Source organism: Camelus ferus, chromosome X, assembly GCF_009834535.1.
Source record: "Camelus ferus isolate YT-003-E chromosome X, BCGSAC_Cfer_1.0, whole genome shotgun sequence".
NCBI classification, from domain to species: domain Eukaryota; kingdom Metazoa; phylum Chordata; class Mammalia; order Artiodactyla; family Camelidae; genus Camelus; species Camelus ferus.
The window spans coordinates 42,787,268-42,931,446 of record NC_045732.1 but is presented as its reverse complement, the minus strand read 5'-3'; the positions used below and the strand labels follow the sequence as shown (position 1 = coordinate 42,931,446).

The window sequence follows — 144,179 nt, the reverse complement described above, 5'->3', positions numbered from 1 at the left end:
TGGACATTTAGGCTGTTTCTGTGTCTTGGCTATTGTAAATAGTGCTGCTATGAACGTTGGATTCTTTTTGAAGTAGGGTTCCTTCTGGATATGTGCCCAGGAGTGGGCTATTATTTTAAACATCATTTATATATTTAAATATTATTTAAACATATATCTTTAAACATACATCTTTTTATTTTAAACATCTTTTTATTTTAAACATATATCTTTATTTTGTTCCTTATAAAAATGGTAGCCTACAATGTACATTTTTATTCACCTTCTTTTTTCAGTTAATTCAAGAACATGTTAAATATACTGAGATAGTCCTTATTTCTTTTTATAGTAATGTAGTGACTCTTAATCATAATAGTAGTAGTTATTGTAGTAGTAGTAGTAGTAGTTGTTCTAGTAAACAGGTGAAGTGCTGTGCATGCCTTGTTATAATTAGTTTAATCCTATCAACATACATTTGGGTGGGTACTGTTACAGCTCCTATTTTCCAGGTGTGAAAGTAAGATACAGATAGATTAGATAACATGCCTGAGGTCACATAACAAGTAAAAGGCAGATTTGGGATTTGATCCTGGGCTAGAGAACTTATGACCGTAGCCACATTCGCTATGCTGCTCCTTACCACCTTAAAGAGGTCCAGACTCAGTAGATCCTTGATGGAGCTTGGGTCCCATCAAATGTATTTTGTAAAAAAGCTTTTCCTGTGATTCTGATGTTCACTCCCAGTTAAGAACTAGTGCTTTACTATTGAAAGAAAGGAAGTCACAGGAAGAGAAGCCACAGCTGCATGATCCATTTTAAAATTCAGTATTACTCTCAAATGTTGTTATTATATCTAAGTGGTAATATGAGTAGTTATTTTACTCTTCTTTCAACTTTTCTGTATGTTTGAAACTTTTCATATAAAACTTTAGGAAAAGGTGAGAAGAAAATTAAAGTACAAAAAAATTAAAATTCAGTATATGGGCAAAAAGGATTTACCGCATTGTCTTGACCAAGATACCACTGATTTTAAGACACAGCACTAAGAAAATTTGCCACCAGATTATGACACGTCACTGATTGTAAGGTGTATTTGGATTCAGAAGTATTAAAATATGGAACAATATGCATCTTGTAATTGATGAAATATGGTATGTTAAGGCAAGGCTTTGCAGTTTTAACTGTCTAAATGAGTGGTACAGATAACCAACTACTTTAGAAGTTAATGAAAGTAAAAGATATACAGGAAGATCAGAGTCAGCTTTTTTGAAAAGAGTGAACTGCTTCTTGAAAGTTATCTAGATTCTGAATATATCAAAATATGGAGGACTGGGCTATGTGGGTGATGGGACATGAGGAAGGGTTTGGAGTTAATAATATACATTGTTTTAAGTGGAAATAGTGTAGACAGGAGCAGAAGGTGGTGTCAAAGAACTGTGAATGCAAACTTGGATGAATACAAAGGTGAATCAAGGTTGGGCAAAAATTTTTAGGTTTCTTTGTTTTTGTAAGGCTAATTATTCTAGATCTTTCTCTCATTTACTGATAATGTGGATTTCAGGATTGTTGTAAGATTTGAGTCCACAAATCTCACTGTTGCATTTCTACCTAGGTGGAAATAGTATATAAGTCAGGTACAGTTAAGAGTTCATATGATAAATGAAGATAAAGGGTGATAAGTCACCAGAGTGATGCAAAAGTAAGGGTAAGAAAGACTGAGGTGTTAGGGTCAGATTGTTCTTGGTAACAAAAAGGCTAGCAGGTAGGAGTTTAGTAAAAGAACAGGATTGGATGGTCAAGATTCTCTCTCCAATAAAATGAGGTAACAGTATCAGCTTTCCTTCGGCAGGACATTTCTAAAGAAAGTCCATTTGATAATATCAAAGGATAAAGATGGTTTATTGTACTTTCCAGAAGAAGCCTTCCAGGTTGATGAACAGATTGAGAGACAGCACCAGGATGACCAAGATAAACATGTGATGCAAGCTGGATTCCCTGACAAGAGAGCCATTACCACCAAGATTGGCCATGACTATAATGAATTTGGAAACATACTTCATCTCAGTACAAACTTTGTTGCTTCAATACAAAGACCCCATAAACATGAGTCATTTGGGCATATGGTAGATAATTTAGACTTATTTGGTAGAAGCTCTGCAGGAAAGAAACATGATAATGGATGTGCAAAATTATTCTTCCATACTGAGTATGAGAAAACAACTCCTGGAGTGAAACCTTATGGCTATAAAGAGTGTGGGAAGACCCTCAGGCAAAAGAAAGGCCTTAGTCTACATCAGAGAATTAAAAATGGAGAGAAACCCTTTGAATGTACCGCATGTAGGAAAACCTTCAGCAAGAAGTCACACCTCATTGTGCACTGGAGAACTCACACAGGAGAGAAGCCCTTTGGATGTACTGAATGTGGAAAAGCCTTTAGCCAAAAATCTCAGCTCATCATACACCTGAGAACTCATACAGGAGAGCGACCCTTTGAGTGTCCAGAATGTGGAAAGGCCTTTAGAGAAAAGTCAACTGTCATCATCCATTACAGGACTCACACAGGAGAGAAACCTTATGAATGTAATGAATGTGGCAAAGCCTTCACCCAGAAGTCAAACCTCATTGTCCATCAGAAAACCCACACAGGAGAAAAAACTTATGAATGCACCAAATGTGGGGAGTCTTTCATACAGAAGCTCGATCTAATTATACATCACAGTACTCATACAGGAAAGAAACCCCACGAATGTAATGAGTGTAAGAAAACTTTCAGTGATAAGTCAACTCTCATTATTCATCAACGAACTCATACGGGAGAGAAACCTCATAAATGTACTGAATGTGGGAAGTCTTTCAATGAGAAGTCAACCCTCATCGTGCATCAGCGAACTCATACAGGAGAGAAACCCTATGAATGTGATGTGTGTGGGAAAACCTTCACCCAAAAGTCTAACCTTGGGGTACATCAGAGAACTCATTCAGGAGAGAAACCCTTTGAATGTAATGAATGTGAGAAAGCGTTCTCTCAGAAATCCTATCTCATGCTACACCAGAGAGGTCATACAGGAGAGAAGCCCTATGAATGCAGTGAATGTGAAAAAGCATTTTCCCAGAAATCCTATCTCATTATTCATCAAAGAACGCATACGGAAGAAAAACCCTATAAATGTAACGAATGTGGCAAAGCCTTCAGAGAAAAGTCAAAACTCATTATCCATCAGAGAATTCATACGGGAGAGAAACCCTATGAATGTCCTGTATGTTGGAAAGCTTTCAGCCAGAAGTCACAGCTCATAATCCATCAGCGAACACACACAGGAGAGAAACCCTATGCATGCACCGAGTGTGGCAAAGCCTTCAGAGAGAAATCAACGTTCACTGTACACCAGAGAACTCATACTGGAGAGAAACCCTATAAGTGTACAGAATGTGGGAAAGCCTTTACCCAAAAATCAAATCTTATAGTCCATCAGAGAACACATGCAGTAAAGAAATCCCATGGGAAAGGCCATACCCGGAAGTCCAAGCTCATTGCCCATTAGAGAGTAAGTCACTGGTACAGTTCCCTTCACTGCGGGAAAGTTTCGTCAATGTAAGTAAACATTTTAAAAGTGTGTTCTGACCTCTGGTTTAAATGTGGGGCGTAAAGTCAGCCTTTTTCCTTTTCATCTCAGTCTTCACCCGAAAGCTACAAGGAGAAAAAGAAGCAGAAGTGTATCTGACAAAATTAGGAAACAGCCGAAACCCCGATTAGAGGGGGCTACCAGAAGCAGAGGAAATCAAGCACCAGTGCAAGGAGGGTTCAAAGGTTAGAGAGAGTGCTTAAGGCTGCAGATGTGAGACAGCGCTGAAGAGGATGCAGCCAAGTTTTAGGCTATCCCCTGAGTGCAAGGCCACAGAGATACACAACAGTGGTAATGGGGCACAGACAAGTGAGAGGTAGGATGTTTCCTGGACCCATTTGGAGTCTCAGGAGAGACAGGCAAGGGCCTCAGCAAGGAATTGCTCAGGCAAGCCATATTTACAGAAAGTAGTCTATATTCATGAGAGGAGCAGTTGGCAGGGACTGAGGAAAGAGGAGAGTTCTTGAGAAGAACCCAACAGGTGCCCCTGTTTCCTGATTCTGCAGAAGTCAAGTCTGAAAGCACTACCAAATGGGAAAAAGAATCCCCGTTAGAAAAACTGATCGGCCTAGAATGTAGCCCCGTTTCTTCCCCTACCTGAACTTCCAGCAAACAGCAAGTCCAGGAAAAACTCTTACTCAAATGAGGAATGATTCCAGAGTCATCAAACCCACAAGTGCACACAGCTTTTGAGCTAGCAGTTCCCCATCTAGGAATGTATATAGTCACACATGTACAAAATGATGGACACATAGAGGTATTCAATGATGCACTGCTGGTGAAAGCAAAGATTGGGAGCTTTCCACATGGCTCCTGAAATCCTGGAATGTCCCTATGGCAAACTTTTTGGTAGACACAAATGAATAAATATATGACGAGAACTTGGACACCACTTTGTGTAGCTGTACACAAACATTAGGTGAGAAAAAAAGCAAGGTTGCAGGAGAGTGAGGATAATCTGCTACCATTTGTGTACAAAAAGGAGAACAAATGGTAAGTAAGTACGTGATCAAGTGTATTCACATAAACTCTCTCTGGAAAGATAAACGAGAAGCTGGGAACCCTGATTACCTCTGGGAAAGGGAAGGGGCAGCGGGTGGCTTGGGGGAAGGAATTGGGAGAGAGACGGCTGTATATCCTTTCAGAACTTTAGAAAATTGTACTATGTGGATGTTATTAACTTTTCAAAAAATAAAACTTTTAAAACACATTTTGTTCCATTACTGTTATAATGAAGTCAGATTCTAGATGCAGGATTTCATAACCTTTAATATAGATATGCTCGATGTGGAGTTTAATTTTTTTTAGAGTCAATAAATTGAATCATCAATCAGACAAAACAGATACCCAGTCAGTTCCAGAGGCACACCGGCATTATTGTCTTGAGGGTGCCAAATAAAGTGATTTCAGGTCAGCTGGGACCTGCATTCTGCTGATCTAAAATTATTGAAACTGGAACACGTTTCTTGCTTAGTGTGCACAGTGCCATCTGGGAAAATACCCTGAACTAAAGCCCACCGATGCCCTTCCACATCTTAAAATGATTTAAATGACTTCATTCGTGCGTGTGTGCGCATTCTTTTTACAAACGCTGTAAAGCATAAATCCAGAGAGGTTGGGTAACTTGCCCCACAAGTCACACTTCCATGGCACATTTTCCAAGGGGAGAGACAGATTGAGAGCCGTGGTCTTAATGGACACAGCCAAAGACCACGTAACAGCACTTTTGCTCCAGAATGAAAGGTCCCACTGTGTGAATGACCATAAATGTGGCCCTCACCCTACTGTAAGTTTCCACTGAGACCATCTTGGTGGTGGAACTGAGCAAATGAAGCTGTGGAAACCCTGGGCATGCTCAGTGTTTCGATGTAACAGAACAGGTGGTTGAGTCAGACCTGAGACCCTGCCTGTGCCCTCCCAGGCCTTGTTTTTGCCTCTAAATTACCGCAGGAAAATGAGCAGTGGGCTCATTTTCTATGAACTACAAAAGCCAGACATGCCAAATTTAGTGCCCTTCCAGGGAGAAGGAAGCTTCAGGAAGGAATGTGGGCTGGCTTCCTTGCTCCTGGTGCAGTCTGCTGAGGGGACACCTGAGGGCACTAGGAATGAAACATCTCATCTTCCTGCTGATAGAGAATATTCCTGGGGTTTCAGGCCCATCAGAGGTCATCCTGGGATGGGGTGGGGGTCAGATCTTGCCATTTCAGTTTGATCTTGGACTCCTGCTTCCTGGGACCCAGAAGTCAATGTGATGGGCCATGTGGGTAAGTGGAGGTGAGTGAGGCAGGGACCCAGAGGGGAAGGGGTGGGGATGAATAGCAGGATGTGGATAAATGGACTGAAATTGTGAGAGAGAGACTAGGGTGATGAAGGGTGAGTGTGGGAATAGGGGTATGAGGGGCAGAGTGGGGGTGAATGGGGAAGAGTAGGGAGAAATGGAAGTGTCTGGTAGAGTGAATTACTGGCGAAGAAACACTTGAGCGTAAGTAAATCTGAGCAGTGCCGGGGAGAGTGGGAGTGAGTAGTTTAAGCAGACAGAAAGTGGATGTTGGAAATGTGGACAGAGTGAATTAAGCTGGGAGTGAGATGAGGCACAGGGGGAGTGACAGTGGTGAATGGGGCAGAGTGAAGAGGCGTGTGACCATGCGGCAGAGCGTTAATAAGGGCAGAGGAAGACTGGGCAGGCGACGTGGGGCAGACCGTGAGAACTGGCGAGTGCCCTGCGCTCTTTCACAAGTGAGGGGTATCTGTGGAGCTGGGCTGTAGGGTCTCAGAGTCTTAGTGATGCAGGATCTCGTGTTGTTGCTGATGAGGAGTTGGTGAGGACCGAGTGAGTGGAGGTGGTCTCAAAGAGGAGCTGCCCCAGGCCCCCATGGTGACCACAGGTATATGGGATGGGAACAGCTTGTGACCAGGACACAGTGCTCAGTGAACATCCCCTCCGTTTTAACAACATGCAGGGAGGGCAAGGCCCCCTTGATCAACCTCCCTCAAATCATCTCCATTGTGCCCTTAGACCAGCCCTCAGTCCTGCCCCCTCCCATTATTTATGCCAGTTATTAAATGTGTCTTATTGCTTTAATAAACCTCTAAAATGATATTCATTATAATTCCTCTTCAACTTGTTCCCTAGGATCCTCAAGACTACTCTGGGATCCCTAAGATCAGCCCTGTGAGCCTTGATTGGCCCTATAACCACCCAGGTCACTACTGGGCCCCTAATATTTAACCAGCTATTTCATATTGTTGTCTTATTACTTTAGGAAAAATCTCCAAACTGAATTATGATCCCTCTCACTTCATCCTTTGGGACTTATTAATATGGAAAATTTGCTTGATACAATGATGGACCCCAATATCGTAAAAGGCAACCTATCCTAAGAGATCTCAGAATTTAAAGGCTTAGAGACCAAAATCAAATGCTCAGGTCATGTGGATTATTAAATCAATTTAAGATACAAACTATATTAAAAAAAAAAAAAACACCAAGAAAGAAAGGGAAAGAGATGGGGTAAGTTAACACACTTAGCATAGGATGCAAACAGGCAGAAGGACCACATTTCTTCAGTATTTTATGTAATGTTCATACACCATGTGCCTGTCTTCCTGTTCTGTCATCCTCATTGGTTAGGACTAGAGTTGAGGTTTGAACAAGGGACCCAATCAGACTCGTGCCCAGGGCCAAAGACATACTTCATTTGCCTCAACTGTAGCTCACCAATCAGCCTGCAGTCATGGCTTTGATGTTCAGTGGAACCATATGGAGTGGCACTAATTGGTGGCTGATTTCAGTAAAACGTAGCTGTCAGCTCAGGTGGTAATATACGTTATGACTTGGTGTTCACCTTCCTATCTTTTTGTAACTCTTGTTTGTTCCATCATATATTCCATTCATCCTCTTTAGTGTATCCTACTAGCTGCTCGGTTGCTAACTATAATTTAACACATTTTATGGATTCTGCCTGTGTCTCAAAAGCTACTTACTCATCATCTGTACTTCACACATCTTGTGAGTTCTGCTCAGGTCTCAAGCTTCTAGCTTACTATCTATGTGTAACACTTCTTAGGAGCTTCCTCCATCCCATTTGTTTCCCTGTCCTTTAGAAGTGAAGTAACAAAGAAAATCAAGTTTTTTGAAAAGATTAATAGAAGTGAGAAAGCCTAGACTGATCAAGAGAACAAAGGGAAAACATAAATGTTCAAATCAGGAATGATATAGTGGATATCACTACAGATTTTAGAAACAAAGGAATTATGAAAAAACTAGGCCAGTAAAGTTGATAACTTAGTTGATGGAATTAATAAAGGAAAAATATAATGATCTCTATAGATGTAGAAAAAGGATCTCATAAAATTCAATACACTTTCATAATATGAATTCTTAGCAAACTGGGAATAGAAGAGGACTTCCTTGGTCTGATAAAAGGGTGTGTTTAAAAAAGCAGCAAAGACTTAGTGATGACATGGTAAAAATGTTCCTCCTGAGATTAGGAATCAGTGCTCTGCCCACTTCTGAATTATTCAACACTGTCCTGGAGGCCTTGGTCAGTGAAATAAAGCAAGACAAAGAAAAGCAGTAATGACTGGAAAGGAATAAATAAAACTCTCAGTGTCTGCAGATGACATGTATACACAGAAAATCCAAATTTTCTCTATAGATAAATTATTAGAATAAGTGAATTTAGCAGAGTTGCTAAATACAAGCTCAAATTACAGGAATTGGTTTTCTATGTGCTGACAACAATCAACTAGGAAACAAAGACATCACAGCTTCAATTTTGGGGATCAGAAACAACTGAGGGGGACATATAATGGAGGTCCTTGAAAGGAGGAGTTTACATCTGGGTGGGGTGGGGTCTGACTGTCAAACACAGGGAGCAAACACCATGAGACTTCTCACAAAGATGGGAGAAGCAGAAGAAACGAAAGTCACAAAGTTAAGGACAGATGTCTAAGTGTCTGGTTGCAGAAGGAAAGGAGGGAAGGGGAAAATGACCTAGAAAGGCTTGTTCCAGCTGAAGGAGGCAGGGATCAGAGCCTGAGGACACCGCAGGCAGGCAGGCAGGGTTCTTTCTCAAAGCTAAGCAAAGCATTGGGGGAGACACGTGGAGAGGTTTAATCTAAGGAGCTCACACGTGTCCTGTGACCGCCAAGAGCCCTACCTCATCTCTTTTAGGGAAGATCATGGTATGTCGACGGCACATCAAGGGAACCTCTTCCTCACCAGCTGGAATCTTCCATCCACCATCCCCCATCTTTCTAGTGCTCACTCACCTTTATGACTTCAGATTTTTCTCCCTGCTAACCAATGTTCTCTTCTTTCCCAAACACAAAGATTAGGTCTGGTTTGGTAACTTGATACCCTGGTAAGAGGGCATGATTCAGGATTTAAGGCACCTGCTTGGCCCTCATGCCATACACAAAAATAAACTCAAAATGCCTTAAAGATTTAAACCTAAGACAGGACACCATAAATCTCCTAGAAGAGAACACAGGCAAAAACATTCTCTTACATAAATCAAAGCAATGTTTTCCTAGGGCAGTCTACCAAGGCAATAGAAATAAAAGCAAAAATAAACAAATGGGACCTAATTAGACTCGAAAGCTTACACAGCAAAGGAAACCATAAACAAAACAAAAAGGCAACTTATGGGCTGGAAGAAAATGTTTGCAAATGATGTGACTGACAAGGGCTTAACTTCCAGAATATACAAACAGCTCATATAACAAAAAAACAAATAACCCAATCCAGAAATTGGCGGAAGACCTAAACGGACCTTTCTCCAATGAAGACAGACAGAAGGCACCTGCTTGGGGGCCTCTGAAGACTGAGGAAAGGGCAGCTTCAGTGACTACACAACAAAGCTGCTCAATTATATCCCAGCGAAGTCTGGCCATTTCCCTGGGAAGGTAAGAGAACAATTTCAGCACTTCAGAGGTAAGACGTTCCCATTTATCTTTTCCTCATCACCCAAAGGGATAATGGTTCACAGACTGGCCCCTGTACACAGAGGACGAGGAAAGATGGAAGAAAGGGGCAGACCACTCCAGATTGGTAGGTGGCAGTTTTAATAAACAAGGGAACTTACACATGAGGCTTGTCTCGGGCAGCTGCAAGACAGCAGATCTCCATACCTGCCAGCCAGAACCTTGAAAGTTTATATAGAGGACTTAATGGGGTCCAGCCACATATATCAACCAGATGGTCTCAGTAGCACACTACTATCTCAAGGCTGCGTCCTTGAAAATGGCTCCAGCTTTGGGATCAATGAGAAGAACGTACATTCCAAGAACAGGGGAGGGGGTGAGGAGCCTCCAATTGCCCAGGTCCAGCTCCTGGGTCTAGTGGAGGTCACGTCCTCTCAATGACCTCCTCCAGCCCTCCACCCTTTGTGACTGACTCTTCCAATCTTATGTGTCCCCTTCTTCCATGATGTGCCCTGAATGGTCAGCAAGGGGTTTCACTAGCATGGAGGTGGCTCATCTGGTGGCTGTCTGGCTGCACTGGAGGCAGATGCCACAGTAACCATATAGGCACATGCAAGAGAAAACGGATTAAGATAATAATTCCCAAAATAAGTAACAATTTTTTCCAGCAAGTGCCTCATCATCCAAACAACTGATTTAATTCCCCTAGGCTAGGGGTCCAATCACTCAGGGCATTCATTCATTTGTGGCCCCATGAGATTTAATAAAGATGACACATCAGGAGACTCATCAGGTATGAACACACAACACTGTTTGGATAATGTTAATCATGTCCGAGGCCATCACATTTTGGAGGACAGCTTTCCTCATTAGAGACACTTCAGTGTTCAGTAAAGGCAGGTTTTGTGACTATCTTATAAGGCTTGCTGGGTGAGTTTAGTGAGGACTTCTATGTATGCTATAACACCCTCAGACCAATGGAGGGAAGAAAGATGGCAGCCAAATCATCCTATGAGTGGAAAACAGAACATGCCCATCTGGCTTTGAGGAGAAAGAGGCTGACAGCTTTAGGAACCTGACCTGGTTATGCATACATGTTGGCCAGAAAGGTGGCACTGTCAGGCATGAAAAGATGGACTCGGGGCAGGATATGCCAGAGCAGGGCTCCTTTTTTCCCTCCTCTTTCAATGGTGCCTGTTCCACTCCAGTTACAACATATTGCAACAGGTGCGGCTTACAGCAGGACAATGGGGTCCCAGCAGAGACTGAGCAGTTACCCCTTACCCAGGGGTGCAAAGGAACTCATCCATCCCGGTGGGACATCCCACTGCAAATTCCAGTAGATAACGCCTTTCCCAGGTGTGACGAGGCTTGATCTTCTCAGCAGTGCAGCACGTTGATCCACAGTTGGAGTCGGGGCAATGGCTGTCTCTCTTGACTTCCATACCTATACGGTGTTGGGTGTCTGCAAGCCACACCTGGTGGGTGTCCCCAGTATGACATATGGGGCAACTGGCCCCGCTGGCTGATCAGTCAAATCGATTAAAGCGTGGGACAGCACTTCAGTCCACCCAGCCAAAGTGGTTTTACCTGTTTGCAAGTCAATCTGCCGCTTTAATATGCCCGTCTTCCTTCCTATCAACCTTGCTGTTTGTGAGCTGTCAACGGGATAGAGCCTCCGTTCAGTATCATGATTTTTGCCCAATCTCACACATCATGACCTTTGAAATGAGACCCCTGATCACTGTCTAATCAATGAGGGTATCTGTACGTGGTACTCAGCTCCTCTAATCCCCTAACGGTGGCAGCCTGGTTTATGCGGCAACAGGGGAAAGCTTGGCTTAGGCCAGATGCAGTGTCCACACAAACCAAGGCATTTTTAGAACTCTCGCTCAGAGGGACGGGTCCGGTATTATCAATCTGCCAATCTCTCATCAGTTGGGAACGCCAGTGGACGGCCCCAGACTCCATGGGCAGCTGCCTTGGGCTCTGTGTAGAACACACAGGACATTCTGTTCCTGCACTAACCGAGCCATTGCATTTCAAGGGCAACCTAGCATCTTTGGCAATAAACCATCCCACCTGGGTGCTACAGTAGCTGCTCTTCCTCTGCACCCAATCTGTTGTGTCTACTAAAGGGTCAGTTACTAGGTCATGCACCTGAGCTGGGGCATCAGCATCCTGATGCCAGGGGGTGTCAGTGCCTCATGAACTGGGGCGTGCAAGACAGTGAGGACTGGCTCAGCCTCTTGCAGGCGAATCCAAATGTCTTTTCACATATCCTGACCCCACAAGGGCTTATTCATGATCATCCACCTCTCAGCTTTCCATTGGCCAAGCCACAGGGGTTAAGCCCTTTAGAACAGCCCAACTGTCGGTGCAAAGGGTTAATAGCCAGGGCTCATGAGTGATCACTGGACTGCTCTGAGTTCAGCCCACTGCCTGCCGTGGTTTGTTCCTGGTTCCAGGCATCTGTATACCCAGCATCAGTGGGGATTTCCCCCACTCCCACTCTATAAGCTGCAGGGATCACAGTAGGAATCAGGATGGGGCATCCGGAAGATCTACATACTCTACAGGGCCTAGTAGCATCTGCATTTCTAAAGAGAGTGGGCTGGCGGACAGGGTGCTCCTTTGCTGCAAACGGGCATGTCACTAAGTCAAAGTGAGGGGTCTGAGTCTTGGCAGAGGTGGGTCAATGGAACATATTCTCAACCCACCCCTGGGCAGGAAGGGATGTTCTATCATGATGCTGTTGCTTTGTGAGAGGCTCTGCCTGGAGAAGCGCTGTGGTCACTGCTAGGAGCTGCTGCTCTCTGGGGTGTATCAGGTTTCTGCCCCCTTTCAGAGCTGGGAACGAAATCCTAAGGGTTCTCTCCCCTGTTTTCTCTGCCATAGTGCCCCACCCATAGCTTCCAGAGTACCAGACACATGAACTCAAATGGCAGCCCTGTTCGTGAGATGCCCAGAGCTGTCATCTCCTTCGTAAGTATTTCTGCCTTCTCAAAGGCAGCCTGCTGCTCTGATCCCCAGTCCCACATACGCCCTTTCTTTACCAAGTGGTATGGTAAAGGTAGGGAATAAAAGTCCTCCAAAACCTCATAGTCCCTACAGAGGCTTGCACTGCTCTCACCTTCTTAGGGGTTAGACAGACCTGCACCTTATCAATCAAAGCTTCTGGGACAATGCACATCTTACCTGCCCAAATGACTTCCCAAAACTTTGTGGCAGTGCTTGGGCCTTGAATTTTCTGTGGGTTCACTGCCCATCCTCTCCCTTGCAGATCTTACAGCAAAGTCTGCAGACAGTCCTGCAGCAGAAGCAACTGTTCATATGTTAGCATTATTGCATCAACGTAATGGGCACGTTGTACTGATGTGGGGAAAGAGAACAGGGACAGGTCACAAGCTACCATCCCATGACATATTGTAAGGCTGTGAAGGTAGTCCTGGGGAAGCATTCGAAACGTCTATTGTTGCTCCTCCCATGTGATAGCAAATTGATCTTAGTTATCAGAAACCTGTACCTCTCAGTCTTTTCCATGAATCTACTTGAAGATGAAAGGACTTTTGCAGGAACATTTTTGCAAAAGCATCAGAGTGAAATAGTAACTGTTTCACTTCATAAATCACAAAACATTTAAAAGTGGCCATGGTTAAAGATCTGAGAGTTGATTATAATGGAATTGACAAGGAAATTTGGTTACTTCTGTGACATCCTTTTAAAAATAATAACTAGAATTATGACCGATAACATTATACCAGGACATTATCAGAATTTTAGGAATTTCATACAATTTCTGGAACATTTATATTAATAACATATTTATAGAAATATAACTTAAGAAAGTTTAATATCACTTCTTATTTGACAATGCTTCCCATATAATTTAACATAGTAAGTAAATCTAATTAAATACCTCTCTTTTACAAGGAGAGAGAACATATCTTTTGAGATGTTCCAGGGGCCCTCTGGAAAAATCCCAAAGTTGCTCTGAGGTTAAAAAGACTTTATTTAGAATTTGATTCTTGGGAAACATACAAAATATCGAAAGGCTTAAAAACAATTTAAGTAGAATTACAGATCACTGTGAAATGATACTTATTCATTTAACCAAAGTAACAACTAAAGACTTCAAAGGCAAATACAGAAAATTATGTAGTTGTTTAAAAAAAACTCAAAACACTTAGCTCTTTAAGAAGAGACGATTCAGTTTTCTTAAGTAATCACAGACCAGAAAAACACAACATAAAGCACAGGAAGTTATTTTGATAAAACCCAGAATCTTTGTTTTCTAGGCAGATTTCTTAAAAGGTGGGGAAAAACCATTCAGTCTTAACAAGAACAGACCAATAGTCCAAGACAAAGTTATCCTAGCAGATTAAAGAAAGTTAAGTTTTAGTTTTATATAAATACACAATTGATAGTAAAGCTTATTTTCCTTCAAGCTAATTAAATAGAGCTCGTTTATCGCCTCACCCCAGCTGGAATGGCCATCATTCAAAAGTCTACAAATGATAAATGTCAGAGAGGGTGTGGAGAAAAGGAATCCAAAAAAAAAAAAAAAAAAAAAGACAAATGAACTTATTTACAAAACAGATACAGACTCACAGACATAGAAAACAAACTTATGGTTACCAGGGTGGGAAGGGGGTGGGAAGGGATAAATTGGGAGTTCGAGATTTGCAGATACTAACTAATATATATAAAATAGATAAACAACAAGTTAATACTATATAGCACAGGGAACCATATTCAATATCTCATAGTAACTTACGGTGAAGAAGAATATGAGAACGAATGTATGTATGTTCCTATGTGACTGAAGTATTGTGCTGTACACCAGAAACTGACACATTGTAAACTGACTGTACTTCAATAAAAAATATTAAAAAAATTAAATCACAATCAAGATAACATTTTATATGCTACAATTAAAATGACTGACCATAGCAAATGTTGTGAAGGATATAGAGCAACTGGAACTCTCATAAGTGATGGTGGGCACGTAAAATGGTGCAGCCACTTTGGAAAACAATTTGCCATTTTCTCAAAAAATTAAACATACACTTATCATACTATCAAGCAAGTCCACTCCTACCCATTTGCCCAAGAGAAATAAAACACATATCCACACAAAGACCTTTATGTGACAGTTCATAGCAGCATTACTCATAATAGCCAAAATTGGAAACATTCCAAATGTCCATCTACTGGTGAACGAGTAATATGGTATATTCATACAATGAAATATTACTTACTCAGCAACAAAAAGGAAAGAACTACTTATGTAACACCACAAATGAACCTCAAAAATACTTTTCTAGGTGAAAGAAGCCAGACTCAAGAGTATACATACACTTGACCCTTGAACAATGTGGGGGTTAGGGGGTTAGGGGCATCTGAGCATAACTTATAGTTAGCCCTCTGTATCCACAGTTCCTCATTCCCCTTGGTTCTGCACATCGGATTCAATCAACTGTGGATCATGTAGTACTGTAGTATTTACTATTGAAAAAACTCTATATAAATGGACATGCACAGTTCAACCATGTTTTCTTCAAGGATCAACTGTGTGTGTGTGTGTGTGTACGTGTATATGTATATGATGTAGTACGATTCCATTTACATGAAACTCATAGAAGAGGTAACTCTATTGCAACGGAAAGCAAACAGATCAGTGGGAGCCTGCGTCTGGGAACACCATGAAGACTACAAACGAGCATGCGGCAACTACTTGGGGTGATGGAAGTGTTCTACACTGATTCGTGATGATAGCTGCAGAAATTCATCAATCATCATTCAACTGTATGTACACATATAACAAGTGAATTGTATGGTATGTGAATTGTAACTTCAATAAAGCTTAACATTTTTCTTTGATTTTTCAAAGCGGTACTCTGGTCATACAAGTGAATGCTTTCATTCTAAAGAGATTCACACTGAAGTTTCATTCACACTGAAGGGTCACAATGTCTGCAACTTGACTCTCAAATAGTTAAAGAAAACAATCTAGAGATTGAGAGAGAAAAATAAGGCAACTGGGGCAAAAAGCCAAAAACTGGTGAGTGTGGATAAAGATTATATTGGATTTTTCTGTAGTATTCTTGTGATTTTTTTGTAGGTGTGAAGTAATTCTTTAGAAAGTTAAAGAAATTCATTGAAAATCATGTATCTGCGTGAATGCTTTAAAAATTTTTTTATTTTATTGAGTTAAAGTCAGTTTACAATGTTGTGTCAATTTCCGGTGCAGAGCACAATTTTTCAGTCATACATGAATGTACGTATATGCATGAATGCTTTTTGTAACCTGCAGTTTCTCTGTGAAATCAGGGAATTCAGGGCGTCATTCTGTGCTCAGTCTCTGCTTCGCCCCGTGTTACTGCTGGGACCTGAAGAGGGAGAGCAGGCAAAGGTAGATCTTAAAAAGCTGCTTTGATCAAACAGTGTACAAAACCTGCTACAATCCCCATATGGGGAACGGAACCTGGGTAGCGTAGGTGAAAAAAACAGCAAGCCTGTTTTGCTAGATCAGAGTCCACAGACTATATATGGTCTTTGAGGCAAACCCAGCCCGCCACTTGTTTTCCTATGGCCCGTGAGCTAAGAATGCTTTCCCATTTTTAAATGATTGGAAAAGATACCAAAAGAAGAGTTTTTGATATGTGACAATTTGGTGAAACTCAAACTTTAGTGCCCATAAATAAAGTCTGATTAGAATACAGCCAGGCCCATTTTTTTACAAACTGTCCCTGGCTGCTTTCCCACTACAACAGCAGAGTGGAGTAGCTGGGACAGAGACCATACGTGGCACATGAAGCCTAAAATAGTTACTACCTAGCCGTTCAAAGAAAAAGCTTGCTGACTCCTATACCAGACCACATAAAACAGTTTCTTTAGGTCAGTAGTTCTCAGCTGGGGACAATTTTGTCCCTCAGGGGCCATTTGGAGATATGATGGCTAACATCCTATAATGCACAGGTCAGCCCCTGCAACAAAGAATGATCCAGTCCCAGGTGTCAATAGTGCTGGTGTTAGAAACCCTGGTCCAAAAGACTTAGGGCCGGCTACCTTGGTTCACCCTGAGTAAGCTAAATATTTCACTTCTGCCCTTGACTCCACCTGTCTGTCCAGCCTCCACATCCCTACCCCACATGCTACCACAGCCTGCCTCCCTGCAAGACATGGTCCCAGTAGGCCCTGCATGCAGCCCTCCCAGTTCCCCATCAGCTTCCTGACCTCCCGTCCTTGGGGCCATGCTCTACAGTCCTCTGTGATCTCATCTAATTCCATACAGCACCGCCCTCCCATCTCTCCACTGGTCAGGCTGGTTCTGCCCACGCCCACCCACCCCTCCCCTAGCTACCTGGCTGGCCAGCCCCCCTGCTTCTCCATAATTCTCCAGGCCCAGCCCAGGAGGGTCTCAGTGGCACGTCCATTCCCAAGGCTGCGCTGGGCAGAAGCTGCACTTCACACCATACTCACTGACCCCCTCCCAAGTTTTGTCCTGGGGGGCCTTGTGTGCTTGGGGCAGAGCCATCTGAGTCCGGGTAGGGTATCTGGGGATCTGTCCACTTCTGTCACTGCCCTCCATCCAGAACACCGAGGCAGAAAGTTCATTGTGGGTTGGGTCCTTGGGAGAGAGGGTGCTGCACAGTGGCCTTGCTGTTAGGTCTGGCTTTGGGACTAGAGTCACCCACATGAATCCCACCTCAGATGCTTGGGACATGTAGAGACTTGGACACCTTATCCCTAGGCCTCTCCATGACTCGATGTCCCAATTTGTGACAAGGTCAGAGCAATCACAACCACTGTGTGGGATGGTTTTGAGGATGATAGACACCAGAAGTGATTTTCCCTAGAATATGGTAGTAAGAAGGGAGTCCAGAACGAGGCTGTGACTATCCCGAGGGGCTGGGAGGGTATCTAGGGAGAGAATGGGGCATCCTGCTTGGGGGAGATGGAGTTAGGCATGTGATTACAGAAATAATAGTAATGCTAATGATAGCTTCCACTCATGCAGCCTTTTCTGTTCCAAACACTGTGCTTCCAGGGTCTTTCCACCAACAAGCTTGTTTAATCCTCCCCAATGCCCTGTGAGGTAAGTATCTCCATTTTACAGGTCAAATGTTTTAGTCACTGGAGACATCTCCCAGCTTTAAGAACCTGAGAAGTTAAAGGTCTGAGAACACACCAACCTGAAATATTCCAGTGCACAGAGAGGCCACCCTCACCCGGGCGACCAGACAGCTGTTGTCCAGCCTCAGGTGCCTGGGCAAGGTCCAGCTTCCGCCACCTGGGGTGACAGCCACAGCTAAATCTTCAGAAGTCACAGCCCATAACCTCATGTCCCTGTCCACTCCAAAGTGACCGCCACTGGGTGACGTGGAATACACAGGTGGGGACTTCTCATGCCTTTCCTTTCACAGTCATAGTGCTTTGTGGCGAGTTATGTAGGATTCCTACCCTCAACCGAGTCTGTGTTACACCTTGGGGAGAAAGAAAAATCCAAGAGGGCGTGATGCTTCCTGATATGAAGCACTGAGAAGGACACAAGCATCACTTCCGTGACACTTCTGCCAGAGGTGCAGAATCTGGATCCACTCATGAGAGAACACCAGACACACCTCAACTGAGGGACGTTCTAAAAGCCCGTAACCTTCAAAAGCATCAAGGTCATGAAAATCAAGTGTGTTAAGTCAGCTCAGGCTACCATGACAAAGCACCACAGATTGGGCGGTGAAACAACAGAAATTAATTTCCCTCACAGGTCCCAAGGCCAGAAGCCTGAGATCAAGATGTCAGCAGGGTTGGTTTCATGCTGAAGCCTCTCTCTCTGGCTTGTAGACGGCCACCTTCTCCCTGGGCCTCCAAGGGGTCTTTCCTCTATGTGTGCACATGTCTGTGTCCAAATTTCATCTTCTCATAAGGATACCAGTTGTACTGAATTAGGGCCTGCCCATTTGACCTCATTTAATCTTAAAAATATTTTTTTACAGAGCTTCTCACTTTATTTTAAAAAATTATAAATTTCCTTTTCTTTTCTTTTTTTTTTTTTAATTGATGTATAATATAGTCAGGTACAATGTGTCAGTTTCTGGTGTACAGCATCATGTCCCAGTCATGCATATACGTACATATTGACCTCATTTAATCCTAATTATTTCTTTAAAGGCATCATCTCCAAATAAGGTAGGTCACTTCTGAGGTACTGGGGGTTAGGACTTCAATGTGTGAATTTTGAAGGGATGCAATTCAGCCCATAACATCAAGGAAAGATTTGAAGAACCGTTCCAGATTAAAGGGATCCAAAGAGACATGACAACTAATTCAATGTGTGATCCTAGATTGGATGTGGGACCAGAATTGATGAAAACAAATGAGGTTATACTGTGGTATCAATGTCAAATTTCCTGATTTTAACAACTACTGCACTGTATTGGACTGAATGTTTGTGTCCTTCACCAATTTCATATGTTGAAGCTCCAGCCCCTCAGTATGGCTGTATTTAGAGATGGGGCCTCTGAGGAAGTAATTAAGGTTAAGCAAGGTCATAAGGGTGGGGCCCTGATCTGAGAGGATTAGTGTCCTTATAAGAAGAGACATGGGAGAGCACTTTTGCACTCTTGTTCTCTATGGGCATCCACCCGGAAAAGGGCATGTGGGGACACAATGAGAAGGCAGCCAACTGCAAGCCAGGATCATCTTAGCTGGCCCTCCATCATGCAAGCACAGCTCACACTGTCACATCTCATCCTTGTCCATGTCACTCCTCCCTCCCGGAATTTCTCCTGGTCTCTGAAGTTAGCCTACCAAGTCCTTCCCATTCTTTAAGAACCTGCTCAAAATAACATGGCCTGAACTCCACGACACTAGGCTCATCCCTGTCTGTCCTGTGCTGGTCATATCCTGCTTGAAATCATTGGTATTTTTTTTACCCTGTCTCCCCTGAGAGACCTGAGGACTGAGACCATGATGGATCTCCTTCTCAGAGACCTGGCCAATGGCTTGCCTATGATTCTTTTTAAAAAGATTTTTCCTTCCGGTTTTTTTGAGATATAATTGACCTACAGCACTATATACTTTTTTGGAGGTGGGCAATTAGGTTGTATGTATGTGTGTATTTGATGAAGGTACTGGGGATTGAGCCCAGGACCTCATGCTTGCTAGGCACATGCTCTACCACTGAGCTCTACCCTGCCCCTGCTGCCTATGATTCTTAAACAACTTGGAACAAGAACATCCAATGTCTACCACTCAATCACTAGGTGCAGACGCAGTGCCGTGGAAGTTACATACCTCCTGTCATTGAATACTCACAGCTCCCCTGTGAGGTTGGCAGGTGAAATCAGGAATGGCCACTGGGTCTGGGAAAGAGCTACAGAGCAGGATGGGGGAAGGAGCAAGGTCGGACCCAGGGGACCTACCTCCTTGATCTTAACCACCATCCTACCCACCATAGACTGATAACCTCTGCTGCAGTGACTCTGCCCAGAGCACAGGAAGGATCTGAACTGTGGGCAGAGGCTCTTCTGGGTCCCACTGGCCATGTTAACCACATTGGCACTAAGAATGGCGGGCTCTTTTAAGCTGAAGCTTCAGTGACTCTCACTTGGTGGAGCAGCCTTATGTAGGTAGGAATTTCCATTTGCCAACTGAGAACCAGACTGGCCCTGATGAATGAGAGCAGAACCGGGCAGGGATGCTGTCACTCTTGGCCTTGGCCCACATCAGGATGTCAGAGGCACGTCAGGGAGAACAGGCATCGGAAGAGTCCAACCCAGTGACAGGGGCCTCGGAGCTCACTGTTTGGGACACAGGTCTAGACAAAGTGGGAGACAGAACAGGTGCCATACAGATGAAGCGTTACTAGTTGTGTACTTTGAACAGTTCTAATGTATAGGTAAAAAAATCTTGCCCTTTCCACATGTCTCTGTATGACTGGGGTAGACGTTGTTGGGTCCCTTTATGCACCAGTGCACTGCCCCCCGCCACCTATGGTCAGAGTTAGCTGCTAAGCGTTCACACTGTCCTTCCTCCAGAGAATTGCCTTGGTCAACAGGAGTCACTTTGCATCAAATGTCCTCCCCTCACATCCCTCATTCCCAGGGGTGGGGGGAATCCAGAGTCAATTACTAACAGTGGGTACCCAAGGCCCAGCCCAACTGCCTGAAGTCAGATCAACTCTATGGCGTCTTCCATGCTCCCAAGCTCCCTGTGAGATCAGGCCAAGGCCACACTTCTACTGAAACCACATACTTGCTAGGCTTCTTCCTGTTTCCCTCACCCCTCCACACATTCCCTAAGAGCTCTCCCTCACCAAATCACCTGAACCCGAACTTCTATCTCAGGCCCTGCTGCTGGTGAACCAGCCAAAAGCAGTAAGCAAGCAACCATGGTATGCCTTTCACCTCTTCAAGGGTGTGTGTGTGTGTGTGTGTAGGTGTATGTATGCATATGTGTGAATAAAACAGGGCTCATGTTCATAGGTTTCTCGAAAGCTTGACTTCATGCCTACTTCCCTGCCACCTGTTCCCTCTGCTCCAGCCACGCAGCCCTGGAATCAGCAGATAAACTCTCACCCCAGGGCCTTTGCACCTGCTGTTTCCCCGCCTTGAAATGATTTCCCTCCAGGTATCTGCATGGCTCATTGCCTCACCTCCCTCAAGCGTTTGCTCAAACATCTCTTTCTGGTGAGACCTCACTATTTACAATGACACCCCCTCACATATCTACTCTCTTCTTCCCTGCGATATAGTTCTCCATAGTGATAACCACCATCTAATATACTATATATTCCTTTATGTTGTTTACTGTGTGTCTCTTTCTACTCCCTCCTGCCCCCAGTAGAAAATAAAGTCTGTGAGAGTGGGGGGTTTTGTCTGCTTTGTTTATGGCTGTCTCCCAGCACCTAGAATGCTCTCTGGCACATAACAAGCACTCAAGAAATAATTTTTGACTACACCAAGTTTCCTCTCACAAACCAAGGCCATCTCTCTCTGTGTATCCGGTACTGATGGCATGCCCTTGCTTTTGGCCTCTGTTAAGCCTATGCTACACTAGAAACATTTGGGGTATAAAAATTGTAAGTAAAATAAGTAACTTCTCCATACATTCGACCCAAGTAACCACTGCCCTTTAGAGCAAACAGAAGAAAATGCGAAATATCTACTTGTAAAGAGGAGTTGATTTATTTTTGTTGTCTGTGAAGGAATTTGCCTCTTTTAATAAATCACACCCCAGGGCCTTCAGGGTGTCCTGAAATTGGGAAGAATTCCCTGGTGAGGTGGGGCAGTTGAACAAGTGGTCCTGACTCAGTCTCCTGAAAGTTACCTTCCCTCTGTGGCGCTCTCTATGCCACAACCGTGATGTTGAAAGCAGTTTTTGGAATGAAGGATGGACGAATCCAGTTCACTTTGTGATTGCCCCCATTCCCGCGGGCATGCACATCTCACAGGCAAACAGAACTCATAGGGCGGCCACTCCCAGGCCTGGCAGGAACTCTGTGAAAACTCTTTGGTTCACAGAGCAGAGTGGCCGGTGATGGGGCACACTGAGTTCACTGAGAACATTGTCATCCTGGACAATGAGGATATTTATAAAGTGTGAGTGTGTTCCTGTGAGCAGAGGGAAAGATGTAGAAGAGAGACACCAACTGCCCCAGGAGCCAGCTCCTGAGAGGCAGCAGGGAGGACAGAAACGACAGGACTGTGGCTCTTTTTCTCCAGGCACCTTGGTGCTAGTCCACCTCTGTTGACTGTGTTCATATCTCCTCTCTGCAGATGACCTTGAACCACTCTCCAGCTTGAAAGACTCAAGGGAATGTGAAATGCAGCATCACTGGAGCCTGAGCTCATTATCTTTGGTGCTATCACCTTCTCAAGCCCTGCCCGCCCACACTCTGCTTAGCCTTGAACTGCCCCTTCCCTTTCCCCACCTCGCCTGTCAATCAGTGGCCGGGCCCATTCACTCTGCCAGCACTCCTGCCCTCCACTCCATCCTCACACCTACAACTTCTGCTTCCATGCCCCTGTCTGCCCTCCACATGATGCAGCTCCAGACTCCCTCCCGGTCCTCCCACCTCCCATGAACCACTCCAGGTGTCTGAGGTGAAGCTTTGGTCCCATCCCTCAACTAGAGACCTTTAATGGCTCCACTAGATCTGCTGCACACAACCCAACCCAAACTCAGCCTAGTCACCAAAAGACTGTCCTATTCATCCTCATCTCCCAAGAAGTCCCTCAGAGCACCCCACACGTAGTTGGTGCTGCAGTGACCTTTGTGACGTTGGTCTGGATTAACACTCACCTACAACAGTAATCGGAAGGCGAAGGAGCCATCGTCTGCTGAGCACCCACTACGTTCCAGACAATGAACTTGGTGCCTATGAGTTCTATTTCCTTTTGACACCTGTTTCAACATGTTTGCAGATGGAAAAGGGGAATGCAGAGAAAATTGTTATAGTAAAAGCTCCTGTGATGCAAGGCCATCAACTAACATTTCTCCCTATCTACGTGATCACAAGAAGCTCTGTTCAGATTCCAGTAGGTATTCTGTGAGAACTCTGCCATGTGTAGATGTATTTTGATGCATTTGTGGAAGGAGGTGAGCTCCATGTCCTTCTATTCTACCATCTTGATTGCCTCCCCCATAAGCACTGGTCAAAACGAAGATCATCAGGTGGTGACAGATTCCAAAGTGCACTTTGTTTTGAAGAACGATGAACTTGATCTCTACGGTCATCTATAATTCTCTAATTCTAAGGCATGACTGCATATGCCGGATAGATCCAATGTGAGATGTATTTTATGATTTTCTACGCCAAAACAATATCCAATCATTCTATTAACTAGAATATTCCATTGACCACAAAATCCCACTCCCTGATGCTCTTGAATACCAGCCACACATTGTGGATCTTCACTGTGACACTGGGGCATTCAGCTAAATATGGTTGCCGAAAGGAATGCACCAAGGAAAACAGACCCACCAGACTAAACACCCCAGATATATAGTTGGGACCCCCCGGAGGACTCCATCCTGGGCCTGGAGCCAACCCAGAAGCTGACTGAGCCTCACAAATATTGCAATCCACCTTTGAACAACTCAGCTCCTGCTGGGTTGAAGTGATCTGCCCCTACTTTGGTTGCCTGCCAGAGAATAGAGTGAATCCTTTATGGAGGAAGACATTGACTTCCAAAGCCTCCAAAATGTCTTGTATATAATTTCCAGCATTCAACTACAAATTTCCGTGCATATCAAGAAACTTAGCCAAGGGAAAAAACACATTAGGTACCAACCCTCAATGGACTGTGACTTTGGACTTCCTAGGCACTGACTCTAAAATACCAAGAAATTAATACATGCAAGTTAAGATATGGTAAAACGAAGACTGTCACCAGACAATGGGAATTGATGGAAAAAAGAATCCCACAGAAAGTATGTAGCTAACAATGACTGTACGTGAAAATAAGAAATCAATAGAGGGTTGTAGTAGCAGACTGAAACAGGTGAAGCAGGGATTAGTGAGCCAGAAGACAACAGAAAATATCATGACTGCATTGCAGAGAGCTAAAAGAATGGAAAACAAAGAAGAGAAAGAAACTCAAGGCACATGGGGAAAAAGTCTAAAAGATGGAGTCACAGAAAGGGAGGAGTTTGCAAGTGTTGGTGAGGGTTTAGAGCAGCCAGAACTCTTCTGCTCTGCTAGAGGGGATATAAAGTGGTACAGCCACTTTGGAAAATAGTTGCTTCAAAAGCTAACACTACACCTACCATATGGTTGGTCCAGGCATTCAACTTCCATGTATATACCAGAGAGAAATGCATACATGTGTGCACTAAATAACATGTACTAGAATGTCCAGAAGAGCTTATTGATAACAGCCAAAAACTGTTTTTAAAAAATGTTGAGCACAAAGGATCTGTGCTACATCTACAGAACAGAATACCAGAAAGTCATGACAAAGAGTGAACTACAAGTAGCTGCAACAATGTGGGTGAATCTCATAAAGATAATGATGGCTGGAAGGTGGATTTAAAGGAACACATACCATATGATCCCATTTAGATAAAGTTCAGACACAGATAAAACTAATCTAGGTTGAGCGAAGTCAGGATGCTGATTACTTCGGGGATGGGGGCAGGGAGGTAGTTACTGGGAGGAGCTGGTAAGAAAGGGAGCTGGCCGGACACTCACAGCTGGGACTTGGTGTTCCCCTGTTGAACGGGAACAATTTCACAGAAGAGAAACATCAAACAACATCACTGTGTGTCTGTGATGGATCAAGACAAAATCCGTAATCATGTCTGACTACCAATGAAAACATGAACATTGTCCAAACCACAAAAATCATCAAATAACCCCCCTTTCCTAGCTAACATGACTGTTGATTCTTTACAAATTATAGTTTTAGTCTCTCTTCTTCCTCCCACCATAGAGATTCCACATACCCTTGGTTCCTGACAGCATCCATTCGAGAGCAAAGACCTGTTTCTTTCATGCTCCCCCAAATCACCCCAAAGAGGATGCACATCTTGTAAGTCTTTTTTCTAACACCCCCTCATACGGAGACACCACATAGTGTGCGTTCCCCCTCACTGCCATGAGTAATAAATTCAACTTGTTCAACCACAGATGTGTCCCTGGTGGTCTTTGGCGGGAGGGCTTTGGCACTGGTAATCTTCTATTCCTTGAAATGAACGGTGGTTACGTGTATGTTTCACTTTGTGAAATTTATCATGCTTGTGATTGGTGCTCAACATACATACATATGTATATGCTGCAGAAACAACAGTACAACAGATGCTCATAGCAAGTTACCCACTGTATTAAATAAAAGCTTCCCAATTAAAAAGAAATAATACAGCAAATACCGTACCATTAAGTATGCACATAACAAACCTTTTTTGAATTCCTGTTATGTCCCTGGGGTTTTTCTGGGTGTTTGGGGGCACAGAAATGCAGAACACATATTTCCAGTTCTTAAGGGGCTTAAAGCCAGGTAGCATACACATCTAAATGCTGCAAAGCTGTGGAAGGGTGGTCAGTTTTGAAAGGTGCATTGTATGCCTTGGGCTGACCTGAAAAGGCATTTCCAGGTGGACACATCAGGAAGGACAGGGCCCAGGAGCCAGATAAATGTGGCAGGTAACTGCAAACACCAGGGAAAGGGAGGTGACAAGGGTGGAGGGTGTGAGTAAGCTAACGGGTCACAGACTGGGGCCAAGGCAGAACGGGGAGCAAGGACGAGTCTGTCTGCCCCCATGTTTGTCAGAGCTGTTGGCATTTTGGGTGGGACTGTTCGGTGTCGGGCACATCTATCTCACACCTTGTAGGATGTTTCATCTCCCTGCCTACCCCTGATCAATTTCAGTCCTGCCCAGTCTTGTGACAGCTGACAATGTCTGTTCACACTGCAAAGCAGTACAGGTACACACGAAGAGCTGCAAAAGGGAATGTGTAACTTCTTGATCTCAGGGATGGTTACCAGGCTATGCTCACTTTCTAAAATTCATTGAGCCGTACCCTTAAAATGTACACTTACCTGGATAAATGTTACATTTTGATTTAAAAGTTTATAGAAAAAACTGGTGGGATGCAGCTTGAAGGAATATATATGGAGGGAAATTTATTATCTTAAGTATATTGGGAACAAACACTAAAAACTTCTTAGCTAAGCATCCTCCTCAAGAAGCTATGTAAAGAAACAACAAGGACGTACTGTCGAGCACAGGGAACTATATTCAATAGCTTGTAATAACCTATAATGGAAAAGAATCTGAAAAAGTATATATGTATAACTAAATCACTATACTGTACACCAGAAACTAACACAGCACTGTAAATCGACTATACTTCAATTAAAAAAGCTATCAACACACTGTAATTGATTGTACTTCAATAAAAAAGATGTTTAAAAAAAGATATATAAAGAACAAAATGATTTCAAATAATAGGAAAGAGATGAATAAGAGTAAAACATATTTTCCAAAAATATATATTTGACACATGAAACCAAAACACCAGTAAAAGAGAAAAGGTCTAGAGACCACTCAAATTTGATTAAGGTAAAACTAAAACAAACAGAATCAGGAATGAGAAAGGGAACATAATATAACCAGAAGAGATTTTTAAAGGATGAGAACAGAATGTGAATCTTCAAATTTAAATGTGGTGGCCTGATCACAAGCATTTAAGTCAGGTTTTCCCTAAGACACAAAAATAACAATCATAAACAAATGGTCTTTTTGATGTATAAACTCGCCGTGTGGACAAAGGGAACAGGAGATGAGATGCGTGAGAGCACAAATTTCTGGAAAGCAGCCAAAGGAGTGGGCAGAGAATCAGCTGAGGAGACCAGTGGAGATTCAGCCCTTGTCCCAGCAGAATCCCTCAGGGGCACATAAGATAATAATTAGTATAAATATTAAGTATTCCCAGGTCTGGATTATGGGGCCCCAGTGTGGATCTGAGGTGCCTCAGGATGATCTGGTGCTTTCAATAGAAATCTGAGGTCAAAGGATTGGTTTAGATGCCTAGAGAACATTATTAATAGTGTTTTAGAGGTTTTAGCTAAAGGAGTAAGTCAAGAAAATAAAGTAACTTACATAAGTTTGCGGGGAGTCTGGTGCTGCTCTGTGCCTCCCAGACAACTGAATGGGAATAAATCACTATTAATATTGTCACAGAAGGTTTAGGTATGGGAAATATGAAAATGGAATAATTGACAGAATGTTTGGGGGAGTACTCAATGCCCCCATTTTCTGGGTCCAGGAGAGGTCAGAAAATGAAATAACCCATATAAATGTTGGGAATCCACACACTGCTATGTGGTTGGTCTGGGTCAGGGCTGGGAGGGGCCTCTGTACTCTGGTCTTACCTATTATGGCAGTACCATCACATGTGGCTGACTCTGTAATTCAGGTGGGTCTTTTTCTTATGCCGTCCCCAAGCCAGGCCACCCTTTTCACAGCTGCAGCAGGAACTTCCGCAGCATCAAGATGAGTTCATCGCTGGAGGAACACTCCCACCATCCCAGGGGTACTTAGAAGGCAGACGACACACAAGCAAGAGGCTGTGGACACGGGAGAGGGCAGAGATCAGCAGAAAGGCCCAGCACCTTAAAGTGTTTTATGCCCCGCCCTGCTTGGAAAGATAAAATAAGAATGATGGTAATATTCACCTGGCGCCTTATTAGGAAGAGAAAATGAGCTGAAGAAAGTAAAGCACAGTGCCGGCACATAAGGGCGGGATGCTAGCGGCTATTATTTGTTAGCACATGTCTATCTCTCCCTCACCAGGATGCCCTTTTCTCACCCCAGAAAACCCATCACTCCCCTTTAGTATGCTCACAGCTGAGCTCGGAACACTCTGCACCAGTCACCAGGTAGCTACCATCTTCACCACCATGTCGTAAACTAAGAAACTGAGGCACGGAGCGATAAGGAAAAGGTGCCCAAGTTTACACGGACCACAAACGTACGGTGTGTACAAAGCCTGAACGCCTCCGCCGCCGCCAGCAAGCACCTGAGCACAGCCCTCGCACCGAAAGACTCGCCCACAAGGAAACCAAAACTCTGGCTGTGCTCTGGACCCGCCCTTCCCAACTATAGTGGGCCGGAAGGAGCCGTGGTGGGCGGGGCGTGGGGGGGGTCCCTCTACGAGCGCCCCGCCCACAAGGACCGCCCCACAGTCCCGCCCTCCACGTAGACTGCCCCTCACGCCCCGCCCAACACGTAGAGCACCCAAACACACCCCGCCCACCACGTAAACCGCCCCCTCATGCCAGCCCATCACGTAAACCGCGCCGCCCGCGCCGCCCGCGCGTAACTCACTCAGCTTTTGCTTGAGCAAATATACCCGGTTCCTTTTAGTCCGACCCGAGCAGGAAACCTAAGTTTAGCCTTCTTAGTCCCAAGAATGGACTCGCCCCTGAGACTCCCGCCGCTCCAGCATACCTGAGCACCGCTCTCCAGGGATGGAGCGAGCCTGAGTGGAACCGGACTGAACAATGGGGAGATGGGAACGGCAGTGTTTTACAGAATTAGACGGGATTGTGGAGAACTCTAGCAGGCGAGTAGGGATAGGAGAAAAGAAACGGACCAATGGGGACTGTGAGGGCTGTGTACGGAGCCTATGGGGAGCCTGCCTTGCAGGGGGCGGGCTCAGTGGATTGCGAATGAGGGTGGAGAGGCGGGAGACGCAGGTGAAATCCGAGGCAGGAGTGAAGCGTAGAGTGTGTGTAGGATGTGGATGCAGCCCTAAGTATGTAATGGCAAGGGCAGCTCAGCAGTTGGAAATCTCCAGCAATAGATGGGAATAGCAAAGTGGATCTGGGGTCATCATTGATAAGAAAATAGTAGTAACTGAAAAAGTGTGTCTTTATGGCATTTTACAGCTGCTGTATGACTTTGGGAGAAACAGTATTTCCTGTTGACTTGCAAACGTCTTTAGCTATGCCTGTCACGCAGCCTAATTAACTGCAGGGCTACATTTTTCTTTCTCACTCTGAGCTGATTTTCACTCTTTCTATTCCAGAGAGGTTTTTATTCTTTCACTCCCCCATTGGCTAAGGGCAGGTGAGGTCAACTATAGAACATTATTCTGGGAAATTCACATCTCCTCCATTGTCTGGGTTCCATTAATCTAAAGATGGTTTGGAGAACATAGTCTGTAGTTGGACAAATGTCCATTCTTCACATTCCTTCAATAGCACCTTAGTGATGCATCATCAGAAAGGACAGTGGCTGCACAGTAGCCTTTAGCACTCTGGAAGTCCCACATTTGAACACTATAATATGAATACTAGGAGAATGATTATATTAATGTGTAGTACACTCCTAAATCAGGAGTCAAGTTTACCCAAGTTAAAAGAAAAGAGCAGATCCCAAGACAGGACACCATAAAATTCCTAGAAGAGAACATAGACAAGACATTTTCTGAAAAAATGGTAGCAATATTTTCTTAGATCAGTTTCTCAATGCAAAGGAAATAAAAGCGAAAATAAACAAATGGGACCTAATCAAACATAAGCTTTTGCACATCAAAGGAAATCATAAACAAAACAAAAAACAACCTATGAACTGGGAGAAAATATTTGCGAACAATACTGTCACTTTAATTTTTTACACTATAGTGATTCACGGTTTTTAAAGGGTATACTCCATTTATAGTTATTATAAAATATTGGCTATATACCCTGCGTTGTACAGTATATCCTTGTAGCTCATTTTATACCTAATAGTTTGTACCTCTTAATCCCCTACCCCTGCATTTCCCTTCCTCAAATCTGTACTATTTCTGTACTATTTTTATTTTGCACTTATCACTGGATGAAAGTGCCTGTGTCTCCACTCCCTCATTAACCTTTTTTTTTTTTTTTGCCAAGGTCATAGGTAAAGGATAATAACTCAATGTGGTTTAAATATGTTTATTAGTTATCTGTAGCTGAGTAACAAATTATTCATAATTTAGTAGCTTAAAACAGCAAATAGTTATTATATCACAGTTTCTGTGGGTCATAGATCTGGGAGTGGCATAGCTGGGTGCTTCTGACTCAAGATCTCTCAAGAGGCTGCAGTCAGGACATCACCGGGGGATACGGTCATATGAAGGATCCACTTTTAAGCTCATTCACATGGCTGCTGGACTGAGGGCTTCAGTTCTTTGTGGGCTGATGGACTAAGGACTCAGTCTGCCACACATGTGTCTCTCCATAGGGCTGCTTAAAACATGGAATTTTTCTTTTGCTACCGTAAGTGATCCAAGATGGAGAGAGTGCCCAGCATGGAAGCCAGTCTTTTATAACTTAATCTTGGACGTGATATCCCATCACTTTTGCTGTATTCCCTTCATTAGAAGTGAATCAATAAGTCTAGCCTCATTCAGGGGGAGGGGATTACACAAGGCAGTGAGTATCAGAAGGTGGCTATCATTGGGGCCATTTAGAAGCTGACTACCAAAAATACACACTGATCTACCTAGTGCTGCTGAAGATGTGGAGCAATTGGAATGCCCACAAGTTCCTGGTGGGAGTGTGAAATGCTATAACCACTGTGGAAAACAGTTCAATAGTTTCTTATAAAGTTAAGCATATACTTACCACGTGATGAATGATTCTAAATTCTACACTTAGACGTTTCTTATCATGACCATTTAAATTTTATTTAGCTGTTTATTTCTAAAACATTTTAGATACAGAAAAAGTCGAAAAAATAGCACAGGGTTCTTATATCCCCTTTGCCCAGTTTCCTCTAACATACTCCATAACCATGATATAATTATCAAAACTAGAAACTAACATTAGAACAATACCGTTACCTGACCTACAGACTTTATTCAGCTTTCACCAGTTCTTCCACTAATTTCTTTTTTCTGTTCCAGAATCCAATCCAAGGTACCACATGGCATGTAATTTTCATGTCTTTTTAGTTTCCTCCAATCTGTGGCAATCAGTCTTTCCTTGTCTTTCATGACCTTGACACTTTTGAAGAGTACTAATCAGCTATTTTACAGAATGTTCCTCAATTTAAGTTTGTCTTATGTTTTTTTATTCTTAGACTGAAGTTACTCATTTTTGACAAGAATACTACACAAGTGATATACCCTTCTCGGGGCTGCGTATCAGGGGGCATATAACGTCTTTGTTATTTTACTGGTGATGTTAACTCCTTTTTGTTTAGATTTCATGGCTTGTATATTTATTTAGTGCTGATGAAAACAGTGGAAACACTGCACAAAACGAACTCCACTCTATTTCACTTCTTGATACATGGGCCATTCTAGCAACTCTGCCTTAGGCTTACTGATGAGGAAGGAAGGACTGAAAGGAAGAGAGCTCTAGTTTGCCTGATCTTTCTTTTCTTTTCCATCTTCCTTCTCAGTATAAGTTGCTGGGTCTCACGGGGAAGTAACACAAGTGAAAAAGGACATACTAGAGTTCTTTGGAGTTTTGCGTTTCTTGGAATGCTATTACCGCAAGCTTTCTTCATTTGAAGCAAGTTCTGGTTCAAATGGAAAGTGTGGCCTCTTGGGTATAGGGTTTCCAGAGTTAGCAAATAAAAATACAAGAGAAACAATTAAATCTGGATCTCACATAAACAACAAATCATTTTTTAATATAAGTATGTCCCAAATATTGCATAGGACATACTAGGTCTTGGGGATGTCAGTGCCCCTGTTTCCTCATAGATGTAACATTACTTTTAAAAAAATTGTAGTAAAATATATGTAACATGAAGTTTACCATATTAACCATTTTTAAGTGACCAGTTCAGTGGCATTAAATACATTCACACTGTTGTGCTACCATGGTGATGTTAACCTTGATTTCTTGGTTAACCCAGTGCTGTCTGCCAGGTTTCTCCACTTTTATAAATTTACTATTTTTCCCTTTGTCACTAATAAACATCTTGAGAAAGATATGCTGAGACTATGCAAATTCACTGTCTCTCATCAACTTTCACCCACTAATTTTAGCACCCATGGATGGACCTTGTCTGCAACAATTATTACGTTTCTACTCCCCTCATTCCTTTTGTCTTTATTAACTAGAATTATTCTGTAAATAGGATTTGTCCCTTTTCCCTATCTATTTATTCAATTATTTATTTATATCAATTTGGACTCATATTTATTCTATTCTACGGGTTATAATCTAATAGTATCGTTATTTATCTTTTGTCTCAAATTGTTCCACCTTTGGCGATTGCAAGCAGTCTCACGTTGGCTATGGTGCCCTTTTGGTATGCCCACATTTTGGGGGAAGATGCACGTCCTTACTTCTTGGGATTACAGGATGCTCCAGCTCATCTTGTGTTTTCCCTGCCCCAGTTCAACTACTTCAAAGAACTCTGGTTCCTTTTATTAGAAAGTGATATTTAGAAACCTGGATCTGGTTGCTATGTATGCTCATTGGTACTTACTGGGTTATTATCGCTTCTGGGCCCTCTTAGCTAACTTGGAGGCTGGGAAATACAGTCAGCTCTCCGTTTCTGTGGGTTCTGCACCTGCAGATACAGAGGGCTGACTGTAAGGGACCTGAGCATCTGTGGATTTTGGTACCTGCAGGGGTCCTGGAACCAACCTCCCATGGTTACCCAGGGAGGACTCTATGTGAATGTATATTAACCCATGCTACATACATTTTCCCTTTTCTTTTCTTTTCTTTTCTTTTCTTTTCTTTTCTTTTCTTTTCTTTCTTTTCTTTCTCTCTTTCTCACCCCTCTTCTCTTCTCCTTCCCTTTCCTTTTCCCTCCCTTCCTTCCTCCTTCCCTTCCTTCTCTCTCTCTTTCTCCCTCTCTCTTAACATCTATCTATCTATCTATCTATCTATCTATCTATCTATCTATCTATCTATCTATCTATTCTATCTAATTAATAGATTCTAATTCCCACCCAAGACCACAGGGTTCACTCTAACTTTCCCCTTTTCCTTAATTATAACTTATTTCACTGACTGTGAGAAATTTGACTCATTGACTACAAAATATTTATTTATTTGTCCAACTATAATATTTGCATAAAGAAGTTTCAGAATTGCTAACACAAACCCCTGGGAGGAACAAATTTACTAACTAGAGTATAGTATTTATGAACAGTTCTTTTCATCTATATCCTTACAATATCCAGGGAAATACTATTCTTCAAGTTATAATATCCAAGGAAAATGCTATTCTGTAGGTTATGTCTTTTCTTCCCCAGCCCTTTCAGTGTAGTAGTATTAATTTGTAAGATAGATTCATAGTTTAAAGTTTATATTCCATTTTGGGTCCCCCCTCATACCTTTAAAATTTTTACATGTAATAAAATTCACTGTTTAGAAAAATAGCCATTTTTATTATCTACAATGACCCGTGCATTCTTGAGCTATATGTTTTTTGATACTAATTTTTTAATGGAGGTACTGGGGATTGAACCCAGAACCTCCTGCATGCTAAGCATGTGCTCTACCATTGAGCTGTTTCCCTGCCCCCCAAAATTAGCTTTTTGTGGTATATATTTCTATGAGTTTTAACAAATGCAGAGTCATGTACCCACCACCACAGTCATGATACACCAGTTGAGAGACATACGAGTTGTTTCCAGTTTTTGGCATTTATGAATAAAACTGCTTCAACATTCATGTACAGGTTTTACTGTGAATATATGTTTATTTATCTTGGGTGAATATGTAAGAGTGAGATTGCTGGGTTGACTGTTTAATTTTTATGAAACTCTGTATGTATGAGAGCTCCAGTTGGTCCACATCCTATGAAGCACTTGCTACTGTCAACTTTTTTATTTTAGCCATTTTAATAGGTGTGTAGGGGGATTTTACTGTGGTTTTTAGCTTGCATTTCCCTAATGACAAATAATGTTGAACATATTTTCATGTGCCTATTTACCCCTTTTTGGTGAAGTGTCTGCTCAAGTCTTTTGCCCATTTTTATGGGTTAGTTGTTTTCTTATTACAGAGTTTTGAAATTTGTTTCACATATTCTGGATATAAGACAGATATGTGTTTTGAAATTATTTTCTCCTAGTCTTTGGCTTGTTTTCCTTTCAAAGAACACGATTTTTAAAATGAAGTCTAACTTATCAATATTTTTAAATGGACTGTGCTTTTTCATGTCATATCTAAGAAATCTTTGCTAACCCAAGACCACAAGCTTTTCCTACGTTTTCTTCCAGAAGTTTTATATTTTTGTTTTTATATTTAGATTGATCTATTTTTTTTGTGTTATAACATACATAGCATAAAATTCACCATTTTAACCATTTAAAGTATATAATTTGGTGCCATTAATATATTCACAATATTGCACAACCATCGCCACTACCTAGTTCTAGAATATATTTGATACCCCAGAAAGAAACCTCCTACCCACTAAGAATCACACCTCGTTCTACTCTCCCACCAGCCCCTGGCAACCTTTACTACTTTGTCTCTACAGATTTGCCTGTTATGGATATTTCCTTTAAATAGAATCATATAATATGTGGCCTTTTGTGTCTGGCTTCTTTCACTTAGCATGCTGTTTTCAAAGGTTATCCATGTTGTGGCATGCATCCATGCTTCCTTCCTCTTTATGGCTGATTAGTATTCCATTTTATGGATATACCACATTTTGTTTATCCATTCATCAGCTGATGGACACTTGGGTTGTTTCCACTTTTTGGCTATTGTGATTAGTGCTTGTATGAATGTTCGTGTATGAGTTTTTGTTTGAACACATGTTTTCAACTATTTGGGGTATATATCAAGAAGTAGAATTGATGGGTCACATGGTAATTGTATGTTTAACTTCTTGAAGAACTGCCAAACTATTTTCCACAGAGGCTGTACCATATTACACTCCCATGAGCAATTCACAAGAGTCCCAATTTTTCCATACCCTTGCCAACATTTCAGAAAACATACCGTCTTTCAGAAACAGAAGGAATATTTCCTAACTCAGTTTACTAGGCAGCATTACCCAAATACTAAAACCAGAAAATGATATGACAGAAAAACTGAAGACCAATATCCCTCATGAAATGACACAAAAATCTTCATTAAAATATTAGTTATATAAACATATTTTATATATTTATGTTTGTAAAAAGATATAAAAATATACAAATGATTTATAAAGGAGATTACACACACATCACAACAATGAGGGGTTCATGCCAGGAGTGCAAGGCTGTTTCAACATTTGAAAATCAATCATTTTAATTCACCATATTAACAGACAAGCCATATAACCACCTCAGTAGATGCAGAGAAAGCATCTGATGAAATGAAATACCCATTTATGATAAAAACTCAAAGCAAACTAGGGATAAAATGGAAATTCCCTAACCTAATAAATAGCACTGCAGAAAACCTACAATTTACATCATACCGAATGGTGAGAAACTGCCAGATCAGAAACAAGGCAAGGATGTCTTCTCTGACCATTCCTATTCGACATTCTGCTGGAAATCCTGGACAGGGCTAATAGATAAGAAAAATAAATAAAAGGCATTCAGATTGAAAAGGAAGAAATTAAACTATTTTCAGACAACATTATTGTCTATGTAGATAAAAATTTGAAATCTAGAAAAAAGCTACTAGAACTAGTGAGTTTGGGAAGATTTTGGGATACATTGTCAAATATACAAGTCAATTATATCCTATATACCAGCTATAAACAATTAGAATTTGAAATTTAAAAGTATAACACACATAATATCACCACAAAGATGAATGAATTAGGTATATATCTAACAAAATATGGATAGGATCTGTATACTGATGAGTAAAAAACATCAGTGAAAGAAATAAAATATCATCTAAACAATGGAAAGATAGACCATGCTCATGGCTTATAAGACCCAATAGAATTAAGATGCCAATTCTTCCTCAGTTTGATCTATAGCTACAACATAATTCCAATCAAATTCGCAAGAAGCCATCTTTAGATATGATGAGCTAATCTTAAAATGGATATTGTAAAATAGAGGAGCAAGAATAGCCAAAACAATTCTGGAAAAAAGAAAGTTGGAGGATTTACACCACTCAATTTCAAGATTCACTGTAGAGCTATAGTTATCAAGACAGTATGGTAATGACAAGAACCCGGAAACACAGATCAATACAACAGAAGAGAATAAAGCCCCAAATTGGCCCACCCACAAAAATGGAGTCAACTCTTTTTCTTTCCTGTCAGAGAAAAAAGTACAAATTAGCAAGGGCCAGGAGAAGGCTAAAGGAACCCTGTAGTACTGGGTTCAAGTCAGAAATATCAGCATGAACTCATGTTTATTTAAAAATATATACAGATAGATAGCTAAAGAAGTAAAAATAAATATATGTGTATACATGGGTAGAATACATACATATATTTCCTAGTTCTTTGACACTCTTAAAAGTGACACACCAGTAACAATGGACATACATAATGCCAAGAGCTTGGTTTTTAAATGCCACTTTCCAACAAAAGAAACCTGATCTCCTTGGAGAAATTAATAGCTGATTCTAGGTCTAGAATAGGGAAATTACAAAATGAGCCTGGACCACCGTATAGTTCCAGTAAGTAAGGAACTGCTCTCCTCCACAATAAAAGGATGGGGGCATGTTAAAGGCACTCAGGAGTCAACCTGAAAGGCCTAATAATGACCAAACCTATAACAATTTCTGTCATGTAATACGTAATGTAGTATTGGATTATAATACAAAGAATAAAATAAATGTCCATTCATCCATATTGATACAAAGAAATGATTGAATGAATAAATAATGGGGAGAAAAGGACAAATCATCCTTATAGAAGAATCTGAATTAATAAAAGTAGAAGCAATGAGGGAAATAGAAAATCACTATTAGAAAAAAAAACAGTGGTAGTTGCTGAAGGCAAGATCCAGCTAAAATTACTGGATGAAACTTTAAGGAGAAACAGAGTATTTGCATAACCTCAAAGTGATTCCCCTGTGATGATTTTAACATATGACCACAAACTCTTTGATGCCCCTCCATCCAAAAGTTGGCACATAGTCCCCCTTTCCTTCAGTATGAGGACTCTGCCTCAATGAAGAGTATGGAAAGAGGAAAAACAGTAACTTTACAAAAGAGAAACTTGGGAGACACCACCATAACAAAGTGATCAAGGTTAATATCACTAGTGAAAGTCACGTTGATATAATCTGTCCTCTGAAATACTGTGATGAGAAGGGCACATAATCTCTGTGATATCCATCCCCCAAATCCGTAACCTCAGTCTGTTCATCATAAAACATCAGACAAATGCAAATTGAGGGATATTTCTGCAAGCTACGAGTCATGTCTACAAGACTACTCTTCAAAAGTGTCAAGGTCATGAAAGACAAAGAAAAACCAAGAAGTTATCACAGATTGGAGGAGACTAAGGAAACATGACAACTCAAAGCAATGTGAAAAACTGGACTGGATCCTGGAACAGAAAAAGATCAGTGTTCAGTATAGGATAAACCTTGCCCAAAGAATGGTTTGGCCCTTGCCCCAGCTACTAGAAGGTAACCTCTAAGTTCTTGAAGTGTCCTGTCTGATAAGAGCATCTGTTACCTGGGGGCCTTGAGCCATGCTGGATAGTCTATACCAACAATGGGATTTATGGTAGTGGCTTTGAGTCATGTGGTATCTGCTCAGCCTCTGGAGGGGCTAGAGACTACATATATGTGTATGTGATGGGAAAATACATACTTGCTAAAACTGATCATAAGAAAAAAAATGAAGTGGCTATTATAAGAACTTTACCACAATAGAGTAATTTCATAATGAAAAAGAGGGTGTACTTAACAAGTGGACATAGCAGTTCTAAATGCTGTATACCTAATAACAGAGCTTCAAAATAGACAAAGCATCAACTGGTATAACTAAAAGAAATAGAAAGAAGCACACTGTTAGTTGGCATTTCAATACCTTTCCCTCAATAACTGATAGAAAAGACATAAAATCAATAAGACCACAGAAGACTTGAACCATACTATCAAAAATCTTTTTTTTTGGTGGGGGGGTAATTAGGTTTATTTATTTATTTGTAGAGGAGGTACTGGGGATTGAACCCAGGACCTTGTGCATGCTAAGCATGCACTCTACCACTTGGGCTATACCTACCCCCCCCAAAATTCTTAATTCATATTATAGGTCATGCCACACAACAATAGCAAAATACATTCTTTACAAGTATTCATGAAACTTTTACCAAGATAGACCATATTCTGGACCATAACAGAAGTCTGAATTAACTTATAAATATTCAAGTTGTACAAAATATGTTCTCTGATCACAATGGGATCAAATTGTAAATCATAACAAAGATATGCATAAAATTCTAAAATATTTGGATACTGTAACACACATCTAAATAACACATGGGACAAAGAAGAAATCCCAAGGTAAGTTAGGAAGTATTTTGAACTGAATGAGTACATAAAAAGAACATATCAATATATGAGATGCTACTAAATGAGTGCTTAGAGGATAATTGGTATCACTGTAGCTTTATACTGCAAAAGAAGAAAAGTCTCAAATCAATGACTTAGCTTCAACCATAAGAAACTAGAAAAAGAAGAGCAAATTTAACTGAAAGTAAGCAGAGAAAGGAAATAATTAAGAAAAGAGCATAAACCAATAAAACTGTAGACAGAAAAACAATAAAGATCAATCACATCAAAAGCTGAATGTTTAAGAAAAACCAATAAAATTGTTAAATCTTTAGCCAAACTGACCAGAAGAAAAAGAAGAGACACAAATTACCAATATCAAGGATGAGAGAAGGGAACATCACTTCAGATCCTACAGATTTTTAAAAAAGAATGAAAAAGGAATATGATGAACATTTTGCTTGTAAATTAGAGAGTTTATGTGAAATAGACAAATTCTTTGAAAAATACAAACTACTAAAGCTCAATGAAGAAAAAGCTAAATTGAATACCTTATACCTATTAAAGAAATTGAATTTTTAAAAACCTCTTAAAATTGAGATATAATTGACATTTAATATTGTGTAAGTTTAAGGTGTACAACGTGTGTGATTTGATACACTTATATATTGCAACATGATTACCATACTAACATTAACTAATACCTCTATCGTGTCACATAATTACCATTTCTTTATTGTGGTGAGAACTTTTAAGATCTAGTCTCTTAGCAACGTTCAACTTTTATCCCTACTTAGGGATAAATTTGACAAAATGTGTAAAATTTGCATACTAGAAAACTACAAATCACTTCTGAGAGAAATGAAACAAGTCCTAAATAAGTGGAAAGATATACCCTGTTTATGGATCTGAAAATTCAATATTGTTAAAATGTCAATTATTTCCAAATAGATTTATAGATTCAATTCAATTCCAATCAAAAGCCAAGCAGGCTTTTTACAGTAAGCAACAAGCTGATTCTAAAATTCATATGGAAATTTAAAAGACCTAGAATAGCCAAAAAAATTATGGAAAAGAAAGTAAAGTTGGAGGACTTACACTATCTGACTTCAAGACTTATTTTGAGGCTACAGCAATCAGTAATGCTACAGTAATACAGAAGTTACAGCAATGCCAATAGTGGTAGTGGCAGTAAGATAGCCAGACAGAAAAACAGAACTAAAATAATTCCAGAAATACAAATAATAAACTGATTTTTTACAGAGATAACAAGGCAATTCAATGGAGAAGGGATATATATATATCTCTCTCCAAACAAAGGGATGAATATTTGATATGATGAATATATATATATATATTCAAACAAATGGTCTGGAACAATTGGACAGCCATACGCAAAACAAAATGAATTTAACGCCCTTCCTAAGACCTTATACAAGATTAAATCAAAATGAGTTGCAGAAATAAATGTAAGAACCAATATTACAAAATGTCTTGAAGGAAGCACAGGATAAAATCTTAGTGACCTTGAGTTTTGCAAAAATTTTTTAACCATGACTCAAAAAGCATGAACTATAAAAGAAAGTATAAATGAATTGGACTTATTAAAATTAAAAACTTTTGCTCTTCTGTTATTCAAATGAAAAGGCAAACTTGGGAGAAAATGTTTACAAAATATGTATCCAACAAAGGACTTATATCTAAGATGTATAAAGAACTCTCACATTTGGGCAAAATAGTTTAAAAGATACATCAACCAAGATGACATATAGATTGCAAATAAGCACAAGATGCTCTACAGCATTAGTTATCAGGAAAGTGTAAATTAAAACCACAGTGAGATACCACTTCACTCCCACAAAGATGGCTAAAATTAAAAGGAATAACCATACTTAGAGAGGGCAAAGATATGAAGGAAATGGAAAGCTTCTATACTGCTGGTGGAAATGTAAAATGGTACACCACTTTGGAAAACAGTTTGGCAATTTCTTAAATAGCTAAATATACACTCACTATATGACCAAACTATTCATTCCTAGGTATTCACACAAGAGAAATGAAAACTATGTCCACACAAAGACTTGTATTCAAATATTCGTATCAGTTTTATTTGTAACAGTCAAAAACTAGAAACAGCACAGATTTCTATCAACACATGAATAGAAAAACAAATTTGGTATATCTATACAATGAAATACCACCTAGCAATAAAAGTAATTAATGTAGATACATGTAACAACAAAAATGAATCAAAAATAGTTATGCTGAATGAAAGAAGCCAAACAAAACAAGAATGCCTGCAGTACGATTCCATTTATGTAAAATTATAGAAAGTGCAAACTCATTTATAATGACAGAAAACAGATCAGTGGTTGCCCATGGATGGGGAGAAGGGTGTGAGGAGGGAGGGCTGGGTGACAAAGAGGCACAAGGAAACTTTTAAGGGTAATGGGTATGTTCATTATTTTTATTGTAGTGGTTCTAAAGGTACACACAGATGTTAAAACTCATCAAATCATACACTTTAAACAAGTTCCATTTACTATATGCTATTATACCTCAATAAAGTTGTCAAATATATTTTGGAGACAATGAGAGAAATTTGAAAATGGGCTGGATATGAGATATCATATTAGATGTCATATGAGAATTTGATTGATGATAATCCAGTTATGGCAGAGAATTTCCTTATTTTTAGGAGATGGATGCTCATGTATTTGAGTGTAATGTCTAGAACTTAACATCAATTACTCAGGAAAAAATTTACAAATACATTGTTGAATCCAGATGAAAGTTATCTGTATGTTCACTGTACTGTTCTTTCAGTATTTCTACATGATTAAAAATGGACATGATTAAAATGCAGGAAAAATACAATATTGCCATATTGATTTATTGCCCACCCTCCTCTTAGAAAGAGAGACATTATTGTCTTAGAATAATAGATTTGTAAGCAAATCTTTCCTGGGAAAGTCTCCAGGGAGGGAGACATTCTCTCCCTTTACTGTCCTAGAATGGAAATAAATCTGAGCACACTGACTGTTACTGTCTAGACATTAAGAAACATGAGAGATTTATGGGAAATTATCTCTGACTAGGAGGCTAGAGCCAATCACACACAACCAAAAAGAATAATGATATGAAATGAATGTAGAGTGGTATGAAATCGATGGATAAGATGACAAAGACACATTATACGTGCATAACTGAAGTCCCTGAAGAGGAGAAGCAATGGATCAGAAAAAAAGTTCAGCAAAATAAAACTTCCCTGAAATAAAAGTCTTGAATCACGATTGGAAAAGCTCACTATAATCCAGTTAAAATTAGTTCACAAAAATCAAGACTAAGACGTATGCTTCTCAAGATCCTTAAGTTCAAGCATAAAAAAAGAATCACGTGGCAGAAATGTACAAGAAAAATAGGGAGCAGGTTAATCCTCAACTTCTCAATGGCATCACTCAATTTTAGAAGAGCAATGTTTACCAAGTTCTCAGGTAAAGAAAGTATAACTTTAATAATCAGGGTTCAATTGAGGCAGTAGATTCATTATGAGTATTATGGAATAAGGAATTTTTTATATGAATTAGATCATGCAAAATTGTGAGAGTAGCTGGGGAAGTAAAGGTATGGACGGGGAAGGGGGAAGATTAGACAAGTCACTAAACCAGCCCTTTGGAAAAACTGGCATGGATGGATAAGTCAGAGCTTGCAAGAAAATCTGAGAAGCCAGGCACTTACAGCTGCTTAAGTGAGACTGTGAGAGGGGAGCTGATGGAGAAGTCTATGAAAAGCTGTTGCCTGTGTGAGCCTGCAGCCAGGCATCCGATGGCAGATCATGGGCCACTGGTGGTCAGCAGGGCTCGGAGTTAGGAAGAGCTGAATACAGAGTAGAAGTGAGTGAGGAAAGATTAAAACCTTCTGGGTATCTCTGCGTCTGTCCTTCACTGCATCTAATCTCAAACTTTTGGAGTAACAGTTGCTCCTTCACTTTGACTTCCCAAATCTCATGCAATTTCTACTTCTGGCCAGTTCTAACCTGGAGTCACACAGGATTCTTGAAAACAGATTTCTCAGTATAACCCAGACAACAGTAGAGCGATGCAGCCCAATAACCTAAAAATCATTTTTACTATTGGAAAAATTTTGTGGCGAAATATCATCTGAGTTCAAAATTTCTAACTTTGTTCAGTTGTTTTCTGTAGTTAAATTCACTTCTAAAATAAGATTCACCAAAGTTAATAATGACCTCCTTGTCGCAAAATCCAAGAACCAGTTTTCCATCCTCGTGTGAACTGACCTCCAGTCTGTAAGTTCCTCTAGGGAAACACTCATTGGAAACACTCTTTTCTCTGTGAGCCCCTTGCTCACCTGGTATGTTTTCACCTCTCTGGCTGCTCCTTCTCATTATCCTCTGTAAATGAATCCTTGGCCCCATCCTCGAATGTCGATAGCACAAGCCTTAGTCCTAGACCTGCATTTCCTGTTACTCCATACATTTTCTTTAGGTAGTTGGATGAGACTAAGATACCACAGACAAACTCTCAAATCCTTCCCAAGCATAGGGAATGGAAGGGGGGACCTTGCCAGGCTCAGGAAGTGGGGTGTATCTAGTATTAATCAAGAACTTCTCCCCAAGTATAGTTCTAAGTGCTTTACACAGATAAGTGCATTCGCTTCTTAGTGAGTAATCGTGCATCCCCCAAAGACATGTTGAAGTCCTAACCCCCAGTACCTCAGAATGTAAACTTATTTGGAAACAGAGTCTTTATGGAAGTAATCAAATTAAAATGAGGCCAGTAGAGTGGGCCTGAACCAATAAGACTGGTATCCTTATAAAAAAGGGAAAATTAGACGCAGAGACAGATATGCAGAGCGAACAGTGTGAAGACACACAGGAAGAAAACATTTGTGTGACTGGAGTGATACACCTACAAGCCAAGGAATGCCTGAGACCACCAGAAACTAGGAGAGAGGCATGGGATAATTCCTTCTCTAGCCCCCGAAGCGGGAGTGCGGCCCTGTTGGCACCTTGATTTCAGACTTCCAGTCTCCAGAACTGGGAGACAATACATTTCTGTTGTTTTCGGACCCTCAGTTTGTGGTACTTTATTACAGCAGCCCTAGGAAGTTCATACACTTCTCACGTCAACTCTAGGAGACAGGTACCAGTGTGAATATCCTTTATAGCTGAAGACATCAGGATAGAGAGGTTAACTAACCCGCCCAAGGTCACATAGCTAGTAACTGGTAGAGCTGAGGATTGAAACCCTAGCCAACTGACTCCTGAGCCTATCTACCTAACCACTATGCAAATTGCCTCTTAATATTTTGAAAAGCATTGCTCCTAGGGACAAAAATGTTGAAAAGGGGGTATGTAAATCAATCTTAATATGCAAATGGTTGAATCAGTTATTGCATATCCACCCCATGAACTATCATGCACCCATTCAAAAAGGTACTGGGAAGTAATAAAGCAAGAAGCAGAGATGCATGACATGATCCCATATTTGAAAATCAAGGAAAAAAACAATCCTTATGTAGTTGTTGATTATAAGCATGGAACATATGTCTGTCTATATATAAAATTATGAGCACAGATTAAAACATGAATGTGTTCATAGTTAATTAGTCTTGGTTATCTGTTGGGGGTAAATAGTGGAGGACATTCAGTAAATGATAAATGTATTCGTTAGCTTTTTCTAGGTAACAAGCCACCCAAAATTTAGTGGCTTAAAACAATCCATTTTAATCTATGATTCTGTGAGTTCTCTGGGATGGGTGGGATGGATGGCAGAGCTTTTCTAGTCTGGGCCAGTGTATTACTAATCTTTTACTATGTAACAAGTTACCCTAAAATTTAGCAGTTAAAAACAACAAACATTTATTATCTCACAGTTTCTGTGGGTCAGGAATTCAGGTGAGGCTCAGAAGGTTGCCTCTGGCTGAAGGTCTCTCATGAAGTTGCAATCAAGATGTCACCTGGGGCTGTGGTCTTATTTGAACGCTAGACTGGGAGAACTTGCTCCCAAATTCACTCATGTGGGTCTCCCCCAATAGGGCTGCCTCATGTGTCCCCTTGGGTGAGCCATCTGAGAGTGAGAGAGCATCCCAAATGGAAGCCATGGTCCTTCTGTAACCTAATCTTGGAAGTGATATCACATTACCTCTGCCTCATTCTATTCACTAGAACCAGGTCACTAAATCCAGCCCAAACTCAAGGGAATGGAATTACACAAGAGTGTGGCTACCAGGAGATGGGGATCATGTAAGGTCATCTCAGAGGCTGCCGACCACAGTGGGCTTGAACATGATTAGATGGATAGAATAGCTTCATTCACACGTCTGGCAAATGAAATTTGGTTGGCCTAGGGCACCTCAAATGGGAAGTTTCATCTCTGCTCCATCATTGCTCCATTAGGTCTCATCCTCTAATAGCATAACCCAGGCTTTTTCACACTTGGGTTCAGGATTTCAAAGGGCAAGAGTGGGCAAACTTCAATGCAAGCACTTCTCAAGCCTCTGCTTGTGTCATATCTGCTAATGTCCTGTTAGCCAAAGAAATGGCCAAATCCAGTTTCAAGGGTTGGAGAAACAGACTCTACCTCTTGGGTGAAATAGCAAAGTCATATTGAGAGGGGGAATATATTCTGATGGAAGTGGCCAAAGAGGATCATCCAGACTTCTGGATTCTGGCTGGAATGTAGACATCTGGAAAGAGCTTAGCTGCCATTTTTATAGTGAGAAAAAAAACTATGTAATCTACAAAATCATAACTTTTCTTGAACTCATTAGAGAGCTAAGATTATAGAGCAACCACCTAGCTTGATAAATGCCTCAAAAGATACAGGGAGTTATCACTGGGTCACCCATGGCAGGGCAGGAAGGAAGATGGGTCCACCATACCAGGGGTAAGAATTCAGCAAGAATTTTAAATAAATTTCTAAGAGACTGGAGAAAGCCCCTCTCAGTGGTGCAGTTCTGCCCAGGGACAGCTGCTGATACAGAAGTGGCACAAAACCCCAATGGGCCCCTACTCCCTTACAGAACAAAAGCCTTAAGGCACTGCGGGAAGTGAAGGAAACCTTGTTGCTCCCCCAACCCCCGCCACCAACCAGGACATAGATGAAGATCCGCTGCAGCTAGAAGAAAGGAAAAGGAAAAAAAATCTACTCATGGTGGAAGTGCAGGAAACCATTCCAGGGCCCAGACCATTAAAGGCCTTATACCAATGGAGAGGGCAGGATCACTGAAAAAGCCTCACCCTCAAGACCTAGGGATACAGGACCTGCCTAAGACTGAGACTGACCCAGGACAACTCCTGCCCCTGCCCCCAGCTCATCAGGTCACGAAGACCCAGGTAATAATATAAGTTTATTACTAAGGGAGAGGCAAGAGCGTGGAGAGAGAGATTCTGAGATGTAGACTCATGAAAAAGGCCTAAAGGCAAGGGTGCTGCATGAATATAGGGAAAAGTTCTCTGGGAAACCAGTGTCTCTCCTAAGCACAAAGTAACACTAGAGAAATTTGAAGTCACTGGCACACCAAAGGTAAAGAGAGCAACAACAAAACCTAAACCCAGTCCAAATCCTGACTAGATGGACTCGATCTCCCTATGCTAATGACCTATAAGGAAAGCAGCCATGTCTATTCTCAAGAATAAATATTTACGTCATCTTCTATTCTCCGATATAGAGCAACTGACATTCGGCCAAAAATTAGATGCAAAACAGCAAGAGAAAACAATCCGCTGTCAAGAGAGAAAGCAATCAACACATCCAGACTCAGTTGATCCCATTGTTGGAACTATCAAACAGATAATTTATTTTTTTTAAATTTTTTAAAAAGTGAAAGCAAATTTATTTAGGGAGATACAGACTCTATAGACAGACTGCGGGCCATCTCAGAAGGCAAGAGAGGCGGCCCAAACAGACAATTTAAAATAAAAATGATTAATATATTAAAGAGGGTAGTGGACAATGTAAACCACAGGTATGAACAGATGGGGAATTTCAGCAGAAAGATAAAAACTCTATGATCCAAATGGAAACACTAGAAATAAAAAGAGAACATAACTGAGATGAAGAATGCCTTCAATGGGTTTATCAGTAGACCTGACAGAGCCAGGGTAGGGGTTAAAATCTGTGAACTTGAAGATAGGCTAGTAGATATTATCCCAACTGAAAAACAAAGAGAAAAATAATGTTTGAAAACAGGCACACATATAGGGATGGAAAATAGTAGCATTTTCTATCTAACACAGTCTATCTTCTGGTCACAAATTATTTACATTAGCACACCATGCAAAACATGTACACTCCCTTCCCAAGACCTCTAGATATCTATCCCAAATTATGGCATCAGGCTCAAATCCAAGACCTTAAGTCTTCTATATCAGGTTCATATATGACTGAGGTTCTTTGGGTGTAGCTTCTCAGTTTCTTGATCCAGAGACCTGTGAGCTAATTGACAAGTCATATGACCACCCCCCCACCCAACACACACACACACACACACACACACACACACAAATATAAATACAATAGTGAGATAGGGACAGGATAACTGCAATAGATACTCCCTTTCAAAAAGGGAAGGAACAAGAGGCACATATCAGTCACTGTTCCATAACAATTCTGAAATCCCAAAGACCAAACGTTGTCAGGTCTCCCTGATCCAGGGGCAAACGATGTTTCTTGCTTAGGTCACAGTTCTACCTGCGAGTGGCTTCGTGGCCCATTTTAATCCCTTGTTCTTGGGTCTTCTCTCTGAGATGGCCTTCTTTTCCCATAAGAAATGGCCCATGTTTGCAGCTGAGTAACTTTCTCAGCTTGCTTCCTGTTCACAGAAGTTAGAGAGGGGAGTCCAGAAGCCACTTTTCATTTTGGACTGTTTCAGTCTCTTTAAGTCCAACCTGGAGGTAATTTTGCTAGTAAAACTCTATTAAAACTGTTACAGGTTTCCTACGAATCTGTTAGTCCATGTCCCAAATGCAACATCAACCATTCTTTTTAAGACAGGCCCCTCTCGATTTTGAGTAGTGGGTTGGGCTACTGAGGACAAAGTTGAAAAGTTTTTAGAAGCTGTTCAGCTTAGCTGAGAGGGTTTCCCAAACGCCAACTTAAATATTTCACACATTTTAACAAAGGGTCTCACAGCCACATGCATAATTTGATCTCTACCCTGAGGCCATTTTTCTTCACCTTGAGAATATTCTGATAGTTGGAAAGACTGGATATGTGAAGCAGTTATTTTTGAACAAAGTTAAGTCCTGGCCTTTTTTTTTTTTGTATTTCTTCTTAATTCTGCTTGCAAATGGATGTTGTTTACTGAGTTCGTATTTTTCTTTCTGTACCTTATCATATGCAGCTAAAATGAGCAAACTGATACTTCCAGCATTCTGTTGGAAATCTCTTTAGCCAGATCCACAAGTTCATTTGGTACATCCTCAGTCTTTCCACAGAGCATGGTGACTGTTTTGCTATCTTTTCCTTACTAAACAACATAAACTGCCGTCTTTTCCAGCCTTTCTTAACAATTTTCTTCATTGTTTTTCCAGCCTCCACCTTTCACCCAGGCCCAAAGCTAATAATGCCGTGTCTTATGTTTTGATACAATACCCCCAGTATGCGTACAATTTTAGGTACTACTCAGCATTTGCTGTGCAGCAGACTACCCCAAAACTTAGACGCTTAAAACAGTAATCATTTTATTTATCTCGTAATTCATTGGCTGGGATAACTGGTGTGGCTCTTTTGCTGTGGCTGGGGTTAGAGGTCAAGGAAGGCCTCACTCCCATGTCTGGCATTTGGTCTAAGGAGCCTGGGGTGGGCTGGCTCATCTCTGCTCCATGTGGTTTCTCATTCTTCAGTAATCTGAGCTTCTTCACATGAAAGTTTGAGAATTCCAAAGGGCAGCAGGAGAGGGTAAGCCTCAAAGCAGGCTTTTCACACTTCTCCAGCATCTTCTTGAATCTCTTTGCTAATGTACATTGGCCAAAGCGAGTCACATGGCCAAGCTCAGAGTCAAGGAGTAGACAGAGACAGCCCTACCTCTTAACAAGAGAAACAAGAGTAACACTATAAAGGAGTGTGCATAAAAGGATGGGAGAGATCTGTGGCTATTTTGCATTGTACCACAATGAAAGAAGATAAAAACATGATGTCATGGAAACCAATATGAATGACAGGATTATATTTATGTGCTCGTGTAAAATTGTATTTGCAGATTTGTGTATATATAAAACCATAATGAAAAAAACTATAATGACTTTATGGATTCATGTGAGAGAAATATTCAGCAGGAAACATATTCGATAGACACGATTATATTAAATTTAAAAAAATTCAATTCAATTATTCCTTCCATTGTGTAATGTTTTCTGCTACAAAAACACCCCACAGAACTGAGAGCAGGTCTACACATCAACATATTTTGTTGTCCTATCTTTCATTTTGTTGACATTTTAAATTGCTTAATATAATACAGTAAACATTACTGTCATTTATATAGTTTTGCACACTCCATGTATAACGAATTGGGTAATGGTGCCTTATAATACTTTCTACAGGAAGGTTTTTCCTAATGCATCAAGCTGATTTTCCAGTATGAATTCTATTATATTTTGTGAGTCCGGGCAAATATGGAAATTCCCCTTCATTCAGTGCATTCTTAGAGTAATTTTTCTCATCTCAGGTGAGAGAGCTTGATGAATGCTTTTTATTATGCAAGGTATTCATATAGGATCTTGGTTGAATTTTATAAAACACACTTAGACCTGAATGCTATGATAAAGGCTTTCTCATTTTCAAGAAACAGGGTTACTTTCATGTATGAATACTGCGATGCATACTCAGAACTGATTTCTGAGTGAAGCCCTTTCCACAGTCACTACATTTATAGGGTTTATCTCCAGTATGAATTGTCTGGTGTTTATTGAAATTTGATCTGTCAGTGAAGGCTTTCCCACATTCTGCACATATATATGGTTTCTCTCCTGTGTGAATTCGTTGATGTACTTTGAGATGTGGTTTCTTGGAGAAGGATTTCTCACAGTCAGAACATTTATAAGGCTTCTCTGTGGTATGAATTCTCTGATGTGTAATTAACTCTGACTTCTGGATGAAGGCCCTTCCACAATCAGCACAAACATAGGGTTTCTCTCCAGTATGAATTGTCTGGTGTTTATTGAAATTTGACCTGTCCGTGAAGGCCTTCCCACATTCAGCACATATATAAGACTTCTCTCCAGTATGAGATTTCTGGTGAGTATTAAGATTTGACCTATTGGTGAAGGCCTTCCCACAGTCAGTGCATATATAGGGTTTTTCTCCTGTGTGAATTCGCTTATGCATCTGGAGTTGTGATTTAGAAGGGAAAGACTTCCCACAGTCACTGCATTCATAAGGCTTCTCTCCAGTATGAATTCTTTGATGTGCAATCAAGTGTGCCTTTTGGATGAAGGCCTGCCCACATTCAGTACATACATAGGATCTCTCTCCTGTATGAATTCTCTGATGCATTCTGAGTGTTGATTTTTGGGTAAAGGCTTTCCCACACTCACTGCACTTGTGGTGTCTCTCTCCAGTATGAATTTTCTGATGTACATTGAGGGCTGAGTTCAGGGAGAAGCCTTTCCCACATTCACTGCACTCATAAAGTTTTTCTCCAGTATGGGTTGTCTGATGCCTCAGTAGAGATGACACTTGGAAAAATGATTTTCCACATTCACTGCATTTATAGGGTTTTTCTCTAGTATGCATTTTCTCATGCAAAATTAATTCTGAATTCTGGATGAACGCCTTCCCACATTCAGAACATATATAGAGCTTTTCGTCTCTATGAACTCTCAAATATATACTGAGTAGTGGCTTCTGTGTAAAAACATTTACACATTTGCTAAGCTCATGAGGTTTTTCCATAGAATGAATTCTCTGAGGTGGGAAGAGGTGTGACCTCTGGGTGAAGATCTTCCCAAATTCAGTACACATATTTGCTTTCTCCCCAACAGGAAATTTCAGATTGTGACTGAGTGCTTGTTTGAGGCTGAAGACTTTTCCATGCTGATTGCTGTCACAGAATTTCACTCCTGTATGCGTATTTTCATGGTTAGTATAAGAAGAGCTCTGGGTGAAAACCTGACCATGTCCAATAATCTTATCGAAGTTCTTTGCTGCACTGTTTTTACTATGAATATGTAAGTCTAAATTATGCTTTAAACTCTTTCCAAATGAGTTACGTTTATGAGGTCTTTTCTGTGAAGGAATACGATTTGGGCCTGGATGAACAAATTTTCCACTGTCTTTATATTCATAATCCCACTCTGTATTCAATATTTTCTTATTGATGAAAGCAGCAGGATTCTGGTTTCCCTGATAGCTCTTTATCTGTTCAGCATCTTGCCACAGTTCTTCTAAAATGGAATACAATGAATCATCCCTTGTATCTTCACCCTCCATTTCACTATGAAATGAAACTTTTCCAGAAATTCTTTTTTGTGAGGTCTTAATCCCAAACTTCCCATCTAAAAAGAGAAAGAAAAAGTAAAATTGACACAAAGAATAGATAGCAGAAGATTAAAAGGTACACATAAGCTAATTCAAATGGAATACAGGGAAGCTAGTTACATTTGATGACGATGATGATGACAATGATGACAAAAAAAAAAATATATATATATATATATATAGCCCTTACTATGTGTCAATCTCTTGCATGACACTTACGATGTTCCAGGCATTGTTCTAAGAAACATATACATATGAACTCATTTAATCCTTTCAAAAGTCCTATATTTTCAATTATTATCCACGCCCATTGTAGATAAGGAAAGTGAAGTTCAGAATGATTGTCTATATATGTATGGATCCTTCCCTCCCTCCCTCCCTCCCTCTCTCTCTATCTATATCTGTATCTATACACATACACATATATAGTTATTCAGTATTGGAGATTGGAGTTTAACATAAGAATCTAGCTTTATTTTGATAAGTGATATCAAGTAGGGTGGACAAAAAATTAAACATACAAGGGTTTTAAAGAGAAATATCTGTGGAGAGTCTAGGCTTGAAAGGGGTAACTCAGAGTCTAAGTCCTCATTAGCTTTCAATTTTAAATCCTCACTGATCTCGCTGCTTCTTGCTTATGAGCAACAATATCAAATTAATGATAAAAAAATTAAATTTACTAAGAGAATAGATCCTAAAAGTTCTCATCACAAGGAAAATTTTTTTTCTTTTTCTTTTGGAACTATAAGGTATGGATGTTAATGAAACTTATTGTGGCAATCATTTCACAACATATGTTAAGTCAAGCCATTATGTTGTACATCTTAAACTTATACAATGCTGCATGTCAATTATACCTCAGTAAAACTGAAAAAAATTTATTCATGCCTATGGGAAAAATACTGTGGTCAGAGCCATATTGACCTATACAAACAATAAATGGATGTCTATACTCCAGTTCTCCAACCAGGTGTAACTGTTTTCTTGGAACTAAAATTATATATACCTAACAAGAAGTACAAAATCAGAGAGATGACAAGCCATCTGTAGTAGATTGAAAGCTGTCCACTAGAACCTGTTTCGCCATTTTTTTTGCATTAAAAGAGTAGTAGCCAGGCACGTGGCTGCCCAGTCATATATTTCTGAGCCTCCTCTGAAAATTTGTGTGGCCATGTGACAATGTCCTCAACAGAATGTGAGAGAAAATGATGGGTGCCACTTTCAAACCAGAGCATTGAAACGGTGGGCATGTTTTCTCTATGCCCTCTCCCATCTCCTTGCTTACTAAAATCTGGACTTGGTAGCAACATAGATTCAAACATGTATATGCCACACAGAATCCAAGAGAGGGTGAAGTTGAGTAATGGAAGAAACCTGGATACACGAATAAGCATCAGCAACTAGGTTTTCCAATGGCCTGTGATATTAGAAACTTTATCTAAGACAGAAGTAAAATTCTGTATTTAAATCACTGTATTTTATTACTGTGAATTAGCTTAAATGCAATACACCATTCTTGCCCAGAGTGGGAATCACAGACGTTTTCCATTACCAGTACAGTGCATGAGACATATTACATTCTCAATAATAATTTTCAAATGGAAAAATTATACATTATCTTATCAGCAAGAGGTTTTAGATACTGAAAATGCTCTGAGGCATCAAATCCAGTTTTCCCATTAGTCAGTTTGATACTGTACTCTGACACGTGTCCCATACAAAACCTCATCCTCTTATACTTAAGTTGCATTTCATTCTCATACATTTGGCTTTAATTTATTCTGAAGTTATTAAACCCTGGATTCCTAAGCTTGGTTTTGAAAGTGGCTTTGTGTTTCACTTTATTTAACACTTAAATATATATATAATATATGACTTAAAGATAAAACTTAACTTCTAAACCCCTGCTGTACTGGACAATATTTATATCACCAGCACGAATATTCATGGTAAGAAATCTGCTCCTGCAATAAAAAGCTTTTTTACACCTTTCCTGAGCCCACAGATTCTGTGAACAGTACATAAATGGAGAGTCATCAGTCTAGAAAGAGCTGTGCATGCAAGCTAGCATTCTCTTTGCCACTCCAAAAAAAAAAGTGCCTCACAGAAGTCCAATTTATTCCCAAATAAAGACACGTTCATATCCTCTTCTTCCATTCAGCCTGCTTAGCATCGTCTTTTGGGCCACTTAAAATGTATGTGTCCTTCATTAAGTGGTTTAATAGTCTTTTACTTTGTAATTTAACCTGATCATATTGCTAGTGAGACGTTTTCTGAACTTCAAAAGCAGACACCCTCTGTGCTATTCATTTTGCTCATCATTTTAACAGACTGCTATTATAATGGAAACAATGCACAGAGAGTAAATTTTTAAATATTTGATGCCATTGTCCTTACTTTCTAATTACAATCTATGTTCCACTGAACTTTTCTAAGCAGAATTTTTAAAAATCCTTCTGGAATAGAGCAAAATACTCAAATGTTTATCCCCTACAAATTTGATTAGTTAATACTGGTAAGTAGTTTCATCGTGCTTAGCATTTGAATAATAAAAATAAGATACAGGCTCTTATTTTCAGAGACTTTCAAAATTCCTAGAGGCAGAAGCATCTGAGGGATGGGGGAACAGAAATGGGGAATAGCAGTAACTCTGGAGTGGGTAAGGGCCATTTAATGGTCTGGATGATAACCTGAAATGAAACAAAATACAAGTGTCTATTGCCTAGATAGGCAGAGCACAAAATAATAAAGAGTCTACATGCAGAGACAAGCTTCATATTTGGTAGGCACTAAAGACAAGGTGAAAACTTGAGGAAAGCATGAATTAAGGAAAATATACAGATACAACTTTACCTGGAAATAAATGGTCATGTTGTACATGGCACTGAGAAGAGCTATTGGTCACATATGGAAGAAATGCAAATTTACTTCATAAAATTAATGGCAAAGATAAATGCAGTGTCTCAGGTAATGAAGTCTATTAACAGCATTTAAGATGAACTAGAAACAAGAATGGAATCTGCAAATCCCACTATGAACAGGATAATCCAAGCATAAGAAAACATAGACCTGCTTTTGGGTGATGCTACTAGGAGTTAAGATGAGAGGATATCTAAACAGTATTCTTTTAGAAAGAAAAAAGGAATTGCAGAGTAATTAGTAGGAGAAGATAACTAAGAGGGAAGAAACAAGAAACAGCAGAATCTGACAAAATTTGGAATGTTGAGGATTCCTGATTTGGGCAGTGATGATGCCAATTACTCACATACTAAGGATGAATAAAGCAGAATACTCTATGAGAACTGTCTAATATGTAGGTAAGCGTGTACTAAAGCTTAGTTATAATATAGCAAATAGTCAATATGGAAGTCATCAGAATACAAATAAAAAGCTTAACTGTTCATATTGGAAAACTCTTTTGAGTTAATTACTATAGAACAAATATACAGAAGACAGTAAACAACATCCATAGCCAGGAGCATCTCAGTGAGGAGGAAGAGTTTCAATGGAAAAGGAAATAAGTAAATTAGGTACAAATCAAGAAGAGAACAAATCGAATATGTGTATGTATATGTATGACTGAAACATTAGGTAATACATCAGAAATTGACACATTGTAACTGACTATACTTCGATTTAAAAAAAAAAAGAAGAGAAAAAACCTGCATGGTTAGAGAAGATAAAGTAACAGGAATAAGCAATTCACAGAAGAGGAAACCCAAATTGATAACAAATATTAAAAAGCCACTTTACATCGATTAGATTGGCCACAAAATGAGAAATCTGGATAATGCCAAGTGTTGACATAGATGTCGTGAATTTGGCACACTTGTGTACTGCACGTATACTCCAATGATCAAGCAGCACCATTCCCATATAAATATCCCCAAGGAATCATCTCACAGGCTCATAAGTGTATAAGAAATTCTTCATTTTTATTGAGGTATAGCTCCTACCCAGTAAAGTACAGATCCTAACTGTAGAATTCAATTAATTTTTTCATATTATAAAGCCATGTAACCACCACCTAAATGAAAATACAAAATATCTTAATTATCTCAGAAGGTTTCCTTTTGGTCCTTCCCAGTCAATTACTGTCTTCCAGAGGTAACCATCATTCTCAGCATAGATCACAAATAATTTATCACTATAGATTAGTATTGCTTGTCCTTGAACTTTATATAAATTGAACCATATAGCATGGACTCATCTATATGCCTGGCCTTTTTGCTCAACAATGTTTTTGAGGTTCATCCAAGTTCTTGTGTGTATCAGTAGCTCTTTGTTTTTCACTGCTGTGTAGTATCACATTATAAGAATATAGCCCAATATTCGTCCACTCTCCTGTTGATGGACATGTGGGGTGTTTCATGTTTTTGACAATTATACTAATGTTGATATGAACATTCCCGTACATTTTTTAGTGGACATTTGAGCTCATTTCTCTTAAATAAATGCCTAGGAGTGACGTTCCTGGGATACAGGATAGCCATATATTTAGCATCAGTTGGTACTGTTTCCCAAAGTGACTGAAAGAATTTACATTACTACCATCAATGTATGGGAATTCCACTTACTCCAAATAGTATTAACACTTGATATTGTCAAGCATTTTAATTTTACCCATTCTTCTGTATGTCTGCCTGTGTGTAGGGTTGTCTTATTATGGTTTTAATTTATATTTCCCCAATGAGTAATGATGTTCAGCATCTTTTCATATATATAAAGATCATTTGGATACCTCTTTTTATTTTATTTTATTTTTTTTGGATACCTCCTTTTAAAAAGTATCTGTTCATGTCTTTTATTCATTTTTTTTCTACTCGGTTGCCTGCCTTTTACTTTTTGATTCATAAGAGTTCTTAATATATTCTGCATGACTGGGACATTATGCTGTACATGAGAAATTGACACATTGTAACTGACTATACTTCAATAAAAAAGAGATCTTTATACATCCTGAATGCAAGTCATTTGTCCAATCTGTGTATTGCAAATATCTTCTCCAGTTTGTGGCTTGTCTGTTCACTTTCTTAATGATAACTTTTGAAGAAGAACTTTTCATTCTAACATAGCTCAATTTACTATCAAATAAGATGGACATTGTTTTTGTTTGTTTATTTGTTTTTGTTCTTCAAAAGAACTTGTGTAATATTGGTATTACTCATTTAGATGACAGCAAGAATTCACCAATGAAGAAAGGTTTCAAATCATAGGTTAATCTTCTTTAAGTGATAAAAAGACTACTAAATTTTTAATCTTTTTTGTGACATTTCTTGCAATTTGTCTTTTTCTAGGACTGTCACCATTTCATTTCAGTTATCAAATTTGTTGCCATAAAGTTTCTTATAATATCTTCTTAATATCCTTTTAACAGCTGTAAGATTTGTAATGATGTTTCCTTTTGCATTCATGGCATTAATAATCTGTGTTTTCTCTTTTTCTTCATTAGTCTTATCAGAGATTTATGAATTGTATTCATCTTTTTGTAGAACCAATTTTTGGCCTTCTCAGTTTTCATCACTATATTTTGAGTTGCAAACTTAGATCACTAATTGTTAACCTTTCTAATTTTCTGGTAAATTACATATAAAGTATACATTTTTTTATTGAAGTATAGCTGACATACAATATTGTATTAGTTTTAGGTACACAACATAGTGAGATTTGACATTTTTATACATTACAAAATGATAAGCCTAGTAACCATCTGTCACCATACAAAGTTATTACAATATTATTGACTATATTCCCCATGCTGTATATTTCATCCCCATGACTCATTTATTTTCTAGCTGGAAGTTTGTACCTCATAATCCTCTTCACCTATTTTGTCCATCCCTCACCCCTCTCAACTCCAGCAGCCACCAGTTTGTTCTCTGTACCCATGATTCTGTTTCTGTGGTTTTGTTTGTTCATTTGTTTTGGTTTTTAGATTCCGCACGTAAGTGAAATCATACAGTATTTGTCTTTTTCTTTATTTTTTGTGTATCTGTGATGGGTTTTTGGTTTGTGGTTACCATGAGGTTCACATATAACCTATGTACATAGCAATCTATTTTTAATTGATGGTTGCTTCAGTCTGAGCACATTCTAAAAGCACTACATTTCTCCCTGCAACATTTTACATCTTTTGGTGTATTGCTTAACTAATTATTTTAGATACAGATGATTTTACTACTTTTGTCTTTTGACCTTCATAATAGCTTTATAGGTGGTTTTACTATATGTTTGCCTTTATCTGTGAGATTTTTTTCTTTCACAATTTTCTTATTTCTAATTATGGCCCTTTCTCTTCTGTTTAAAGTCCTTTTAACATTTCTTGTAAGGCCAGTTTAGTGGCGATAAACTCCTTTAGCTTTTGCTTGCCTAGGAGACTGTTTCTCCTTCAATTCTGAATGATAACCTAACTGGGTAGAATATTCTTGTTGTAAGATTTTTTTCCTTTCAGCACTATGAATATATTGTGCCACTCCCTTCTGGCCTGTAGTTTCTGCTGAAAAATCAGCAATATCTTATGGGAGTTCCCTTGTATGTAACTAGTTGTTCTTCTCTTGCTGCTTTTAAGAGTCTCTTTTAACTTTTGACATTGGAATTATAATTTGTCTTGGTATGGGTCTCTTTGAGTTCATCTTGTTTGGGACTCTGTGCTTCCTGGACTCTGCTTCCTGGATAGATGTCTGCTTCCTTCCCCAGGTTAGGAAATTTTTGAGCCATTATTTCTTCAAATAAGTTTTCTGTCCCTTTCTCTCTCTCTTATCCTTCTGGGACTCCTATAATGTGACTGGTGTTCTCCCAGGGGTCTCTAAAACTATCCTCATTGTTTTGAATTATTTTTTCTTTCTGCTGTTGTGATTGGGTGATTTCCACTACCTTGTCTTCCAGATCACTGATTCATTCCTCTGCATCCTCTAATCTGTTGTTGATTTCCTCTAGTGCAGTTATTGTAGTCTTCAGTTCTGATTCTTTTTTATATTTTCTCTTTGTTGAAGTTCTCAGTGAATTCATCTTTTCTTCCCCAGAGATTGGTCAGCATCATGACTATTTGAATTCTTTATCTGGTAAAATTGCTTATCTCCATTTCATTTAGTTCTATTTCTGAGGCTTTGTCTTGTTCTTTTTGTTTGGAAAGTATTCCTTTGTCTCCCCATTTTATGTAACTCTCTGTTTGTTTCTATGTATTAATTAGATAGGTCAGCTACATCTCCCAGTCTTAAAAGGTGTCCTATGGGGCCCAGTGGTGCAAAACCCTCTTGTCACCAAAGCCAGGTACTCTAGGGGTATCCCCTACATGGGCTACATGGGCCCACCTGCTGTGGTTGGGCCACGATTGCTATGAGCACACTGGAGGATGGGCTGATCCCCTGGAGCATGAGCCACTTTGGAGGGGCACTGGGGCCAGCTGAGGCTGCCCAGTAGGTGGGGTAGGTTGGGTCCTCAGGGGAACATTGGGCGTGTGGTGTTAGCTAGGCTGATGGAGAGTGGAAGAGTGACAGAAACAGTACCTGCCAGCACTAGGCCAGCTAGGTGGAAGCAGAGTTAAAAAAAAATGGTGCCCACCAGCACTTCTGTTCCTGGAGAAAGTTCCTCCAGATCCTTGCCCCTCTGGCACATGCCCTAAAATTAGTCAATGAATCTTCTTCTCATATAAACCAGGCACTTTTCAAGCTGCTGCCTCTGCAGTGGGACTCAGAGCAAATAAGTCTGCGTGTGATCCTTTCAAGAGTGGAGTCTCAGTTTCTGATAGCTCTCCAGCTCTCTCAGATATAAGCCCCACTGAGGCTTACAAAGCTAGATGTTGTGTTGAAATTTTATCAATTTCAGAGAAAGAGGGCACATTACTGAAGATATAACAGACATTAAAATGATAATACAGGAATATTATAAAACAACTATATGCCAAAAATTTACACCTTAGATAAAATGCACAAAGTCCTTGAAAGAACAACTTATCAAAACAAGAAAAAGGAAGTATGAATATCCTCACATTTATTAAAGAAATTGAATTTGAAATTAAAGATAGTCCCACAAAGAAAATTTCAGGTCCAGATGAGTTCACTGAAAAATGTTCTTATATTTAAGGAAAAATTATAAAATTTAAAACAGTCTTACAGATAACCACAAAACAGAGGCGTGAATACTGAAAAATTCAAGCAAATATAGCAATTTTCCACAAATTCTTTCAGAAGACAGAGCAGGCATAAAATTTCCCAACTCATTTTATGAGGCTATCTTAACATGACAGTAAAATCAAAGACATTATAAGTGAAGAAAATCCCTCCAAACTAAAGATTTATATCCTCATAGAGATAAAAATCCTTACCAAATACTAGCAAGGTGAATCAAGAAATGTATATTTTAAAAAAAGATAATACATCATGATCAAGTAAGGTTTATCCTGGGAATGCAAAGTTAGTTTAACATCTGAAAACCAGTGAAATTCACCATATTAGCAGAATAAAATGTTCATCTCAATAAATGCAAAAATGGATTTCTCTTGCTGCTTTTAGAATCATTTCTTTACCCTTAACCCTGGCCATCCTCTTTAGCAAATGGTGTTGGGAAAACTGGACAGCAGCATGTAAATCAATGAAGTTAGAATACTCCCTCACACCATACACAAAAATAAACTCAAAATGGATTGAAGACTTAAACATAAGACAGGACATCATAAATCTCCTAGAAGAAAACATAGGCAAAACATTATCTCACATACATCTCAGCAATGTTCTCCTAGGGCAGTCTAACCAGGCAATAGAAACAAAAGCAAAAATAAATAAATGGGACCTAATTAAACTTACACGCTTTTGCACAGCAAAGGAAACCAGAAGCAAAACAAAACAACAACCTACAGAATGGGAGAAAATATTTGCAAAAGATGAGACTGACAAGGGCTTAATCTCCAGAATATATAAACAGCTCATATAACTTAATAGCAAAAAAACCAAACAACCCAATCCAAAAATAAGCAGAAGAACTAAACAAGCAATTTTCCAAAGAAAACATACAAATGACCAATAGGCACATGAAAAAAAGTTCAATATCACTAATTATCAGAGAAATGAAATCAAAACTACAATGTGGTATCACCTCACACCAGTCAGAATGGCCATTATTCAAAAGTCCACAAATGATAAATGCTAGAGAGGGTGTGGAGAAAAGGGAACCCTCCCTCCTACACTGTTGGTGGGAATGTAGTTTGGTGCAGCCATTGTGGAAAACAGTATGGAGATTCCTCCAAAGACTAAAAATAGACTTACCATATGACCCAGCAATCCCACTTCTGGGCATATATCCAGAAGGAACCCTAATTCAAAAAGACACCTGCACCCCAATGTTCATAGCAGCACTATTTACAATAGCCAAGACATGGAAACAGCCTAAATGTCCATCGACAGATGACTGGATAAAGAAGATGTGGTATATTTATACAAAGGAATACTATTCAGCCATAAAAATGACAACATAATGCCATTTGCAGCAACATGGATGTCCCTGGAGAATGCCATTCTAAGTGAAGTAAGCCAGAAAGAGAGAAAAATACCATATGAGATCACTCATATGTGGAATCTCAAAAAGAGAAGACAAATGAACTTAAATGTAAAACAGAAACAGACTCACAGACATAGAATACAAACCTGTGGTTGCCGGGGGGAGAGGGGTGGGAAGGGATAGACTAGGAGTTCGAGATTTGTAGATACTGACAGGTATATATAGAATAGATAAACAAGTTTAAACTATATAGCACAGGGAAATATATTCAAGATCTTGTAGTAGCTCATGGTGAAAAAGAATATGAAAATGAATATATGTATATTTATGTATGACTGAAGCATTGTGCTGTACACTGGAAATTGACACAACACTGTAAATTGAGTATAAGTCAATTTAAAAATAAATAAATAAATGGAAAATCCAATATCCATTCATGTTAAAGACTCATCAAATAAAAAGAAATTACCACAATTTGAAAAAGAGCATCTAAGGAAAACCACAACTAATACACTTAATGCTGAAAGACTGAAAGCCTTTGCCCTCATATTGGGAACAAGATAAAATAAAAATGAAGGGCATGCACACTAAAAAAGAAATGACAAAAATACGTGATAATTGATATAGAAAATTTTAAGGAATTTACAAAAAGTTCACTGGAATTGATAGGTGAATTTAGCATGGTCTCAGAATACAGGGTAAATGTACAAGGACCAACTGTAATATGGAGAAGTAAGCTCCTAAAAGAAAATCCTTCTACAGACAGTAACTATAGTCTCTAGAAAAACAAAACAAAATGAAACCAAACCAAACCAAACCAAAACATGTATTGAAAGAGTGAATAACAGCAAGCAGATTTTGGAGAGAAGTCAGAAGTTAGAAGTCTGAACAGAAATCTGAGTTGCTATCTATCTTAGGTGAGACAGCATCTCCAGTTTGAGTCTAACCTAGTTAACTGCCTACTATGACAAAAACAAAGAACAATATAGCAGAATACCATAACATAACACTGATAATGTTCAGGATACAATCCAAAATTACTCAGTACATGATGACCCAGAAAAATGCTCTTTTGGTCATTTGCCAGCATCTTCAGTAGTTCTTAAAATATATTTTCCAGAATTAACAGTTTTGATCTGTTAGATGGGTTAGTCCAATAGAAACAATTCAGTCATACTAGAACTCATGTTAATTTCTGTATATGCGTGTGAGATATGGGTCAAGGTTGTTTTTTTTTTTCCCTCCACTTGATACTGATATCCATTTGTTCAAGCGCAATTTGTTCAAAAGACTTTCCTTTCTCCCAGTGAACTGTATTTGTACCTTTCTCAAAACTCAGTTGTCCACATATGTGTGGGTCTATTTCGGGCCTCTCTTTTCTTCTATTTATACATCTTGTTTCTCCTTACATCAATACTACACTGTCTGGATTACTATAGCTTTATAGTAAGTCTTAACATTAGGTAATATAAATCTTTCACACTTTTTCTTCTTTCTCAAGATTGTGTTGGCTATTCTAGGTCCTTTGCATATTCATATAAACTTTAAAATCTTGTTGTCAGTTTTTACCCCCTATAATTACAAATAACTGATTGAACAAGTTGAATACAGTTCAGTAAAGCAACAGATCTCAAAAACACACAACCAACTTGATTATATATATATATATATATATATATATATGCACATATATATATAATCCGTTATATATATATACATATATATATATATATATATAATCTGTACACAATACCCATCAACATCTGAATATACATTCTTTTCTCATATCATAATAGAATTATATTAGATAACATAAAGGAAATAGACAAATTCCTTTAAAAATACAATTTACTACACCTCACAAAAGATAAAACAGGAAATCTGAACAGCCCTATGTCTATTAAAGAAATTGAATTTGTTATTAAAACTTATCCACTAAGAAAAGTTAAGGCCCAATGGTTTCACTGGTACATTCCATGAAACAGTAAAAGACAAAAACAAAAACAACGAAGCAAACAAACAAAATTTACACAAACTATTTCAGATAATAGAGCAGGGAACACTTCACAACTCATTTTTTGTGGCCAGCAAAATCCTAATACCAAAACCTGACAAAGATATTGCAGAAAGAAAGAAAGAAAGAATGAAAGAAAGGAAGGAAGGAAGGAAGGAAGGAAGGAAGGAAGGAAGAAAGGAAGAAAAGAAAGAGAAAACTACAAACCAATATCATTCATGAAAAATACAAATTTTAAAGAAATATATCAGTAAATAGAATCCAACAATATATAAGTGCAATAAGTCACAATCAACTAATATTTCTCTCAAAAATGCAAGGTAAAGTTAATATTTGAAAGTCAATAAATAAATTTACATATTAAAAAAATAAAATCAGTAACTCATAAGATCACTCTAATAAGATGAAGAGAAAGCATTTGACAAAATTCAATATGCAACCATGATAAGAAAAAACCTTTTCAATAAGCTAGAATTAGAAAAGAAGGCACATAACCTGATAAAGGGCAGCCTCAAAAAACCTAAAGCTAACATCATACTTAATGGTATGAATTTTTTGCCCCAAATAACAGGAACAAGGCAAGCTTGCCCATGCTCATCATTTCTATTCAACATTGAACTGAAGGTCTCAGACAATGAAATAAGGAAAGGGAAATAAATTAAAAGCATGGGACTGGAAAGGAAGAAGTGAAAGTGTCCTTAAAACAATTTAGAAATGCCTCAGGATACAAAGTCAATGTAAAAAAATAAATCACTAGCAATTTATGCTAGCAATAAGCAATCCAAAAATAAAATTTTTAATAATGCCATTTACAATAGTATCAAAAAGCATTGAATACTTACAGATAAATTTAATTAAGGATGCATAAAACTTCTATACTGAGAACTATAAAACATTGCTGAAAGTAATCAAAGATCTAAATAGATGCAGAAAATTGCCACATTCATTGATTAGAAGGCTCAATATTATTAAGATGTCAGCTCTTCTAAAACTGACCTACAGAGTTAATTCCAAAAAAAATCCCAGTAGGCTTTTTCAAAAAAATTACAAACTGATTATAAAATTTATATAGAAATGCAAATGACCTAGAACAGCCAGAGTAATTTTTTAAAAAGCCAAGTTGGAGAATTTATCCTACTTGATTGCAAGACTCACTATAAAAGCTAATTACAACCAATACCAGAGAAATACAAAAATCCGTAAGAGAATACTATGAACAACTATATGGAAACAAATTAGACAACCTAGAAGAAATGGACAAGTTTCTGGAAACATACAGTCCACCAAGACTGAATCAAGAAGAAACAGACCACTTGAACAGACCGATCACTAGAAATGAAATAGAATTAGCAATTAAAAAAACCTCCCTACAAACAAAAGTCCAGGACCAGATGGCTTCACCAGGGAATTCTACCAAACATACATAGAAGAACTCATACCGGTCCTTCTCAAATTCTTCCAAAAGATTGAAAAGGAGAGAGTACTCCTAAACTCAATCTATGAAGCCACCATCATTCTGATACTAAAACCAGACAAAGACACTACCAAAAAAGAAAATTACTGGCAATGTCACTGATGAACATAGGTACAAAAATCCTCAACAAAATATTAGCAAACAGAATCCAACAGCACATAAAAAAGATCATACACCATGATCAAGTTTGATTCATCCCAGGGACACAAGGATGGTTCAAAATATGCAAATCAATCAACATAATACACCACATCAACAAAAGAAAGGACAAAAATCACATGATCAATAAATCTCAGCAATGTTCTCCTAGGGCACTCTATCCAAGCAATAGAAATAAAAGCAAAAATAAACAAATGGGACCTAATTAAACTTATAATAGCATAGCAAAGGAAAGCAAAAGCAAACCAAAAAGATAATCTATGGAATGGGAGAAAATATTTCCAAAAGATGAGACTGACAAGGGTTTAATCTCCAGAATATATAAACAGCTCATACAACTTAATAGCAAAAAAACCCAAACAACCCAATCCAAAAATGGGCAGAAGACCTAAACAAGCAATTCTCCAATGAAGACATATGAATGGCCAATAGCACATGAAAAAATGCTCAATATCACTAATTATCAGAGAAATGCAAATCAAAACTACAATGAGGTATCACCTCACACCAGCCAGAATGGCCATCATTCAAAAGTCCACAAATGACAAGTGCTGGAGAGGCTGTGGAGAAAAGGGAACCCTCCTACACTGTTGGTGGGAATGTAGTTTGGTGCAGCCATTATGGAAAACAGTATGGAGATTTCTCAAAAGACTAAAAATAGACTTACCATATGACCCAGCAATCCTACTCCTGGGCATATATCCAGAGGGAAACTTAATTTAAAAAGACACATGCACCCTAATGTTCATAGCAGCACTATTTACAATAGCCAAGACATGGAAACAAGCTAAATGTCCATCAACAGATGACTGGATAAAGAAGATGTGGTATATTTATACAATGGATTACTACTCAGCCATAAAAAACGGATAAAATAATGCCATTTGCAGCAACATGGGTGGACCTAGAGATCATTATTCTAAGTGAAATAAGCCAAAAAGAGAAAGAAAAATACTGTATGATATCACTTATATGTGGAATCTAAAAAAAAAGAGAGAAAAAAGGACATTATGAACTCATCTACAAAACAGAAACAGACTCATAGATATAGTAAACAATCTTATGGTTACCAGGGAAAGGGGGTGGGAAGGGATAAATTTGGGAGTTTGAGATTTACAAATGTTAGCCACTATATATAAAAATAAATTTCAAAAGTTTCTTCTGTATAGAACAGGGAACTATGTTCAATATCTTGTAATATCCTTTAATGGAAAAAATATGAAAAGGAATATACGTATGTATATGTGTGACTGGGACATTGTGCTGTACACAAGAAATTGACACATTGTAACTGACTGTACTTCAATAAAAATTTTTAAAAAACAACATAAAATGACTCATTATAAAAGCTACAGTAATAAAAGTATGAATTTGCCAAAAGGACAGTGTGTTAACTATATTTTCTTATTTTGTGTGTTCTTGATGCTCTGGCATTTGGTACCTTGCTGAGCCCCTCCCAGGGCTAGTTATTCCTAGAGACAGCAAATGACTTCCCTGTAAGCATACCTTTCATGTGTAAACCAACCAATCCAGAGCCCATATCGACCAAATATCTTCTTTATCAAGATCTCACAGGCTGAGCCATGATGCCCCTGCCGTAATCACCTCAGGGCTGGGTACCAGACAAATAAGGACAGTCCCTATACCCTGGAGCCTGCTGAAATTACTCAACCTAGCTAATTCTAAATCTTCCTTGCCTGCTTCCTCTGCCTTACCCATTCTTCCCCATGAAAATCACAATAAAGGCTCTTGCATGCTCTCCCCTCACAACTTCTACTTCTTGGTTGACCCTGGTGCTTCTTATTGTGGCCCTGCATGATGTGGCATGCCTCCTCCTCTTGGAAACTGTAAGTTACAAACTATTTTTAATAACTGTTGTATCTGGATCTATTGGCCTCACCATACCTGAATAATAATAAAACCTTCACTTTAAAATGGAAAGACATATAGATCAATTGAACAAATAGGGAGTCCAGAAGTAGGTTCACATATATAAAACTGACTGATTTTGATAAATGTGCCTAGGAAATTCAGTGGGAAAAAGAAAGCCTCTTCAACAAATGGTTCTGGAACAACTAGATATTGTATTGATAAAAATGAACATCAATCCTTACATTAAACACACAAAATAGATCACAGACCTAAACTGAAAAAGCTACAGTAACAAAACTAATAGAATAAAATATGAGAAAAATCTTTGTGACCTGTAGAAAGCAGATTTCTTAAACAGATCACAAAAGTACTAAAATGTTTTAAAAGATGATAAATTAGACTTCATCAAAATTAAAATGTTTGCCCTTTGATAGGCACCAGAAAGAAAATAAAATTGTAAGGCACAGATTGGAACAAAATATTGGCAGTATGTATATATGGCACAGGGGTTGTATCCGGCAAATATAAACAACTCTTAAAACTCAATAATAAGAAGATAAACAACTCAATAAAAATGGGAATGATACCTAAAGAGACACTTCACAAAAAAATGTACAAATGGTCAATAAGCACATGAAAAGATCCTCAACATCATTACTTATGAGAGGAATGCAACTTAGAACAATGAGATATTATTATACATCCACTATAAAAGCGAAGATTAAAAAGAATGATGATAGCAAGTGTTGGTGAGGATCTGGAGCAACAGAAATACTTATGTATTGCTGTTGGAAATGTAAAATGATATGGCCACTTTGGAAGACAGTTTAGCAATTTCTTATAAATGTAAGCAAATGCTTATTATATTATACCAGCAACTCCATTCCTAGATATTTACCCAAGAGAAATATGTTCACACAAAGACATATCAAAATGTTCACTCCAGCTTTATTCATAATGATCAAATAATGACCATTTATAATCAATAGGTATATAGATTAACAAGTTACTCATACAATGGAATAGTATTCAGTATTTTAAAGGAACAAACAAGTGATATGTGCAATAACATGGGTGAATTGTAAAATCATTATGCTGAACAAATGAAGCCAGACCAAAAAGGGTACATATGGTGTGATTCCATTTATATGAAACCCTAATAAAGACAAATTAACCTATAATGACAAAAAAAACATGTCAATGGTTGCCTGGGGCCGAAGTGGTGGTAGTTATTAACTAACTACAAGGGGCATAAAGGTACATTTTTGTTTGATGGAATGTAATATATCATGATTGGTGTGGTGTTTATACCAGTGTGTGTACCTCTGTCAAAGCTCACCAAACTGCATACTCAAAATGGATATATTTTATGGTATGTAACTTATATCATAATAAAATTGATTTTAAAAGAAAAATACTAGGTGACGGTGATCATAAAGTCAGAAGATGGAAGAGAGGCATGGGGATAAGGGAGGTGGAGAGAAGTGAGGAACCTGAAGGCAATACCTACAAAGAGAAGAGGAGGTGAGGCTGGTTGTAGATGACAGTTTATTGGTATCTTAGAGTGAAAAGATGAAAATGAGAGGGAGAAGAAGGTGAAATGGCACCAGGGAGAACAGGAATGAGGCAACCAACTGATCTTCAGAGAAGGCAAATCAATTAAAACCTGAATGTGTATGTTAAGAATCTAAGGCCATGGGGTTTCAGTACTAAAGCATAAAAATGTGATGGAAGGAGAGAATATCCAAGAAAGCCAGATCCATAGTGAGGAAGCTTGACATATGCTTCAAAGTATAGGTATTGCAGCAATTCTCCTGGAGGAGAGCCAAGCAAAGTAGACAGTTGATAACAGTATACGAATAAAGGGAGAGAGCAATTTGGTACGAGAGGCCAGTGTTATCTATTCTCAAGCAGTTTCTAAAGTTTTGAACCTTCAAGAAGGGTAGCAGTCATAGCACTTTAAAGGCATCAACCTCAAGTATTTCCATGTTTCCCTTCTGCCTGGATCATGTGCACTCACCTGAGCAGCTCTGATGTGGGGTTTCTCCCTCCGACATCCATGGCTCCTCTCCTTGCTCCAACCTGAAGATGACCTCCGGTTTGGGAACTTCATACCCTGTTAACAGAACAGGAGAGAAAATGGGGTCCAGCTCATGGCTTTCCATTTGTTCTTTGGAAAAAGTGGCCACATTTCATTGGGGAAAAAGTAATCATCACAAAGGTGAAAAGGGACTGAAGAATCTCAGGCCAACAAAGGACAGCACCATCACTCACTTAAGAGGTCCCAGGGCACTCGGCAGCTGAGGATGGAAACAGCATGGCTGAGGTTTTGTGTTAGTTTCTGAGGGATGCTATAACAAGTAACCAAAAACTGGGTGGCTGAAAACAACATAAATGTATTGTCTCACATTTCTGGAGGCTAGAAATCTGAAATCAAGGTGTTAGCAGGTGTCATGCTCTCTCTGGTAGATATAGGGGAGAATCCTTCCTTTCATCTTCTAGATTCTGGTGTTTTCCAGAAATCTTTGGTGTTCCTTGGCTTGTAAATGTATTACTCTAATCACGTGGCCAACCTCTACCTGTGTGTTTTCACATAATTTTCCCTCTACATATGCCTGTTTCTGTGCCCAATTTCCCTTTTCTATATAAGGACACCACTCAGATTGAGGCCCGCCTCAATGATCTCATTTTAAGTTGATTCCCTTTGTAAAGATACTATTTTCAAATAAGGTCATATTCTAAGGTACTAGGGGTTAAAATTTCCACATATCTTTTTTTTTTCAGGGGACACAATTCAACCCATAAGAGCCTTCCCTCTGACCCCCAAATTCATGTCCTTCCATGTGCACTAACATGGGAAAATACACTAGCTCCATCCCAATATCCCCCAAAGTCTTAATCATCCCAGCACCAACTCTTAAGTCTAAAATCTCATCTTAACATCAACTCAAAATCTCAAGTCTCATCATCTAAATCATCCAAATCAGTTATGGGAGAGACTTCAGTATGAGTCAGTCTGAGACAAAAGTCCTCTCCATGAAAACCTGGGAAAGCAGACAAGTAACCTGCTTCTAAAATACAATGGTGGGCCAGACATAGGATAGATATCCCCATTCTAAAAGGGAGAAATAAGAATTTTAAAGGGGATGGCAGGTCCCAAGCAAGTCTAAAACCTAGCAGGGCAAATTCCACTGGATTTTAAGGCTTGACAACAACTCATTGGTTCAATGCTCTGCCCTCCAAGCCCACCAGGGTGGCAGCCCCACCCCCTCTGCCCTGGACCAGAAGTGGCACCACTCACTGTCACCTCAAGTGACCCATTAGCAAAAATTTTGCTTCCTGTTCCAGCAACCTCATGCTCTGTTGTTCTAGATGTCTTAGTTCCAAAGGGAGGAATGCTTCCACCAAGAAACAGGACAATGACTCCACTGAATTGGAAGTTAAGTCTGCCACCCGGACATCTTGGTCTTTTCACGCCTTTGAATCAACAGGCAAAGAAGGGAGTTACTGTGCTGGCTGGGGTGATGGATCCTGACTACCAAGGGGAGACAACTGCTGTACAGACCCTCACAACGGAGGTGAGGAAGCGTATATATCTAGAATACAGGAGACCCCTTAAGGCATACTGCCATGCCCTGTGATTAAAGTCAATTGAAAACTACGACCACCCAATTTGGGCAGGACTACTAATGGCCTGGACCCTTCAGGAATAAAGTTTTGCGTCATCCTTCCAGATAAAGAACCATGATCAGCTGAGGTGTGTGCTAAGGGCAAAGAGAATAAGGATTGGGTAGTGGAAGAAAGAATTCAGCCTCGGGACTGCAACACAGACATCCGCCTAGTTTGCAGTCAGTGGCCTGCTCTGTGGGTTTCAGACTCAAAACTGCAACATGATCTCACCTTAATTTCTAGTCTACTGGCTTGCTGTTCAGATTTGCCACAACTGAGTAAAGCCAGTTCCTTAAAATAAATCTCTTCTCCTTACTTTGTATTTATATACACACACACAGACACGCACGCACACACACGTGCTCTTATACTCTATGTATATATACCCATATCCTATTGGTTTCATTTCTCTGAAGGACCATAATACAGAGTGGGGAGGGGACAGCTCAGTGGTAGAGCACCTGCTTAGCATGCACGACGTCCTGGGTTCAATCCCCAGTGCCTCCATTAAGACAAAAAGAAATAAACAAACATAATTACCATAATACAGAGTTTGGTACTGGGAGTGGCTCTAGAGGAACAGAATCTCCAGGATGAGTTTTTTTTAATTTATTTTTTTTTAATTGAGGTATAGTCAGTTACAATGTGTCAATTTCTGGTATATAGCATAATGTTTCAGTCATACATATGTATATACGTATATTCATTTTCATATTCTTTTTCATTAAAGGTCACTACAGGATATTGAATATAGTTCCCTTGCTATACAGAAGAAATTATGGTTTTTATCTATTTTCATATATAGTGTTAATATTTGCAAATCTAGAACTCCCAATTTATCCCTTCCCATCCCCTTTCCCCCAGTAACCATAAGATTGTTTACTATGTCTGTGAGTCTGTTTCTGTTTTGTAGATGAGTTCATTAGTGTCTTCGTTTTTCTTTTTTTTCAGTTCCACATAGGATGAGGGTTTTTTTGTTTGTTTGTTTATTGGTGTGGGGAAGTAATTAGGTTTATTTATTTATTTATTCTCGGGGGAGGTACTAGGGATTGAACCCAGGACCTCATGCATGCTAACCATGCACTCTACCACTTGAGCTATGCCCTCCCCACTTATTTTTTTTTTGAGTTGTTGATAGAATTTCTGGAATTGCTTCCTTATTCTGATTAGATTCAAAGGTATTAATGATTCTCTATCTATTAGTAAAGAGAGCACTAATAGTCCCTGGTATGATATGGCGATAGAAATATGCAAAACATCAACACTGGATACTCCTAAATCAAATGCTTGTAAGAGGTAAGGTCTGGATGACCTGGTATTTGATAACTGAGGCATTTCTGTCAAACTTACGAGTATAATCAGGTTGCCTGGGTGCTCCTAATTGAGTTGGACAAAGTGAGGCAAGAAAAGGATGAGCTCAGGGATTTGATTTCCCAGCTCAAGCACTGCATCAATGACCTGAACATTTCTATGTCTATGTTTATGTCCTGAAAGGAACCCTTAGCTCCTGTAGCCGCTGAGCTAAGGTTGCTGAAGACCAAACCCAGAGTCTCATCCTTTGAGTGGCTACATCACCATACAAACTGAATTCCCAACCTCACAGGGTGTCTGCTGTTAAAGGAGGGCATTGGTTAGGAAGGAATGGGATTCCAAAATGTAGAATGGGGACAGGTGAGGATCCTGAACCTCTTAAAACTCTGATGGGTCTTTGCCAGGAGAAGCCACCCTTCCACCCTCGATGGAGAAGATAAACCCTACTCTGCCTGAGGAGCAATGGCCTCCCCAGAGGTACTTGCCTTTGTCTTGTAATGCGCTACTGATTCCCCTCAGGACTTATGCCCACCACCTTTCTTTGCTTCCAGACCTATACCTGGACTCAAGTCTCACCAAGGCCCAAAGGGTGAGGTCCAGAGTGTGACCCCTGAGGAGGTGTGATTCCAGAAGAACTGCATCATTTGACCAATTTATACAGGCATGAATCTGGGAACTGTGGGTGGAAATGGACATTAAGAGTGTGGGATAATGGAAAGAACGTAAAGTTAGATCAGGCCGAATTTATTTATCTCTGGACACTAAGCAGACTCTGAATTTTACTGTTGGCACCAGAGGGGTTAGAGAGGGCTCCAACAATTTGTTTGGCTGCTTGGCTGAAACATGGACCAAAACACGGCCTGCATGGAATTCAGTGGAAATGCCAGAACTGGGGCAGTGTACTCCCAAAGGCAGAGGGAAACGGGAATGTTGGGAGTGGATGCATCATATAAGACCGGCTCACCCACACGGGGAGGGTCCAGGGACACGTCTGTCATGACGACTGTGACAAATACATTTGTGAGGGGGCTGCCAGTAATCCGTGATTGCCCGTCTCTGTAGGTCAGAAGTTTCTTTGGGAAACTGAACTGGGAAACCAAAATGCAATGGGAGAAATTGGACCCTGGAGTAACGGGGGCCAAAGGGAGGCATTTAGTTGCGAAATGCAATGTGGATGCAGTTCCCATAATGGATAGCAGGGTCAAAGCAGTAATCAGAATAGTCCGAGTTACAGAGATCTAGGGGGTTGGCCAGTTGATCATGATGTCCCTGGAAAAGAAACAGATGGGCCAGCTACTAAATTCTGACTTGAGCTGTATAAGGAGACATGTTCTAAGTCAAGGGAACACAAGTCTTTTTTTGAGACATCAAAATGCAGAGTCCTGGTTCCTCAATCAATTCCCACACTTGAGCCAGTTTATACACCCAGAACTTTTTGAATGAAGGAAGGAAGTGGGGGGGTCCTTCCTCTAGTGGGGAAGGACCCCACAACACTGCCAAAAATTTATACTGCTAACCTTTCTCCCAGTCTTCCCTAAAGGGACCTACAGCCCTTTATCAGTGACTGTACCCTAGGGAAAAAGAAATTGCGAGGCTTTTCAGAGATGACTAGACACTGGCTCTAAATTGACATTAATTCCAAAGGACCCAAAATGTCACCATGGCCCACCAGACAGAGTAAGGGCTTATAAAAGTGAAGTGGTCAGTGGAGTTTTAGCTCAAGTCCATCACACACAGTGGGCTCAGTGGGTTCCCAAACCCATCTTGTGATTATTTGCCTGGTTCAAGAATGCATCATGGGAATACATATACTCAACAACTGGCAGAATCCCCACGCTGGTTTCCTGACCTATGGAGCAAGAGTGGGAAATACCAAGTGGAAGCCACTAGAACTGCTTCTATCGAACTCTAATTCAAAAAGAGACATGCACCCCAATGTTCACAGCAGCACTATTTACAATAGTTAAGACATGGGAACAACCTAAATGTCCATCGACAGATGACTGATAAAGAAGTAGTATATATGCACAATGGAATGCTACTCAGCCATAAAAAAGAATAAAATAATGCCATCTGCAGCAACATGGATGGAACTTGAGATTGTCATTCTAAGTGAAGTAAGCCAAAAAGAGAAAGAAAAATACCATATGATATCACTTATATGTGGAATCTAAAAAAAAAAAAAGACAAACAAACTTATTTACAAAACAGAAATAGACTCACAGACATAGAAAACAAACTTATGGTTACCAGGGGGGAAAAGGGGTAGGAAGGGATAAATTGGGAGTTCAGGATTTGCAAATACTAACTACTATATATAAAATAGATAAACAACAAGGTCCTACTGTATAGCACAGGGAACTATATTCAATAACTTGTAATAGTTTAAAATGAGAAAGAATATGAAAAGGAATATATATGTATAAATGAATCACTATGCTGTACATCAGAAATTAACACAACACTGTACACCGACTATACTTCAATTAAAAAATACCCATGAGGTATTTGCCTTCTGGAAACAAAGAGATGACAGCCTGTCACCCTGCATCTTCCCTGTGTGTGCCCTCTGGGCCCATGGTGGCAGTGACATCCCTACGGGCTTCTGAACCATTTGGGAGATGGGGTCATTCATCCCTTTTCTTGAAGGATAACACATGTTCACAGCCAAATAGCTTTACCAGCCTGTTTCCTGTCTGTAGACTCCCAGAAATCCAACAGTCTTCCTTCCTTTTCTCCTGCCTCTGTCCTCTTCAGCCTAAGCTGAAGAGGGTTTCTACTGAGATGGTTGACTGGATCCACAAATCCTACACCTGCTCATCTTTTTAGCAACTGGTTGTCCAGCTATCCTCTTGGTGTACACCTTCTCATAGTTTGCAACATGGATAGGCTGAGAATTTTCCAAAGCTTCATACTCTAGTTCCTTTTTACTAACAATTCCTTCTTCAATTTCTCTCTTTCTGCCTCCATTTTACTAGAAGTATCGAGGAGAAATCAAACCTTGCCTTAAACACTTTGCTGAGAAGTCTCCTCAGCTCAAAATCCAAGTTTGTCACTTCCCAGTTCTACTTCCCACCCAAGAACACAATCCAGCCAAATTCTCTGCTGCTTTATAATAAATCACCTTCCTCACTTCCACTGAGGCCTCACCAAAAATATCCTTAATGTTCATCTGTATTCCTACCAACAGTCTTTTTGAGGCATCCAGAACTTTCTACCAAGCACCTTAAAAATCGTTCCAGGCTCTACCCATGGCTCAATTCTAAAGCCACTTTCATGTGTTTTTTTTTTTTTGGGGGGGGGAGGGTTGGAAATAATTAGGTTTATTTATTTAATGTTCTAATGGAGGTACTAGGGATTAAACCCACGGCCTCGGGCATGCTAAGCATGAGCTCTACCACTTGAGTTATACCCTCCCCCACCTCCATGTTGTGTTAGGTATTTGCTACAGAGGCACCTCACTTCCCAGGACAGAAAGCTCTATTAGTTTCCTAGGGCTGTTATAACAAAGTACCACAAACTAGGTGGCTCAAAACAACAGAAATGTATTGTCTTGAGGTTTGGGAAGCTAGAAGTCCAAAATCAAGGTGTCAGCAGGACCATGCTAGGGAAGGAATCGTCCCATACTTCTCTCCTGGCTTCTGGTGGCCCCAGGCACTTCTTGTCCTATAGATGTATCACTCCAGTCACATGGTCACCTCCTTCTGCGTCTTCACATGGTCTTCCTCCTGAGTTTGCATGTCTCTGTGTCTAGATTTCTCTTTTTTATTTGGGGGGGTTTTTTTTGGGGGGGGAGTAATTAGGTTATTTATTTATTTATTTATTTATTTATTTATTTATAGAAGAGGTACTGGGGATTGAACCCAGGACCTTGTGCATGCTAAGCCTGTGCTCTACCACTTTGAGCCTCCCCTACTTTATTTAATTTTATTTATTTATTTATTTTTAGATTTCCCTTTTTTATAAGGACACAGTCATACTGGATTAGCAACCACCGAATGACCTCATTTTAACTTGATTACTTCTGTAAAGACCCTAGTTCCAAATAAGGTCACATTCTGAGGTAATGGGGGTTGGGACTTCAATATATTTTCTTTGGGGGGGACACAATTTTACCCATAACAGGCTCCTGGCAGATTCACAGGGTGGCTGTGCTTACCCAGTGAGAGCAGATGGCTGTAGTTCTCCAGCATCACATCCTGATACAGGCGCCTCTGAGTGGAGTCCAGCTGCTGCCACTCCTCCCTGCTGAAGTCCACGGTCACATCTTCAAAGGACACTGAGACCTGGAACAATATAATTCTGTTCAGGGTGACATGGTCAGCCCTAGGAGATGAGGGAAAATAGATCTGGTGGCAGTTAAACAAGCGTGTTTTCTTTATTGAAGTATAGTCAGTTTACAATGTTGTGTCAATTTCTGGTGTATAGCATAATGTTTCAGTCATATAACCATACATATATTCCTTTTCATATTCTTTTTTGTTATAGGCAATTACGAGGTACTGAATATAGTTCCCTCTGCTATGTAGTAGGATTTTGTTATTTATCTATTTTTTGTATAGTAGTTAGTATCTACAAATCCCAAACTCCCAATTTATTTCTTCCCACCCCTTTTCCCCACTGGTAACCATAAGTTTGCTTTCTATGTCTGTGAGTCTGTTTCTGTCTTGTAAATAAGTTCATTTGTGTTATTTTTTAGATTCCACATAAAAGTGATATCATATGGTATTTTGCTGTCTTTCTGGCTTATTTCATTTACGATGACAATCTCCAGGTCTATCCATGTTGCTGCAAATCAGCCATTTTCTCTTGATGCCTTTTTTCCCCTCAACTCTAATTTAATTCCATAGTTGTCAAAATATATACTCTGTATCATTTCAACATATGTCTACCTAGAAGAATGTTTCATGTGTCCCTGGAAAGGAATGTACATTCAGCTGTTGGTGGGGATAGTGTTCTATAATATATAAATCAACTTGGTTGATTGTTGTTGAAATTTTATGTCACTTTACTCATTTGTCTTATACTTGTGCAACCAATTATTTGTCAACTTTTTGGTAAAAATTGACAAGGAAATGTTAAAGTTTATATGACTATGCAAAGGACTTAGAGCACACAAAGCAAGGTATAGCATGGAGGAGTTATACTATGTAGTGCTAAGACTTACTATAAAACTACAATAATTCAGATAGTGTGGTATTGATAGAAGTACAGACACATATATCAATGGAACAGAATAGAGAGTCCAGAAACAAACCCATGCACATATGGTGAATTAGTTTATGGCAAATGAGTCAAATATATACAATGTAAAAATGACAGTCTCTTCAATAAATGGTGTTGAGAAAACTCAACAGCCACGTGCAAAAGAATGAAAACTGGATCACTATCTATACCATACACAAAAGTTAACTCAAAGTGAATTAAAGACTTGAACATAAGACCAGAAACCTTACAACTCTTAGATGAAAACATCAGTGGTAAGCTCCTTGACATAAGTCTTGGAGATGAATTTTTGGATTTGACACAAAAGCAAAGGCAACAAAAGCAAAAATAAACAAGTGGGACTATATCAAACTAAAAAGTATATGCACAGCCAAAAAAACCTTCAACAAAATGACAAAGCAGCCTAATGAATGGGAAAAAATATTTGCAAACCATATACCTGATAAGGGGTTAATATCCAAAATATATAAAGAAGTGATACAACTCAACAGCAAAAAAACTCCAAAGAGTCTGATTTAAAAATGGGCAGAGGATCTGAATAGACATTTCTCCAAAGAAGACATACAGATGGCCAACAGGTATGTAAAAAGGTACTTAACATCACTAATCATCAGGGAAATGCAAATCAAAACCACAATGAGATATCACCTCATACCTGTTAGAGTGGCTATTACTAAAAAGACAAGAACTAAGTGTTAGTGAGAATAGAGAAAGGGGAACCCTGATGTACTGCTGCTGGGAATGTAAATTAGTGCAGCCACTGTGGAAAACAATACGGAGGGTCCTCCAAAAATTAAAAACAGAACTAGTATATGATCCACTTCTGGGTATCTATCTGAAGAAAATGAAAACATTAAGTCGAAAAGATATATACATCCCATGTTCACTGCAGCATTATTTATAATAGCAAATATATAGAATCAACCTAAAGTAAAGAAATCAAGCAAGACAAAATTATCAAACCACAAAAAGAAAAAGAAAAAGAAAGGAACAAAGAAGAAATACAAAATCAACTGGAAACCAAGATTTAAAATGGCAATAAACACACATCTGTAAATAATTACCATAACTGTCAATGGACTAAACGTTCCAATCAAAAGACACAGAGTGGCAGATTGGATAACAAAATAAGAGCCTACAATATGCTGCCTACAAGAGACCCACTTTAGAGTGAAGGACACACAGAAATTGAAAGTGAAATCGAAATAGCAATAAAAAACCTCCCTACAAATAAAAGTCCAGGACCGGACGGCTTCACTGGGGAATTATACCAAACATACAAAGAAGAACTCATACCAGTCCTTCTCAAACTCTTCCAGAAGATTGAAAAGGAGGGAATACTCCCAAACTCATTCTATGAAGCCACCATCACCCTCATACCAAAACCGGGCAAAGACACTCCAAAAAAGAGAGATATAGGCCAATATCACTGATGAACATAGAAGCCAAAATCCTCAGCAAGATATTAGCAAACAGAATCCAACAATACATAAAAAAGATTATACATCATGACCAAGTGGGGTTCATCCCAGGGACACAAGGATGGTTCGACATATGCAAATCAATCAATGTAATACATCACATCAACAAGAGAAAGGACAAAAACCCCATGATCATCTCAATAGATGCAGAAAAAGCATTTGATAAAATTCAACACCGATTTATGATAAAAACTCTCACCAAAGTGGGTATAGAGGGAACATATCTCAACATCATAAAAGCTATATATGACAAACCTACAGCCAGCATAGTACTCAACGGTGAAAAACTCAAAAGCTTCCCACTAAAATCTGGGACAAGACAAGGATGCCCATATCACCACTCCTATTCAACATAGTCTTGGAAGTCCTAGCCACAGCAATCAGACAAGAGAGAGAAATAAAAGGGATCCAAATTGGAAGAGAAGAGGTAAAAGTGTCACTATATGCTGACATGTTACTATATATAGAAAACCCTAAAAGGTCTACACAAAAACTACTAGAACTGATCGAAGAATTCAGCAAGGTAGCAGGTTACAAGATTAACGTTCAAAAATCAGTTGCATTTCTTTACAGTAATAATGAATCAACAGGAAAAGAAAGTAAAGAAACAATCCCCTTTAAAATAGCACCCAAAGTAATAAAATATCTGGGAATAAATCTAACCAAGGAGGTGAAAGAATTATACACAGAAAACTACAAACCATTGATGAAAGAAATTAAAGAAGACTTTAAAAAATGGAAAGATATCCCATGCTCTTGGATTGGAAGAATCAATATGGTTAAAATGGTCACACTGCCCAAGGCAATCTACAGACTTAATGCAATCCCTATCCAATTACCCAGGACATATTTCACAGAACTAGAACAAATCATAATAAAATTCATATGGAACTATCAAAGACGTAGAATTGCCAAAGCATTACTGAAGAGAAAGAAAGAGGCTGGAGGAATAACTCTCTCAGACTTCAGACAATACTATCGAGCTACAGTCATCAAGACAGCATGGTATTGGTACAAGAACAGACATATAGACCAGTGGAACAGAATAGAGAGCCCAGAAATGAACCCACAAACTTTCGGTCAACTAATCTTTGACAAAGGAGGCAAGAATATACAATGGAATAAAGACAGTCTCTTCAGCAAATGGTGTTGGGAAAACTGGACAGAGCATGTAAAGCAATGAGGCTAGAACACTCCCTTACACCATACACAAATATAAACTCAAAAAGGATCAAAGACTTAAACATAAGACAAGATACAATAAACCTCCAAGAAGAAAATATAGGCAAAATATTATCTGACGTACATCTCAAAAATGTTCTCCTAGAACAGTCTACTCAAGCAACAGAAATAAAAGCAAGAATAAACAAATGGGACCTAATGAAACTTACAAGCTTCTGCACAGCAAAGGAAACCAGAAGTAAAACAAAAAGACAACCTATGGAATGGGAGAAAATCTTTGCAAATGGAACCGACAAAGGCTTGATCTCCAGAATATATAAGCAGCTCATACAACTTAATAAGAAAAACACAAACAACCCAATCCAAAAGTGGGCAGAAGACCTAAGCAAGCAATTCTCCAAGGAAGACATACAAATGATCAATAGGTACATGAAAAAATGCTCAATATCACTAATTATCAGAGAAATGCAAATCAAAACTACAATGAGGTATCACCTCACACCAGTCAGAATGGCCATCATTCAAAAATCCACAAATGACAAATGCTGGAGAGGCTGTGGAGAAAAGGGAACCCTCCTTCACTGCTGGTGGGAATGCAGTTTGGTGCAGCCACTGTGGAAAACAGTAGGGAGATTCCTCAAAAGACTATGAATAGACTTACCATGTGACCCAGGAATCCTGCTCCTGGGCATATATCCAGAAGGAACCCTACTTGAAAATGACACCTGCACCCCAATGTTCATAGAAGCACTATTTACAATAGCCAAGACATGGAAACAGCCTAAATGTCCATCAACAGATGACTGGATAAAGAAGAAGTGGTATATTTATACAACAGAATACTATTCAGCCATAAAACGACAACATAACACCATTTGCAGCAACATGGATGTTCCTGGAGAATATCATTCTAAGTGAAGTAAGCCGGAAAGAAAAAGAAAAATACCATATGAGATTGCTCATATGTGGAATCTAAAACAAACAAACAAACAAACAAACAAAGCATAAATACAAGATAGAAATAGACTCATAGACATAGAATACAAACTTGTGGTTGCCAAGGGGGTGGAGGGTGGGAAGGGATAGACTGGGATTTCAAAATTGTAGAATAGATAAACAAGATTATACTGTATAGCACAGGGAAATCTATACAGGATCTTAAGGTAGCTCACAGAGAAAAAAATGTGACAATGAATATATATATATATATATATATATATATTCAGGTGTAACTGAAAAATTGTGCTCTACACTGGAATTTGACACAACATTGTAAAATGATTATAAATCAATTAAAAAATGTTAAAAAAGAAGTGAGAGGATGGAAAAAGATATTTCATGCAAATGGAAATGGCAAGAAAGCAATACTTATATCAGACAAAATAGACTTAAAGGCTATAAAGAAAGATAAAATAGAATCAACCTAAGCACCCATCAGCAGAAAATGGATAAAGAAAATATGGTACATATGTACAATGGAATATTATTTAGACATAAAAAGAAGGAAATCTTGCCATTTGCAACAACATGTATGAACCTTGAGGGCATTATGCTAAGTGAAATAAGTCAGACTAAGACAAATACCATATGATCTCACTTATACATGGAATCTAAGAAAAACAAACAAAAAAATAGCTCATAGACACAGAGAACAGTTGGTGGTTGCCAGAGGCAGGAGTGGGTGGTGGGTGAAATAGGTGAGGGGATCAAAAGGTACGAACTTCCAGTTACAGAATGAATAAGTCATGGAGATGTAATACACAGCATGGTGTCTATAGTTAATAATACTGTATTCCATATTTGAAAATTGCTAAGAAAGTAAATCTTGAAAGTTCTCATCACAAGAAAAAAATTTTGTAATTATGTATGGTAATGAGTGTTAGCTAGACTTATTATGCTGATCATTTCACAATATATACAATATTGAATCATCATGTTGTACACATGAAACTAATATAATGTTACATGTCATAAAAAATAACCAAGTGAAAAGTCTAGAACTGAAAAATGTAATCTGAAACTAAACAACTTACTAGATGGGCATAACAGCAGAAAGAGTTAATGAACATCAAGACAGACCAACAGAAATTGCCCAGTCTGAAAAGCAGAGAGAAAAATAATTTTTTAAAAAGAATACAGTCTCAGGGATGGATAAGACAACATCAAAAGATCTAACATACATGTAACTGGAGGCCCAGAAGGAGAAGAGAAAGATATTTTAAAAAATAATAGGCAGAAACTTCCCAAATATGGTAAAAGATATAAATTTACAAGATTCAAGATACCTGGAAAACCCCAAGCAGGATAAATTCACAGAAAACCATACCTATGCACATTGTAGTCAAACTAATGAAAACCAAGGAAGAAAAGAGTTTGGAAGCAGCTAGAAAAATACAAAACAAAACAAAACAAAAAATGACATACTATATACACAGAAACAGTGATTAAAATGACCACTCACTGCTCAGCAGAAGAAATCGAGGTCAAAATACAGAATACAAAATACAAAAATTTTACATGCTAAAGAATGTAAGTGTTATCTGGCTGGGCAAAGTTAGGAGTTCCTTGATTAGGTCTCAAGGCCTAGGAATAATTCTTCATGGCTTTTGGCTCTACCCTCTGTGTTTTTGGTCCCACCTCATGAGCCATCTTTCCTATTTCATGAAAAGATGAAAGGTAGCATTTCATGAAAGGTAGTAGAAGAGTTTTCTCAGTCGGCTTCTTGCCAGTAGAATTTTGAAGGTTCAACATCTTTCCATTTTTGTACTGTCTCTATTCTTTCAGTCTAAGGTGGTAGTGTTTCTGCTCATATAGTTTGCTCTAAAATTTTATGAGGTGTCTGTTAATCTCATTGGGTTCACTCTCCTAGACAAAAACTGTGCACCCACAGACCTCTTTAAGGTAAGCCATTCTCTACCTTGGACTCTTGCTGAAATGGCTGAGGGACTGAGAAGATCTATGATGTACCCTTAATCTTTTCATAGGAGTTGTGTGTGGCTGAATGCTCTGATCCTCTGATCATTCTGAGGTCTTAACAAAAGGTTGTATAGTCACACCTTTTGCTTTATTTCTAAACCATAGTTTCCTGATAGTGTTTCAAAGCCATCTTAATTTTAGAATCTTATTTTAGCTATCTGCAGAGGCTAATAATTTTTAAAACTATCAAGTTCTGGATCCTTTGTGTTTAACAGTCTGTCTCTCTATTTATCTCCTTTTTACATTTTGCTAAAAGCAAGAAGAAACTAGGTGCCTTCAGCACTTTTCTTGGAAGTATCAGATAGATCACTAAGTTCATTAAGCACAATGCTTTACTTTCCACGTAACTGTAGAAGACAGTGTTGCTAAGGTTCTATCACACAGGATTTTCCAGTTTCCAAACCATGTTCTTCGTTTCCTTTTGAACCTTCAGCAGTAGCATCCTAAAGTCCAAATTTCTACTAATAGTCTGTTCAAGCAATTTTGGATTTCTCTAACATGCTCCTTAAAATCCTTCCCTGCCACCCACATCCCATTTGAAAGATAATCCATTTTGAGGTATTTGTCAAGACAACACCCTATTCCCAGTACCAAAATCTGTGTTAGTTTTTTATTTGATGCATACATAGCAAATTACCCTAAAATTTAGCGAGTTACAACAACATCTATTATCTCACAGTGGGTCAGGAGTTCAGGTGTGGCTTAGCCAGGTCCTCTCACTAAGGGTCTCTCACTAGGCTGCAATCAAGGTGTTGGCAGGGGCTATGTTCATCTTGAACACTGACTTGGAATGACCCACTTCCAGGCTCAGTCAAGTAGTTGTTGGTAAGATTTAGTTTCTCGAGGACTATTGTGCTGAGTGATTCATTTCCTCATTGATTGCTGGCCAGAGGCTGCTCTCAGTCCCTTACCATACAGATCTCTCAACAAGGAAGTTCACAACATGGCAGCTGGCTTCACTGGAGCAAGCAAGCGAGAAGAGCAGGAGAGAGTGCCAGCAAGATGGAAGTTACAGTCTTTTATAATCTAATCTTGTAAGTGCCATCCCATCACTGTTGTCATATTCTATTTCTTAGAAGCAAGTCACTAGGTCCAGCTGACACACAAATAGGAGTGAATTACACAAGGGTATGAATACCAAGAAGTGGGGATCACTGAGAGCCAACTTAGAAGGCTGCCTACTATAACAACATACCAAAATTTGCATGAAGAAGATAGAGATAAATTTAGAAGTAAATTTTAGCTTTAAATGCTTATATTAGAAAAGATTCTAAAATTAATGACCTAAACTTTAACCTCAAGGAGCTAGAAAATAAAAGACCAAATCAACCCAAAGAAAGTAAAAGAAAAGAACTAGCAAAGACCACAAAATTAATGAAGTAGAAAGCAAGTGATAGAACAAGTTAACAGAAAAATTCATTCAAGTGGGATTATAGACCTAAATATAAAAACTAAAATTAAAAATGCCCTAGAAGAAAACATAAGAGAGTATCTTTGCAATGCTGGGACAAGCAAAGATTTCTTGACATAGTACAAAAAGCAACAACTATAAAAGAAAATTTTGATAAATGGGACTTTATCAAAGTCAAAACTTCTGCTCATCAAAAGATGCCATTAAGAAAACAAAAAGTCAAGACAGACTGGGAGAAAATATTTGCAATACACATACAAAAGACCTAGCTTGAGAATGGATAAAGAACTCCTACAAAGCAAAAAGAAAAACACACATAACCCAATTTTTTAAATGGAGGAAATATTTGAACAGACACACAAAAAAAGACATACAAATGGCCTATGAAGCATATGAAGAGATGTACAACATCATTCATTAGTTATAAGGGAAATGCAATTTAAACTAGGCTGAGATGGCACTATACACTCACTTTCAAAGCTAAAATTAAAAACAAACTGAAAAATTGCTAGTGGAGATGCCAAACTGAACTATCACTTTAGAAACCTGTTTGGCAGTTTCTAACAAAGTTAAACATACACCAGTCTATAATCTAGCTGGAATTCCATTCCTTGGTAGTTTAAAAAAAATGACGACAATACATCCTCAGAAAAAATTCACAAGAATGTTTATACCAGGTTTCATCACGATAAGCTAGAAACATTACAAATGTTCATCACCAAGTAAGTGCACAAAAATAGTATATTCATACAATGCAATAGTCAGCAATAAAAATGAAAGAGATACTGGTAGACACAACAACCTGGATGCCTCTCAAAAATATTCTGTTATTTTATAAATAGATGCCAAACACAGAGCTAAACACAAACCCTGTGATTCTTGTTTATATGACAATCAAGGACTGGCAGAGCTAATCTACAAGGATTAAAAATATTAACAATGGTTGCCTAGAGGGAGGATATTGACTCATCAAGAGAGAACTTTCAAGGGTGATGGATATGTTCTATATTTTAATCTGGGTGATGGGTATATTTTATTTGTCAAAATTCATCAAACTATATATTTAAGATCTGGGTAATTCAATGTATTGCAAATATAACTCAGTTTCAAAAAACAAAGTTCACGTTAGAAATATATGCAGGATACACTGTGGGCTGCAAAGAGAAAACAGTCAATTCCACTGGGGATGCAGGTTTAGGGTCTGTAGAGATGGTATAGTTTAAACAGAATCCTGGAAAAAAATAAGTGTGATGGTAAGTGGGGTAAAATATTTTCCAGAAAAGACAAAGAGACTGGTCTGGAGACAGGAAAATACATAGTAATTAAGGAAAGAGCAAATTGCTCTGTGAAAAGGAGAGAAGGTTATGTGATATGTCAAGGAGGCAATTATGAGGAAACAATAATCCAAGGAAGTATGCTGGAGTCTGACTGTGAAAATAACACGAATTCTTTTAGTAATAGATAACCACTGACGTGTTTTATATATCGGGAAAAAGATATTACTTGAGTTTTATTAAAATGACTATCCTTTCTCTAACTACTGCATTTCAGTATATACAAATAGTTCACTATGAAAATTTATTCTTTCAGAAGTACTTCAGCTAATAAATGTTATAAAAGCAAGTATCACCAATGGCTGCCAAAATCACTGGGTGAAATACTGAAGGGACTTTATAATCTTTGGTTACACCCTCCTATACTTTTGGTGGGAATGTAGTTTGGTGCAGCTACTATGAAAAAGAGTATGGAGATTCCTTTAAAAACTAAAAATAGACTTACCATATGATCCAGCAATCCCACTCCTGGGCATATAGCCAGAGAAAACTCTAATTTGAAAAGATACATAGACCCCAGTGTTCATAACAACACTATTTACAATAGCCAAGATATGGAAGCAACCTAAATGTCCATCAACAGATGACTGGATAAAGAAGTTGTGGTATATATGCACAATGGAATATTACTCAGCCATAAAAAGAATAAAATAATGCCATTTGCAAGCAACATGGACGGACCTGGAGATTGTCATTCTAAGTGAAGTAAGCCAGAAAGAGAAAGAAAAATATCATATGATAAGAGAAAGAAAAATACCATATGATATCACTTATATGTGGGATCAAAAAAAAAAGACAAACAAACTTATTTACAAAACAGAAACAGACTCACAGACATAGAAAACAAACTATGGTTACCAGGGTGGGAAGCAAGTGGGAAGGGATAAATTGGGAGCTCGAGATTTGCAGATACTAACTAATATATATAAAATAGATAAATAACAAGTTCATACTGTATAACACAGGGTATGTTCAAGGTATGTTCAATATCTTATAGTAACTTAAGGTGAAAAAGAATATTAAAACAAATATATGTATGTTCATGTATGACTGAAGCATTATGCTTCAGAAATTGACACAACATTGTAAACTGACTATACTTCAATAAAAATGTATAAAATATGAAATGATAATGATGTCAAAGGGATGATATAAGGGGGAGAAAAAGAACTAGCAAAACCAGGGATAACTTAAAAAGGGAATTCACCCTCTAAAACTCCCATACTTCCAATAAGGAAGGAAGATAAAATTTGATGAAGACAGACAACCATTATATATTCATACAAGAGCTCAGAGAAGTAAATAAAGCTGTTGCTCCATTAACCCCTGGAGTTCTGAACCCTACAACTATTCTGACTTTGGTACCATAGTCTGCAAAATTTTCCTCTGTAGTTTATTAGTATTTTGCTCTTTTTTTAAATGTTTCTCTAGCTAATGAGTCTAAATTCTTGTTTGATTTTACTTATTAAGGACTTCAGTATTTTTTTCTTTATTGAGCTATAGTCAGTTTACAATGTGTTAATTTCTGGTGTACAGCATAGTCATTCAGTTTTATACACACACACACACACACACATATATATATATTCCTTTTCATATTCTTTTTCATTATAGGCCATTACAAGGTATTAAATATAGTTCCCTGTGCTATACAGTAGGACCTTGTTGTTTATCTATTTTATATAATAGTTTCTATCTGCAAATCCCGAACTCCCAATTTATTCCTCCCCACCTCTCCCCCTCGGTAACCATAGTTTGTTTCCTATGTCTGTGAGTCTGTTTCTGTTTTGTAAATAAGTTCATTTGTGTCTTTCTTTTTTTTAGAATCCAAATATAAGTGATATCACATGGTATTTTTCTTTCCCTTTCTGGCTTACTTCACTTAGAATGATGGTCTCCAGAGGACTCCAGAATTCATGGCAAAGGATTCCTCGTGGGTTTCAGGACTCTCATTTTCTCTAGTCATTCACAGGAAACAGGGAAATGTGTCCCACGGGAGGGATCTATAATTATTGAATATGTAGATGATTTGCTGGTAGCCTCCATAACTGAAAAGTAATGCAAAAACCTGGTATTTTGGCTTTGTTACCATTCCTTGCTTCACTGGGGCATAAGGCCTCCCCAGACAAATTCTAATATTGCCAAACTGAAGTAAAATATTTATGGTATCTGTTGTTGGGTAAGGCAGGAAATTTAGTGGATGAAAGGGCCGACTACAATAAAACAACCTAGACACCTTGGGGTGCTCGGAGGGTACTGCGGGCAGCGGGTCCCAGCTCCTGTAGAGAATGCAAAGCCTTGGGTGAAGCATGTGTCTAGTGATTCTCCAGAGCCTCTGACTTGGTCCCTGGAATTGGAAGAGGCTTGTGAACAGCTGAAACTGGCTACAGTCTCTCCCCCAGCTTTGGGGCTTTGAAATATTGAAAAACTTTCCCAATTGTTTTGTCATGAAAATAAAGGCACTGTTCATGGAATTTTAACTCAAAAGGTGGGGTTAGACTACAGACCAGTAGCACATTTCTCAGTTCTTTGGGATGTTGTGGCACTGGGAGTGCCTGGATGCCTCCAAGTGGTGGCAGGAGCCATGCTGGGCCAGATATCTTATGTGCCTACAACTCGGCATCTATCGGCATGCCATCTGACTAACTATGAACAAGCATTCCTATCCAATCCTTGTCTTGTACTTGGAAGATGCGATCTCTGAAACCCTGCTACTCTTTTACAAGATCCAGACCAAATAGATGATCACGAGTATGCAATGGTAGTAGCAGAAGACAGTAGGCAGCAACCAGATTTTTCTGATATTCCTGTTCAAAATGCACACTTGATGATGTTTACTGATGCGTCATATACCCGGATGAAAAGGGTCATCTTGAGGCTTCAGACACTGGTAACTGCTCAGGAAATCTTGGAACCTTACGTTTTGCTTGGAATTAAATCAGTACTAGCAGCCAAGTCAATAGCAATTCTAGGGTCCAAATCTTGGTTCAGGACTTTAAGTGAATCTATATGCTGAGAGTAAAAATGTGTTTGGTGTCTACTGTGTAATGGGGCAAATTTGAAACAATAGGGGATCCCTGACTTCACTGGGAACTAAAATATCATGGAAAATTAACATCCAAGTTGTTACTAGCTTCACAACTATCTGCTCAGCTATCAGTAATCCATTGTAGAGTCCACATAGGGCAGAATGACCAAATTTCTCAGGGCAATGATTTCACTGACAGAGCTGCAAAACTCACTGTTAAAACGCAGCCAACTCAACTTAGAAGCCCCATTTCTAATACAACAGGAAACTTTCATTCTGTTTTAAATAACCAGCCTTCTAAAAGGAAATGGACGGGGGTAGGGTATGGTTCAAGTGGTAGAGTATATGCTTAACATGCACAAGATCCTGGGTTCAGAGAAGTACCTTCTCCAAAAATAAGTAATACCCCACCCCAAAAAGAAACTTAAGGAAAAAAAACTTTTAAAATATACTAAATTTTTACATAAGCAAAACAAAACAACAACCTACAGAATGGGAGAAAATTTTTGCAAGTGAAACCGACAAAGGCTTGATCTCCAGAATATATAAGCAGCTCATACGACTTAGTAAGAAAAAAACAAACAACCCAATCCAAAAATGGGCAGAAGACCTAAACAAGCAATTCTCCAAGGAAGACATACAAATGATCAATAGGCACATGAAAAAATGCTCAATATCACTAATTATCAGAGAAATGCAAATCAAAACTATGATGAGGTATCACCTCACACCAGTCAGAATGGCCATCATTCAAAAGGCCACAAATGACAAATGCTGGAGAGGCTGCGGAGAAAAGGGAACCCTCCTACACTGCTGGTGGGAATGCGGTTTGGTGCAGCCACTGTGGAAAACAGTATGGAGATTCCTCAAAAGACTATGAATAGACTTACCATGTGACCCAGGAATCCCACTCCTGGGCATATATTCAGAAGGAACCCTACTTCAAAACGACACCTGCACCCCAATGTTCATAGCAGCACTATTTACAATAGCAAGACATGGAAACAGCCTAAATGTCCATCAACAGATGACTGGATAAAGAAGAAGTGGTATATTTATAAAATGGAATACTATTCAGCCATAAAATGACAACATAACACCATTTGCAGCAACATGGATGTCCCTGGAGAATGTCATTCTAAGTGAAGTAAGCCAGAAAGAGAAAGAAAAATACCATACGAGATCACTCATATGCGGAATCTAAAAAAAACATAAATACAAAACAGAAACAGACTCATAGACGTAGAATACAAACTTGTGGTTGCCAGGGGGATGGGGAGTGGGAAAGGACAGACTGGGATTTCAAAATGTAGAATAGATAAACAAGATTGTACTGTGTAGCACAGGGAAATATATACAGGATCTTGTGGTGGCTCACAGCGAAAGAGAATGTAACAATGAATGTATGGATGTTCATGTATAACTGAAAAATTGTGCTCTACACTGGAATTTGACACAACATTGTAAAATGACTATAACTCAATAAAAAATGTTTTAAAATATATTAAATTTTTAAAGAGTTAAAAAAGGAAATGTAAATATATGAATTTTTTTTTAAAAAAAGGAAATGGACAAATGTATTTAAAAAGGGGCTGAAAAGGGTGGGGGAGGGTATAGCTCAGTAGCAGCATGTGTGCTTAGCATGCACGAGGTCCTGGATTCAATCCCCAGTACCTCCATTAACAAACAAACAAACAAACAAACAAACCTACAAACCTAATTATCCCCCACCCAAAGTAAAAATAAATACTTTATAAAAATACATTAAACAAAAAGGGGCTAAAAAGGAATTTGACTGTACTATGGGAATTACCTAACAACATAATTCCTATTCCATGGTCTATTTATACTTGGTTGGTATTGTTGTATCATCAACAAAATCAGCTAAGTAATAGAGATTTTAAAGGCATTCGGCTCTCACTATGCCTACCAAAGAGATGAATTTATTCAAAACACGTTAAAGAAATATATTGTCAGCAGAATTCTTTCCAGGCCACTCCCAAATTAAGCACTGGAAGTTTTCCCCAACCAACTTTAACAGGAACTGCTGGCAGTTGGATTTCATAGAAGCAATGCTTGCAGAAGGTAAGAGGTTTTGTCTACTTACGGTGTGTATGATGTCAGGATGGCCTGATGTTTTCCTCTCTTCAAAAAGCCAGTGCTCAGGCAATGGTAAAGGTTCTCTTAATAAACATAATTTCCATGTTGGGGATACGAGAGCATATTGAATCAGACAGCAAAAGTCAATTTATTTTGACTGTCATTTAGGAATTATGCAAATGTTTACAGATTTCTATAAACTATCATATATCCTATCATCCTTAATCCCATGGACACATAGAGCAAATGAATCAAACTCTAAAGAAACTCATTGGCCAAGATTGAGCAACCAGTTAGGGTTAAAAAGGCCTACAGCTTTATCACTAGCTTGTTAAAAATTAGAACAACCCTTGCCACCAAGCGTGAAATCACTTTTTTTGAATTTATGTTGAGCAGACCTATGAATTTTGGTCTGAGACTACGTCCTGTGCCTAATTTAACTGAATCTTCTCATAATCATATCCAATTCTTAAAAGGTTTCTATCTTTCCCAGAAACCCTGAGACATAAAATCATAAGAAGCTGGAAGGAACCCCTGGAAAAGGTCAGCCCCTCTATCAAAAAGGAGATTTCATCTGAAAGTAGCTCTTTTGCCCCTTTCCTGTTTACCCATTTCTGCCCCTTTTTAATCTGAAAATAAGATCACTAAGCAATTGAAACTAACTCTGGACTTATGCTCTCCTGAATGCACACCATGCCTTGCCTAACCTGTTGATTCTTTTCCTAGGTAAAAAAGGAGTGAGAATGAAGAATTAAGCAGTTAAAGAATGACTAGATCTCTATCCCCAACAGCCCCCTTAGCAATCTTGCAGGCAGATCACATGGGCAAGACAACATCGGAAGAGAGAGTCAGCCAGTCTGTGCGCAATGGAGAATGATGCTGAAACCAACCTCCTGCATCAATGAGTCACTGAGATTCTTCCCCCCATTTTTCCCTTTAAAAACTGTCATGGCCGAGCAGAATCTCGGGAGTTGGTCTCTGGACATGAGTCCACCATCTTCCCAGATTGCTGGCTTTTCTGATTAAAGTACCTTTTTCCTTTCTACTGACATTTGCCTCTTGATTATTTGTTTTTTAATGGTGAGCTGCCAAACCTGAGTTTGGTAACACATCTACATTAAAGTGTCCCAGGGAAAGAAAGGCTGTCATCACACTGGGAGGGACCTTTCAAGTGCTGATTACCCATATGGGCTATCCAAGTTAAAAAAAAAATACAGTTGGATTCATGCTTTCCCTGTGAAGCCACCCCAGGAGGACTGGACTGTTATTCCCACAAAGGACTTGAATCTTTAGTTCCCTAGAGTGATTTATATTGGTACTGAGCTCAACTGAAAGGAGGTTGAAGGGCAGTAGAATGTGTCACCCCAAAATATGCCACTTTGGCTTAGGGATTATTTCGAGCTGAAGGCAATTGAGAAGAAGAAGGTACAAGAAAAGTTCTCTGCCCTACCATTTGCCTAAAAGCAAGATATAAATTTTCAAAGGTGTCCCTCTTCTTCTCCCTACCAGGAAGGACAAAAGTTAATCACAGGAAGAGGGGAGAGCATAGCTCAAGTGGCAGAGTGTGTGCTTAGCATGTACCAGGTCCTGGGTTCAATCCCCAGTACCTCCATTAAAAATAATTAAGTAAACCTAATTACCTCCTCCCAAAAATAAAATTAAAAAAAATTTTTTAAAGGTTAATCATGGAAGACAACTCTAGACCCAATCAGCCTGGAGATGGCACCTACATAACAAACTTTACCAATTGGCCTCTATCTACCATTAGTCACCTCCCATATATTTACCATCCTGCAGTATGCTGCCCTTGGAAGCCTAAAACCATTTTCCTTTGTCCTGTCATTTCTCCATCTATATAAGCTGGAATTCTAAGCCACCACTTTGAGTTACTCATTTTTCCCTTGGGTATCTCCCAAAGATACATGAGATATACAAGTTAGTAAACTAGTTTTCTCTTATTAATTTGTCTTTTACTAAAGGGGTTCTCACCAAGAACTTAGAAGGATAAAAGGAAAATTATTTTTCCCTCCCCTACAAACTACTCTAGCAAACGTATTACTATTCTCATAGACTGCCTTGCTGTCCCAGTCACAGTAGGGTTATTTCAGTTACTTAAGAATCACATTTTACTGGAAAACAAACATGTTATTTGTTACATAGCTTTTTTTTCCCTGTACTCCAAGTAATGGTCTCCACAATTACATATTTCTGATCAACTCCACATTGTATTCCCAGAATAGACATGATCTGGATTAGTAATTCCAACAGCCCAGTTACTGGCAGAGTGAAGGTGGAACCATCTTCATTAGTAATTTTTGATAACACCAAAGTAAAGTAACTAATATGCATCAGGATACTCAAGCTCTAAATTTGACACAAAAGTGTTCTGTTAACTAGTTTGATTGGAAAGATCCTTATACAGGAAAGAATTCTAACTATACTACAATCAAGAGAATTGTAGGGGTAATCCTGCTAGTGAAGGTGAAAGGTTCTCTCACCTTTACTATGGTAGGGGTGATGTTCAATAGACCTACTGATAGCTTTAAAGACAGTGCTGGTAAATTACATCACCCAAACTGGTAGAAATCCTATCAACAGACCCCTCAAGAGATATATTAAAGAGATCTCCCTGCTACATTTGGAATGTGGCAATGTCCTGAGCCTACTTTAATAGCCGTCAGGATTATAGGTGGATGGTTTCTCTTAATATATCTGAGGCTAGCATCACTCTTCACAACCAGACATATATCCCTTGAACCCTCGCATTATGGAATCTGTTTAAGGGGTCTGTTTGGGGACCACACAAGGGCAAAGGAGGCTTATTAGAATACAATCCTGGAAGGAATAGGAACAGGCACAGGTATAGCTAACTCTTTTGAGAGTGAGGTCTTAAATAATAAACTTAGTGCTTTGGGATAATTACAACAACACAGAATACAATTGCGAACTGGAGGGAATCACATCATGCAACATGTTTAAAAGCCATGGGAGCACAAGTAGAATGGAAACTGAGAAAATTCTGGAATTGGACTGTTTGGAATAACTTCTTAATGATGGAGCAAAAAAATCACCCCAAAGTTCTCAGAGCCACTCATCTGTACAGGCCAGAAGCAGTTCGCTATCAAATAGTACTAGGACAGCATCACTAGTTTGGAGTTATAGCACTGTTCATATTCAAGGGAACAAACAGATATTGGACTATGACTATATGAGAAGGGACAGAAGGATGGTATTTTTAAAAAGCATCTCATTAGTAGACAAACAGAAATCTGGCATTTATAGATAAAGACTGCAGAAGATGGAATTACATCATTGGATTAATTTTAGTATGCAAGTTCTCTCCAGTCCCAGTATGGATAAACAAAAGTAGATGCCTATTATTCATGGAGGTTTGCATGTCTGTTATTGACTTAGACCAATGCAAGCCAATGGCCCACAGGCTGGGTTTTTCCTCAAGACTTAAAAGCAAATACATTAAGCACTGGAAGTTCAATCTGTACCCTTCAAAGAGTGCCTCGTAATAGCATACTACAAATGACCACCAGTGTCTTTGTGTTTTGCATCTGGGAAATATTATTTGGGGAGACAGAACAATTACTGCAGGGCTAAATTATGTACTTGTGATGGTAATTACTGAGTGACAGGAATTCAGGAGAAATTCTCTGGATCTTATGAGAAAAAAAAAACCTTAATTAAAACCCCCTTAGGCTTGGACTGGGTAAGACTTCACAAGGAATTACAAAATAATACTTGAATAACGTATCATTTGAAAGAGCAAGCAATACAGACAACACAATAGTTTGTAAAAGTAACATATGAAGAACGAAGAATTTTTGCACATTGCTAATCAAGAATGTGCTTTAACCGCTGGTAAGACACATTTATAGGCTTTTTTTCTCCAATGCAAATATTATGCTGACTTTGAAAATTTACCCTGTGGTAACTTTCATAATTGCTTTGCTTTGCTACTGGATGGACCTACTGTGTATTTAGGTGGCTGCAAACTGCCCAGAGAAAGATAGAAAGGGCAATGGAGATAATTAGAAAATTATAATGTTATTATAAAAGGGAAATTGTAAGGATAAAGAAATGGAACTTTCCCTGTTGCCAAAAGAGAGAGACCTTTACCCTCTTCCTTTCCTTGAGAAAACTGGTATTAGTAAATCCTTCCTCTGCCCCTTTGATATGTAAGTAAATCTTTTAAAAGAGTAAATAAGCCTTTTGTCAGCATGACCACCCAGGAATGTTTTTCTTAAGGGCCTGGGAGCCATCCTCTTGAAATGTAAACATCAAGGAAGATAGGGCCCTATCTCCCCATCACTCTGCCTAGGCGCCTGGCTCTAAACTGTAAGTACCTGCTTGTCATAGAGACAGATGTTTCATTTTGCCTTTAGATAAAGGCAATGAACTGGCACAGACGGCCACTCCAATTACCAGGTGAACTAAGGATGACTATGTAAGAGTGTAGATAGAGCGAATTGTCCCATAAAGTCCTCTTGCAGGAGAACTTATAAGTTGGTAAGTTATCATTTATCTTGAGAACAAGCATCTAATGGATGCTAGGTGCTCCACCACATAGAAGGGTGAGAGTTCTTCCTGTCTTTGCAATCTCTTCAGCTAATCGCTTATGGTGCGCGTTGTGGTCCGGTTTAATGCTTAGTCAATAACAAAACTATTTTCTTTCTATTTTATGTTTGTAGAAATTTCCTGGGCTGCCAAGAGATTTTATTTTTAATTTTTTCTGGAATGTGCAACCACGCTGACTCTGGCTACTGCTTTTTCTGTGAGCAGTCAAGTCTCCCATCACTGGCTCGGAAGTCTCATGACCTCGGCCAACATACTTGAAAGTGTGGCGAGCCAGCTTGTTAGCTTAAGGAGGGTAAAATCTCAGCCCCTTCAAAGCTCTTGGCACCAAGGACCAAGACCAATGTGTATTCACGTGGGAAGGCCTTTGATATACATTGGCAGTACTCTCCCAGGGGTGATGAGAGTACTTTGGTGTTTCACGCCAGTGAGTGGGTCAGGCTTTAGTGAGACTGCCCCTACCCTCTGCATACAGATAAAGTCCTCTCGGTTAGAGAGAAGGCTAGGTCTCAATGGCTCCGCCCACAGTATCATCACCCCTTTGCCATCAGAGGTGGCTGGTGAACCCTGACAAAATTCAAGGGAAGGGTCTGGGACCTCTGGGTGGATTCACAATAATCTATCCCTCTCGCAATCAATGAAAAACTTCTATGTCTTTGAACCCCACGCCAAAAAGGAAGCCCAGCATCACACTGGACTCTCTGGGAATGGGAGACAGAATGTGCCTCTCCTGGATGTCTTACTTGATCCTTTATATTAGCCAAACCACAAACAATGTCCTTTGAGTGGGGCACAAACCAAAAGACAGCGTAGGATGCTGTCCGGCAAGCTGAGGTGCATTTTCTGCTCCCTATCTTCGGGGTCCCCAGAGCCTAAACGACCCTGCTGAGCTACCAGTCTGTGTAACCGATGATGCTGCCTACTGGGGCCACTAGCAAAGGGAGGCAGCCTCCACTCGGAAAAGCCCCTTGGGGTACCGCCTTTGTAATCTTCCTTACACAGCTACTAGCTACAGCCCCTTGGGAAAAGCAGCTATTAGCTTGCTATTGGGCCCTTGTCCAAACTGAACACCTGACCCCTGGAGGCCCTGCAAACTCTCCAGGCCTGACAGTCCCATTTTGAGGTAGGTCAATTCAGACTCAATCACCAGTGAGGTGGGAAGGACCCAACAAGCCTCGCCTGTCAAAAGGAAAGAGTATATTCAAGAGCATAGCTGGGCTGGCTCCAGCAGCATCTTGGCTTTATGTGAAAATAGGACAGCTAACTCTTTGGAGGAAAATTTATCTCCCATTCGGCAAACCATGGAGCAAGGCTGCTGGGCTTAACGGGGCCCTCAGTTCACAGATGATCCCTCAAGTGCCTGGACCTGATCCACTAATGATTGGGCTAAGGTGGAATCTAGTAGTTTCCACTGGGCTATGCAGCTGTTTGACCTTAGAATAATTTTTTTTATTTAAATGGAGGTACTGGGGATTGAACCCAGGACCTCGTGCATGCACTCTACCACTGAGCTATTCTCCCCACCACCTTAGCAAAATTTAGAATGGATGTAGGCGCTCCTCTCAGCAGGCAGAACTCAAGGCTATTCTTCTTACAATTCTGGCCAATGTTCCCTTTGATATTTATTGACTCTTGAGCTATTGCCAGTGTCCAGCTGTGCAGACTCCCACTTAGAAGACTACAGGCTGGGATTGGACAGGCCTCTTTGGTATCATGGACTGTGGAAACAAATCACAGCTATTAATTGAATGGTCTGGGTCACCCACATAGGTGTCCATGGTAAGGGTCCATTCTCTGATGACACTGACTGGAGTCAGGTTGCTGATGGAGCCTTCAGTGCCCAGATTACTGCTATTGCTTTTCTTCATCCATCGTCCCATAGACATGTCAACACAGCCATCATCATGGATTGGGCACAAATGACAAGACTCCACCTTTCTGATGCAGAGGCTGCCATTGCATGCCAAACTGTGACTCCTTCCAAAAGATGACCCACTGGGATGCACATAGCATGAAGTGTGGGCCTGTCTGCTCCTGGCAAACCGCCTCACACCTTAAGAGCCTGCTCTCAGGGATTTCACCACTGTTGCACTATTGCCAACATTTTTTCAGGTTGAACTGCAGCTGTTTCAGTCTGTTCAGCTGACTCCAGCCACACCATTGTGGCTCTTAGAATTCAGCTGTGTCAGGTTTTCAGCTTTCTGGACTATTTATTGGCAGCCTGAAAATGGTCCGCCTTTTATTGCAAAAGCTGTGTGATGATAGGCTGATAGTCAAGGTATTTGATAAAAGACTTCCACACTCTCTACCATCTACCGGCATCTGGTATTGCTGAGCGATGGAATGACCTCCTCAAAAATGGACTCGAGATGGGTAGGGGTATAGCTCAATGGCAGACAGTGTGCTTGGCATTCGGGAGGTCCTGGGTTCAATCTCCAGTATCTCCACTTTAAAAAAAAAATTTAATGGATTCAAAAGGATTTCAGAATCTGCCACTCTCACCTCCACCTGGTCCGCACACCCTAGTTAGGGAGTTTGGTCAATGACAATGTCTGTCCCCAGAGAGGAATCATCTCGCTTCAGCTGCACCCTGGGTAATTAATGATCACAACAAAAGGTGTTAGGGGTTAGATGGACGTATTTTGACAAGTTGGGATCCTCTATTGAACATGCCTGGGTATAATCTTTCTTTCACCTAGCAAGCCCAGACTAGCCTGGCTGGTAACCCTCTGGGCAGCAGCCCAGCCAGAAGGGAGGCAGCCTAAGAGACTGACATTTAATTCTGGTTCAGCTACCTGGATTGTTTGGTTGGACTGACACTGTTCTAGATCATAAAGATAATTATTATTTGGTTCGGTACACTGCTTACTATGTCCCCCTACAGTGACCCACATGGGCCATTCAGATGAAAGGTCTGGGAACTGGTAGGAGATCACTGGGAGATGGTGGGGAGGAGGTGAATTTATAGCTATTAGAACGGGCCATAATGATTTTGTGTCAGGAGAGGATGCACAACAACACAGAACCTGAAGAGGAAACACCTTAGACTCCAGGAGGTCCAGGAAAGGGAGGGACATTCATGATCTTTGTCTTTAAGAACCACCCCTGAAGCCTTCCTCACAAAGGAAAATGCCCTGGTATATCGCCCCCAAACTGTGGCAAGGACCTTACATTTCACTGGCTGTTACATCCTCCAATACCTGCAACTGGACGTTATCACCATTCCCCTTAATCTTGAGAAGTCTAAAAGGAACAGCAAGGAGGACCCCAGCTCCTGCATTTCACACGCAAAACACCTGTCAACACCTCCAAATGTCTCCTTAAACCCCTTCCCTTGGCCATTGCTCAATCATTCTGTAGGGCAGAAGAATGCCACGTGGCTGGTAGCACAGACATATATATAGGACTAGACTCATATAGACAAGACTCAGAACCCTTGACAATGATGAACTTCACCTGAGCCCTGAAAACAGTGACAGCTAAGAAATCCCCCCACCTGTCTGTGTTCCTCTTCAAGAAATGCCTTACGACACAGAATCATTCTTCCCACGTGACTCAGATAAACCTAGCTGTCCACTCTTTCCTGTGACCCCCATAGGACGTGCAAATGACTCCCTTTTTTACTGGTGACAAGGTCAAATGCTGACCTTTCTCCTTTTGCCTGAATCTGTGGAGAAGCCAGACACAGGCTCTCCAACTCCCCATTCTCTGTCTCATGAATGATTAACTGAGATTAGAAATTTGTGCCCATGTATGTATATGTATGACTGAAACTTTACGCTGTACGCCAGAAATTGACACATTGTAAATTGACTATACTTCAATTTTTTAAAAAATGATAGAGAAAAATACAAAAAAAAAAGAAACTAAACAAGCTGGACACAGAGATAAACACTGTCTTTTCAGCTGTCTGAGACTTCCTCTGACTGCAAAACAACTCCACCTGTGAATCTCCACACTGTGACTTGTCTCCTCCTCTCTTTGGAAGTACGAGGCCAAACCACCCAGCTGACACAGTCCGATCTTCAGATCTGGGGTGTTTCCCCAATTGCAACAGCCGGAAGAAAATCAATTTCAAGATGGGATTAGACTGAGGCCTTCATATAGGTGCCTTTATAAGGAGAAACATGTGGGAGAGGATATAGCTCAAGTGGTAGAGCATGTGCTTAGCATGCACGAGGTCCTGGGTTCAATTCCCAGCACTCCCTCTAAAAATAAATCAAACCTAATTGCCCCCCCCAACAAATTAATAAAAATAAACAAATTTTTAAAAGGAGAAATGTCACAGTTTGCTCTCACTCTCTCTGCAATCCCCCTCTGCCCACGCACAAAGAGATCACCTGAAGACAGCAAGATGGTAGCTAGCTAGATGGTAGCCGCCTGCAGCCAAGAAGAGGGCTCTCACCAAGACCAGACCCCAGCACCATGAGAAAAACAAATCTGTGTTGTTTAAGCCAGCTAGACAAACGTATTTTGTTATAGCGGCCCGAGTTGGCTAAGACATCCTCTACTTATTTCATAAGATTATTTATGTTTTCTCCTTAAAACATACTCATGTAAAATATTTCAATGTTTGTAGATGTGATTTATTTTTGCTAGCTTTTTACTTTTTCAGTGAATTCTCTGCAGTTGCATAATACTATAAACTCTAATACAGCAAAACTTTAGAGTATTATTTTTTGCTTGATCAAGGGGTTAAAATAGCTAGCAGTAGAGTTAACTATTTCTGCTAGTTTTTATTTTACACAATTTAAGGGTATATTGTTAGCTATCAATGTATTGATGATTTTTATAAATCTTAGTATTTTACCATTTGAACCATTGCCTTCATCTCTTGTGATGTTTTTACCTTCCGTTCCCTCTGGTCTGATATTGAAAATGCAGCCCCATATTTCTGTTGGTTCTTGTTTGCCAAGTCTATGATTTTCTATCCCTTTACTTTCACATTTTCTGGGTTTTTTACTTTTAAGTGTAACTCATATTTATAAAATAATGCTGGACCTTGGAAAGTTTTTGGTTGTTGTTTTTTCTATCTAATCTGAGAATCTGTTTCTTTTAATGAATGATTTTAACCCATTTACAATGTGTAATTACTATAACACTAGGACTAATCTCTGATATTTATATATTTCTTTGGGTCTCTTTTAATCTCCTTGACAGATCAAATTTTTGGTGTTTCCCCACTTAATGCTCATTTGAAAATTATCCATTCTATTTGTATTCTTCTGTTCACCTATTGCAGCATAAGACCATTAACTATACACGTGTTTCTCTAACAAGGTCCATCAATGCCTATATCCTTCTTCTGCACAAGAATAAGAGAAACACAGGATTTTTTATTTTTCCTTTCACTCACTCGCCAACTACCTCTTGTGTGTATAACTGCAATTTTGGTTCCAATTTGTAACAATATACATTTGTATATATTTGCATTGTATTTTTTCATTTAGATAATAGAAATAAGCACTGATATCACAAGTATATTTGAAGAAAACGTTATCACATTAATGGGAAATGCAAAGATTACTTGAAAAAACACAGACATACCCTGTTCTTTAATAGTAAATCTGAATGATCATTAAGAGACAAATGGCCCTACATTAAAATATAAATTTAATGCAGACTCACTGACAAGAGGATTATTTTAAAATTTTGGTAAGCTGATTACAAATTGTGTACAGAAAATAAAACAATCAAGAAAACAGTAAATTTCTGAAAAAGAAGTGTAATCAGAGACTTAGCCCTATTCTCTGAAAGAATAAATTATAAATACAGAGGCATTGGAATAATAAAGATTATGACTATTAGAGCAATAGAACAGGATAAGGTCCATAAATATACTCAGTTATACATTAGAATATATATATATATATTCACACACACTAATGTAGTGTTGCATTTTAGTGGGGAAGAATAGATTATTCAATAAATGGTGTTGAGACAAATGTGTAGGCATTTTAAGGAAAATGAAGACTGAGCCCTGGCTAAGGACTTACAACAACCAAAACTCCAGATAGTCACAGAAGTAAAAGCAAAACTAAAAACACAAAAGTACTGAAAAGAAAGTGCAGACATTTATTTTTCCAAATATAGCTGAGCAATGGCGAAAGCCTTCTACTTATGAAACAAAACTTGGAGGACATAAAAAACTGATGAGCACAATTAGGCGAAATGCAGGGAGAAAAAGCCAGAATTTTCATTTAAAAGACAAATGAGAAATTGAGGGGAAATATTTGGGACAAAGAGCTACTGTCAATGTATAAACAGCAACAACCTAATAGAAAAATGGGCAAAGGAACTTTTAAAAACAGCTCAGGAAAAAATAAGTAGCTCTTTAATCACAATTATAAATATTCAGTCTCAGCCATAATAAGGGAAATGCACATTAAATCTGCACTGAGATACCTACCATGTTTTAGCCTATAACATGGGCCAAAAAGAAAAACGAATGTGACAAGACACTGTTCTGTCTTGGGTATGGTGAAAACAGACATTCTTACACAACTGATACAACCCACAAAGAAGGTCATTTTGCTGTATCTATCAAAAATGACAATGCATAAATATCGTTTGTCCTGATAACTCCATTTGCAGAAATTTCTCTTTCAATATACTCCCTCTTGCGTTAACTGAAATATGTACATTGCAGCATCGTTTGTAATGGCAAAAGACTGGATATCTTAAATGTTTATTTACAGGGGGCTGGTTATATTTTGGTATGTCCACATAATGGAATATGATTCATCCTTTAAAAAGGATGAGGCAACTCATTACATCTACTGTCATTTAATGATCAGCAAGATTTATGGTTAAATGAGAAAAATGTTGGAAGTTCAAAAATGGATATAGCAGAGTATGTGTGTGTACGTTGTGTGTGCACGTGTGTGTGTGTGTGTATGTGTGTTTGCAGCTGCACTTGGAAAGGGTATATGGGAGACTGGGGTCAAAACTGGAGGGTGTGCATTATTTTCCTTTTCAGAAGATTTTTATGAAATAAAAATTCATGCAAAAATTCATCAAACATAAATATTTGGCTTAACTAATTACTCAAGGCAAATACCTACCTAATTCCCACTCTGGTCTGGAAATAGACCACTGCCAGCCCTTTGCCCAAAAGCCTTCCTCATGCCTCTTTCCCTGCCTCCCCCAGCTCCCCCAACAATCATGGAAACCACAATCCTGCCTCTGATGGTAAGCACTTGCTTTTGAGTTTAACCACCTAACCATACACCCCTGTACAATATGGTTTTATTTTGCTTGTCTTAAAACTTTACATAAATTAAAACCATACAAATTATCTTGTGTCTGGATTCTTTCATGAAATATGTTCAATTTATGTTCATTCTACTACTGATGGGGATTTAAGTTATTTCTACTTTCTGGCTGTTACAAGTAATGCTACAGCATTTATACATGTGTCCTGGTACATTAGCCAAGGATGTCTCCTGGGTATTTTCCTAGGAGAACTATTTCTTCATATGAGCTCCGGATGCTTTGATGAAGAAGGCTAAAATGTTTTCCAAAGAGACTGTGCCAACCTACACTCCCACCAGCAGCATATGAACCGCTGATATGAGCTAATGTATCAGCAGCTGCATGTGCTGATTGGTTACATGTGCTGAAATGAGCATATGAGCTGCTGATATGGCTCCTCATCCTCGCTAACACTTGTCATTGTCAGTCTTCTTAATTTTAGCCATTCTGGTGGGAGTGTAGTGGTGTTACATTGTGGGCTAACTTTTGCATTTCCCTAACGACTAAAGAGACTGAGTACCATCTCAGACTTTTCTTAGACATTCAGATATCTTCTTTTGTTACACTCCTATGCAAATAAGGCCCATGACTACTGGGTCATCTGCTTTTTCTTATTGTTTTGTTGATCTTTACCCATCCTGGGTGTAAGTCCTCTGTTGTCTATCTCTTCTCCCACTCTGTTGCTTGTGACTTCCTTCTCAATGAAAGTAATTATCATAAAAGTCAGGAGAGAAGTTATATTGGGGAGTAGGGGGATTCTGGAATGCTGACTATGGACACTTTCTAGAACTACACAGTGAAAAGTCACTGAGCTGTATGTGTCTGTTTTGCACACTTTTCTGTATATATGTTATATTTAACCATGAAACATTTTTTAAAAGAGAGGCTTAGCAGGGAGGGCATAGCTCAGTGGTAGAGTGCATAGTTAGCATGCATGAGGTCCTGGGTTCAATGTTCAGTACCCTCGTTAAAAATAAGAATACTACTATAAAAAAGATAGACTTAATCTATGACCCATTAACTCTACCCTTATGTATCAGGTCAAGAGAGGGGTGTACACCTGTACATTACAAGACATGAACAAAAATGTTCATGGCAACATTGTTTATAATTCATAGTCTATTTCACCAAACTTGAAAGTGGGCCTCTTTTTGTGAAATTAAAAGGAGAAGAATAAGAATGTGGTCTCAGTGGCTTTTATTTGCATAAAGAAACTCATGCAAGGAAAACTAATTTGGTTATGTGTATTAAAGAGAAGTGAACAGATAGGGGAAAGACGGGTAAGCGAATTTAGACTATACAGCTTTTATATTTTAAATTTTTATATATATTTTAACTTTCATTTTTGAGCCACGTGTCTATATTATTATTTAAAAATTAAATTGAAAAACTAATACGAACATCCTTACAGTGATAAGACGCTGCCTCCATAAAACAAAAATAGCACACTATTACAAGGGAATATTCTGAAAAGAGAAAACAGTATGGAGATTCCTCAAAAGACTAGGAATAGACTTACCATGTGACCCAGGAATCCTGCTCCTGGGCATCTATCCAGAAGGAACCCTACTTCAAATAGACACCTGCACCCCAATGTTCATAGCAGCACTATTTACAATAGCCAAGACATGGAAACAGCCTAAATGTCCATCAACAGATGACTGGATAAAGAAGAAGTGGTATATTTATACAACGGAATACTATTCAGCCATAAAAACCAACAACATAACACCATTTGCAGCAACATGGATGTTCCCGGAGAATGTCATTAAGTGAAGTAAGCCAGAAAGAGAAAGAAAAATACCATATGAGATTGCTCATATGTGGAATCTAAAAAAAAAAAGTGAACATAAATACAAAACAGAAACAGACTTATAGACATAGAATACAAATTTGTGGTTGCCAAGGGGGCGAGAGGTGGGAAGGGACAGACTGGGAGTTCAAAATTTGTAGATACTGACAGGCATATGCAGAATAGATAAACAAGATTATACTGTATAGCACAGGGAAATATATACAAGATCTTGTGGTGGCTCACAGCAAAAAAAAAATGTGACAATGAATATATGTATCTTCATGTGTAACTGAAAAATTGTGCTCTACACTGGAATTTGACACAACATTGTAAAATGACTATAACTCAACAAAAAATGTAAAAAAATAAAATAAAATATAAACAGATGCATGGCGGTTATCATAACTGATGCCACCTTGGGCTTGTTCGGTTCCTCCTGCCCTTCCACTGAACCTACGTAGGGCTGTATTGTGTAGTGAGTCTCTTCTCTGTCATCAAGGGCTTTGCAGTTAATAGATATTGTTTAATGATTGTTAGGTCCAGTGGCCTCTATGCTCTGTTAGTCTCTAAACAATAATGAAGACCTTCACTGACGTATTCCCAGTGCCCATGAGACTAGTTACCCGTTCATAAATCCTGACTTAGGAATGCATTTCCTGCTCCTAAGCACCTACCCTGATACCCTAGGTTAACTATAAAATTGTCCCAATGGTCCCTCACCTGTGCAGAGCGCAGCTGTGAATGCTTCCGGATCACTGACCACCCGATCCCACCCTGTAAGTTACTCTATAATAATAAACTGATCCATTGGTTATATGGAGCTTCCTGCCTCATTGTTTGGTCTCGTGGGCACTGTACATTCCCTCCATCCTCCAACAATACAGAACAGTGTTAACTAACGAGAGACACAGGAGACTTGGGAGAGCAAGGTTTTTTTTTTTTTTAACTACTAGAAAAGAGAGCGAAAGAAAGAGAACTGGAAATCAGCAGAACGAAGAATTTTAAAGATGGAGGATCAACAAGTTTTTAAAAAGCAGACAAAATGTATGTGTGAATAGAAAAGAACTAGACTAGAAACAGGCTTGTAAAACTCGGCACAAAAATGATTTCCAAACTAGAATTCTATACCAGCCAAAAAGATAAATTTAGTGTCAGGGTCAAATAAATATATTTCCATGGCATTTATTACTTTTTGATTTCTATAAATGTATTTATACAATTACATATATTATGTGAATATACTTTACATGACAGTTTCAGACATGCAAAGCTTCATAAAGTCCACCTGTCACACATCCATTCTCAAGGATATACTGGAGGATGTGCTCCCACAAAATGAGGGGGTAAACCAATAAAGAGGAAGACACAGGATACAGGAAACAGGAGGGAAGACATAGGATCCCCAGGAAAGGGAAGCTGACACAAGACAGAGGTAAAAAGGATTTACTGGGGAATGGCAAACAGAAGACTCCAAGGTCATAGCTGTGTGTGAAGCTGAGAGGTCAACCAGACCAGCCTTCAGCAAGTCAACAAGGTCCAGGAGAGATTTCTTCAAAGAGAAGACATTGATAAGGGGTGGAGTATAGCTCAGAGGTAGAGCATACGCTTGGCATGCACAAGGTCCTGGGCTCAATCCCCAGTATCTCCATTAAAAAAAGATTACCAGGAGAAGACACTGATGCCCAAAGTTGAGATAGCCTCCCCTATCGCTAGCTGTGTTTACTTGGGCCAAATAGTTTCTCTCTATGCCCCAGTTTTCCCCTCTATAAAATGGGCATAACAATGGCATCTACTTCTAGAGGTCGTTATGAGATGAGTTAGCATATGTAGTGTGTGTGTGTAACAGTGCTGGGCACATAGTAAATATTATATGAGTGTTTATAATTATAGTCACTATGATTATTACCTAATATGTTTGAATATACAGAGAGGAGACTTAAACAGCTGGAAAGAATTTGGAGTTGAATCATTGATATGTATATAGTAAAGCAAAGAAACAACTAAACCAGAAAATGGTTAATTCCAGGGAAAAGAAAAAGTTGTACAGAAATAGTAACCACAGCATGGACACTGCATGACTCACCTATAAACACGATAATAAACACTGATGGTAGATTTGATCAAAACAATGATAGAAACAAATGTGTATGTGAGTGCGGATGCATGGAAAAGCTAAATATCCACCTTCTAGAGTGGAAAGTCAATAGATAATGCCCAAAACTAAAAAAAAAAAAAGAATCCATTAAAAAGATTAAGAGTGCTTGCTTCTAGGGAGCTGGAATTTGAGAGAAACAAAAGCAGGGAAGAGAAAACAAACTTATGGTTACCAGTTGGGGGGAGGGGGTGGGAACGTATAAATTGGGAGTTGGGAGATTTGCAGATACTAACTACTATATATAAAAAATAGATTAAAAAAAACAAGTTTATACTGTATAGCACAGGGAACCACATTCAACATCTTATAGTAACCTATGGTGAAGAATATGAGAACAAACATGTGTATGTTCCTATGTGACTGAAGCATTGTGCTATACACCAGAAATTGACACAACATTGTAAACTGACTGTACTTCAATAAAATATATTTTTTAAAAACAAAAAAAGCAGGGAAGAGACATTTTTAAAGATTTAGAGAACTGACATCTTTTGCCACTTGTGAATAAAACTAGAAACTAATTTCAAATTAGGGTGGCAAAAATATTCACAAAAATATACAAGAATGATAAAGGGTTATTAACCTTTATTTTTTTTAAAAAATCTCTTTAAAAATCCATAAGCTAAGATAAATAAATCAGCAATGGATAGGAGAAGAGAAGGAAATTCACAGAAGGAAATGAATCACCCACCATAAAAATCCTGATTATGCTGCCTGGCTAAAAAAAAAAAGTCATACAAATTAAAATAATGCAACTATCTTTCATTCTGGATGAATTCCTGCTACTGGGTGCCTCTTCCTCCTCCTTACCTCACAGGAGCTGTCAGGTCCCTCTGTAGTCAGGGCCACGGATGGCCCAGGAGAGCTCTGATCGGCAGGCATGGTCACGCGGGGCCTCAGCTCTCAGGCTCTCTTGTGGACAATTCTGATCTTCCCAGGAGCCCAAGAATAGGTGGGCACCTGTGGATTCAACCAGAGCTCCTGGGGCCAGAAGGAAGATCCTGTAGCCTTCACTACGGGGTCTGACCCAGCGGCTCCTCAGAGACTCCAAGAAACCTGGAAAGACAGTGTCCACATGGTCAGTCACTCAGCGTTCACCCCACAAACGCTTCCTGGGAGGGCACTGGATACTGTGGAGTAGATAAAGCCAGGCCAACACCTATTGGAGTTATTCATCAAGTTGGAATATGAGTGAGATCATGAGATTTAGACTAAAATTAATAAAGGCTTAAATTTTAGCTCTGCCAACTTTTAGCTACTTTTAGCACCAGATTGGCCCAGGTGAACATTTAATTCATATTAGCAAGTATTGTTATTACAGGGAATCATGTAATGTGTCGAAGGAGGTCCCTCATTTAATTTGCACAACAATCATGTCACCTCTGTGTTGTTCTTTGGCACATCATCTTGAAGTGTTTAAAATTTAACTTGTTCATACCTTTCATTTTATTTTATACCTTGAAATCATTATCTTACATGAAAGAAGCCAGTCACGAAAGACCATATATTTTATGATTCCACTTATATGAAATGTCAGAATAGGCAAATACATAAGAGACAGAAAACTGACCAGAAGTTGCCTAGGGCTAGGGGTGCGGGGTGGAATGAATGATGGATGTCTGCGAACGTGCACAAGGTTTCTTTCTGGCACGTTGAAAATGTTCTAAAATTAGACTGTGGTGATCATCGCACAACTCTGTGGATGTACTAAAAACCACGGAATTGTATATTTTAGAAGGGTGAATTTACAGTAGTGAATATATCTGAATAAACCTGTTCTATATATCTAAATAAATAAATCTGTTTTAAAAGAAAAGAAACACTTTCCTAAATAACCCAGGATCAAAGTCAGAAATCAATACAGAAGCTACACAGTTTTCACCCATAGCCATGGAACATGCTAAAGTTGTACACAGAGTGAAATGCATGGCTTCAAATGGCTTTACTTCTAATTAAAAACAAATACAACAGGTGCAGACGGCATCACCTGGAGCTTGAGCAGCAGCAGAGGGTATGGAAGACAATGGCCAAGAACAAACTAAGAGGGCAGAGGTCCAGGAATGTTTTCCATATAACCAGCCAAAAAACGTTAAGGTTAAAAATAAAGCCAAACCAGTTTACCACTAATCTTCTGAAGATAAACACTTCTTATGTATATGATGTGTGTGATGAAAAAGTTAATAGAGCGAACAAAGCTTTTGCAGATACACAAAAGGCATTTGCACATTTCTCAAAAGGCCCTTCTCTTGAACCTCTGCAGAAACAGCTGACACCTCAGCAGTGTCATAAAAATGAACCCGCTAATGTTGATGAAGCTACAAGATTAACGGCTCCGCTGTAATACACTGGTGATGTATCAAATTCCCCCCACCCAAAGGCCACTAAATTAAATGTTTTATACAGTAAGTAAATAAAGAAATAAAACCCCCAAAAAAGAATTATGTGTTCAACCAAAATCATCAGAAGTAGGAAAAACAAAATTAAGCAGTAGTGATTAATTAAAACCTTTAAAAAAGAGACAAATGAACTTATGTATAAAACAGAAACAGACTCACAGACATAGAATACAGACTTGTGGTTGCCAGTGGGGAGGGAGGAGGGGGGTGGGAAGGGATAGACTGGGAGTTCGAGTTTGCAAATACTGACTGGTATATATAAAACAGATAACAAGTTTCTACTGTATAGCACAGGGAACTATATTCAATATCTTGTAGTAGCTCACAGTGAAAGAGAATATGAAAATGAATATATGTATATTCATGTATGACTGAAGAATTGTGCTGTACACCAGAAACTGACACAACATTGTAAACGGACTATAACTCAATAAAAGAAAAAAAAGAAAAGAAGCTAATAATAAAAACCTTAGATAAATCAAATAAATGTAACAATAGGGGTTTAAAGAAAACAAAGAGCTGGTCCTTTAAAATGAACAATGTCATAGATAATGCCCTAGCAAATGAAATACAGAAGGGTTAAAAAACATACATATGTACGTATGTGTGTGTGTGTATGTATGTATGTGTGTATATATGTGTGTGTGCATATATATATAAAAAGACACACAGATATATATATATATATATAGAGAGAGAGAGAGAGAGAGAGAAAATCTTTTCCAGATGAGGCAGTGTTTCGAAGTAGTTATTGTGGGATATTACGCATAACTGTACAGCAACGTATTTAATATTTATGAGAAACAGGTGCTTCCCCAGCAAAATGTAAATTAACAAAATTAATACAGGAAAAAACAGATAGACGAGAATAATGAATGTAGAAGAGACCCAGAAGTAAAATGACATAACACAACAAATACAAATGGAAAGACTCTGAAAAGTAGAAAGGGAAGGTGGCGAGTCTACAGATCTCACAACACAGTGGTGAATTCCCTTCATTTTCCCTCCCATATATCACAAACAGGGCACTAGAGAAGCTTATAACTCAGAGCCATCAAAAGGCACAGACAAAAAAAGCTCTAAGAAAAGCCTACTCCTGTTAATCAAAAGACCAAAAAAAAAAAAAAGTCAAACTAACTGAACATACCCACCCTACTCCAGACAAATAGGATACACATTCTCTTCAATTACCTGTGCAACATTCTCCAAGACATGCCTTACCCCGGGGCATAAAACAAACCTCAACAAATTGAAATCACACAGCGTATGTTCTTTGACTATAATAGCTTCAAACTAGAAATCAATAAGAGAAAGTTCATGGGAAAGTCTCCAAACATTTGGAAATTAAACAAAACATTTGTATATGATCCATGGATCAAAGAGGAAGTCTCAAGGGAAATTAAAAAGTAATGCATCAAAATGAAATGCAACATATCAAAATTTGCAGGATGCAGATAAAGCAGTATTGAGAGGGAAACTTACAATCCTAAATGTTTACATTAGAAAAGAATTAAGGAATGAAATCAATAAGGTAAGCTCCCACCACAGGATACTAGAAAAAGAAGGGCAAAGTAAACCCAAAGCAAGAAGGAAGGAAGGAATAAACATAAGAGCAAAATCAGTGAAATTGAAAACAGAAAAACAACAGAGATAAATCAATGAAACCAAACAGCTGGTTCTTTGAGAAGATTGATAAAATTGGTAATCCTCTAGCAAGACTGACAAAGATGAAAAGAGAGAAGACACAGATTACCAACATCAGAAATGAAACAGGAGATATAACTATAGATCCTGCAACTATTAAAAGAAAAGGGGATACCACAAACTACCTTATGCATGTAAATTAACAACTTGGATGAAATACTCCAATTCCTCACAAAACACAGACTCCTACAAATTACCTACTATTAAATACATAGATACTCTGAGAAGATATTAGATAACCTGAATAGTCATTTAACTACCACAGAAATTGGAGCCATAATCAAAAAACTTCCAAAAGGAAATTTCCAGGCCCAGATGGTTTCACAGGAGAATTCCAGCAAACATTTAAAGAAAAAATAGCATCGTTCTACACAATCTCTTCCACAAAGCAGAAGGGGAGAGAACACTTCCTGACTCATTCTATGAGACCAGTATTACCCTAATACTAAAACCAAAGATGGTACAAAAAAAGAAAATTATAGACCAACATCTCTCATGAACTTAGGCACAAAAATGCTCAAAGAAAAACTATTAGCTAATCAACTCCTGCAGTATAGAAAAAAGAATTGCACACCACAACAAAGTGAGATTTATTCCAGGAGTGTAAGGCTGGTTCAATATTCAAAAATCAGTGTATTCCCCCATATTAACAAGGTAAAGTAGAAAAAAATCACAGGATCATATAAATTCATACAGTATTGACAAAACTCAACACACATTCATGATAAAAGTAAACAGACACATAGATCAATGGAACAAAATAGGGAACCTAGAAACAGCCCCACAAAAGTACAGCCCATTTATTTTTCACAAAGGTGCAGAACAAGTAAGTGGAGGAAATACAGTCTTTTTAACAAACGGTGTTTGAGTAATTGGATATCCGAAAAAAAATGGACATCGATCTAAGTCTCACACTTTATACAAAACTTAACTCAGAATGGATCATGGTCACGAGGAAGGAGAAATGAACAAATCACTATCACAGTGGAGACGAATCTCTCCTTTCTCTGTAATAGGATAAACAGACAAAAAAGAGTACAAATTTTGTATAACACAGTTGACAACTGAACAATTAAATATTATTTTCGAATTAGACATGGAACATGTATTAAAAATTTACCAAGGACTAGGCCATGAGTCCCCTCAGATTTCAAGGAATGAGCTTCATGTAGACATATTTCTGACCACAGAACACTAAGGTTAGAAGTCTAGTAAAAAGATAAACTTTCGTAAAATGAAAATGTACTTCCAAATAATTCATGGGCAAAAGAAAAATGATCAACTCTGAGAAAACACTTAGAACGTAATGAACCAAATCTTGTGGGTCTCAGAGTGAACTTTAAGACCTTAACGTTGATATGAGATAAGAGGAAAGCCTGAAAAATAACGAGCGAATCACCCAACTACATTCGGAGAAGCATCACTGACCACACAGAATTCCCCAACACTCACCCTCCCCGGGTCCCCATCACCTCCACATCCCTCCGGCAAACGCACTGAGATCCTCTTGACAACAACTATCAAACCGCGGCTGAAAACCGCAGCCGCTTCCGGTCACCACCTCTAGCACCGCCCCTTCTCGGGATTTGGGGCTTCGCCCTGAGGGGCGTGGCTCTGCACATGCGCACAATCACATTAGAAGCCATCGCCAGCCAAGAGTCAACATGGAGTCATTACGGAGTCGGTGTTTTGGGGCATCTGGTGCCTCTCGGCCGCCGTAGTCAGGCGGGGAACATGGCCGCGCCCAGGTCGCGCTTCCCCACGGGGCACGCCATGTTGGAGGAATGTCCATTCCGTACAGAGGGTGAGGAAGCGTCTAAACTCACTTTGCAGAGCAGTGGAGCTGTCTCACAGGGGTGGGGACTTATCTCTGGGCGGGCTTCCTGGAGGAGGGGTCTCTGGATCTGTACCCAATGGATCTGTGTAATAATTTCAGAGAAGCTGAGGGGCCTCTGGAAAGACGCAGAGTGGCTGCTGTCTCGTGGCAGATAGCGAAGGATGAGAAGGGAGAAGTCAGACTGGTTGCAGGCCTCTCCTGGAACATACCACGAGGAAAGAAAGGGAAGAAATCAGGGACCTGCAAGCCCTCCTAGGATACAGCACTGGGGGTGAAAAGGAGAGAAGTCAGTGTTAAGTTTCCCCTCTGCTGGGCTTGTGGGGTTTGGCTGTGGGATTTGGATGTTCCCATAATCTACATTATCTCCTACTCTGGCTACCTCAGCTAAAATAAAAATATATATTAATAATGATTTTTATTTTTCCTTACTTTAACGCAACGTCTTTAAAAATGTCTTTAGGAGATTTTATTATTTTTATTTTCCCAGAAAATAAAATCTATGTAGTAATAAGGCCCTTACTTTGCAAATGTAGCTTTAAGGCTAGACTAATTCTGCCCTTGAACCAGTTTGCTGCCCCTTATCACCACCAATGTGGAGATTCTGGAGATGCTCCTGCCCTCCTGGGAGAGGTCACTGGGCAGAAGGGGAAGAAGGTGTGCCGCCCTTCACCTGGGAATGCCTACTTATCCTTCAAAACCGAGTTCAGATATCTCCTCCACCAGGAAGGCCTCCTGACAGAGATAGAAGGCTCTGTGCCCCACTGAAGGCCTTTCTGAATCCTCAAGTGAAGAAAGTATTTTTGTTGCCAGTGATTTGGTTCTTACCTCATCCCAGAAAGAATTCAGAGATGAGACACGGAGGTTAAGAAAGCGGGGATTTATTAAGGGATGGATAGTACACTCTCCAGGGGAGAGCGGGCAGGCTCAGGTGAGCAGCTGTGCTGGGGTTTTTTGGTAAGTTGGTTACACAGAATGTAAAAATGAATGGGCAGTATATTCATTGGGGAAGGAAGGGTTTGGGGTCTTATTCCCTGATTTTCATCCCAACTCCACCTTCCCGAGGGGAGGAGGGATTTTTGTCCTTAGTCTGAATCTGAAGTGTCATGGTGTCAGTGCATGATGTGTACTTCTAACCTGTAAGGCTAATTTTATTGAAATTTATTAAATTTTATTTAAATTCATTGGAAACACTGGAGAGTCCTGCCTTTTCCCACCTTTCTTTGTAGGCCTCCAGGCACTTGTCACCCCAAAATGTGTGACCGTTTATCAGCCCAGATGTTCCTGCTTTTCTATGTCTGCCCAGGGACCCCCTGTTATTTACATGTATGGTTTTCTGCATTTGGCCCCATGCCCCTCCTTTTTGCCCAATCCCTGCCATTTGGCCTGCACCCCCCTTTCTGTGCTCATATCTAGCTATCTGCATGCTCTAACATTTTGAAGGGCTCAGGCATGCACTTGCTGGATGCTCTCAGTCCAGTCACATCCCCTCTGGGCCTCAGTTGAATAATCTGGAATGTAAAGGTGTCCTACTCCAATCAGCCTAAGACCATCTGGGACTAATTTTCAGTCTGACAGATCTGTCAGTCAATGAGGGAGACCATACACCAGAGGAACCGTGTAGTGGCTCACTAAACAAAGGAAAAAATAAAGTTATTATTGGATTCTGAGGAATGGGGACGTTCCGATGAAATGTAAATGAAGCAGCATTTGGTAAACTCAAAGCAAAGCAGGGCTGTATGTGGACGGTAAAGTGAACCCAGAATCCTGTTTCATTGGAAACAATAAAGTTAAGATAGATATAGAATTTTGTGTCTAGATACCCCTTCTCTCTGCCTGGGCTGGAAATCTTAGCTGCTCTTTTGTGTCTAAGTGACTTAACAATCTCTAGCAAGAGTGGGATATTTTATTTGTACTGTTACCATTTCACACAGCAGCTTCTGATAGTCTATGATTGTAGAGAACACAGTTTCTCAGTGACTGAAAAAGCAGTAGTCCCACAAAGTAGGAGTTTTTATGGCATTACAGCTACAGGACATCCTTGGGAGAAATAATGTTTCCTGTTAATTTTGCATCTGTCTTTATCTGTGTCTGTTCTCCCAGCCTGATGAAGGGCAGAGCAGATTATAAAAACTTTGAGCTAGCTTTTAATTTCTTAGAGTGTTGGACTCTCTAATTATCCCAGATTCTCTTTCTACGCCTAGAGCCCTGGTCTGGGTGTTTGTTGAATGAATAAATGAAAGAAGAAATGGAAGCAGTGGAAGCACATTTGGCACACATACATGTGTAATAGAGGACCAGGAATCATTGTTAATGTTGAGTGTCATAATAGTACTATGGTTACGTTTTTTTAAAAAATAGGTCTATTACTGTATAGCACAGGGAACCATATTCAGTTTCTTGTCATAAGCTATAATGGAAAAGAATCTGAAAATATAGGTATATATATTTATGTATAATGGAATTGCTTTGCTGTACACCTGAAACTAACATTGTAAGTCAACTACACTTCAATAAAAAATAAAGTTAAAAATTTTTTTAAAACTAGGTCTTTTAGACTATTTCAGAGAAGAAAGAAAGAGCCAATAAACATATGAAGAGATGTTCCAAGTCTTCAGTTCTCAGGGAAATACAAATCAGCACAGGATGAGATGATACTTTATACTCATTCAATTTGCCAAAATTTAAGTCTGACAATCCAAAGTGGTGGAGCAGATGTACACCCACAGGAACTTTTTGCCCTGTTGAAGGAATATAAACCAGTGTAACCACCTTAGAAAATAGTTGGAATTTCCTCCTACCGTGAATATTTACATACCTCACAATCTAGCCAGCCCCCTCTTAGGGAATATATCCAAGAGGATCACTTTCAACCTAGAAACCTAGAGCATGCATGGTACCCTGTTCATGACAGCAAAACCTGGAAACAAAAATGGATGTTCATCAACAGGCATCAAAATGAATGAACTAGATCAGTAACCAACAATAAGGATGAATTTAAGGGAAAATACCCGTGATTCCCAAAAATAGTATAGAAAGCATAACACACTTTTATAAAATTAAAAGCTACTAATATAAAGAACATGAACTGTTTAGGATTTTGTATAGTTGCGGTAAAATTATACAAAAAGGATATCAAAAGTGGATGAACTTGGGATTTAGGATGGTGGTTACCTCCGTTGAGGGCAGGCAGGGCAATGAATTGGGGGAACACGTGGCTAGAGGGAGATTATTGTCAAGGCCATACCTTTTCTTTTGGGTGGTAGGTGCACAAGTGCTAACTATATTATTAAAACTAACTTAATATTGAAGTTAATTGGGAGAATTAAACTGTTAGATAAATATCTAAATGTAAAAAGAGAAAAGTCTTCATGGAGAAAAGTGCTGTCCCTTCCTTGAACGGGGTAAGAAAATCTATGGCCGCAGCCCAGAGATGCCTCCCCGGGGTGGGATGAGCAGGGAGGCAGGAGCTTCATGGTCCTGACTCTTACCGTGGCCACCGCCAAAGTGCCCCTTCTGCAAGGCTCACTCCATCACACCATTTATGCACCTGCTCAAATGTCTTTCTTCAGATATTTTTCTTTCCTAACTTACCAAACTCTCTAGCTCCTCGCCATGCTTTCATTTTCTTCACAGCCTTCCTGTTTATTGGAAATTACAGATACATTATTCATCTACTGTTTGCTCGTGTCTTTGTACTGATACTAAAGTGATTTCTGCTTCTCACATATGTGGAGTAATCAACTGCTTTATTTTTAGTATCTTTATCCCACATGGGAAGAGCAGTAACACACATAGACTGGATTCATTTTCTTAAAAGATTAATTATCCTTCCAAAAGACTCTGCAGGCAGGATGGCATGACTAATTATAAAACTGACTTGGTATGAGTAACACAGGAAATACTAGAGACGTAGAATGTCTAAGTATGTAACACCCTATTTGTTCATTCATCAAATATTTATTGATCACCAGTCACTGCTCTTGGTACTTGATGTTTGGTAAAACAAAACAGCCCCCAAGTCCCTAGCATCCTAGTGGAGAAGAGAGGCAATAAACATTGTTTGTTAAAAGGTGATAACTCTAAAGGTGGCTGGATAGGACAGAGTGATGTGAACTGGAAATGCTGGGGGACTGCCACTTTAATTAGGAAGAACAGAGTTTCCTTTTAAACTCTACCACTGACTCTCCTGCATTCTGGAGCAGGCTAGTCTCCAACCTTCATATTTATGTGAGCATCCAGCTGAAACCAGGAAGAATGCAAGGTCAGAATATTTTCATACCTGCAATTAAGGACATAATAACGAGCACCTCTTTGTCCTACAGTAGATGCAAAGGAGTAATAACCACAGTCTTCTGATCAGTCATGTCTTGCATGCCTTCCTTGTGTAGGCGAAAAATGTTTTACAGCATTTACTGAGCAGGAACCTTTGGACCAACAGCCACAACCATTAACATGTGTCAGTAGATAGAAGGGAATAGTAGCTTAATTTTACACTCAGCTTTGTAATGGAAAAAAAATTCACACTACTATTGGGTAATCACAGAGCCCGGCCCTATCCTGTCCAGAATGTTGAACTGGGGCCCAAAAACAATGTGATTGGTCTGAGGGCATGAAGATATAGAAAACACCAGAGCTCAGAGCTAGGTCCTTTCAAATAGGACCTGCTGGGTCAGAAGGGCTATCAGTGGAGTCTCCCACCACTGTCAGAGAGGGCTTCCCAAAGGAGGTATGTGAGCTGGGTTTTGAAGAATGTCCAGTAGCTCGTCCATTGAAGGGATATCATGGGTTCTTTTCACCTCTGCCCCAACAATGTCTCCCAGAGGAGCAATGCTTTCTCCATAATTTCCATATTTGAGGTGCTAAGGGGCAGCAAACTCCTTGTGGGGCAGGACTGGAAATTTGTTGCAATGTTGCACTTGTGTTCTTACTACTTAGATTTTATTTTCCGAGGAACCATGAATAATAAAATCTCCTAGAAGATGTTTTTATTGACACATTGTATTAGACAGAGAAAACAACCCTTGGCTCTATCAGGACTTGAAGAACATGAAAGAGAAACTGCCTCCTGTAACTTACAAGACACATAAAGTAGAAACAAAATGATACACCAAGAACACCAAGATTATTTTGCAGAGTACCAGGGAAATTGCAGATATGGAAACAACTAGCTGACAGCCCCTTACATAGGCACACTGAGGGACTAGGATGACTGATAGTTAACTTTAAACCTCATAGGAATCAATTTGGGCTGGCAGCCAAGACGGTAGAGTAGAAGGAGCTGGAGCCCATCTCCTCTCATGAACACAACAAAATCACAACTAACCACAGAACAACCTTTGATGAAAAAGACTGGAACCTATCAGAACAGATCTTCCATAACTAAAGACATACAGAAAAAAACCATAACAAGATAGGTAGGAGGGGTGGACTCATGATATAATCAAGTCCCATACCCCTGGGTGAGTGACCCACAAACTGGAGAACAATTATATTGCAGAGGTTCACCCACAGGAGTGAGAGTTCTGAGCCTCACATCAAGCTCCCCAGCTTGGGGGTCCAGCACCAGCAAAAGGAGCCCCCAGAGAATTTGGCTTTGAAGGCAAGCAGGGCTTAACTGCAGGAGCCCTACAGGACTGGGGGAAATGAGACTTCACTCTTAAAGGATGCACACAAAATCTCACACGCACTGGGACCCAAGGGCAAAAGCAGTAATTTCATAGGAGCCCGGGCCAGACCTACCTGCTGGTGTTGGAGGGTCTCCTTGGGAGGCAAGGGATGGCTATGGCTTACCCTGGGGACATAGACACAGTGGTGGACATACCAAGGAGCATTCACTTGCATGAATTCTCCTTTCTGGAGGGTGACATCTTTCTTGGGTCATTAGCAGCAAGACCTGGCCCCACCCAATAGCCTGTAAGATCTGGTGATAGGATGCCTCAAGCCAAACAACTAACTAGATGGGGACACATCCCTACCCATCAGCTGACAAGCTGTCTAAAGACTTTCTGAGCCCACAGCCGCCTCTACACACACCTCTAGATACAGCCCCACACACCGGACAGTCAAGACTCAGCTCCACCCACAAGTGGGCAGGCTGAGCCAGGAAGCCTGAACAAGCCTCTAGACTAGCCTCACCCAGCAGGCGGCACACATCAGAAGCAAGAAAACTAATGAGGCGGGAAGCCCCATAAAAAGACCGGCAGGACCCCTAGGCAGGGCCGCTGCTCTCCTCCCACTAGCGTCTGGTTCCCTGGCCCAGAGGCTTTATCCCACTTTTTGCCTCTAAAGCGGCTAACTTACACCTAAAATTCTATTGGTTCCCTGAGCTCACTTCTGATTGTTTATTTCCTTCACTCCCGATTGGTTATTACTCTCACTTCTGATTGGTTATTCTCACTCCTGATTGGCCCACTTCCCTAACTTCTGATTGGCCCATTTGTAGTACTTCATTTGCATGGAGCTCACTCCTGATTGGGCTATTTCTACAAAGCTTGTTCCTGGTTGGTCAACTTCTGTTGTACTTTATTTGCATATGATGTTGCAAAGTGTAAAACTGGCAGCCTATAAAAGGCCTGTGTAACCCTACAGACTGGTCCAGAGCTTGAAGTGTGAAGTGTTAACTTCTCTGGGCTGGCTGGCATAATAAACCTGAGTTCTCCAACTCTCTGCTGCTTGGTCTCTCGCCCGGATCCAGGTTGCAGTCACAACTGAGCTGTAACACCGAGCTGTAATACATTTTTCCGCAGCACTATGATCCCGCAGCCTATGGAACAAGTCCACAAATGCAGGCCAGACCCGATCCTGGGACAAGCTGGCCCTTGGTCATTGGGTAACAAGAGGGGAATGCACTGTTGGGATGCATAAGATGTCTCCTACACAGGTCCACTTCTCCGAGGTCAAGAAATGAAACTAATCTACCACACATAAAAATACAAATGAAATTTATACAAAATGAGGCAGCAGAGGAATATATTCCAGACAAAGGAACAAGATAAAATCCCAGAAGAAGGACTAAGTGATGTGGAGATAGCCAATCTACCTGAGAAATAGTTCAGAGTAATGATCGTAAAGATGATCAAAGAATTCAGGAAGAGAATGGATGCACAGAGCAAGGAGTTAGAAGTTTTTAACAAAGAGTTAGAAAACATAAAGACCAACCAAATAGAGTTGAAGAATGCAATAAATGCAATAAAAAAAAATAGACTGGAAGAATCAATAATAGACGAAATGAGGCAGAAGAATGGGTCAGTGAGCCGGAAGACAAAGCAGTGGAAATCACTACCACAGAACAGAAAAAAGAATGAAAAGAAATGAGGACAGTTTAAGAGACTTCTGGAACAATGTAAAGTGCACTAGCATTCGCATTATAGGAGCCCCAGAAGGAGAAGTGAGGGGGAAAGGGCCTGAGAAAATATTTAAAGAAATAATAGCTAAAAGCTCCTCTAACCTAGGAAAGGAAACAATCACCCAAGTCCAGGAAGTGCAGAGAGTCCCACATAGGATTAACCCTAAGAGGAATACACCTTGACACACAGAAATTAAAATGACAAAAATTAAAGATAGAGACTATTAAAAGCAACTTCAACATAATAAAGGCCATATATGACAAACCCACAGCTAACATCATACTTACTGGTGAAAAGCTGAAAGCATTTCCTCTAAGATCAGGAACAAGACAAGGATACCCACTCTTGCCACTTTTATTCAACAGTTTTGGAAGTCCTAGCTACAGTAATCAGAGAAGAAAAAGAAATAAAAGGAATCCAAATTGGAAAAGAAGAAATAAAACTGTCACTGTTTGCAGATGACCTGATTCTATACATAGAAAATCCTAAACATTTTCTGCACAAGCTTCTAGACCAGCCTCACTCACCAGGTGGCAGACATCAGAAGCAAGATGGGTAGAGCTATTAGAGTTCATCAATGAATTTGGTAAAGTTGCAGGATACAAAATTAATATACAGAAATCTGTTGCATTTCTATACACTAACAAAGAAATATCAGAATGTAAACTGGTGCAGCCACTATGAAGAACAGCATGGAGGATTCTTAAAAAACTAAAAATAGGGTTACCATATGATCCCGCAATCCCTCTTGGGCATATATCTGGAGGGAACTCTAATTCAAAGAGATACATGCACCCCAATGTTCACAGCAGCACTATTTACAATATCCAACACATGGAAGCAACCTAAATGTCCATCTACAGATGAATGAATAAAGAAGATGTGATGTGTGTGTATTACACATATATATGAATATTACTCAGCCATAAAAAAAGAATGAAATAATGCCATTTGCAGCAGACATGGATGGACCTGGAGATTGTCATTCTAAGTGAAGTAAGTCAGAAACAGAACGAAAAATACCATATGATATCACTTATATGTGGAACCAAAAAAATGATACAAATGAACTTATTTACAAACCATAAATAAACTCAAAGACTTAGAAAACAAACTATGGTTTCCAAAGGGGAAGGGGGCAGGGGAGGGATAAATTAGGAGTTTGGTATTTGCAGATATTAGCTACTATACACAGAATATATAAAAAAAAAAAAACAAGGTCCTACTGTATAGCACAGGGAACTATATTCGGTAGCTTGTAATAACCTATAATGAAAAATATGAAAAAGAATATGTATATATGACTGAATCACTATGCTGTACACCAGAAACTAACACAACATTGTTAATCGACTATACTTCAATTTAAGAAAAAAAGTCACAGGCAAAAAATCCACCACGTGTTACATAAATAACCCCCCGAATTTGCACATGCCACCAACCCATGAAGAAGCTTGAAGAGCAGTAGCGCCTGCGCAAGGAACTTTTGAAACTTACAAACTGCTTTCCACCAATCATTTCTGCGGCCCTTCCTCAGCCTGCTCCCTACTTCCGCAATAAGTATCCCACTAAACAGTCAATCCATGAGACAGACCTGAGCTTGCCTCTTGTCTTTTAATTTGGTCTCCCTGCAAGAAAGCCTTTTCTCTCTGCAAAAGTCCGTTGCCTCGGTGTTCGGTTTTTCTGTTGCGCAGCAGGCAACGAGACCCCTTGCTCAGGTACAATGGTGAGTTCCCTGGGTTTCCTTATTGCATCACATACATCCTGGAAACGTCCCTGGAAAGGCCTCCAACCCAGAACCACCAACAGGCAAGACAAAAATGGATCCAAGAAAAGCCTGTCCTTTCTATTTAAAGGAAAGTATGGTCTAACAACAGAAAACCTTTGAGGCAATACTCACTGTACTCCAGCCAAACTCCGACACAGTTTCAGCAAGTTGAGCGGGAAGCTGATTATCCGCCCCCAACTCACTGTTCTGCAGAAGCAGGTGGCAGTGCTCTGATTCCCCTGCTGGGGTAGGGTCAGCAGGGTCTGCCATCAAGTTGTGCCTCTACTCCACCAGCATCAAAGAAATGGAACAAAGCAGTGCAAGCTGGGGGCTGTCAGCATCCACTGCCTCCCACCCCTGAGGTCAGCAGGGCGGCAAGCGGAGCTGAACCTCCACACCCGCTTGGAAGCAATGATGTCACTCGTACATATCCCAGGGAGATGAAAGATCTCAGTTTTAATCTATTTCTATTCTTGTTCCAAAACACCTGATGTTTGTCAAAGATATTTTTCAGTTACACCTCAAAGGAAACGCAACAGTCAACTCTGAGCTGGTTCCAGCCTAACCCCAAGAGCAGTATCTGTGCAGAGGAAACTTTGAAGTGTCCAAAAGCTGCCTTTGCTTCGTTACCATGCAAAGATCTCAGCCCAAAGGGGGGACTTATACTAGACACTTGTACCTTGATAGTGCTGTATGCAGGGGAGCCTGAGGGACTGCGCATTCACTGCTGTCCCAGAAACTCTCTGCACTTTTCCCCAGTTTCTGATGACGAACCTGCCTCTTACCCCTTAAAAGTCCCCTACGTTCCTCCTTTCGGGGAGAAGGTGTCTTTAAAGCAACAGCCCTCCCTCCTCCATTCCTTTAATCAGCAAATCGTTTCTGCTCTACTTTGCCAAACTTGGTGTCATTCAGTTGGTGTGAGTGGCCCCAGGCAAGGAAAGGACTGAGTTGGGATCCACCTGATCTGAGAGGGTCAGTAACGATAAGACTGAACCAGGTTGTACAAGGGCCCTGGCTGTCAGTGGATCCCAGTTAGAATCTGCTCCTTGAGTCCCGTTGGCAGCAATGAGGCAGAATGTGGTGGTGGGGAAAATCTAGAGGACCCTCTGCTCCCACCCTGCAGCAACAAGGTGGTATGAGTTAGTTCCCTGCTTTCCCCTTCCCTCATGTCCGCAGAGCCCAGTGGAGATGACTTTACGTGTGGATGTGTAGGCAATGAGGCAATGCAAGAAGATGCCCCACTTTCACTGGTTAGGTGTCAGCAGGGTAGGGGCGGAGAAAGCTGAACTTGCACCCTACCCATCTGCAATGAGGCTGTGTAAGCTAGCACTCCACATTGCTAGCGTGATATAGGCAGGAGCCAGCAGGAAGCCGAACATACATACCCACCTAGTCCTTGCACTCCAACTCAACAAGGGGGGGGGGGGGCGCCTGCTTAAAAAGACTGTCAAACTGGAGCAGCAGTGACCAAGCCCTGGACCAATGCGGAGTCAGCAGACCCTGGGATGTAAGCTATTTGGATGTCAGAAGACACTAATCAGGGCCAGCTGGAGTAGAAGACACTGTTTTGGGGTCAGTATACATTGTCTTCTGTGTTGTTGGTGATTCTCAGATACTGTGCTGGTGTCTAGTGTTGCAGAGAAAAGTGTTTCAGCTCAGTGTCACAGCTCAGTTGTGACAGCAACCTGGATCCGGGCAGTAGACCAAGCAGCACTCAGAGAGTTGGAGAACTCAGGTTTATTACGCCAGCAGGCCCAGAGGAGCTAACACTCCAAGCTCTGGACCCCATGTGTAGGTATACACAGGCCTTTTATAGGCTGCCAGTTTTACACTTTGCAACATCATATGCAAAGTATAACAGAAGTTGACCAACCAGGAACAAGCTTTGTAGAAATAGACCAATCAGGAGTGAGAGAAATAACCAATCAGGAGTGAGAGAAATAACCCATCAGAAGTGAAGGAAATAACCAATCAGAAATGAGCTCAGGGAACCAATAGAATTCTAGGTGTAAGTAAGCTGCTTTAGAGGCAAAAAGTGAGATAGAGCCTCTGGGCCAGGGAACTGAGACGGTGCTGGGAGGAGAGCAGCAGCCCTGCTTAGGGGTCCTGCCGGTCTTTTTATGGGGCTTCCCCCCTCACTAGTAGTGAGTCACAAAATACTGTGACGGAGGCTAGTGAGGAGGTCAACCTGGACTGTGCTGGGGGAAGACTGAGGGTGAGCAGAGAATATTGGAAGATTACATAGTGTTTTCAAATCCACAGTGATATTGTGTCCTCCTTAGCACATCATATCTGTAAGCTGTGATGTCCATTTGTCCCAAGATAGGTGAGATTAGCTTTAATCATTCAGTTAATGCAGTGTCTGCCAGGTTCCTCCACTGTAAAATCACTATTTTCCCTTTATAATTAATAACTAATTTGTGGGGAAATACTTTGAGACTATATAAATGCTCTGTTCCTCATCTAACTTCTACCCACTGATTTACTAATGATTTCCTAACTCCATAGTTTTTCTACTTATTAGCTGACATGCTACTATAAAGAAGTTTCCCTTCTCCCCAATTTATTTTTCATTTATTTATATATGAACATACTCATCAATTCTTATATTATTCAATCCGTTCATAATCTATTACTATATTTATATTGAAATTTTAAAATATTCTCAGATTCGGCCAGTGGGAGTCACTTCCAGACGAAATCTTATATCCTTTTGACATGTCCTATGATTCTTTGAGCACGTCCTGACTTTCTATCACAAGAAAATATTCAGGTTCATGTTGTACTTTTCTCACCCCGTCCAGAATAACTCACATCTCCTAGTTAATAATTTTAATGAGTTTTCATCCTGATATACAACATAGTATGCCTACTACTAAATACTTAATATTATATAATATTTTGTAGGAGAAAAATATAATTGAAATGTTGGCAATTTACTGTGTTAATGCAGTAAAAGTTATTCTTTACTAAAACAATGAGGACTAAACTAAGCCCTCTTAAGTCCCCCAGCTAATTTGAGAATTGTCAGAAACACCTTTCCTGGGCAGTTGAGTACCAGATGTTATGCTGGGAACTGGGAAGGGAGAAATATATCATACACACCACTGGTCTTGTAGCAACTCTGAAACTTGAAAAACAAATACAAGTGGGAAAGGTAAGCTCTCCATGGGGAAGTAAGTTTACCTACCAGTGTTGGTGAAGCTTAAATTGGATGATTAAGACATGTGATGCTAAGTGCAAAGGTGTGGAAGTAAAAAACAAATATATCTAATGTCAAATAACCCTATGGAGAAGAAGAAGGGTCTATGTGACATTGAAGGAAGCAAAATGAATTTAAAATCTGAGGACAAATGCTGGGTTCCATCATAGAAAAACTAAGGAATTTTTTCCTTGAACTAATGGATCACCATGGAGGGATTATATATGCAGGGAAGCTATACTAACTAATTTTTATATCTTGAAAGAATCTAGTCTCTCTTGCAATTGTATTTTATATCCCCAGATAACATTTTAAGTGGAGGTTTTTAAAAAACAACATTAAAAGAGAAACTGACCACAAACAGAGTCTTTGCACAGAATTTTAAGTCCAGACTGAAAATGTCATATTCTATGACCAATTTTTTAAATATTAAAAAAATTTCCAGCTTTACTGAGGAATGATTGACAAATTAAGAATTATATCTGCTTAAGGTGTACAATGTGGTGTTTTGACATAAATATATTCTTTTAACTTTGACCTACCTGAGGCCAAAGTAGTGTCAAAGGTCCCAAAGGAAAATTAAAATGTAGGATGGTTTGCACTTATACGAAATGAGATCATCAGTGACGTGTGCACATGAAGACTCCTGTCCCCGAGTTCTGCTTTGGCTCTACACCCTTGGCTTCTTCTAGATGGTTCTAAACCAGCAGTTCTCAAACTTGAGTATGTAACCAGAATCACCTGGTGGGTTTATCAACACACAGATCGTTAAACCCCATGTCCAAAGGTCTGGCGTAAGATCCAGGAATTTGCATTTCTTCCAGTCTCTCAAATGGTGCTCTGTTGGTCCAAAGAACACACTGTGAGAAGCACTGTTCTAGAAGACAGCTGTGGCAAAACCTATCATCAAGCACTTTATGACAAGGTTACTATTGACAATATTCTGTCTTTCCCATCAGGCTGACCCCTTGCCAGCTTACACCTGTTGTTCCAGCATAATTATTAATGACTCCCCTTTCCCATTCTAAAGTGTCTTGATTTGGGTGATAAAATATAAAGTCACCTCAGCTATAATCCATAATGAGATCAAATTTGTGTTTGAAATTCAATGATCAGGAGATCTTCACCCTGGAAGACCTGGCATATTTTCTCTCTGTGGCCAATGTAAATCCTCCAAATGACTGCATTTCCTTACCAGCTATATCTGATAGGAAGATCAGAAACAAATTTAACAACTCAATTTTAATTACTCTGCAGGACCATTGGGCCCAAATGCCTACAGTCCAAATAGATTCTGGTGCTGACTTTGTTCATTCTGTCTTATATCTTCTCCTAACCTAAATTTATAGAGTCATACCTGGACATTTTACTATGAGGATTCTTACATCCCCCCTAACAACACTGGAAAAGCAATGACTGTGACAAATACATGAATTAATGATAACTCATGAAAAAAATGATTATTTCCTGCTTTTTTTGGGGGGGGGGGCTTGGCCTTGTGAAGTTAAAGTTGCAGAGGGGAGGGTGTACAGATGCATTACAGGGCTCAGATTCCCAGCCTGGAAACCGTTACACTTCAGCTGGGGGCCATACCTCATGGGAGGCACAGGGAATACCACATTTATGTGTCTTCAAGCTATGTGTCTGTGACTGATATGATTGTATGACACTTGGAAAAGGCAGGTTTCTCACTGGGACCAAGTGTACGACTGTCCCCTCCTAAGTTGTTTAATATCTGTCCTTGTACCCTGACACAAGATTTCAGTTTTTAGAAAACAATCATGGATGTGCACAAAGATTTAAATGCAGGAATTTCACTCCAGTGGTGTTAACAGTCAAAACCAAAATCATCCTTCATAAATGTTTACTAACAAATCACAAAAATTACGATATATTCAAAGACTCGCTATTATGCAGCTGTTAAAATTGTATGCAAAAATATTTGCTGATGTGGAAAAATATTTGTTTGAATGCAAAGCAAAAAGAGAAGGTAACCAAACAATTCTAGCTTTCATTTAAATTAAATGTGCGTTTTGACACAATATTGTCAAATGATTATAACTCAATAAAAAATGTTTAAAAATAAATAAACTAAATGTGCGTGTATGAATATACTAAAAACTCATGTGCACAAACACCAAGGCACATACCCAGAAAAAATATCTGAAAGCAAATAAATCAGAACATTAATAGAATTTATAGTTAGGAAATAAGAGTTAGAGGCCACTTTAATTTTCTTCTTTCTACTTATTTATAGTGTATACCTTGCTACTACAAATATAACGTTGTATAATAAAACTAAAATAATGAAGTTTTATAATATATACTGTCTTACTAACCACATGACCCTGAGCCCCTGTGACAGCGAGCCTGTCCCTAGAGGTGACAGCATCCACAGGACGGTGGGAAGGAGGGAGCTGTGGGGCAGGGTCTGGCTCCCACTTCATCTTCCTCTGTTAACAGAATCTTGAGGGGAACTTCTACTGGGAAACTTGGTCTTGGCTGTAGTGCGGTGAGGGTGGAGGACCCAGTCGGGACACCTGGTTCCAGCCCACTGCCGTCACTCACTGTCCAAGAGGTCTGGACAAGTCACGTGACCTTCTCAGGCCATTTTACTCATTTTTGAAAGGAGGAGGAAGAAGGAGAAGGGCCCTAGAGACTGCGGTCACCCTACTGCCCTGCAACCCCCTAAATTCCAAAAAGAAGGGGTTCTTCTGCCCTACGTCAGGACAGCAGAGAAATCAGCAAATCCCCAAGGGTCAGGGAGAGAGGAAGCGCTGGTGGGGATCAGCTGAGCATGCGCACAGAGCCAGTGGGGAGTGAAGGGCCTGTGCTGGGCGTCAGGGGGTAGCGTCTCCCTGGCTGGGACCAGTGGTTGCCCCCACCGGGACCTTGCCAACTTTTCCTCCATCAGCTGCATCACATTTTCCACTGAAATATGCAAGGCTCTCGGTGTGTGACACCAGCCACGTGGTGCTGACACAGAAAAGAGGATGGTGATCTGTCTCAGGGACAGCGAGTCTAGAATCTAATGCTTCCGTGACACACTTGCCCCTTCCCTGAGGCCTTGTGCCTCGCAATTTTCACTGCAACCTTGCCAGCTACATGACAGTGATTATCATTAGGACCGTTTGACAGTAGAAGCAGTTGAAGCACAGCAAGGCTAAGTCATTTGCCAACAGGTCACACTGCTGCTAGCAAGGAGGACAAGGAAACACTCCAGTCAAGGTCAGCTGACTCCCAAGTGCCCACACTCAGCCGCTCCGCAATTCTGAACCCCATACAGGGTCAGAACAATATGCCTATTTTCCATTGTCTTCAGAGAGCTCAGGGCGAGGAGGGACAGTATCTTGTGTGACTAAACTGAGCTTCTGCCTATTTCAGTGCACATCCAGGGCAACCTTCCTGGCCCTTCCTCTTCCGTCAGAGATGAAAACTCAAACTCACTCTCCTCACCCCCTTTTTGGACACTGGAAACCAGGTGTACATCAGGCCCCCGCAAAAACTGACCAACTTGGGAAAGTTGATCTCTGGTCACCTGAGATCCAAAATTCCTGAGATCATGCCCCTGATTTCTCTGGCTGCCAATCATTCAGAAGCCACCCATGGCTGGGCTACAGGGACTGCCAGAGGACACTGCAAAGTCCCCCAATCACTGGCATGGCCCAGGCTCCTCATATCATTAATCCACAGTGATGACCACGGGAACCTTGAATAATGCCCAACACAGGCACACCAGTGCCACACCCCCAGCAGGTTTCCGATCGTCCATCTTCCCAGACTGCCAATTACTGACCCACACAATTTCTAAAACTGACTTATGTAGCAGCCAAACACTGACCATTCCTGAAGGATGTTAACGGCTTTCATTCCAGAAACCAACCTAGTGTCCTTCACAAAATCACTGACCTTCTAGTCCCTAATTACTTGGTTCCACATCCTCACAAATTCAGTGGCCTAAAACAACACATACTTATTATCTCATAGTTTATGTGGCTCAGGAATCTGGGCACAGCTTAGCCTGATCCTCTGTTTCAGGGTCTCTCATGAAACTGCAGTCGAGGTCTCAGCTAGATTTGGGGCCTCATATGAAGGCTCAACTGGGGAAGAATTTACTTCCAAGCTCATTTACATGGTTGTTTGCACAATTCAGTTCATTTGGACTGAAAGCCTCAGTTTCTTACTGACTGATAGTGAAAGGTCACCCTCAGTTCCCTACTATACAAGCCTCCCCAACATGGCAAGTTGCTTCACTAAATCCAGCAAGGGAGAGAGCCTTAGCAAGATAAAAGCTACAATCTCTTGTAACCTAATCACAAAGGTGGTATCTCCTCAGTATTAAGGCATGCTATTGGTTAGAAGCAAGTTACTCAAATGGAAGGAATTGCACAAGGCCATGAATACCAGGGGGCAGGGATCCTTGGGACCCGTCTTGGAAGCTGCTTCCCACAGACCATGGAGAAATAAGGATTCTAACGCAGAGACCCTGTACCCCTTCCCAAGAAACAATTCCTTGGGGCAAAAGAATGACAGCTTAAGACATGAAATAATTGGAAGACTCTTCCACCAGTTTACTCTATGTGAGGAAAACACTAAAGGAAAGTATTCTAAATAAATGAATACTAAATCAGAAGATAGATCTCAAAATAAGAGAGCAAAGCAGTGGCTAGCAAGGATTGTTGTGGCAAAACGCACACCCTCAGGTACACATTCAAATAGCTATAATTAAATCACGATAAATAAAGTGACTGAGAACTTTGAATGAAAATATTCAAGTTTTCTTGAAGCAGAATTGACTTAACCTAAGAAAAATATAGTCTTCAAATAAGCAGTTTAAGTTTTTCTAGAAAAATCCAGAAATAATACTGCTTATCTTGCTGAAGCAAATATGGATGATAGAGCATCTTTCTCTGCAATGAAAGGTTCATTATATTCTGATCAAATAATAGAGAAAACAGAAATTAAATCATGCCTGTTAGAAAGGAAAAAGTACATAACAGGACAGTTAGTAAACATAAAAACTACCAAAATAATAAGGTTAGGGAGGAGGACAAAGCTGAATAGAAACTTCATTAAGCTATTGGGAAGAAGAAAAGAATAAAAGTTATATTTAGGAAATAGTAAAATTGATAATAAGGATAATATGATATAAAAAGATAAGATTATCATAATTATACAAATTTAAATGGACTGAATCTCAAGACACAAATGTGGGACTAGGGCAAAAAAACACACTTACATACAGTTACAAGAAGTAGATCTTAAAGAGAAAAATGCAAAATAAAAGTTTTAGACAAAGATAAACCAGGTTAGTGGCAGCAAAATAAAAGGAGCTGTGATGACGTACTTACCAAAGTAAATTCAAGGTCAAAAGCAGTCAACAAGGAAAACACATAGGGGCATTGCACAAAATGGACTAAGATATTTACTTTGGGATTCCTCTTCTCCCCCTTAAAAAAAAAACCCCCACAGAACTACAAGGAGCAATTTGTATTAAACTATTATAAAATTTATTCTATCTTTTGATAATAGCTGGAGTAGACAAAATGACAAAAATCAGAGTAAAGAAATGTTAATCATCAAACTAGACTGAAAAGTCCTTATGTACCTAACAAAGAGTATAGTTTCTTCTCTCATATCCATAAAAGGTTTACAAAATTCAGTTGAGTAATCTGGGCCACAAAGAAAATCCTGAGTAATGTTTACAAATTCAGATTCAATAGGCTACATTCTCTGATCATACTAAAATCATAATTACCAAAAAAAAAAAGAAAGAAAAAATAACCAAACTATTTTAACCAGTTAGAAACTAAGAAATGTTCCTCAATAGCTATGATCAAAGGGAGAAATCAATTTTGACAATGCATCTTTCATACCAGAGTTTATGAGATACAGCTATATTTAGGGGGAAAAAAAGTATATGCTCTCAAAACCTTTACTATTCAAAAGACTGGATCCTAATCAAGTTGGGAATTTGATTCAAGGGATTAGAAAAAGAACAAAACTAGGCAAACACACTAAAAAGGAAACATAGAACAGAAAATCAAGAAGTGGCAATTAAAAATAAAAGCTTAAATAAATTAGTTAAATAAATATAAACTTAGGGAATATAAATAAAATAAAAAGCTAATCCTTTCAAATAGTTAATTATATGGATTAGTCCTTGGGAAATCTGATCAAATTGAAAAGAAAGGAAAAAATATAATATCTGTAATAATAAAAAAAGAAGATATTGCACCAGGTAGGCAGTGAATTAAATAATTAATAAATTCATTATTGTGGAATATGAGGTATATGTCTTGAGTAACATGTTTAAATATTTAGGTAAAATACGTGAGTCCCTGGGGAAAAAAAGTTATTGTGAAAATTAATGAAAAAAATCCATTAGGGACCAGTGAGTATAGAAAGAACAGGAAGAGTAATTCAAGTCTACCATTTGAGATGTACCAACACCCACCGGCAGCATTACTGGACACACCTCCTCTGGCACTGGAGGCTTGGCTGGGGCTGGCAAAGGCAGATGTGGCAGAGGACCCAGTTCTCTTCTGGCAACCCTGCAGGTGTGAAATGGGCACAACCAGACGGGGGCTCAGTGGGCAGAGCTGGCTGGAAAGGGCAGACCCAGACCAAGGTGGTAGCAGGAGAGCAGATGTGATGGGGGAGGTCTAGCGGGAGACAGACGGACCCGGACTGGACTGGCAGGGGCCAAGGCTGACAGAAAGGGTTGGGACCTCATGGTATGGTAAAGAGTGGACCAAGATGGGTGGGGGCAGGGGCACGACTGCCGTGACAACTTGAATTCTCAGCGTTCCAAAGCAGAATCATCAGGGCGGTCGTCTCACACTCACCTATTCCCCCAACCCAACATTTTCCCAGCACCTCTGGCCTGGGGAATATTAACAATTACACAGAAGTTGGTCAAAGTACACTCATCAGGTGCCAATTACATACCTGATGGCCTGGGATGGGGGACTGTGGGGAACAAGGGTCACTGGCACCTAAGGTCACGTCTCCCCTGACAGAAAAGGACTCACCAAGAAGCCTGGCCTCCAACTACAGCTGTACTGTCACCACCACCATTGAAGTTTTGGAACTGGGTCCTGTGGCCAGAGAGACAAGCTGAAGGGCTATCAGGGGATATTAAAATCTCTTGTTCTTCTAAAATTTGTAAACATAACTCTGAACAGTGGGAGATGAGGGCAGGGCGGATCCCCTGGCCTCGCCCACGTTCAGGATAATAAGGGGGATAGAAGAACGGACAGAAATTTTGAGGACCCTTCTCCCAAGGAGGCATAGACAGAGACAGGAGACCAAACAGTGAACAGAGAAGCACCGAGAAACTCTGAGATGCCCTGAGAAAAACCTCTGCAGAGGTTAGGTACAGGACCTCAGTTGAGCAGGGCTCAGTTGTCCACTTTGGAGCGCAGGTCGCTGGTGAGCGGGTCATGCTGGATGGTCTGGTGAAGCATCAGGGCCAGCAGCCCTGCCCGATTCATCATGGCTGTGCACACCTTCTGCTCCTGCTCCATCAGCTCTTCCAGCTTGTGCAACTGTGAGCGGGTGAGTGTGAGAGGGGGGCTTCTAGACCCAGTCCCGCCCCTCAGCCCCACTCAGCCTCATAGCCTACCGCGCGCACACGCTCTAGGTCCACCTCGGCACGTCTCAGCTTCTCCCAGCAGTAATGGAGGTTGCACAGGCGTTTGGGGAGGCGACAGAAATCACCAGTGGACTCAAAGACATTTTGCATTAGTGGGCAACCACACACCTCATCCTCAGGTACCTGCGGGGAAGAATGAAGGATGATGGAGGAGGGTGGCAATGGAGGGTGAAAAGGCAGGCAAGATGAGAGGAAGAAGGGAAAGGAGGGCAGTCTGGCAGGAAGGAGAGGAATGGGGAGGGACCTGGCAGGGGGGATGAGAGGAACTCAGTGATTAAGTAAAGGACAGGGGGCAAAACGGGGGTGATCAAGCACGAAGGATGGAAGAAGAAGTTAAGCAGGGATGTAGGAATGGAGGTGATCCAGCAGGAAGGGCAGAAGAACAGAGAGAGGTCAAAGAGGAAGGAGAGGAAAGATGGAGGGGAGGTCTGACAGGGAGAATTAGATGAATAGGGACTGGTAAGACACTGGAGGAGGCGAGGAATGAAATTGGAGGGTGGGAGGTACAGGGACTGATTAAACATGGAGGGAGAAGGGATTTAGGAGATGATAGGCAGGGAGAAGGTGATTGGGGCAGTGAGGCAGGGAGAATAGGAATGGAGGGAAGTCAGAAAAAGAGAAGAGAGGAATTGAGGGTGGCCATGCAGGGAGGAGGGGAGGAAGGTGGGGTGGTCAGGTAGGGGCTGGGAAAAGAATAGAGGATGGGCAAGTGAGGAGACGGGAACAAGAGGGAATGGTTATGAAGAAGGGAGCAGAGGAATGGAGGCTGGTCAGGCGGAGACAGAGAGAAATGGGGGGCGGGCGGCTCAGGCAAGGAAGTTATGAATAAATAAATAGCAGCCAGGCAGAGAGGAAAGTAAGGCTGGAAGGTGACTTGGCTGTAAGGAAAGGGGAGTGTAGGGTGGTTAGGAAGGGAGGAGGGGACACAGCGGGGTTGGTCAGGAGGTCTGAAGGCATTCAGGCAGATGGAAGAAGGGATGGAGGCAATCAAGTACGGAGGACAAGAGGAAGAGGGTGGCCAGGTAGGGAGGAAGGGAGGTTGATGAGGTTGAGAAAGAAAAGGCTCACCTTGGGGTCCTTTGAGTGCTCAGGGCATAGCACCTGGAGCCGCTTACAGTATCTCTTACTTTGTGGGTTGTAAACATCACAGAAGAGCCTTGTGGCTCTGGGGAGAGGGTCAAAGTGAGAAACTAAGGGTCAGGAGGAGGGTGATCCCACCCTGTACCCTGCCCACACTTTGTCCCCAACGTCACCCATACCCTGCCCCTAACCCACCTACCTCTGTCTCAGAGCCCACCCACATCCTGCCCCTGATCTTGCCCACCCTGCTCCCGCCCCTGCCCACATCATGCCTTTGACCCTGAGTAGCACCCACACTCACCCTTCAATGCAAGTTGGGTACAAGGATCCAAAGGTCGATTTGCACTCATACTGCGGAAAGAGAGTAGAAATGGGAGGAACTGTGGACATACACCAAATGCCCTCCCATGACAGAGCCCCAAACAACCCATTTGTCCCCTGTGGACCCTATGCTGTCTGCCTAGTTAATGCCCCTGCCACCAGTAGCTGATGCCCAAATCTTGGCCCTTATACTGGGGATGGAAGAAAAGCACAAATGGGTAGAGCCATGGGTGTGTGTTGTATTCTTATCTACAACAAACGCCCAGGCACCAAACCTGCTCCCGCTCCCCATGGACTCCACCCAGCCAAAAACACCCTTGCCCCATCTGCTCCCAGCCAATGCCCCAACCTTGGCAAAGCAGCGCTCCATGTGGCGCAGGGCAACATGCACGCTGATGGCTTGCCCGCAGGAGACACAGCAGATCTGCAGGTCGACACTGTTCCTGCCAGGTTTGTTGCTCTGCATAGGACAACAGAGGGGACAGCGAAGCAGTGCAGAGTGGGGACGGCAAGGCAAGATACCAGGCACCTTTCGGCTCCACCCCACCCATTCCCACTCACCTCTTCATCTTCGCACACAGCCTGCTGCTTGCCACGCAGAATGATGGCCTCAAGTTCGTTGAAATGGCACTCTAACTCCTTCAGGCGAGTGTGGGTGTCCTCCTGTTCACGGTGGATGCGCTCGAGCATTTTCTTGCCAAGCTCCTCAGCAATGCAGGGGCTCTGCTGCCACTGCTGGATGCTCTTGGGCAGGATCTCATAGATGCGGCTGGAAGGGGGGACAACAAGAAATGGGTATGTGGGGGCATTCAGAGAAGAAGAAATGGATGTGTGACCAAATAGTGAAGATTTAGGCTAATGAATGGTAGATGAGTGAATGTTGGTGAGTGAGTGATTGAATGGTGGATGGTTGCCTGGATAGGTAGATAGCTGAGTGAGTAATGATGACTGAGTGGGTTGGTGGGCGGAACGTGGATAGGTGGTTCAGCAGGTAGGTGGATGTAAGAATGGACAGATCGGTGGGTGGAGGGATAAATGATGGGAGGATACTTGGGTAGGAGGGTGGATGGACATACCCTCCACACCCTGTTCCTTAATCTCCAGTGCACTCACTCAGCTGCCAGCTTCATGCCACAGTCATCCGAGCAGTACTTGGAGCCTGGCCGGGTGGGATACACACAGCCGGGTCCCAGGCACTGCAGCAGCGAGGCTGAGTCGTTGACTTTTGACGGCTCTGGGTCTTCACACTCTCGCTTGAGCTTCTGCTTCTGCTTCTTCTCCTTTTGTGGGACACGAGTGGTCAAGGGCAGGACAGGGGAGTCAATGTCAGCCCCCTAACCCTGTACTCCTGTCCTGCATCCCGCCCCCAACCTCTGCCTCCATGCCCCCCGACTCCACCATTTCTGTCACCTTCCACTCCACTTTTCTCTTCAAATTCTCCATTTTCTTCATATCCACTGCTTGGTTCTGCAGTCAGAATCTAAGAACGGGAACTCTTCAATGTTATTCATCCAGGGTTGTAGGCCAGGAAAAAGCTGATGTCTCTGCAACCTGTTTCTTAAGGGATCTTTGGGCCCTCCCTGCCTCCTCTCTCCTCATTGCTGGCCCTCCCTGTCTTCACTGTCCCCATCCTTCTACCCAAGGGCCCTGCCAGACACTTATCAGGCTTTGATTGTCAAAAGTCTCTTATGCAAAACCCCTGGTATAAGTTTCAGTCCTGAGGCAGGTCCTTTTCAGACAACAACTGGTGTGGAGCTGTTGTCTGAGATGCTTCCTTTACTGCCAGTGGCATCACCACCACCTGGTACTCCTAGGACAGCCCAGACTTCCGCAGTCGAGGCAGCTGTGACAAAGTGGGCAGCTGCCAGTGGGACCATGGCAAAGTTTCCGATGGTGTTACAGGTAAGAGCTGAAGGGCAGACTCTCGCACCAGCTCCACTCCCCCATCCATCCTGTGTCCTGGATTCACCAGAGACCAGGGATTACAAATAGGGTTTCTGTGCTGATGGGAGGAGGGCTCTGGGTCAGCACTAAGCGGGTGGGGAGGGGCTCATCTTGCCCCAGCACTCCTAGCCTCACCCTCTGGCCACAGTGGCTGGGGCCCACAGCATCGGCCTGGATACACCTGGGAACGACTGGCACCGCCTGGCCCTGCTTGCCCACCTTATTCAGGCACACTTGGCTAGTCCATCTGGCTCCACCTTGCCCACTCGAATGCATAAGGCCCTGCCTATCCACCCAGAAAAGCTAGACTTTACCTCCTTACACTCGCACGGCTCAGCCTGCCTTGCCCACCCTCCAGGACACACCTGCTACCCTGCTTGCCCTGCACAGTGGACCCTGACAAGCCCCCTCTGCCCAGCCCGCCAGAACATTCATGGCCCCGCCCCTAGACACGTTCTGCCTATCTTGTTGCCCCGCCCCGTAGGCCTAGTCTCTCCAGGCTCCACGTGCCCGACTCTGCCCTCTTGGACACTCTCTGTCTCGCCTTAAGGCTCCCAGCGCTAAGTGCCCCATACACTGCACCAGGGCAAACCCAGCCCTGCCCTGTGCCAGGCCCTGCCCTCTTCCCACACTCGCTCAGCTTCATATGCCCCGCCCCACTTCCTGCACATGCGCTGTTCTGGTTCTGCCTTACCTCCCACGTGATGAGCCAGGCCAGCACCACCACGTGCACACGCCCTGCCCCCATCACGTGCACACACCACGCGGTGCCCCAACTACCCTGATTCACTCACCTAGAATAATCTGGCAGTCTTTATCCTGAAAAGTACTCCTACCTGAACCCAGTAACACTTAGTAAAATATAAAAATATACATATTTTGGAAAATGTGTGTGTTATACACATACAAATCACTACTCTTGGAGATAAAAAGAGCAAGCACACACATACACAGAAAGAATATACACTTTTTGATTAAGACAATTATCAACTGGAGAACACATACTATTTTCGAGCTAGAGATGCAATATTAATAAAAATTGACAATGGACATAGTCTTAAAGGAAGTCTAAACCATTTCCAATGAATAAGGACACATAGGGCACAGATAAGTTGCATTAGAAACAAAAGGCTTAACTTTTGAAAATTGAAAAGGCATTTCTAAGTAACTCTTGGTAAAAAGAAAACTAACTGAAATTAGAAAATACTTAGAAATTAAAAATTAAAACAATACATACCCACCTGCAGTCTTAGATGGAACTTTAAGATGACAATATAAGAAGAAAGACGGAAGTTAACAATCTGAGCACTCAAATTAGAACAAGTCCCCATATTTACACCAAAGATCCCGATTATTAACCCCCTCATCCCCTTCAATGACCCCACACCCACCCCTCCAATAAAAAAACCCACAGTCCCTCCTCAAAGCCCTCACAAGATACCTCAGCGCCGCGGAATGGGCGCTACACCATGGAGAGCCTCGTGACAGGTGCAGTGAAAATGCTAGAAGAGTTACTTCCGGCTCCGGAATCAACTTTAGCCACGCCCCTTCTTGAACACGTTACGTTTGCGCTTGCTCAAGACCCCTTGTGGAGCTGCTGTGCCACCCAAAGTTTGAAGGACATGGCTACAGAGAAACCATACGGCCAGGTGCGCGCCAATCTGCAGAACACTGTCACAGGCCTCGATGGATACATTTGTCTCTTCTGACACCAGCACCTCACTGTATCACGTATTGGAGTGACTGATCATTGTATTATTGCATGTGGCAGAAAAGTTGATCCCCTTATAATTTCCAAATATTTTGAATAATTTCATATTATTACTATTGTAATATGTATTATTTTAATCATGAGGCAGACAATGAGAAAAACAAGCAAAAACACATAAATCAATATTTAAAAGTCAAGAAAGTAGAAAAAGATTTAGGAAATGGCAGGAAAAATAGAAAGCAAAATGTAAGAAGGTAGGAATACATTCACATTTGAAATTCATGTATTTATTACATAAGCAGTAATAAAAATTGTTAATGGGATATACTCTCCAGTTAAAGTCAGAGATTGTCATTTTGGATGAAAATGAACAAATCTAGCCATATAGTGTTTATGCCAGACCTAGCAAATCATAAGGATACAGAAATATTTGTTTTTTGGTTTTTGAGGGTTTTGGAGGGGGGCATGACATCTTTATTTTCACCAGTCTCCAGTTGAAAGTTAGCATTTGCTTCAATTATGAATGTAGGCAATAAACCACCATAGAATTTGCCATTGACAGAAATTGCAGTTATTTTCAAATCTCCTGATAGTTGTTAAAGATGTCTCAGAATGTCATACATGCACATCAATACAGTGAAATCACAAGAGTTTATTAGATCGACGCTTGGGCTAAAGAAGCAAATATACTACTCTATCACACATTCTTCTAGTGTTTAGACAACTGTTTTGATATAATTTGTTTCCTTTGCTATCCTATGTATTTTATTTTATTAATTTTTTAGAGCTTTGCCTTTTAAACTTACACAGTTATCAAAGAAATAAAGACAACTACAAAATAAGAATCAACAGAATGCAGTAACCCAATCATAAAGAACAGTCAAATGTGCTTACACATATTCAAGAAATTAATCATCTAAGTTATAAACAAGTAGTTCATTTGTGTCCTTTTTTTTAAGATTCTAAATATAAGTGATATTGTACGGCATTTTTCTTTCTTTTTCTGGCTTACTTCACTTAGAATGACGATCTCCAGGTCCATCCATGTTGCTGCAAATGGCATTATTTTATTCTATTTATAGCTGAGTAGTATTCCTTGGTATATATATATACTACATCTTCTTTATCCAGTCATCTGTTGATGGACATTTGGGTTGTTTCCAGGTCTTGGCTGTTGTAACTAATGCTGCTATGAACACTGGGGTGCATGTGTCTTTTTAAATTATATTTTTCTCTGGGTACATGTCCAGGAGTGGAATTGCTGGATCATATGATAGGTCTATTTTTAGTTTTTTAAGTGACCTCCATACTGTCCTCCATAGTGGCTGCACCAATTTACATTCCCACCAACAGGGTAGGAGGGTTCCTTTTTATCCACACCCTATCTAGCATTTATCGTTTGTAGACTTTTTAATGGCGGCCATTCTGGCTGGTGTGAGGTGATATCTCATTGTAGCTTTGATCTGCATTTCTCTAACAATTAGTGATGTTGAGCATCTTTTCATGTGCTTGTTGGCCATCCGTCTGTCTTCTTTGGAGAGATATCTATTTAGGTCTTCTGACCATTTTTGGATTGGGTTGCTTGTTTTTTTGATGTTAAGGTGTATGAGCTGCTTGTATATTTTGAAAATTAGTCCCTTGTAGGTCGATCATTTGCAAATATTTTCTCCCATTCTGTAGGTTGTCTTTTCGTTTTGTTGATGGTATCCTTACCTGTGCAAAAAAAAGGATACAGAAACATTTGAAACAAAGGGATGGAAGAAAATTTGCCAGGTACATGCTAATCAAGATAAAGCAAGGTCAGTTATGTTAATATCATACTAAAAATACTAAGACAAAAAAAGTATTAATTGGGATTGAAAGAGTCATTACATAATGATTTACTTCACCATGAATATGTAAAAAGTCCAATCTTATACACGATTAAAATGGTATAAAATGAATATAAAGGAATAAATATTAGAACAAAAAGTAAAATAGAAAAAAGTATTATCATTGTGGATGATTAAAACCACACTTCCTTCAAGACTCAGCTTTGGCATCACCATCTGGGAAGCTCTCTCTACTTCCTTTCCATCTGGATGACCAGCCTCTCTTCTGAATGAATTTATGGACATAATTATATAGCAAGAATGTTTCTTTAATTTTAGTCTTGAAATTAAGAAGGAAATGGAGGCATTTCCTGAACCTCACACCTGTTTTGTGTCTGTCTTCTTCACTAGAAATGAGGGCAAGGACAATGTTGGTCTTGATCACTACTGGTTGCCCAGTGTCCAGTTTATACATGACACACAAGAGTGTCCAGTAGCCAATGATGATCAAAAGAATGCACCAGGGACCCTGCTTGGTGTTGCAAAGTGGTAAGTTATTGAAATCTATCTGGCTCCATATTATTCCTTGAAGAGAAAAGCAAATATGTACTGTAACTTACATTAGAGTTACATTTGACTAACCAAGCAAAGTTTTAAAAAAAATTAAGATCTTGCTTTTAAGAAGCTATTTTCCTGATCCAAGCCTAGCATCTAAAGACAGTATCCCCAAATAAATCTTCACAGTTTTTATTAGATCCAGTTTAGGGATTGGGGCAGGAAGTAAGAAACCTGAGCTGAACTCAGAAGCAGTCCGTGAACTCTAAAGAAAGTAGTACCTCTCTATGGTCGTGAATGTTTATATCCACTACTTGTGTTGTTCAAACTAATATTTTAACTTTTCTTTGAATTATTTTTCATCACTGTGGCCCACACAAATGAATCTTTGTCAGCTTTTTGCTCTTCTTCACCTCTGACTTCAGACCTACTTCTCCAATATCTCCTGTCTCTTTACTGCTGTCTTCTTTCATTCCCAATTCCACAGCCTTGGTTCCGGTTTCCCATTATTTTACACCATAATGAACTCCTGCCTCTGAGATGTGGCTGGCCAATCCATTTTGCTTCCAGGGTTGCCTTCCCAGAGGGCCACATATGAAAAAATATATCACTATTCTCCTTGGCAATCTTCTCTGGATTCCCAGAGTGTTCAGAATCAGTTCTCCTCTCCATGACATGTCCATCAAAGTTCTCTATGATAGGCCCCACTTTCCTGTGACAGAAAGTCCTCTTCCCAGGCCCTCCAGGTGTCAAACACTCAGGACATCATGGATAGTCACTATCTTGTCTATCCAGTCTGGGCTTCCACATTCTGGGACTTTGCTCAGGGTTGTCCTTCTCTTTTGCTAATTCTTGCTCACCCTTCAGGACTCGGTTTTGCCATCACCATCTGGGAAGCTCCCTCTACTTCCTTTCCAACCAGATGACCTGATTCTCTTCTAAATGCACTTGTGGTGATAGTTTTAATAGTGAATGGTGTCCCTTTTATTTTAACCTCAGAATTATAAAGGATGGGGAGAGCTGCCTGTACTTGTCTGTTTCGTTTTTGTTTTTGTCTGTCAACATTCTGCTGATTTTTCAAGGCTAAGCTCAGATGCCTGCCCCATTGGGAAGTCTCCCCCAAACCCCTTGCTTCTCCTTCTTCAGTTTTCCCACAACAACTCTGTCATTCTGCTTTGTGTCACTGTGTGAGTTGCCGGTATCTCTTCTCTATCAGACAGTGAAGGCAGTGCTGGAGTGTGAATGACTCCCAGCCCAGTGATCCTACGACACTTGCTGGTGATTCTTGACTTACTTCTGTGGTCTCTTCTGACTTCCCAGATAGACTAGATGCTAACCACTTTCTGAGAAAAAGAGTGTATCTTTAGAGACAAACACTATAATGGCCCTCCAGAAAGGATGGAGGAAGAACATGAACCATGCCAGGAGGAGGTACTGTAAATTTAACCTTTCTCTGCAGACTATTTCTGTACTTATAATTTTGGTTTTTATAACATCCAATAAATCAATATTTTCTTTTATGAATCATAACTAAAATCCTTTGCTTAACTGAAGGTCACAAAGATTTTCTCCTATATTTTCTTTCAGAAGCTTTATAATTTTATATTTTACCTATAAGTCTGTGATTGGTCTAAATTAATTTTTTAATTTTAATTTATTATTATTATTTTTAATGGTGGTACTAGGATTGAACCCAGGACCTTATCCATGCTAAGCATGCACTCTACCAGTGAGCTATACTCTCCCCTCCCTGAATTAGCTTTTCTATAAGGTGTGAAGTGTAGGTTGAGGTTCATCTTGGTTTTTAATTTTTTTGAGTTTTAAATATATATATATTCAATTACTCCAGAATCATTTATTAACAGTGTCCTTTCTCTGCTCAAATGACTTTGCACTTTATTCAAAAATCAGTTGACTGAAGGAGGATTCTGAGAAGATGAGGAAGTAGAAAGCACCATAAATCTCTCTCCCATCTAAACAACAATTTCACTGGCAGAATCTGTCTGGTGTAACTATTTTGGAACTCTAGAGAAGAGAGAAAGGAGCAGAGAGAATATTTAAAGAAATAATGGCCAAAAATTCTCTAATTTGATGAAAGATATGAATATAAACATCTAAGCAGCTCAATGAACTTTAAGTAAGATTTACTCACATAGAGCTACAGAAAGACACATTATAAGTGGTCAAAAAACAAAAACAAAGAATTTTGAAAGCAGTAAGAGAGAAGTGACTCATCACATACAAGCCATCCTCCATAAGATCATGAGCAGATTTTTCATCAGAAACTTTGGAGGCCAGAAGGCAGGGGGCTGATATACTCACAATGTTAAGAGAAAAAAAAAACTGCCAACCAAGAATCCTATGTCTGGAAAAATTGTCCTTCAAATGTGAGGGATAAATTAAAACAATACCATATAACCAAAAGCTGAGAGAGTTCATTACCACTAGGCCTACCCTGCAAGAAATGATAAAGGGAGTCCTGCAGGTTGAAATGAAAGGACAATAGGCAGTAATTTGAAGCCATATGAAAAAATAAAAGATCTCAGTAAAGGTAAATGCACGGGCAGTTATAAAAGGAGCCATTATTGTAACTATGGTATGTACGCATAGTTTTTGTTTTCTACATAATATGAGACTAATACATTTTTAAAGACCAGTTATTAATCTAGAAAATAGTATTACTCTAACTTTGGTTTGTAACTCCACATTTTGTTTTCTACATAATTTGACAGACTAATGCATTTCAAAAAAGTTTATTAGCTTAAGTTTTTGGACACAATGTATGAAAATGTAATTTTGTGAAATAAGCAACTGAAAGAGGTGGGGATGGGCTGTTAAAGGAGAAGATTGTGTATGTTACTGAAATTAAGCTGGTATCAATATAAAAAGAAATGAGAAGGGAATTTAAAAGTTTCACTAAAAAAAAAGGAAACTCAACAACTAAATACAAAAGAAGACAGTGTTGCAGGAAATGAGGAACCAAAAGCTATGAGACATATAGGAAACAAATAGCAAAATGGAACTAAGTCCCTCCTTATCAGTAATTATTTTAAAGGAAATAGAGTAAACTCCAATCAAAAGACAGAGACTGGCAGAATGGATTTTTTTAAAAGTGATTCAACTATATGCTGTCCACAAGGAATTCATTTTGGACCCCCAAACACTAATAGGTTGAAAGTGAAAGGATGTAAACGGTTATTCCATGCAAATAATAATCAAAAAGAGAGCAAGGATGGCTATATTAATATCAGACAAAATAAACTTTAAATTAAAAAAATGTTAACAAGAGACAAAGAAGGACATTATATATTTTTAAAAAGTTCAATATAGAAGACTATGTAACAATTATAAACATTTACACACCTAATAACAGACCATCAAAATATATGAATCAAAAATTGACCAAATTGAATGGGTATATAGTTCTACAATAATGGATACTTCAAACCCGTCTCCCAATAATGAGTAGGCAAACCAAACAGAAGGTAACTAAGGAAACAGAGGACATAAACAACACAATAAACCAACAGAATGGGAGAAAATATTTACAAATCATACATCTGATAAGGGATTAATATCCAGAATATAGAGTACCCCTAAAACTCAACAACAACAACAAAACAACCCAATTTAAAAATGGGCAGAGGACTTAAATAGACATTTTTCCAAGGAAGACATACAGATGGCCAATAGGCACATGAACAGATGCTCAACATCGCTATCATTAGAGAACTGCAAATCAAAAGTACAGTGTGATACCACTTCACACCTATTAGGACAGCTACTACCAAAAACCAGAAAATAACTAGTGTTGGCAAGAACGTGGGGAAATTGGAAACCTTGTGAACTGCTGGTGGGAATATCAAATGTACAGCTGCTATGGACAAAGTATAGCAGTTTCTCAAAAAAATTAAAAATGGAACTACCACGTGATGAAGCAATTTCACTTCTGGATATATAGTCAAAAGAATTGAAAGCAGGGTCTTAAAGAGATATTTGTACTCCCATGATCATAGCGGCTCTTTGAAAGAGCTGTAACTCTCTTCTGCCCCTTCCAGTACCAGGAATATGGCCTTTTCAAGTCTACTACTGAACTGGGGCACTGGGGGTGGAAGTAGGGAAAGTTAAAACGCCACAGAGTTTACTGTTCTTATTGAGACTCAATATATTTTCTTGACTAAATACTTCCCAGGTAACTGAAAACCTTTGGTTAATTTTCAGAGTTGTGAAGAAGTTGATTTTGATAATATTTGCCAAATTTTTGTTGCTTTTATGGCAGAGTGGACTTCCAGGGATCCTTACTCCTCCATCTTTGCTGACAGTACTCCCTTTTATCTTTTTTTACATCTTTAGGATCTGCAGTGATTTATCCTCTGTCATTCTTACTATTAATGACTAGTGTCTTCTCTCTTTTTTTTCAGATCATTCTGGCTTGAGGTTTCAGTTTTATTGATCTTCTCAAAGAACCAGCTTCTGGTTTCCTTAATTTCCTCTATTGGTTTTCTGGTTTCTATTTCATTAATTTCTGCTCTGATCTTTATTCTTTCTTCTGATTACTTTAGATTTAATTTGCCCTTATAGCTTTAGTTTCTTAAAAAGGAAGCATTCTTTTTTTAATATAAATGTTTAGTATAAATATAGTATAAATTTACTTCTAAGTATTTCTTTAACTGCATCCCCAAATTTTTACATGTTGTGCTCTCACTTTAATTTAGGTCAAAATACCTTCTAATTTCAAGTTTTACTTGTTCTTTAATCTGTAGATTATTTAGAAGTATGTAATTTAGTTTCAAAACATTCGGGGATTTTCCAGAGATCTTTCTGTTTTTGATGTCTAATTTAATTCAATTCTGGTCCCAGACCATACTTTATATGATGTGAATACTTTTAAATTTATATGATTGGTTTCAAAGCCCTGAATATGGTTTATCTTGGTAAGTGGGTTACATGTACTCTTGTAAAGAAAGTGTAGTCTGCTGATGGTTGGAGTGTTCTATAAATGTCAATGAGGGCAAGTTGATTGATAGTGTTATTCAAGTCTTATATATCCTTACTTCTCTTCTGTTTACTTATTCTAGTGATTATTGAGAGGGGGGTATTGAAATATTTGACTGTAATTGTGGATTTATCTGTTTCTCCTTACAATTCTATCAGATTTTTCTTGACATATTTTGAAGCTCTGTTATTAGGTCCCTAAACATTCAGGATTATGTCCTTGTGATGAATTTCCCCCTTTATAATTACAGAATGAACCTGTCAAGAGGAAACAATTGTGACTCTAATAGTATTTAAAGGTTTTATTCAACTGATGTCCATCAGCTAGAAACTTAATAAAAATAAACTCCCCAAGCTGAAGCAGGTTTAATTTATATAGGGCAAGAAGAAAGGTAAGTGACTGTGGTCTTTCCCAACCTGCAATTTTCCTTATCT

General features: G+C 39.8%; 4 protein-coding genes and 1 long non-coding RNA gene across 7 annotated transcripts in view; 2 read left to right on the top strand and 3 right to left on the bottom strand.

The window, feature by feature from the left end:
* LOC102504965 (zinc finger protein 182) overlaps positions 1 to 4,801 on the top strand; it is a 23,041-nt gene extending 18,240 nt beyond the window's left edge. For both annotated transcript variants that reach the window (XM_032475980.1, XM_032475979.1), the window contains exon 4: positions 1,894 to 4,801. In XM_032475980.1, coding sequence (XP_032331871.1) covers positions 1,894 to 3,521 — 1,628 coding nt within the window. In that variant the 3' untranslated portion in view covers positions 3,522 to 4,801. The remainder of the gene's footprint in view (positions 1 to 1,893) is intronic.
* Positions 4,802 to 14,320: 9,519 nt separating this feature from the next.
* On the bottom strand, positions 14,321 to 29,382 carry LOC116662241. Of its 2 annotated transcripts, none has more exons than XR_004318263.1 (6): positions 28,491 to 29,382; positions 27,413 to 27,607; positions 27,141 to 27,185; positions 22,839 to 22,940; positions 20,143 to 20,352; positions 14,321 to 15,922 (listed from the first exon to the last, which is right to left on the bottom strand). It is a non-coding gene; the product is annotated as an uncharacterized LOC116662241 (long non-coding RNA). The 2 variants fall into 2 exon arrangements; XR_004318262.1 differs by lacking the exon at positions 28,491 to 29,382 and adding an exon at positions 28,016 to 28,305.
* A 16,800-nt stretch (positions 29,383 to 46,182) lies between these two features.
* On the bottom strand, positions 46,183 to 111,081 carry ZNF81 (zinc finger protein 81). The gene is made up of 5 exons (XM_014565204.2): positions 110,970 to 111,081; positions 106,228 to 106,473; positions 75,051 to 75,177; positions 67,932 to 68,027; positions 46,183 to 50,917 (listed from the first exon to the last, which is right to left on the bottom strand). The coding sequence occupies exons 2-5, from the start codon at positions 106,297 to 106,299 to the stop codon at positions 49,221 to 49,223; spliced, it is 1,992 nt and encodes a 663-aa protein (XP_014420690.1). The 5' UTR covers positions 106,300 to 106,473; positions 110,970 to 111,081; the 3' UTR covers positions 46,183 to 49,220.
* On the top strand, positions 107,395 to 107,774 carry LOC102508319 (ribosomal biogenesis factor-like). Its single transcript, XM_014565202.2, has one exon. The coding sequence runs from the start codon at positions 107,441 to 107,443 to the stop codon at positions 107,756 to 107,758; it is 318 nt and encodes a 105-aa protein (XP_014420688.1). The 5' UTR covers positions 107,395 to 107,440; the 3' UTR covers positions 107,759 to 107,774.
* A 17,909-nt stretch (positions 111,082 to 128,990) lies between the features above and the next one.
* Positions 128,991 to 135,420, bottom strand: LOC102507820 (CXXC-type zinc finger protein 1). Its single transcript, XM_032474666.1, has 10 exons — positions 135,367 to 135,420; positions 134,127 to 134,201; positions 134,068 to 134,073; positions 133,842 to 134,008; positions 133,290 to 133,497; positions 133,078 to 133,188; positions 132,709 to 132,758; positions 132,396 to 132,492; positions 131,298 to 131,450; positions 128,991 to 131,220 (listed from the first exon to the last, which is right to left on the bottom strand). The coding sequence occupies exons 1-10, from the start codon at positions 135,418 to 135,420 to the stop codon at positions 131,074 to 131,076; spliced, it is 1,068 nt and encodes a 355-aa protein (XP_032330557.1). The 3' UTR covers positions 128,991 to 131,073.
* Positions 135,421 to 144,179: the final 8,759 nt, after the last annotated feature.

What these genes read in the sequence shown, in the direction of transcription:
- LOC102508319 (XM_014565202.2), top strand. Translation starts at nt 107,441, where the DNA reads ATGGCCAAGAACAAACTAAGAGGGCAGAGGTCCAGGAATGTTTTCCAT.
- ZNF81 (XM_014565204.2), bottom strand. Translation starts at nt 106,299, where the DNA reads ATGCCTGCCGATCAGAGCTCTCCTGGGCCATCCGTGGCCCTGACTACA. An exon ending in GACCTGACAGCTCCTGTGAG is followed by an intron (nt 75,178 to 106,227) that starts GTAAGGAGGAGG and finishes ATATTGTTCCAG; the next exon opens with GTCTCAGTGTCCTTTGAAGA. An exon ending in CCCACATCAGAGCTGCTCAG is followed by an intron (nt 50,918 to 67,931) that starts GTGAGTGCACAT and finishes TTCTCTTTTTAG; the next exon opens with ATGGGAAGTTTGGGATTAAG.
- LOC102507820 (XM_032474666.1), bottom strand. Translation starts at nt 135,420, where the DNA reads ATGGGGGCAGGGCGTGTGCACGTGGTGGTGCTGGCCTGGCTCATCACG. An exon ending in CCTGGCTCATCACGTGGGAG is followed by an intron (nt 134,202 to 135,366) that starts GTAAGGCAGAAC and finishes CTTAGATTCTGA; the next exon opens with CTGCAGAACCAAGCAGTGGA. An exon ending in CTGTGTGCGAAGATGAAGAG is followed by an intron (nt 133,189 to 133,289) that starts GTGAGTGGGAAT and finishes TGTCCTATGCAG; the next exon opens with AGCAACAAACCTGGCAGGAA.